This window comes from Leptosomus discolor, chromosome 19 (assembly GCF_034619465.1).
Source record: "Leptosomus discolor isolate bLepDis1 chromosome 19, bLepDis1.hap2, whole genome shotgun sequence".
NCBI lineage: Eukaryota > Metazoa > Chordata > Aves > Leptosomiformes > Leptosomidae > Leptosomus > Leptosomus discolor.
Genome location: NC_141409.1, coordinates 11,149,668 through 11,286,965, shown reverse-complemented (window position 1 = coordinate 11,286,965; position 137,298 = coordinate 11,149,668). Strand labels below are relative to the sequence as shown.

The 137,298-nt window shown below is 50.2% G+C and overlaps 8 protein-coding genes across 13 annotated transcripts in view; 2 read left to right on the top strand and 6 right to left on the bottom strand.

Moving 5' to 3' along the window:
• Window positions 1–38,859, top strand: part of GPSM1 (G protein signaling modulator 1) — a 53,313-nt gene extending 14,454 nt beyond the window's left edge. The window contains exons 9-13 of the mRNA XM_086475629.1: window positions 9,484–9,554; window positions 13,078–13,257; window positions 34,884–35,043; window positions 38,091–38,299; window positions 38,671–38,859. Coding sequence (XP_086331755.1) covers window positions 9,484–9,554; window positions 13,078–13,257; window positions 34,884–35,043; window positions 38,091–38,299; window positions 38,671–38,859 — 809 coding nt within the window. The remainder of the gene's footprint in view (window positions 1–9,483; window positions 9,555–13,077; window positions 13,258–34,883; window positions 35,044–38,090; window positions 38,300–38,670) is intronic.
• Window positions 38,860–45,952: 7,093 nt separating this feature from the next.
• On the bottom strand, window positions 45,953–47,428 carry DNLZ (DNL-type zinc finger). Its single transcript, XM_086475763.1, has 3 exons — window positions 47,261–47,428; window positions 46,871–47,010; window positions 45,953–46,228 (listed from the first exon to the last, which is right to left on the bottom strand). Exons 1-3 carry the CDS (start codon window positions 47,426–47,428, stop codon window positions 46,057–46,059), a joined length of 480 nt encoding a protein of 159 aa, XP_086331889.1. The 3' UTR covers window positions 45,953–46,056.
• Window positions 47,429–47,962: 534 nt separating this feature from the next.
• CARD9 (caspase recruitment domain family member 9) lies at window positions 47,963–56,249 on the bottom strand. Of its 3 annotated transcripts, none has more exons than XM_086475675.1 (12): window positions 56,066–56,249; window positions 54,810–54,947; window positions 54,045–54,370; window positions 53,474–53,653; window positions 53,124–53,273; window positions 52,512–52,637; window positions 52,203–52,394; window positions 51,613–51,654; window positions 50,957–51,002; window positions 49,447–49,517; window positions 48,947–49,029; window positions 47,963–48,083 (listed from the first exon to the last, which is right to left on the bottom strand). In XM_086475675.1, exons 1-12 carry the CDS (start codon window positions 56,247–56,249, stop codon window positions 47,987–47,989), a joined length of 1,635 nt encoding a protein of 544 aa, XP_086331801.1. In that variant the 3' UTR covers window positions 47,963–47,986. The 3 variants fall into 3 exon arrangements, with proteins under 3 accessions (XP_086331801.1, XP_086331802.1, XP_086331803.1); XM_086475676.1 differs by having other exon boundaries at window positions 48,947–49,023; XM_086475677.1 differs by having other exon boundaries at window positions 48,935–49,023; window positions 53,124–53,270.
• A 3,330-nt stretch (window positions 56,250–59,579) lies between these two features.
• Window positions 59,580–78,778, bottom strand: SNAPC4 (small nuclear RNA activating complex polypeptide 4). Its single transcript, XM_086475710.1, has 23 exons — window positions 78,607–78,778; window positions 77,578–77,618; window positions 76,382–76,540; window positions 75,700–75,825; window positions 75,051–75,129; window positions 74,356–74,437; window positions 73,372–73,476; window positions 72,706–72,778; window positions 72,247–72,411; window positions 71,613–71,760; window positions 70,553–70,659; window positions 70,190–70,284; window positions 69,384–69,478; window positions 68,677–68,762; window positions 67,569–67,961; window positions 66,411–66,533; window positions 66,068–66,287; window positions 65,891–65,961; window positions 65,464–65,562; window positions 65,173–65,200; window positions 62,444–64,533; window positions 61,010–61,140; window positions 59,580–60,093 (listed from the first exon to the last, which is right to left on the bottom strand). The coding sequence occupies exons 1-22, from the start codon at window positions 78,776–78,778 to the stop codon at window positions 61,021–61,023; spliced, it is 4,677 nt and encodes a 1,558-aa protein (XP_086331836.1). The 3' UTR covers window positions 59,580–60,093; window positions 61,010–61,020.
• A 432-nt stretch (window positions 78,779–79,210) lies between these two features.
• ENTR1 (endosome associated trafficking regulator 1) lies at window positions 79,211–83,490 on the bottom strand. Its single transcript, XM_086475640.1, has 7 exons — window positions 83,386–83,490; window positions 83,001–83,279; window positions 82,370–82,443; window positions 81,510–81,621; window positions 80,879–80,941; window positions 79,972–80,111; window positions 79,211–79,552 (listed from the first exon to the last, which is right to left on the bottom strand). The coding sequence occupies exons 1-7, from the start codon at window positions 83,488–83,490 to the stop codon at window positions 79,459–79,461; spliced, it is 867 nt and encodes a 288-aa protein (XP_086331766.1). The 3' UTR covers window positions 79,211–79,458.
• A 287-nt stretch (window positions 83,491–83,777) lies between these two features.
• Window positions 83,778–88,609, top strand: PMPCA (peptidase, mitochondrial processing subunit alpha). The gene is made up of 13 exons (XM_086475552.1): window positions 83,778–83,830; window positions 83,991–84,193; window positions 84,360–84,439; window positions 84,740–84,822; window positions 85,132–85,226; window positions 85,392–85,492; window positions 85,912–86,175; window positions 86,409–86,501; window positions 86,769–86,887; window positions 87,361–87,451; window positions 87,561–87,623; window positions 87,860–88,004; window positions 88,413–88,609. The coding sequence occupies exons 1-13, from the start codon at window positions 83,778–83,780 to the stop codon at window positions 88,580–88,582; spliced, it is 1,560 nt and encodes a 519-aa protein (XP_086331678.1). The 3' UTR covers window positions 88,583–88,609.
• Window positions 88,610–90,711: 2,102 nt separating this feature from the next.
• On the bottom strand, window positions 90,712–99,668 carry INPP5E (inositol polyphosphate-5-phosphatase E). The gene is made up of 10 exons (XM_009952202.2): window positions 98,776–99,668; window positions 96,877–97,000; window positions 96,036–96,133; window positions 95,229–95,353; window positions 94,960–95,079; window positions 94,463–94,570; window positions 93,912–94,073; window positions 93,243–93,358; window positions 92,639–92,775; window positions 90,712–91,583 (listed from the first exon to the last, which is right to left on the bottom strand). Exons 1-10 carry the CDS (start codon window positions 99,630–99,632, stop codon window positions 91,451–91,453), a joined length of 1,980 nt encoding a protein of 659 aa, XP_009950504.1. The 5' UTR covers window positions 99,633–99,668; the 3' UTR covers window positions 90,712–91,450.
• Window positions 99,669–102,484: 2,816 nt separating this feature from the next.
• On the bottom strand, window positions 102,485–128,428 carry SEC16A (SEC16 homolog A, endoplasmic reticulum export factor). Of its 4 annotated transcripts, XM_086475877.1 has the most exons (32): window positions 127,079–128,428; window positions 124,646–127,042; window positions 123,931–124,076; window positions 120,896–120,981; window positions 119,809–119,941; window positions 118,845–119,043; window positions 117,555–117,732; window positions 116,819–116,961; window positions 115,893–115,954; window positions 115,519–115,657; window positions 115,015–115,257; window positions 114,588–114,685; window positions 113,803–113,884; window positions 113,489–113,606; window positions 113,132–113,243; window positions 112,738–112,843; window positions 112,115–112,255; window positions 111,885–111,998; window positions 111,008–111,212; window positions 110,561–110,809; window positions 109,766–109,854; window positions 108,707–108,754; window positions 108,371–108,529; window positions 108,051–108,128; window positions 107,762–107,818; window positions 106,971–107,082; window positions 106,524–106,661; window positions 105,462–105,562; window positions 104,979–105,053; window positions 104,300–104,359; window positions 103,321–103,395; window positions 102,485–103,101 (listed from the first exon to the last, which is right to left on the bottom strand). In XM_086475877.1, exons 1-32 carry the CDS (start codon window positions 128,426–128,428, stop codon window positions 103,033–103,035), a joined length of 7,362 nt encoding a protein of 2,453 aa, XP_086332003.1. In that variant the 3' UTR covers window positions 102,485–103,032. The 4 variants fall into 4 exon arrangements, with proteins under 4 accessions (XP_086332003.1, XP_086332000.1, XP_086332001.1 ...); XM_086475874.1 differs by having other exon boundaries at window positions 124,646–128,428; XM_086475875.1 differs by having other exon boundaries at window positions 123,931–124,073; window positions 124,646–128,428.
• Window positions 128,429–137,298: the final 8,870 nt, after the last annotated feature.

The following is a 137,298-nucleotide window of genomic DNA, read 5'->3' as shown; positions in this document are numbered from 1 at the left end:
GGGACAGCCCTGCTCACTGAGGCTGTGATTCCAGTGTCGAAGGAGCATTTGCCTCCCACCCGGGGTCACATCACTAATGGCTTCAGCATGGAACCTGCCCGGTTCTTACTAGTCAGACTGAGTACACATAGTTATTGGAATTGCTTAATATTAAGTATCCTCAACTGTATTTTACTTTTTCCCAAGAGCTGATGAGCTGCAGTTCAGCCTTTTTTCATCCTGAGTATGAAAGCCCGAGGCTGTGCTGGTTAATTGTACGTGCTTACGCAGGGTTTTGATGGATGAGGTTGTTGACTGAAGCGGAGTAGCTTTTGGCCAAGCAGAAGGGAGAATGCAAGGTGGTCTGGTTGCTTTATTGTGCTCCAGCAGATGCTCAGTGGAGCCTTAGCTTCTGAGCTCAGAGGATTGCTAGCACGAATGTTCCCACGTACCTCCCAGGAAAGGCACCTGCAGGAAGGTGTTCAGAAAGACCTGAGTCTGTGGTGGTCCTTGCTGTGGTGCTTAAGGGATCAGGGCAGGAAGAACAGGAGTGCTGTGTGCATGGGGGGGCTTCTTGAGTGAAGGTTTAGGACTTCTAAAGGGTGCCTCTTCATTATCTTTATAATGAGTTTTTTCTAAATCTGAGTAACCTCTGCTGTTACAGCTGTTCAATCATTCCAGCAGCACCGATGGAGGGGATGAACCTTGGAGTCGTTTGGATTTAAACCAAGTGATTCAGCACTCGGTTCAGACTGCCCCAGTGTTGGCTTTATGAAGTTTTAAAATATTCTTCTCAAAGCATCAAGGAGTATTTAAAGTTCTTCTCTTACCTTGCCTTCTACACGAGCCCCCTTCCCAGTGTCAATGTAAAGTGCAACAAGACTTCTCAGCTCACAGCAGAGGAAATGCTCCAGGGCTGGAGGAGAAGCTCTTGTGCTGATGAAACTCAGGTGCTTGTTTTATCTTGATGCCAGGAGAGACTGCAACTGTTGGAAAGGATAATGAGGAAGAGGACAGTTCTTGAAGCCTGTGGCAGAGAAGGAACAACGTGGCTTTTGGCAAAGCCATCCATTGAATCAAGGGCTCTCTTGTTGTGGGGAAATTGTCAGTTCCTTACACAAACTCCTGCTCTGAGCTGCGAAACCTGAAGTTCCCTTTGGCTGCTGTTCCAGGCTCCCGCAGTCATCCCGGCTCTGCTGTGTGCTGTCTGGTTCCTGAATGCACTTTCCACAGACAGTTTCCTTTGGTAGCCGACACGTAGGAAATGCTTATGGTTACGATGATCTTCTGTCTAACAGTGTAGTAGTACTATCAGGAACAAGATGCCTCTGCTTACTGGGTTGTTTTTTTGCAGCAAGAAAGGGACTGAGAAGAAGAGAGTTCTTTCTCACGGAGCTAGAATTACTTTTTAATCTCTTAAAGAGATTTGGATTTGAGTTTTGGATGGGTGACCGTGGTCTGCTTTGGCACTTCGCTGAGCAGGGCAAGGGCAGACCCTCAGTGTGAGTCACTGTTATCTCTTGACTGGCCTCAGGAGCCATACTCCCTCACTCGGCAGCCAGGCTGGCCCCTAGCTCGGACAACAGACCTTTGCTTAGCATAGAGACCTGGCAGCTTGTAGAGACGGAGCTCATGAATTCAAAGCCCAGTGCGGCCAGTCAGCGTGTTTTAGTAGCTGGAAAGTGCCTGGCTGCTGCAAGCTGGCGACTGATTCACAGCAGCATCCAGGAGGAGGGATCAAGTTTGTTGCCCCTCTTTTGAGAGGGTTTTACTGTGAGTGTTTGATCACTGCAAGGCTCTGACGTGTGTGTTGCTCTTTCCCTTGCCCTCCCTGAGTCTCAGTGCTTAGGACACAGCTGCTGCAATGGGGCTTGTCTTGCTGTTGGAGACGTTGCCTGTGTTAATCCCTGTGTGTCACTTTCTAGCTCAAACTGAGTTTCTTTCTGATCTCTGCTTGTCTAACACAAGCTGATAACAGAAGATGGGAGGTCATGAGGCTCTGCTATACACTGGCAGAGAAAATCCTACTCTTAGAAGAAAGCCAGGAGCTCCTGCCAAGCCTTTCACGCTGTTCTTGAATTAGCCTCGGGGTTACATGCCTCCTCCCTGCCTGCTCCACCCAGTTCAGTTTATCTCCCAGAAAATCCTCCTGTCCCCACAACTGTTAATCTATTAAGCAGCCCATTGCCTGGGGGAGGTTTTGGTTGTAGGCCTCCTAGACCATGGCTGCAAGCTTCCCACAAGCTCCAAGGCTCGTCTTTGACTATCTGTTGGGTGTTGCATGATTGGGTGCTCTGCATTTTCTAGATCCTGCAAGCGCACACCACAATACTTCATTCTTTGGCCTGCATTGACAGCACTTTATTAGCAAATAAGCCTTATTCCAGCATTGCTCAGTTAGAGGAAAAGCTAACACCCGTTGCACATGTGGGAGAGAACTGGAACCAGAGTTGTGCCCAGCATCATGGCAATTAGTAATAGTTTGTAGAGCTACAACATGTAAGGTCACCTCGTTACTGAAAGATTGCACCTTTCCTGAGCTGCATTGGTTTTGCCCCCGCTGGGGGAAAGTAATTCCCTTGTGCCACCTCTGTCTCCAAGGAGGACTTCTGCTCCAAGTCTTACCTCTTCCATGTGAATGTGAAGGCTCTTCTGGCATGTGGTCCAGAGTGTCTCCTTATTCCCTCTCTCCATCTGAGAAGCCTCTGTGCTAGCTGCTCGCCCTGAATGCAGTCAGCCAAATGTCAAGGGGCTCCTGGGTGCCATGTAGATGTGCAAGAGCGCTGTTATTTTCAGCCAGTTGTTCAGCTGTCAGACTGAGTTCTGGAGGATGCAAAACCTGGGTGACACATACACAAAGCATCTTCTGCCAAATCAAGCAGACGAGCAACTTGATTCAAAAGTGACTTCTCTTTATTACCACATATTGTATATACTTTTTTTTTTAAAGGAACAGTTTTGACATGGAGAAAAAACCCTGCAGAATTGTTATTCTGGAGAAGGTTTTTGTAGTGCTCGGGATCTGTCTGGAAGGTTGATATTTGCTCAGCTGCGTGCTGTCTGTGTGCCAATGAATACAGCATGTCAGAGCAAACATGCTGCAGCCCGACCTTCCCAGCAGAAGAGGTTTCATTCCTCTCCTCTCAGCTCCCAGTTCTGACAATGGAGAGCTGAGGATGGAGGCCCTGAGGAAGTCCGATGTGACACCATGTTGAAAACAACCTCCCCACAGCTTTCTCTGGCCCCTAGCTATGGGTTGACTTTAGTACTTGTGAAAAGAATATCCTTTCCATTGTAAGCCCTACCTGCTCTTGGCTTTTGTCTAGACTGCGCAGCCAGAAAAGCCCTCAAATAACTGATAGGGAGAAAAACGTTGGTTTGCCCATCTAGCTGCATCCTCAGACACAGAAGGGGCCAGAAGTGTCAGGATTCCCTTGGTCCTTTCCTGTCTAGAGGACTGGGGGGTAGGCAGATGGTCCTTCCCGTGGATCGACACACAACAGCTTGGTGACAGCATTTTATAGTGCAGTCGTCATAAATAACAGATATAATTTGCTTTTTCTATTTAGAGAAAAGTATTGTTCTATCCCAGTAACAACTGGGAAAACAAATGCCAGCATTTATCATGCGAGTGCTGGCAATAATAGAGGTCAAGTGGATTTATAGTGCCAGAACCCATTATGTGTTTGAAGACTAATTAAAGCTTTAAATGAGATGCTTGTCCTACCAGAGGCTGCTTTTTTTTTTTATCCCTATCTTTCTTTTCTTGCTGCTGTGCTTGCTTTTTTACTTTTTCCCTCCCCCCTTTCTTCTTTGAAGAGCTTGCTGTAATAATGGAGCACTAGCTTGACAGAGCGTTCCTGATTAGATGTCAGTAGCGTGTGATTTGAGCTGCTCTGTGAGCATTTGGATTGCTGGACTGTATCTTCACTGTCACTTCTGAGCTTGGTAGGGTTTACAGACCAGCCTTCCACCCCAAACAACTGGCTGGCTGGTCTAATTTAATCATATTGAGCAATATTTAGAGCTGTCTGCTGAAATCAAGGCTCTGAAATGCTGGGGTTTGTACAAACGTGGGGAGGCACTGTCCTGGGCTGGAAGAACTTGCCCAAAAGACAAGTCAATATCTTGGTTAATACAGGTACAGAGAGACATGACCTTTTCATCAAAGTACAGCAAGTGCTTATGCCAAGAGTCGTTGCGTTCTTTGGGGGGCAAAGCTTGTGCTCTGTGGGGTACCTGCTGCCACTGAGCTGTGTGTGCTGCTCAGCCGGGAGTGCTGGAGGCAGAGGGAGGACGGTGTTTGCCATACAACCTTTCCCTGTTGGCCTTCCGTGGAGTCCACTGTCAGGTTTAATTCTGCTTCCCCAGAGAAAAACGGCGTGTTCCCGGCCTGCAAATAGAACTGTCGCTTGATCTGGGGCGGGGCGGGGGGGTTTGCTTTGCCTCGAACAGGGAGGGAGTAGGCAGCTTTCCAAGCTGCTGGAGTTGGGGGAGAGCCTAGGAGTTATCAAAGCACACGTCAACTTGATGGGAGCTCCTGGCAGGGCTCTGAGTGCTGCGTGTGTTCTGCTCGATCTGAAATCTCAGGGGTGCCAGCTGGATACGGACAGTGGCTAGAGAGGAACAAAACTGCCCACCCAGCTTTGCCCTACTGCAGCTTTACATGGGATGATCCCACCACCCTCCTGCAATAAAACACTCCCTTGTGTTTGCTGTGGCTACGTCTCACTTTGTAGAAAGGTACTGCTAGAGAATTTTTGCTGCGTGAGCATCCCTCCTCTAATTGCACCCTGAAAACCAGGGACTTGCCTGGTGGAAAGCCTGCCTGTGGCGCGGGAATAGAGTCCTTCCCTCTGGAGACCACGGTGATCCTGCCCTTCCAGGCAGTACAGAGCTGGTGACAGATACCAAGGGGACAGGAGAAGAATGGGGCGGGGGGGAAGATGCTGTGCTGGCCGCATGCACCGTGTCAGCTCTCTGGTTTAGCCTCTCCGTCAGACAGGCAGAGTCCGGCGTGGCTCTACACTGATCAGCTTAAAAAGCCCAAGGGAAGTAGGGAGCAGGCGCTAACAAGCTTCTGGCTGTGAAGAAGAGGTTCTAGATAAAGGTTCCTCTATCCATGTCATCACAGGTAGCACGAGGGTTTGCAGAGAGGCCATCATCATCTCTGTGGGGGGGGGGTGGGGGGGTGAGACAGAGGAAAAAGGTGGGTCTAGGTGGGTATCTGCTGTGGGTATATTGGGTTAGTGTCCCAGAGACAGAAGCACAGGGAGTATTTGTGAGATGGGGGGATGTGAGGGAGCTGGGGGAAGCAAGGACGTCTCATGCATGCAGTCAAGCACACAAGCATAACCCTCTGCTCTGTTGCAGTCACCCTCCCCAGAGTCCATTGCTCCCTTCCAGGGAGGGAGGTGACTGCTTCATCGAGTTTTAAAATAAAAGAATGTGAAAAGCGTTAAGCTTACCTCAGGAACCAAATTGCAAAAGGAAAAAAGAAAAAAAAAAAATCCCCTTGCTTCATGGTGGTGTTGAGGTCGAGGGGTACGAGTGGGAAGAGATCTTGAAAAAGAATATTTGAAAAAGAAACAACCAGCCTGAGCAGTGAAAAGAACAACATCCGAGGGGCTTCGGGAAAACAGGGCATGAATACAGCCAGTCAGTAGCGTTGCTCAGCTGATGTTCACAAGAAGGTTTCAACTTGCTCTATTAGAGACCTCAGTAAACCTTAAAGACAGAGAGAGCATTTAGAAATGCCCCTGAGGTTTTCCGTTACTCTGCAGTAGGCTTGGTAAACATGCCAATAAATACTGGAGAGGGAGGAAAAAACCTTCCAGAGGAACAGACCAGTGTTCAGCTGGTTGATCTTTTGCATCCACGGCTGCTGCTGCTGCTGTTGATGGGCATTGGGGAGAAAGAAAGGCAGAGCTGAACTTTTTCTGAGTATTAAGCCGTGCTGCAGGTATTTCTGGGAGAAGTAACTTGGAGGAGGCTGAAAGTTACGCCTGGAGCCATCTGAGGGAATGTCCTGGTTGAAGACAGAAAGTTAATGGGACTCCTTCTGTCGTGGGGCGCTTGTGAGTATGGCAATCGCTCTTCTCTCCTGGAAGATGAGTACGTGCAGGCTGCTGAGCCTGTCTGCTGTGGAGCGAAGGGGAGAAGCTTCCGCGAGCGTGGTGGGAATTGCTGCCTGTGTCGATCTAGTTTACGATAGCCCTGACTGAGGGGTGGCCTCTTAATTCTTTCAGCTGCTCATTTTGATAGCGCTGCTTGCTCTGCCTGTGGGACAGCTCGTGGTGAGTGGGGGGACGGCGGAACCGTGGGCTTTTGCGAGGCCGGCGTTTGGCCCTGGCGCTGGTTGTGTTTTCTTCTGGAATAAAATAGCTGAGTGGGATGGCTCTGAAGTTGGGTTTGTAACTCCTAACCTCTTCTCTTAGCTGAACTGAAGGTGCAATCCACATGGTAGCGGAGGAACACCAGCATCAAAACAACCGAAAAAGACAACTTGTTCTGCACGCCCTAATTGCTGGGGTAGTCTCAGCTGACCACGTATATTAAATTAACCAAAGGAGAAGGCAGGTTTTCTCAGGTCAGAGATTAATGGTTTCTGGCCAGTGGTTTAATGCTATTGCAAATGTACAAAAGCACCTGAGGACAGGGGTGTGTAATTAACAACTCTTTAGACTGTTGGAAATAGCGTGTGTTTATCTAATCAGACACACTTTGCTTCTTTCTGGCTTTCCTGGAAGTGGCCGTTAAAAGCTGCTGCTGTGACGCACGCTGACTTCCAGATGCTGGCCTCACCTCTTGGGTATTGCTTTGAAACGCAGACGTACCATCTGATTAAGTGTTTGTAGGTGGCTTTTATCCCAGCCCACCTCACTGCTCCACAAATAAGACTACAGGTTATCCTGAGGGAAGCTGGGAGCAGCTATAGCGATGTCCGGAATATCACCGTGCATAAGCAGGAGCCGCTGAGCACAGCACGCTGCTGCCTTCTCGTTGAGCTCCTGCCTGCCCGACGTGGCAGCAGCCAAAAGCCCTTGGCTCGTTTGGCAGCGTGGGAGGGGACCTGGGGTCACCTCCTGGGCTGATGCTCACAGGTTGCTGGTGGGAGTGTGGTGGAGCGATCGGAGCTGGGTGTGAGGCGTCTTGTGTCTCCCACTGAGCTGAGCTGCTGGAAGACCTCAGCTTTGTTTAAGAGCTCTGCGTCCTCCTAGCTAGAAAACCAGTATCACTGATGCCCGGGGGGGGGTGTAAGCTTGGGCGGTATTTAGTACGTGGAAGAGGAGTCCGGTATGGTGTGAACTGGTGTCTCTGGCAGGGTGGTGGGTTGTGCCTACCCACCGAGAGCAGTTTTTATGGTGGGAGAGGGCTCAGGTTTGACGATTTCAGCTGTCTTCGTGGCTGAGTGCACATCAGATGTGTTCAGCTACCAAATAACCAATAATTTTATTGGTATCCAACAGCACGAGCCTTTCCCATCCTGCTCGCAGGAGGTGCTTGAGATACGTTAGCAAACATAAGATACCTTAGCTCTTAGTAAACATAAGCAAAGCCTGGGATAAAAATGGTAACGTCAAGAGTTCTGTCTGCTTTGTCGAGGGCAGCCAAGTCCTTTTTTCCTGCCCGCTCCTAGCCCCGTGTGTGAACCCTCGCCAGGGTCGGCAGCAGTTGCTGACCTTCGGGGATCAAATCCTGTTGTTACTGAGCTGCTGCCAAGCGAGCAACTGGCTTTGCAGTGTGAAGGGGGCTAGAGTTTGGTAGAAATGGCGACCGCTTATCGTTACAGGTTTTCCTCGCTCTCTGTGCGTTCACATCAATATCTGTTCTGCACCTATTCGCCACCCCTGGTGCCAGTCCCTTCTGAACTCAAAGCCTTGTAATGAAGTCACCTTAAAGTGAAGCTGGTGCTAACGTGCTTTTAGGAGTAGAGAGACAGAAGCGTGCAGAAATACTTTGCTGATTTGAGTCTTTATGGCCGCAAGAAGTAAATCACTTGAGGGCGGTGAGGGGCAGTGAAATTAACTTTGGGTCATTTAGAACTAAGATGTCATCTATGTGCGTGACCCTTAGGGAGGTCCTGGCTGCTCTGAGCTTGTCTGGTGTCTCATGAAGCTGAGCAAGGTTGAACTTCTCCAAGCAGCCGTGTCTCCGGAGTTGGTGCAGTTCAGGTACAACTGTGGTCGCATCCAGAGCCCTGGCTGAGCTGGATGGGTGTTAGTGCAGGAATCCCTGCAAGCTGGTGGCTTTTTTTCACTAAATCATCATGTTCTGCTTACAGCCAGCCTTGAATTGGTTTATGAATTTTGGGTCTTCTCTCTCAGTAAGTTTGTCCACGAGCAGCTCAGCGGCACCCCAGGTTTGAACAGGGTCCGTGGGGGCTGCTGTAACATAAGCAGCGGTGCTGTTGGGTGGTGGTGGGAACCCGGGGAATCTTTAGGTTTGGTGAGTTTGCTGTTGCAGGAACCACACAAAGCTCAGTGGTTTCCGTTCTCAGGGCTCAGCACGGGGATGGGTTTCAATTCACATGCGTTCATTCACCCTCCCCCAGGATTTCTCCTGAAGCTTGGAAGTTGTCATGGGACCTTGAGTCCAAAGCTTTCATTTCTGCCCTGTTTGGTGTTGCTGGTGTGGGATGTCACGTGGTGCTCAGCTCAACTGAACCTTCAGGAAAGATCAGGGAAGGGGAGCAGGAGTTTTCCCAGATGTGGTGAAGGCATCCCAGGGCCATTTGGTCAATCTTGGCTGTGTTAGTGAGCAAGGCGATAGCTGCTGGAAGCAGGTTGGAGGGAGACGTGGAGGTAGAGAGAGTTTGGAAAGCAGGAGTCAGAGCTGGACTGGGTTTCACCCACTCTGTTAGTGCTAGAATGCTACATTAAAATGAATTTTATGAAATCTCAAATGAACATCGTGAATGCTGCCAAATTTTCATTTCTCTGTCAGGTTCAGGGCAAGGTTTCAGTTCCTGGGAGGTTGGAGCTCTGGTAGTTAGAAAATATTTGTGCCTTCGCTTAGTTTTCTAGCCCTTGTGACTGTAGAGAAAAGCTCAAAGCTGCGTCCCAGATACATTCTTTAAGTTAAAAACATGAAGATAAAGCAACGTATCCGCAGATGTATTAAACTATATTTTTGTTATGATTTTTCTCAATGCCAGTCCCCTGAGTTTTGTGGTTTAGAGTGGGGTTTGTAACTCCTGAATTCCAGAGACCTCCGTTGAGATCAGGGTCATAGCGTGACCCAGCCACCGGTTCGACAGCGAAAGCTTTGCGCAGCCCTAGCTGTTGCTGACTGTGCTGCGATAGTGTTTTGAAAAAGACCCAAAACAATAGAGGAAAAAAAAAAACAGTTGTATCTCAAGGACGGTAAAACTGTAACATCCCGTCCTTTTGACTTTGTAGTTAACGGGAGTGGAGGGTCTGCCATGGTTTGAAATTTATCGGTGTGACATTAGTGCTGTCAGTGAGTGACACCCTCCTGATGTGAGAGTGTGTTGTTTTGCAGGAGCCAGGCCAAAGAGACTCCAAAGGAACAGCATGGACAGCTTAGACCTCCTGAAGTTCACTTCTGAAAAGGTAAGCAAAGATGTCTGGTCTCAAAGATTAAGTATCAGTAGGAATCTGTAATGGCTTGTTGACTGGCTTCATTTGCAGGGAAGCATGCAATTAGCAGATATCATTGGAGTCAATGGGATTAACCAAAGAGGGTTTCTAGAGAGCTTGGAGGAGAGGAACAGCTGGTCTGACTAAAAAGGCACTTAACAACTGAAAGCTGAAAAAGCCACTTCTATGCTATTTTGAAAAAACAACCCTTTATTGAGAGGATAATCGTTAGCATTTTAGCCCCTTTAGTGGCTGGTGGCAAATCTTGGTGCCTTATTAGCCCAGCGAGTGCTGCGTTCAGCACAAGTAGGGAAGCAGAGGTCCGAAGCAGGAGATGGTGCGTTGCAGGAGGCAGAGGGTTTTGTTCCAGGGGGCTCTAAGGGTTGCCTCTGCTCGGGTTCACTGCTGGAAATGTCAGCTCCAAGCAGATCAGCATTTTCTCAGTCTCCCCAGGGCAAAGGCTGTTTCTGCAATCAGCTGCGAGGCACTGAGCCATTCCACCTACAGGAGTCATTTAAGTTTCTTAGAAAATCCTGTGCGGTGGTGCTGCCATGGGGCTCGCTCACGCCCGTTCCCAGAGGAGGGGGCCAGGCAGGCTGCTGTGCTCTGCCCTTTTGGAATGTCTTTGGCACAAATAATTTACATTCATCCAGTGCTTTCCAGGCACAGCTCTCCCGAGGGTCCCAGGGAGCGTTTCCCCTTTTACAGAAGCATCACAGAGGAAAAAAAAACATGTCCAAGTTGCAGGTAGGTGCAGATGGTCAACGAGAAACAACCTCAGGCTTGCAAAACCGTCTGGGTGCCTGAACATCCCTATAAGCACTGGGAGGACCAGACAAAAGCCCCCGCCTGGATTAAATCTCTTTGGGAGTGAAATGCCAAGCACAATTAGGTGTTTTTATTAATTCTCCCAACTGCCTACTGGCTGTTTTGGCTCCTACCCGCTTTAACCAGTGTGACTCTATCTCTGGGGTGCCTATAGCCAGGACAGCGGTGCCCCGTGTCAGGGAGACATTCGATTGTGTATCCTCGTCGGAGCAGCATGGCCCAGAGGATGCTGGCAGGCAGAGTTTTGCTGACGTGTGACTTGCTGCTAATGCTGTTACGGCTGTTGGTTTCCTACTCCGCGCTGTAAATGCTGAGCCTCGTTCAATAGTTCAGGCAGAGTTGTGGGATTTCAGGGATTTCACAGGGAGGGTGGAATAAACAGGAGCTGTGGGTAGTCTGTAACCATGGAGTCAGACGTGAGTTGTCCTGTTCCCCCTGCAGTGGTCTCGGGTGGTGAGTTCACCTCTCCTTGCCAGGGCGTTTTGGATGCAATTCCCCTTCCTCTCCCCTGCTGTGGTTCCTAGGGAGAAGTGATTACAGTCACGGGACAGGGTTGTTTGCTTTACGCTTGCTATGGTGAGGGTGATAAGACTGTAGAGAATAAATCAGTGGGGTGAACTGTGATCTCTCCAGCACGCTCTCGTTATTGTCTCACCTTCTCTGCCAGAGATAGCCTTCAGGGTCAGCAGGGACCCCTGTTACCGCACAGGCCAGGAGCTCTTCTCCAACGCCGTTGGGCAGCGTGTATGTGCCAAGATGCCCCCGTGTCAGCTCTGAAGGCCCCAGCAGACAGCGGGAACGCCGCTTCCCTGACATCCCACTCTCTCCAACCTGTCCTTGTTCCTTGTTTAAAGCTTCTCTGGCTTTAATTCCCAGCCATTGGTTCTTGTTTATTCCTCTCTCTACCAGACTAAAAATCTCTTTATCGCATGCTGGTTTTTACCCCGAAGGTGCTTACATGCCATAATTGAGTCATCTATTCTTTTTGTCATGAGCTGAACAGTTTGGGTCCTCTAACTAAGGCAGCAAAGGTATTGGAAGGCAGTTTCTTTCTGGTTCTGAAATCTACTGTTGTGGCAGCTTTTCAAAATGTGGCTGCCAGCCTGGCTGCAGTTGGTCCCATCAATAGCATCTAGGGAAACGGATTTCTCCTCCTTGTTCTCCCTATTCCTGTCTGCATTGTGAGGAATGGAGAAGTCCTTTTGACTACAGCATGCTACTGTGCTGTTGGTGTGCTGTGAATTCGGATCCTGTTCAGCGTCCTTGGCTTTCTGGTGTATGTGCCCTAAAATCTCAACCCCATGAGCACTTGGGTCATCTCCTGAGCTGTGCTTGAGCTTCTTTCACCTTCAGGTGGCTGCTGCAATGAGGCTGCCCTGGGGAGTCCCCTCAGCGCTTTGTGCGTGATAAAAAGGTGGTTTGCAGCCTGGAAACACCAAAGCGTCAAGCAGGTTTAGGCCCTCAGCTCCCACCGGTTACATGTAAAGTGCCTGGTGCCTTTAATAAGTGTCTGTGGAGCGAAATGCTGAATATTCCTGCTGGTGCTTCTGTGGGAGGGCTGCATCTGCCTGACAGCAGTAACGAGGCTGTTGTGATAGTGCAGGCAGGGCCATTAACCTGAGCCTTTTGACAGAGAAGGGGTAGAGTTGTGCTCATCGTATGGGGAGGGGTGAGAATGGAGGAGCCAGGCCCAAGGCAGGGCCTGGAAAAGCAGAGTGAGGAGCTGCAGTGAGAAGAGACAAACCCCAGAACTCAAGATATGTGTAATCTCTGTCACCTCAGTTTCCCCATGTGTTAGACGGGGGTGATGATCCTGTCTTTTGTATGGCCACGGGAGCACTGAGCAGAGGAGGACAGCAGTGAGAGAACAGGGCACTGCTTGTAACCATCTGCTGTGGTTAGTCACGGTACCCTGCGGTCCCCACGTGCTTCTAGTATCATGAGGGCTGGCCAAAGAGCTGAGTGGGACTCCAGCCACTCGTGTTAATCTGCCTTTTAGGAAACCGTTGGGTGAGGGTCCTTCTTGCTGAAGACCGTGGGAGGCACTGAGGCAGGCAATGCTCTGTGTGTGGTGGGAGCCAAATCCTAGAGGTGGGGAATGCTGTGGAGCATCTAGCATGGCTGTGTTCCCTGGGGCACGGTCGGGTTATCCGTGGTTTGGTGTGGGCTGCTGCACAGCTGGGTGCTGGGAAGAAGCGAAGATACAGCAAGTGGAGGGACTTGTGCCAAGAGTTCGGTATCCCGGGCAAGATGAGCTTGCCGCTTCGTTTGGAAGAGGTTTTTATGAGTGCAGTTGCCAGAAGTCACTAGCAGCAGCGACTGCTTCTGGACCTTTCCTCCATCATTGCCTATGCCTGTAAATAAACCAGTCATGCTGGTTTGCATACCTAGATTTTTAAAGAGGGTTCTGCTTCTCCCTGTGGAGGAGTTGACTACTGCATGTCGTTTGGGTGATGCTTCCTCTCCTCTCATTAAAATCACACGCTGCAGAGTTAGACAGAATGTCCTCATTCAACCCTGCACATGACAAGTGGCAACTCACACCATCTAAACTCCACGTTAACTTACTACTTCTGTGCGTCTTCTGTTCTGTAGATACTTGCCAACAGATCTCCACGTAAACCTGAGGCAGGCAATTTGTGCAATGACTGTTTCTTGCTTTCCCAAGGACCAGAATGGGGACAGCCATCATGTGGGAGACCTGAAGATCTCTGGAAAAGAGTTCTTGTCATTACCTGCGAGGTCAAAGAAATACCGGGAGCACCAGTCCAGTTCAGACAGAAAGTCCCAGGGGTCGAGTACATCGCCATTGGATACCAGCGAAGTCAGAGTCCAAGTGTCACAGTCGGTAGGAAGATGATGGTTTTTTTTCCTCCAGTACTGATCTGGGAGTTTCTTATAGCATGCTCGTCTTACCTCATTTTTAACCCAGTATGGGGGTGGCAGTGGAAACCAGAGCCTGCATCTATTGTTGATTGTTTGGGCAATTGTAGGCAAATCATTTTGCCTTTTTGAGCCTCAGCTTCACTGTTCCTTTAACAGAACAATGGTACCAACCTCCATCATGAACCGGTTTATGGGAGCTTGGTATTTAGCAGTGGTATTTGTAACCTTCTCTTGAAGAGCGGGAGTCTAGACCTGAACGTTCCTGAGTTCGGGATTGTCATGAAGTGATGCCTTGAATTCCAGAAGAACACAGCAATTTGAACGCCTCGCTTTGTGAGGCGTGGCTTGATCAGCCTCCTGGGGTTGCATGAGAAGTGGGCTTGTTGCCTTCAAGAAACAGAGCCCTTTTCAGGTTTTTGGTGAGCAGCCAAAGATGCTGGTTGCCTTTGCCAAATCTTAGGTCCTGCTCCCTCTCATCTCCTGATCACGCTGATGGTCTCCAGAGTAGCTATGTGCAGAATGGTCTCTGAATTTAACAGTCATGAGGCAGAGATGATAGAAAACCATTGTCTAGGAGCTTCTCTTTGGAAGCAAGTTAGGTGGAGCATGCTTCCCAAAGAGCAGAAGCTGGCAAGAGGAGCTGGCCCTGATGCCAATGATTTACGGGTTGTGGGCACGCAGCAGGTCCTGTGTTGGGTGTTGGAGAGCTCTGACTCAGCCTGTGCTCGGCTCCCCAGAAGGTGGTGGGGGTCCGTGCCCTGGAAAACTCCCCACATACCTTTCTGGTGTCTTTAGCCTGAACAATGGAGGTGTTTGTTAGGCTGTTATCTTCTGGTTGTGTTGATGTTTATGTTGTGATACACGGCAAATACGATGTACCGGGGGAGGCTTCCTGCGGCTGTGCTGGTTCTGATCTTGGTCCTGGAGACAGGGACACGGCGTGTTTCTGCACCACGGGAGGGGGCTCGGAGGTACTTGAACTCGGCGATCTCAAGCGAGCAGCCCCAAGTCCTCAGCTGCTTGTTGCCAGGAGATGGAGCGTAACAGCAAAGATTTAATGATCACATGGGTGTTCAAAAGTATTTGGGCTCTTGCTTTATAAGGCTGTAACACACCGTCACAGTGCTGTGGTCATGCAGTGATTCCAGGTGGAATAAATCCAAGCCAGGAAAGATAGGCCTATTTTTTCTTGGCATTTAAGAAAAGAGAAATAAAAAATTTTCTGGCTGGGTAAGAAAGGGTCTGAGCTGTAAAGCTTGGGATGAAGCCTGTCTGTAGAGTGGGGATGCTTGAAAGTGTTTCTGTCACTGAGTTGTTTGTTCCTGGTCTGCAGGTCACGGGGAGAACATCTCCTGCTGTACCTGTGTGCACGTGCGCACATACACATCCCTTTTTGACCACAGACATTGCTGATTTTCAGTTCTCTGGCCACGGGAGACAAGATCTTTACACCAACGAGGTTTATTTTAGACTTCTGAGCTCATTCTTCATTCCCAACAGTGCTCGTGGAAATGTTCTAATAGGAAAAGCATTTCCTACTGCTCACCGGTGCAAACATGATCATTGAGAAGGAAAACAAAGCTCATCTGAGCCAGAAAGGAGACAGCAGCACGGGGGCATCCAAGGCAATACAAAGGCAGAAAAAAACCCAGCTTCTGCCAGAAATAGCCTTGTATTTTTAACTCAGACATTCAGCCAGAAACCAAACAAAAGTCATGCTCCATCAAGAGCCAGGCAAAAAGCATTCCTCAGGAGCGTAGTTGTGAGTACATAGACTGTGTCTAAGAAAAGGCCCCGTGGGGCATCACCAACCACCGGCGACCTTGTGACAGTGCCCGTGGGGTGTTGGTGACTGCCCCTGCACGAGTGAGCGTAGACATACACACCCCAGTCACAGGAGGTGCCTTTCAGACACCTGGGCTTGGTGCTGGTCCTGACTCCGATGGGAGTGTGTGAGCAGGCGAGGGACACGCTGCTCCTCCCAGCCTTCAGGGCGTGGGTGACCACTCAGCAGGGACACAAAGCCCAGGGTTTGCTCTTGCAGAGGGGTGGCTCAGGCCCTACCTGACTGCTGCGTCTGATTCTTTCACCGTCTGTTCTCCCAAGGCCTCTTCCCTGTGTGCCCTGACTTTGCAGTGTGTGTGTGTTAGCTCCCCGCTTGCTCTGGATTTGCGAGCTGAGCCCCAAGAGCCCGTTTTTAGTTCAGTTCCCAGGCATGCCTGGTGCACGTGGTAGTGAAACAGCCGAGCGTGAATCCAACAGCAGCAGTACGTGGAAAAAAATGGTATCTTCCTCCTTGCAGACACTAAACATGTCTAGTTTTATCCCAAGAGAGAATAGGTCAACGCGCTCAACAGTGCTCATGGCTGGAGGAGAGTGACTGCCTGTCTTAATGTTTTAAAGAATGCCCGTTATTTGGTGTCTAATGGACCATAGTCCATATCCCATAAAAATGACAGTGGCAAGTGTTTCATTGGGTTTTTCTTCAGGCCAGTAACCATGCAGAGTTACGTAGCGTGATCGGGGTTGGTCTTTGTAGGCAGATGCTCTGAACGGCAGAGGGGTGTTTGGCAAAATGCAGGCAGGACGCCAAAGCCTCCCAGCGCTGCTCTCGGCGGGGCATCCTGCCACCCTTCCTTGCCAAGGAGGCCAGAGCTCCCAACTGGGCTTTGCCTCTGCCTGGGCACCTGCAAAGTGAAGGCAGGTGTATTGATATCCCCTTTCCTAAAGTTTTCTGAAACACCCTCAGAAGCCAGAGCTGGAGAGGCTCAGGAGGCATTTGAAGTGCTGCCCTGATCCCCGCCGTGCCTGGCGGTGCTGCATGTGGGCTGTTTGTCCAGGCGTTGGAGTAAATGGGCCGTCACCCCCGTTGCAGGCAGCAGAGCCTTGCCGGTACATGGCTTACACCAGCTAGCTGTCTTCAGAGCGTGCCCTGCCACACATGAAATACCCTCCAGAAAAGGTCTCTTGCCAGGAGAATGTCTCTGCAGCATGTTCTGGTGGACGTGGCTGGGTCACTTCGCCTGAATTTTGGTTTGTGTTGGTGCTCCCGGCTGACAGTTACGCCAGCCTGACTTTGTAGGCCAGACCTCAGAACGTTTAAAGTCAATGCCGCCTCGCAGGTACTTGCCAAAAGCAAAGCAGCCCATCGCCTTGTGTTCTGCACGCGGCCCTGCCTGTTCAGGGGGCTACCAGGGACGCATCGGTCTGTTGTACGGGTGTGTGGGTGGGCTTTTTTGAGAAGATATAATTCCCATCCACGTGAGACTTTTTAAATCAAACGTAGCAAACTCCACCTAAGATGGGAGAGATTTCCTTGGTCAGGTTGTTCAGACAAGAATCCCACCCCGATTCCTCATTTTGTGAATGCTCAAAGCAAAAATCCTCTTTAATCCGTCAGTAAACAGCAAGTCCTTAATTAGAGGTGAGCTCTAATGGTTGATCTAAGGTGCTTTTATGGGATGCCACGATACTCGCTGTCCCATCCGAAGGCGTGAACTCCTACCTCACACGCAGCCGTGTGTGCCGCTCTCCCACAGTCGTTTTGCAGAGGAGAACCCAGGCTGTGCAGAGGGATGCCCAGGAAAAAACCTCATCCCAGGTCTCCCAGGCCCCAAGCCAAGTGATACAATCTCTGGATAAGTCAACGCAGCCGCTGACCCCCTTCCAAAGGGGCCTCACTGCAGTGGGCAGGTCCCTGGGACGGGAAGGTCCTGCGGGTGCGGTGCCTGAGTCAGAGCTCCCGGGTTCGCTGCCCATCTCTGCCACCGACTGCCTCTTGTTTACCTCCCTCTTCCCCATCGGCGTGATGGGGTAATGCTGCTTCCCTGCCTACCCTGGGGAGGTTACAGAGGCGTGATGATGGTGTGAAGTTGTTTGAGCTTCGGATGGCAGGAGCTGTGGTGGTGTTATTAGCCTTGGTGATGATGATGCTAATTACTGAGCTGCTGGGAAACTCCCCATGGGAGGAGGCGGGAGAGGGGAGGGGAGGCAGGGAAAAGTGAAGGGGGAGGCAAAGTGAGCTTGGGGATGGAGAGGAGCCTGTCCCTGCTAGCAGCTCTGTCGGGCCCTGGGAGAAGGGCTCAGCCTGTTGGCAAAGCCGTGGGGATGCTGGGATGGATAGGAGAAGCCATGGCCCAAGTGCTGCGTAAGGTAGGAGAGCGTGGCAGGTCCCTCCGTGCGGCTGAGACCTTCCTGCCGCTGCTGTGCAAGGCGCCGGTGTCGCCCACGGTGGAGAGCTCGGGCAGGAGGGTCACATCGCTGGCGGGGCAGAGAGACGGGCTTCCTTACCCCTCCTGTGGCCTCCTGAAGTGGGGGAGTTTCTCAGCCATGGCTGGTGGTCGCCAGGAGGAGAGGGACGGGCAAGGGCAGGATCCTCTTCGCCTTTGAGGTCAGGTCTGGAGCTCCCGTGGGAATACTCGGGGCTGTGAGTGCCTGGGTCTCCACAGGCAGAGCAAAGGTGGGTTTGGTCTGGGGGAAGCTGGTGAGGGTGAGACAAGTTTGGTCATATTTTCTCTCCGTTGCAGGTCGTGTTTTCTACTTTTGCTCAATTGGGCGAAAGTAGCTGCTTTAGAGCTCAGTCCCTGTGCCTGCGGTTGCGGGTGGCCAGATCCCAGTCCCCCCCTGGGACTCGTGCACTGCACACCTGAGTTTCCTCTCTTTTAAAAGTAACATCAAAGCAGAAGGTTTTGTACCACATGAAGCCTGCAGACATCAAAGGCTAGCTCATAAATTTAAACCCTCCACTCTGCTGTGGAGAAGGTCGTAATGCTTTAGCTCTTGATCGACTGGGTAATGGCTGTATTTTAGAGGGTTACTAGAAGAATGGGATTTTTCTAACACTTCAGAAATATCAGCGGTTGTGTGTCCCTCACTCCCCTCTCTGAGACAGCAACTGCTGTGGAAAAAGGAGAAGGTCCATGGAAGAAAGGGACTGTGTATTCCTGAAAAGGCTGCCTGGGGAAGGGCTGGGGACCGGCCCCGATTCTGGGCCTTGCGTTTAATTTCAGCACCAAGCTGAAGTCTCTGAGGTCAATGGGACTTGCCAGACTGCAAGGGCTAAAGCACTGTGTTGGTCGAGGTCCAACGACGGGAGCAAAAACCATGGAGAGAGGTAAGGCTCGAACCCAGACCTCTCCCCTCCCTGGGGATCCGTGCTCTAGAAATGGTCCTGTTCATCTGGACTCTGCTCTTCCCAGGGGGGCGCATCAGCTCGAGGGAGCGCTTCCTCGCTCTTCAAACCTGTCCTCCACCCTGTCCTCGGCAAAGACCATTTATAGTCAAGAGAGAGGAGCCGTGTTTGATTGCGCTGACGACTTGCAGACATGAGTTGCTGATGTATTTAGACACTGAACAATTTGCAAGCACGCTGCGTCGCCAAACATTCCCTAGGACAGATGTTTTTATAAGACCTTTTTTATGATTACAGCGAGAAGCGACCGTAAAAGAAGGGAAAGTTTTGTAGGTTGTACCCCGACCCCAAAGGCAGGTTGCCAGAGCTCTTTTGCTGGTTTTCTCTCTCATGATTTACTAGGGGATTGTCGGGTTGCAGGAGCGATGCACAGAGCAGATGCTTGGGGTTGACCCTCTGCCTGGCCTGCAAGTGTGGGAGTTCAGTGTCTGGTGTCACTGGGCAGGGAGCAGAGCTGGAGGGCAGCGTGGCATCCGCGGCAGAGCCGGGCAGGGACGTCCCGCCTGTCCCTGCTGAACCACGTGTTGTTCAGGCAGTGCTAAGGTGCCCCCATCCATTCCCTGTGACTTCCCTGCAGATTTGGCCGGATGGATGCTGGGGGGCAAGGATAAATACAGGCTCCGGGGCTTCCTCCGGGACGCTTGTGCTCTGGCCCCAAACCATCTTTTCCCTGGTTGTCTTGTATTGCTTGAGAGAAGATTAAACTGATGCTTCCTTGCAGTCCCCTGAGGAGCTTGAACGTTGGGGGCTGCACCAGGCAGCCTTTGCTGCTCTGTGGTGGCTGTCTGTGCGTCTTCCCTCCCTTCTAAGCTCAGGTAGCCTCTTTGTCTCATTGATGTGTAAATACCGCAACGCCAGGGCAGTGCAAACGCACGCCCTCCTTTATCCCACGGCTTTTATGTTTCGTTTAACTGCATGGGTATAATTATGCCATTATCGTTGGTCAGGCTTTCTGGTGTGAACGTGCTCCGAAAATCCGAGAGCAAGGGGGATGGAGAGGAAGAGAGAAGCCAGAGTCAGGGAGAGGGGAGGCTGCTGCTGCTAAATTTAAGCCTGTTCCTATGACACCTGGAGGCTGCTGTGCTGGTGTCAGTCCTGCTGGAACGGAGCAGGTAAACACCGAGCCGTGGCTCGTTCTTGTAACGCTTTGTCTTCCTGTTCAGTTTGTGGGGAGCCCTGGGAGAGAGGCTGCGCTCAGATATTTCCTAGCTGGAGGCAGGGTGTGCCAGAAAACTTTCTGGAGGGCTCAAGTCTGGCAAGTATTGGGAGGCTCTTCCAGGGATTTGGGCTGTTTGGAGAAGCAGCCTGTGATCTCGTTGCCTCCCCAGCGTCATCTTAAACTGTCTGACCTTTCTTTCCATATGTCTGTGTCAGTCTTTTTGTTAAGCTCTAGGGCCCTTCTTGCGGCTCCTCTTGCCTGGCTCAGGTGGGCTGGTTGCACAGATGCTGCAAGAGCCAGGAGAGATTTTAAAAAAAAAACCCTCTCGCAAGTCTAGAGGTGCAGCAGAGCCAGAGCCAAGACTCTCGTGAGTTTTGCAATGCAAAGCCCTGACACACGCTGTTCCTCACTGGGATTTTGGTGGGGAGGCAGGGAAATAAACGGGTAGGTAGAAAATCTCAGCAAACTACCTGCACAGAGATGGTGGGGGGAGGCAATAGCATTTTCTGGCTTGCGCTGCCTCTGCTGCATTCGTTGCCTCAGAGGTAAATTACCAGTTTCTTCCTTAAATATTAACAGCTGCCAGGTAATGAATTCCCCCTCTCTGTTTTATAATGGCACTAAAATTGGGATTTGCCTTGGTTTTCTCTGTAATTATCCAATGAGAGTGTGTGAGTGAGAGGGAGGCATGGCAGAGCTGGGCCTTGCAGGCTCTGCTGCAGGCAAGTGTCGTGCTTGGGGGACCGAACCCAGGCACGACCCTTCCCAAAGGGCTGCTCCGTGTGCAGGGCTGGGGTTACGCACTTACATGAGACTTATGGTTTTACAATCATTCGTGACGTTACTTTTTCTCATGCAGAGGGGCAGGTTTGGGAGGTAGACTGGCATATGCAGTTGGAGTAAAAGCTAGAATTAACCTGCCAGGCTCCTCGGCTTCCCATGGAGGAGAAGTTGGTCCTGGTGAGGTGAGGTTGGAGAGAGCGTGGGGAGGGAGCAGCGTGCCTGGCAGGCCATCCTCATCCTCCAGAATGCTGGGATTGAATGCTGTGCTTGCCTCTCTCTGGGCCCCCACCGCCCTCACTGCGGGTGGCACCTGCATTTTGGAGAACTCTGTGCCTTGGCTTTGTGAAAGACCAGCTGTCTTCAAAGAGCAGCGCACGGTTCCCTGCCTCTGCTGCTGAGGAACAGCCCATGTTGTGCCAGCCCGAGGCTTTTCCTTTGCATCCTCTGCCTTGTGTGTGTGGGTGGCCAGAGGAGGCTTGCTTAAAACCAGCCCTGCTGTCCAAAACTGGGAGTCCAGAGGCTCTGCCTTAGATGCCTTGATCTGAGAATCAGGAATTGCCTCTTTTACCCACAGCTTTTGCTTGTGAGAAGGATACAGGCACTGGCTGCTTTAACCACCCGTTGCAGAGAGGTCCCAGGGGCGTCTCTGCTCAGAGCAATGGGCTTTTCAGCATCAAGGAGACTCTCAGTTGACGCTGTTTTCGTTTTGGGAAGGTGACTGCTCTGCTACAGAGCCCCTGAAGGTGCTGTGAATGGTTTTGACATTTCTTAATTTAAGCCAGGAAAAGGCCAGACTGTGATTTCTGGGTCACCCGTGAATATTTGACCCTTTTGGGTGCTGAAGCAGGAGAAATGACCCCTACAAGGCACGCTGCGCAGGAGAAGTGTTAACTATTCTCTCCCCTTCATCCTGCAGATGTTATGCAGGACAAAAGCTAAATAGAAAAGAGAACCTGTCATCACTCAAGAGGCAGATAACTCCCACGCGCTCTGTGGGGCAGATCTGACGTTGGCAGGGCAGATGGTATCGGTCTGGGCCGCAGTATCCCTTATCTAGCGTGGCGCTGGGTTGAGGACTGCTTGCTCAGGGCTGGTCCCAGAGCTGCCCTCGCGGTGTCGTGCCCGCATTTTGCTCTGAACAGAACCAAAGCAGAGGTATCGCTGCCCCTGCGCCTCGGTGACAGCCCCTAGGCCTTGTCCTCAGCGCTGAAGGTCCCAGAGATAAAGCTGAATTCTTCAGGATATGCTGGAAACTGGTACCAGTATGCCTGTCCCACATTTCTCCTCCTCCCAGACTGAGGTCAGGTTGTGAATCAAAGCTGTGCTGTGGAAAGGAGATAGGAGGCAGGATTTAACACAAGCCTGTGCTTGTGCATCGATTGCATGCGGAGAAAAAGGAACGTAATGGCTGCCCCAGGAGCAGGCTGGCTGTCCAAGCCCTCAGCTGTGTGGGAGCTACACCAAGGACCCCCAAGCTCTGGATGCTTCTCAGATCCCTTGGGCTGAGTATCAGGGGAAGGTATGAAAGCACATCTGAGACCCTCGTATTCCATCCGTAACTGGCTAAGTGTGCAGGCCAGTTTTGAAGCTAAAAAACTGTAAGAAAGAGCCCCTTACCAGAGGATCCTGCTCTAGGAAGGAGGTAGGAACTGAACTGGTTGCCCAAGGTCCCCCAGGAGACCTTTGTTGGAGGTTACGACAGAAGGTCTGCAGACTGGCTAGTCCAGTGGTCCAGGCTGGAGCTGACTAACCGAGCTACCAAAATACATTTTTCTTCCCCTGACTCATTGTAACTGATTTTTCAGTTATTGGCCCTTTGAAGCCATAATTGAGGTCTGCTTTCGTCCTTGCACAGCCTTTCTCCCGGCAAATTGTCAGCCATCAAGCGGTATGAGACACTAAAAGAGATGTTACCCTCGCCATTTCCTAGAAACCGTCACTTTAAAGAGGACAATACTAAAAAGAGGGATGAATCGAAGCCAGACCCAGAGCAATAAAACTCCAAATGTTTGACTTCTCTCAAAATCTGGAACTTTTCATTCGTTTCTAGGGTTCCTACCATGCCTGGGGCACTTTGTATGTTCATGGTTCCAGCCTCTCACGTTTAATAAACTGCACATGCCAGAAGAGCTTAAAAAAAAAATCATAGTCCAGGTTCTCTTTGGATGTAAATCAGCATAACTCTGCTTAAATCACTGGAGCTATGATGACACCAGGTGACACCGGGGCCTCTGGCCACTGGGGATTTTTGTTTGGTTTTCTTGCACAACTGTCTCTTGCTCAGGCAAATGCCAGTGCAAGAGGTAGCGTGGCTGTGCCGGTGTTCCACTGGGGTGCCAGCAGTGACCTGTATCGGTGCCAGCGCCGGGGGCTGAGCTCCCAGCCATGGGATCTGGCATGTGAGGGAGCACCTGATGGATCCGGGTGGTCTCTGTGCATGGAGTGAGGCTGGGAAGGGAGCAGAGCATGGCCTGGCTGTGCTTGCTGGAGCCATGCCGTGTGCTTTTCTGTTGCTTAGTGGGTCTGTTTGTTCATCACCAGCGTTCGTTTGCGGTCGGGCAGGAGAGTCCAACAACCCGGCGATGGGCAGTAACCCCCTCTTAGTTGTTCGCTAACCCACTGCTTATGGATAGACATGGTCCCACCCAATGCCAGTCGTCTCTTCGGGATTTAGGATAGTCTTGGGGTGAGTGGAGGTTTTGGGGTCTCTCTGGGCTGTCTTTGTGTCTGTGCTTGGGCTGGGTGCAGGAAACTGAGGCACCCTGGGAGCTGGCTGGGGGTCCTCCACGGTTACAGGAGTAAGGAGAAGTATGTGAATCCGTAAATCAAAGGATCTTGAGATGAGGAAGGTTCAAGTGCTGTTTTGTGGAGCTGTCGTGATAAAATAAACAGCTGTTACGGCAGCAGGAAGGCTCCCTCTGCCCCCATAGGAGTGTGGACGCGGGTGTCGGGGGGACATCAGGGCCAGAGGTGCAGGCAGACAGATCCCGGACGGACAGAAGAAGGTCTCCCTGCTTTTGGCAGTCGCTGCTGGCTGCCCACTGGCCAGGGCCCAACCTCTGTCCGGGGTTGATGGGGCAATCACGAGCCTCTGCTCGCACCTCACCTTCAGCCTGCGTCCACGTTTCCCATTAGCAGTGCTATTTTTGAGCCTCCCAAGGCAATTAACACCAATTAATCTAAAAAAGCCTAAATAATGGTTTTTCAGAGCCCCCAGCTCCTTCCTGTTCCCCATGCAGCCTGGACCTGGCAGAGGACTGAGCCCAGTTAAGTCCATTGCATGCAGGGATGCTGGGGAAGCTTCTTGGGGGGAGACGTGCAATTAGAGAAGGGCCCCAAACGATCCCATGGATCCAGCTTTTCCATGGTGGATCCTGGCGTCTGTGCCACAGAGAGAGTTGCAGTTCTCTGCAGCGCTCAGTACGCTGGAGGAGAGGGGGGAACCAGCTTCTGCAGACCAGGGCAGCCCTGTCTTGAGAACCAGCAAAGCGTGAGACCACGGAATGTGCTGGGGTGCAGGAGGTGCGACTGCTCTGGGATGCGCAGGAAAGTCCCTGGAGGATTTTTTGCCCGTATCTTAAAGCTGTTTGCGTCCTGGTGTTCTCTGGGCACTGTCACGTGGGGCAAATCAGCCTTCCCCAAACAGGGCACGGTGTCATCTCGCCCTTTTAAACAGCGTGTTCCAGAGCAAGAGCTGCTTTTCGCTGATAGGAGAAGCTGTTCTGCGTTTGCATGTGATTTTTGTCTTGAGCTGTTCAAGCTCTTCCGAGAAGGGCTGTGCCTGACCATCTCTGAAATGGTAAACCCACGGGTACCAGCCCCAGGATCCTCCCTGCCCCCAGCAGGGCCAGGATTTCGTGTTTTGTGGGGTGCCTTGCACAACAAGGCCTTGATCTTGAGCGCGGCCTTCAGGCATTACTGGAGTATGAGTAAATAATAATTAAGATTTGGGCGTTTGCTGCAGCGGAGGGTGTTTATACGAAGGTTAGATGTGCGTTAGAGGTGCTGATGGAGATGGGTGTGTGGGGATCAACAGACTATCGTTTGTTACCACCCCTGGTAAAGGTGCTGCATCTGCTCAGCTGCTTTTTAACACAGTGCTGTGCTGAGAGCAAGTAGGTGTCTAAATAAAAGTGTATTTCAAGAAAGTAGCACAATTCTGGCAATCCAGAGACAAGTAGGCTTTTTTGCAAAGCGTTTTCAAAGCAAATTGTCAGTGGGTTCCAATTTCGCCTGCACCGAGCACAGTATCTTGTGGGGAGGAGGGCAGATCTGCTGCTGGGGGAGCGTTGGATCCTTTCCATCGCTGAAGAGGAGCGCGTCCTTCACTGGCAGCGGGCTTACAGGCACCTGTCTCCTCCATCACCTCCTACTCCTCGGTAGGGCTGGAAGTGGGGAGGTGGTGGTGCGGTCTAGTGGATAGAGTAGGTGACTGGGAGTTGAGCACTAGATATTAACCTTGGCTTCTGTGCCAGTTAATCAAGAATATGGGTTATAGCCGTTAAAGCAATGGAGTTATTTCGGTTTAGCAATTACTGCTGCTCAGCCGAGACTGAACAGCTGAGTGTGGTCCTAGTTCCACCCCCCTCTAACTGCAAAGTAAATCATTGTGACTAGTTTCAGCTAAAACACCGTGCTGTGCTGCTTGGGTGGGCCAAGGTGAGCACGGCCAGGTACCACAGCTCTGCGTGAGGGGGAGCATTGGTTACACTCTGAGAACTTACTGCTTGCTGGCATCTGCCTATAACCCGCGTCGTTACAAGCAAGTAGTCCAGGTTCGCTTCCAGTTTTGATATTTAAGGGATGCTCCAGGTTTTGCTGGACCGAATCGGCCTTTGGGAGCTTCCCGTCTTCTTGTGTAGATTGGAGAGACTGACCTGAAATGGGGATGCTTCTAACTTGTCTCCTTGGTTAGTAATTTAAGCTTTAGGTGCTAAATCTAGGCTTGTGTGTTTCTATTAAATGGTGAGAGGGAAATCCAGCCTGGCATGGTAAATGCTGTCAAAACCTATGTGGAAAAGTTGCTACGTTGACTACAGAGTATGGCTGCAGCTCTTAGAGGATTGTTTGAATACGCTGACTAGTATATTGCTGCCCAAAGAGAAATAATTCCCATGCCGTGGATGTTACTGGTCTCAGCAGTGAGGGCTGGCTACCTGACCTGTGCTTTCAGGGTAGATGTCAGTGTAGCTGGGGAAAAACTGTAAATCCAGAATTGATAAGGTTGTTGCACAAAGTGGCCAAATCTGACTGCTCCCTAGCTTTCAGGCGGCCGGGTTGGCACGGCAAGGAGCAGAGGTGTCGGTCACACTTCAGCCAGACACCCACGCAAGCACGCCACGCTCTGTCTCAAAATAAAAGCAAAACCAGTATTGTCACCCGCTATTGATCCGAAGGTGTGGATTGAAGCCACATGTGGCAGCAGGGCACGCTCCCAACAGGTCAGCAGTTACTGTATTAAGGAAGGAGGGAGCGTGGGTGAGTTATTTTGATTTTGTTTGAAACAATAAAACCCAAGTTACTTGAAGTCTTAACAACAGAACCAGCTTTTAGCACCGGCGTTTATAGGGATGAGTGGGCGAGTTGTTTAAAGGAAAAAAAAAAAAAAATCTTTGAAAACAGTCCAAGTAAGGGCGATCGTTTCATCCTACAAGGGAAGCGCGGTGCGCACGTCCCGTGCTTGGGCAGCGTGTGTATGGTCTGCAGCAGGGGCTGGGGCTGTGCCCTGGGCCAAGGATGCTGAAGGGCACACGTGGGCCCAGGGCACGCTCGGGCACACACTCGCGGCTCCCTGGCGTGAGGGCTGGAGTTGGAAGTTGCAGGTGGCCTCTCTGCAGATCGCGGCCGTCTCGCTCCCTCTCCTTGGCTGCATCCTAAACCCAGATGCAAAGAGCCGTTTCCTCTTGCTGTTTCAAGCGCTGACGTCTTGCGTGTGGGCTCTGCTCCTGTGTTATACCTGTCTTGTGCATGTCACCCTCAATACCGGCTTCAGATCCCCCTTTCGTAGCGATCCCGAGTCAACCCAGATAAGGGGCAGAGCCTCAGCTCCGGTTTATTCCCCTCTTACCCCTCTCCACCGAAGTATCCCCTTAACTCAGCCCCCCCAGCAGTGCAGCAGCAGGGGAACGGCGGCCACAGCGCAGACGTTCAGCTCACCTGAGCTGTGGCAGCGCCTGTGCCCCTGCACCGAGCGTGCCAGCAGGCAGGTCGGGTGTGCCTTGCCCTTCCTTGTCCCTTCCTTCCCGCCCCCCCCCCAGTTGCTGCAGCGTTTTTAAAAATGAAATCACAAACTAAATTGCAGTTTAGTGTGTGAGCTCCCCAGGCAGCAGCTTAGTTTGAGGCTGATTCCCGGGTGTCTCTCGCCTTCCGTAGCCTCTGGCGCCAGAACAAAATAGGCGCAGGGTAATTGCTTTTTGCCCGCTCTGTCCTGATACCGGGATTTTGCAAGGTCCCGCGTGATGAAGCGTTGGGTCTTGGCCTCTTCTCCTGGCGCGTGACAGATGGGGCTGCCCCACAGGACAGCTCCTGGCCGGTATCGCGGGTGCTCCTGGGGGGTCCGTCTTGCATCTCTGCAGCACCCCTCGCCGTGGCAGTCCTGCCCGTGTCTGATCAGCACAGGGCGTTCTACCCCTCGCTGCTTCAGAGCTCGTGTTGGCCCCTGAGCCCAGCCTGACCCCCCTCCCCATCAGCCGCATCGGCCTCGTGGGCCCCGGTGGATTCGCAGTCCCCGATCGCGGCTGCCCCAGCCCCGCTGCTCTCCTGGAGGCGCTTCGTGCATCCGTGATGCCCTGCCCTGGGGTCCAGGATCATTGCGAAGCCCAGCGAGGCTTCACAGCCCCTCTTGGGGACAGGAGGGGTCTGGGGGCTGAGACCCGCTGTGCCCTGCGTGCAGCCTGGCAGGGGCCAGGTACCGAGCCAGGAGTCCTGGGGTCAGGCCCCACCTGGTTTCCACGTTTCTAATGACTCTGTGACTCCTGGGAATAAATTTACTGGCATGGAAAAGCACGGGCAGCCCCCAAAAGCTGTGTGTGTTCAGGATAAAGAGATTTCCTACTTTTGCAGTGAAAAAGGAGGCTGGAGTGTAAGAGGATGGTGCGGACAGAGAGCCGAGAGTGCCAGTGGGGCTCTGTCCCCATTTGGCCACTGCCCTGCCAGGTGGCCTTTGGCAAGCTGCTTCTCTTTCCATTGACCCATTTCCTTGTCAGAAATTCACGCTTCACATTCACGTCTCACAAACGGGAGGTAAGAACAGCTCTTTGGCTGTTGCGTGGCGATTCCATCTTCCTGTGTTTAAAACCTTGTGGCAATTAGAAATTTCCCTCTGTTAAACAGCGGTAGGTTTAAATGAAGAGATGCTTACGGCTGAGCATCTTTGGCTCTTGCGATAGGACAAAAAAAAATAATCACATCTCTAATAATATGAGGAGCAGGAGGACTATCAGGAGCTAAAAATGGTCCTTGAATGTTTTGGGGCTTTAAATCTGAGCGATCATATTGTGTCTGTGTGTGCACAGTGCGTTTGCTGTCGTGGTGTGTGTGCCTCTAGAACTGAGTGTGTTTGCAGATGTAGTTTAGGAAAATTGATCCCAATCTATTTTTAAGGAAAAGTGTGTGTGGTGGGTAGGAGGTGAGGAGGTGGAGGGAAAGCTAAATATTCACATAGCTCCACTGTGTGTTTAAGAGCATCATCTAATAGCGCTGGGATCGTAGCAGCGAGGTGAGGGAGAGCCGAGCGCTTCGCCGGAGTCCACCCCCTCGTGCAAGGGCACGGGATGACTCCAGGAGGAGCGTGGCGAGCAGGGCTGTCGCTTTAAGCTGCATCTTGCACCCAGCGGGTCACTGGTGTTGGCGACGTTCTTCACATGGCTGCGCGCTCCGCATAAATCTCTGCTCCGGCAGCCGGAGCGGAGCGGGGGAGAGCTCGCCGGCTGCCAACGGGAGCGAAAGAGCACCAGAGCGGCAGCCCCGCGTCGCCAGCCTCTGCCCTGCGAGGTGAGGTCGTTCTTGCCCGTGGATATGTAAAAGCCGGAGCCTGGGGAAGAGCTGGCTGCTGAGGTCAGTAAGTAAAACTCGGTTTTTGTTTGTGTTTCCCTTCTGTCCTCTGAAATGAGAGGCTCGATCGGGAGTAAGAGGAGGAGGCAGATGCAGGGATACAGAAGAGAGATTTACTCGGGCCAGGGCTTGGATATTGCCCATGGGTGCTTGTTTTTTTTTAAAGTTTCCAGGTAGCTTCAGTTTGAACTTTTTATTATTAGCATTTTTGCAACTTTTCTGGGAAATAGATGCGAGCAACGCAGAGGCTGCTCGGGCGTCTGCCAGCGCCTTACAGCAGAGCGTGGCGAGCGTGGTTGGTGGTTGTCTGTGCCCGGCCGTGGTGACTGGGGGAGGACGGGGGGTGCCTGCTGGCCAGCCCTGCCTTTCGGAGGGAGCGTGGCAGCAGCGCTTGAGGCTTGGCATTGAAAGGGAAGTGCTGTCCTCAGCAAAGCCTGGACAAGTTGAACAGCTTTTCTGACTCTGAAGATGACGATCTGATCAAGGAGTGGAGACTCAAGCCGAGGCGCTGGTGGCCAGGGACTGGGAGAGCCCCACTCCCCAGCCCAGGGATGATGCTCCAGACGTTTCACCTCCCTGTAAAACAGGCTGTGGCTTTTTTCCAGGGGTTGGCTTCCACTCCTGTCCTCCAGCCACCCCCTTGCCTTCCAGGGGGGCTCTCTGCAAACCTCCCCTCCGGTGCCTTTCGCCAGGTGAAGCGATGAGGTGGGGAAGTCAGTTCAGTGCCTGAGGTACCTGCGAGGTGAGGGGGGTTGGGGTTGCGGTGCTGGCCCCCGCGGCAGGTTCCTCTGGGGCGAGGCGTTGGGGTGATGCAGGGGTAAAGCAAAGCCGTGTGCAGGGGACTGGCAGGCAGTGGGGCAGCCCGGGATAAAGCGGTCCCAGCACTGGCAGTCCACCAGCAGCCTCAGCCCTGCTCCTGCCCGGTGATTTTGAGGTCAGCTGCCTCGAAAAGAGAGGAGGTAAGCAGTACTGATGTATCTGGTTTATAGAGGGAGAGACAGATAAGGCATGGCACGGGGGCGTGGATGTATTGGAATTAATATCTGCCAGGCCTTGGGCAGATAAGCGCCTGCTGGAACAAGGGGCACAGTTTTTTTCCAAGAACTGTCTGCAGTCAAGAGCTTGGCCCTAGGGACCGATCGCTGGGCCCTGTCCCAGCTCTGCCACTGCAGGACTTCATCCCCCAGGTTGTCTCCTCCCTGAAATAACGTGAGGAGGAGGAGGAGGAGGAATCGTGGTGGACACATTTAAATGCCAAAGCAGTGCTCTCTGAGAGTAATGGTGGAAACTGCTGCGCTATCCCTGAACCTGCTGCCATCCTCACCTCGTCCCTGACCTGGCCCACATGCCAGAGCCAGCCCGCCTTTGAGCAGAGCCCCTGAGCTGGAACCACTGTGCCAGACCCGCCGGGGTCCATCCGCCGCTGGGCAGCGGGTCCTGCCCACAGGTAGGGCGGCGCCGTCCGCGTTGGAGGGCTGGATGAAGCTGGAGTGAGCAGTCCTTGAGCTTGATATGGCTCCTTGCTGCGTTGGGGCAGGTCTGCAAGAAGCTGAGCCTGGAGGAGAGGAGGGGAACCAAAGGCAGGCCGGTGCCCCGTGGGGACAGCAGCCGTGAGAGGAGAAGCTGATCTGACAGAGGAACAAGGTCTGGCCCTTTGAGTAGCTCATGGGAGCATCTGCAGTTGGGTTTGGCGGGTGAAGGTCCCTTTGAAGGGGACGTTTCACCTATGCACGCTACAGCAGGTGCTTTGGACATGAGGCAGCAGCAGGAATCCCCTACCGTGGTCCTTGGGGACCTCTGGAGCCCTGTCCCAGAGTGACCCGGGAGCGTGTTGTCGTGTGGCCGCGATCGGACAGGCTTTTGGTGGGGCTCAGCCACGAACAAGGGGAGAGCTGCATCCCGCCCTGGCTGCATCCCGCCCTGGCTGCATCCCGCCCTGGCTGCCGCTGCTTGCTGGGGAGCCCCCCGGCTCTGCCCCAGCTGCCGCCAAACGCTGTGGGGGCAGCAGGAAGCTGGGGGAGAAGCTGCCGTCGCCGGAGCCGTTTGGTTGTGGGTTATTTCTAACAGCAGGTGCCGCTGCGCGGTGGGGGTCGCAGCTGGGGCTGGCGGTGGGTTTGGGCTGCTTGGGTGTTGAAGCAAGCTTGGGGACAGGGTGTCGGAGCAAGGTTGGGGACAGGGTGGTACCCGGGAGCAGCAGAAAGCCCAAGCCACGGTGCTGGTGGCATTGCCCCGCTCTGACCAAGGACTCGCTGCTCCTTGGCCCAGGATGTGTGTGTGGGGCCAGGCCCCAGGACCCCCATCGTCTGCCTGCCAGAGAGCACCGTGTGCTGCTCCACAGGGACCTCAGGCGTGGGGACATTCGTGTGAAATGAGCACGGAAATAATTAACGCATCCTCTGCCGATCCCGGGATGGGAACAGGAATGTGTCAGAGAAAGGGTCTTCTCTGCAGAGGCGCCAGTGGGCAGCGGCGCCCGAGGGTGGGAAATGCTGCAGGGCATTTGTGGGCTGTGGCTTTGGGTGTTGGGAGCTGGAAAGTGGTTTTGTTCTTGCAATTAGACCTTCTACATTTGTTTAATGGCTTTCCTAAATCCGAGTGAAAATGGCCACGGGGCTTTAGGCACAGGAGTCTGTCCTGACTTTGTTTTGCTTTACCTGGGATCGCTCCAGCCTTGGCCTCACCTGCGCACCTGGAGCAGCCAAACTGAGGGATTTCCCCCGGAGATGCTCATCCGTGCCCTGCACTCCTGGGCCCGAGGGGCAGAGCTGGGCAGTCCAGGACCTTCTCGGCCAGAGACTGTGAAGGGTTTGATTTAGCATGAGTGAGAGTTTATCAGAAATAGGGTGCGTTTGTGCTCCGCCGGGCAGCGCCGTGCAGCCTGGGGGAGGCAGGGGCTTGGGGCAGCCCCAGCGCTGGGCTCCCCTGACCCCTCCTGAAGCGCCGCCGGTCCCAGCCGAGCAGAGGGGCTCCCTGGGGCGGCATCACTGCAGGGAGTGGGGAGAGCGGAGAGTGGCAGCAGGTCCTCGTCACTCCCCACAGCTGCTCTTCGCTGCCTTTCCAACACCTCAGCTGTGTTTTTACACACCCTGGATCCAACCTGGCAGGTTGAACAGCCTGCTCAGCCGCCAGCAAATGAAAGTAGGCAAAAGCCTGGGTGCCTTCCAGTGAGGGAGGCTCGATTCAGGTGAGTCAGTCCTGCTCCCGGGCTGTCCTTAGCCAGGCTGCTCAGCTCTCCCATGAGCCGGCAGTGCCCAGGCACAAATAACGCTTACAGAAAATGGGAACAAAGCTCTGACCCCCTGGGATGGTGGCTGTCCCTCCCCTGCCCAAGGTCAGGGAGCTGGAGCAGAGGCTCCATGCTTGTCCTTGTTCCTGCGTGGGGAGAGGTGTGTGTGTGTCTCTGTGTGCTGAGGGCGAGTGTTTGCAGCCAAAGCTGCCCAGGGGTGATCTTGGCAGTGCCAACAGCCCCCAGGCTGCGGGTGCCAGCAAAAGCCCTGCGTCCCTCTGCCCGGTGCAAATGCCTCTTTACCCACGATGGAGGCTGGCTGACCAGAGGAAAATACCATCTGGCAGAATTTGGGCAGTTGAGGTGTTAGAAGCAGAGAATGGGGGATGAGGCCAGGCAGGGACACCAGCCGTGGAGTGAGAAGTGGTCTCGGGGCTGGAAACCAAAGCTGCTGCCCAGGAACCATTTAGGGATCCAGGTCTTGGGCCCGTGGTGACCAGTTGTGGTGCGTCTGCGCTGTCGCAGGACCGTTACTCAGCCCCGTTAGGGGATGCCCTGGCTCTCGGGAACACTCCTGGCCATCCTAGGTGTGCCAAACCCTGGGCAAGCACAGCTCGGTAGCAGATGGTGCGCCCCAGGGTGTGATTGCGCATCCATCTGCCCTGACAGATCCTTCCTCGGGGCTAGGAGCAGACTGCGAGCGGAGGGAGCCAAGCACTCCGTGCCTTGTCATATTTGGGCATTTTAATTAGAGAGGTGGGGGCCTGGGGCGCGGTTCGGCTGGGGCAGCGCCGGAGGGAGCCTGGCGTCAGCGGGTGCTGCGACGGGCCCTGCGGCACCCCACGTCCCGGGCTGGTGCAGCACGTGCGAGCCCTAACGCTGGCCCACGGGCACTGGCCGCCGGGTGCCACCGTACCAGGAGGTAGCCAGGCACGCAGCCAGCCCCGTCCCACACTTCGCAGGCACCGGCTGCTCTTCCTACCGATTCAGAGCATCCTTTCCTCTCCCAGGCGTGTTTCGAGCAGAGATCCTGACACGCAAAGTTGCGGGGTCCCTGGCAGGATTTGCTCCAGGGGAGGGGGGGGAAATCTGGTCTGTGTGGGGGGAAGCCCCGAGCTGGGGGCTCTGACCAGCGCCCTGCTCCCTGCAAGGCAAAACTTGGCCCGTGGACCCGCGGCTGCTCTGATTTACTCTGCGCGGTTGCAGGGAAGCTGGAGGGAGGCTTGGTGTGAATGAGCCGGCTTCCTCCTCTAGCCTGAAATTTGGGTCACGCAAACCAGCAGAGCAGAGCTGTGATAGATGTAGTTCACCCTCGGTTCAAGCCCAAGCGAGCTTGATTTCCAAGATGCAACTGTTGATGGTTCAGAGGGTCCGTCTGAGCCGCTGTTTCATTAGCAGATTGGCACGTGGAAAGAGGTGAGAGGGGTTTTTCCCCTCCCCGATCAGCTCCCACATTGCTAATGTTCCTCTCTGGCCCGCTGCTAATTTTGACGCTGCCCTAAATAGAAGCTGAGTGCATCTCATCTGCTTCGCTTAGCATACAGGAAAATTGTTTTCCTTCATTTACTTGAATCCAACTTGTGGATTTAACCCTGTCAGCACAAGTGTCTCCCTGTTGCAGACCTCCCTTGAAGGGCTTTGCGGGCCTCCGCCCTGGTGAAGAGCTCTCTGCTGGGACCGGCACTCCACGTGGGAGGAGAGGGAGGACTCCCGGGCCACCCAGGATGGCCACCAGCAGAGCTGGGAGAGGGGCTCTGCTTCCTGAACAGCCAAGGAGATCCCTTTCTCCGCTGAAAGGTCTGGCGCTCAGAGCCAGCTCTCCCTGTGCCCTCTCCATCTCTCTGGTGGGGTGTGCTGCTCCCCAGGAGGGACCCAGTGCCCCTTCCCAGACTGGCCTTCCCCAACCCCGTGCTGGAAAACAGCTCAGCGCAGGCAGAGCCAGGCGAGGGAATTGTCGGTTGGTTTCTGTTGCAGTATTTTTTCCAGCGTCTGGTGGGCCCAGCTCAGGACCCTTCCCTGAGCCTGGCAGATGCCCCTCTTATCGCTGCCTAATTTCATATCCCGTTCCGAGCGGCTCCTCGGAAAGATCTGCCATTCCTACTGCACCAGCCGCTCCAGAGCAGGGCTCTGGGTTCGCTCCCCCAGCGCGGGGCACTCGGCCCCTCTCTGTGCTGGGGTGGACACAGCCCAGCGCTTCCGCAAGGCTGCCTTGAACACGAACCCTTCTGCAGCACGACTTAAATAGATCGCTGTCTCGTGCAAGGTGCTTATTTGGGGCTCTTGTGCAAGAACTGTTTTCCTGAAAAACTGTAATTTTGTGGCATTGGCAGCTCGGTGACCGTTACCACAAGCGGTGCGCTGAGGACACAGGATCTCCAAAAGGAAGCCTGGAGGCTGCAAGGGGCAGCGGCCTGCGAAGGTTAAATTTAGCTGGTTAGAAAGGACGGCCGAGCGCTGGCCTGCCTGAGCTCAAGCTGAGCCTCAGCCGGGGCATCCACACAGTTCCCCCTCACTCTCCCAACCACGGTCCCTCTCTGAGCCCACCCGTTTGCCAGCCCAGTAGCTCCTCTTCCCCACGGAGCAGCGCCAGGGTGAACGCTGGCCTCTTCCCTCCCCTCTTTCCCTTTCAGCCTCCAGTTTGTTCCGAGCGCTCAAGACGCCGTGCAGCAGCAGGGGCTGCTCTGCGCGAGGCTCGTCCGCTCGCTGGTAGGAGCCCAGCTCTGGTTTTGGCTGCAGAAGTGCCCAGAGCCTCTGGGGTCGGCCACAGCGCGAAGGACCTGTTGGAGGGGTCTCCACAGGCGCCCTGTCTCGCGGAGCGCGAGTGTCAGGGCAGCTCCTCACCCCGCTCCCTCTCAGGGGTCCCTGTGGGAGAGGGGACCTCCGTGATGCTCTGCCTGGGGGCCTCCTCTAAGAGGACGGTGTTAGATTGTCCACACCGACGGGTGGCGAGAGAAAAAGGGAGAGGTTATTTCAGAGCCAGGAGGACAGAGGCACCAAGTAGCCGTGAGCCCCGGCAGGCTCCAGGCTGCAGGGCTTGGCGAGCCGCGGGCAGAGCCAGGATCCGGCCTCTGGACAGGGCACGACGGATTGCCGAGGCCGTGCCAGACAGAGCGATGGGACACGGGGGGAGTCGTTTGGGGCGTTCTGACTCTCTTCTGTATTTTCCTGTCTTTCCAGAAAATCAACCGGACCCCTTCGGATGAGGAATGCTTCTTTGACCTGTTGAGCAAGTTCCAGAGCAACCGGATGGATGATCAGCGCTGCCCGTTGGAAGAATGCCCATCGGAGGCTGCAGAGGCAGCTGCCACACCGGTCCCTGCCCTGGAAGAACGGATATGTAAGCACCGATGCGTTCATAAGTCACTATTGCTGTGGGAGCGATGCTGCTCCCATGGCGTGGCCAGCTGTCGTGGTTTTACTGTGGATCTTGTGATGTTTTCCCCAAGCCTCGGCTCTCCTGAGCTTAGCAGTCCTTTGGCAATCTCCGTCATTATTTAAGGAAGGAGGAAACATTCTTATGTTAATGGTTGCTGAGGGAAAGGCCAGAGCATGTGAACTAAGGCTTGGAGAGTAAACCAGCAAGAGAAATGCAAAACATACTCGGATTTTTTTCGGCGTGGCTCTTTAGAAGGTCTTACTTTCTGAACAGCGAGGTTGGCACGAGGATTTCTGCCTCTGCCAGCATCTCCAGGAGGAAGATGCTGATGGTCATTACTGAGGGAGCCTGGAGAGCTGGGGCACGGAGAGGGCTGGGACAGGCTTTCACAGGCAGCTCCAAGTATTGCCAGTTTTTCTCACAGCGTTGTCATGGAGGGAAAAACTTCTGGATTTTGTACGGTTCTTGGATGCTGTGGTGATAGGTGCTGGGCAAGAGCAGAGAAGCCAGAAGGATGGATAAACAGCAGGCAGACAGCTAGCTCACCCGTAGGAAGAACGGGGATAAATTGAGGAAGCCGTCTGACAAATAGATGGGACAGGAAAGCAGGTCAGGGCTGTGTCTGCACTTCGGTTTCGTGTCTCTCTTTGCGATACGGTGTTGATGGCCTTTGTTTAAACCAAGCTGGAGAGCAGCACGGCAACGTGCATCACACTTGCATGCTCCATCACCACCACAGAGGGCTCTAAACGCTCCATTTGACCTGATGGATTTGTTTCTCGGTTTCCAAACGAACGTGAAGTGCGGACAGGAGAGGAGGGAGACCCCTGACATCCCTCCGGGTGCGGCAAGAGCCGCAGCACCAGGCTGCTCCGAGGAGCAGGGGCTGAAGCGGCAGCGAGAGCAGGGCAGTGGGGAGAAGGACAGGCTGCGGCAGGAAGGCAGGTCGGCTCCGAGGTGAGCAGGGCTTTTTGTCTTCTCAAAATAGGGTGGAAATGAGCATCACTTTTTTCAGGACCGACATTTCTCATACGGAATTGCGTTTGGCTGTAAGAGCCGTGTAATTTAGGAGATGGAGTTTAAAATACAAAGCTTTATAAAGAACGTACAAGCAGGCACACGTTCCGTGCAGCTCTCGTTTGCTCTCTGAGCCTTTCGGACATGTTATTTTCAAGGTTTCTCTGTGAGCTGAAGGGGAAGAAATTCATCTTTGCTTCAGCGCTGAGATTTTTATGTGTTTCTGCAACTCCGTGAGCTCGGGCTCGGAAAAGAGCCTGTTGTGGCGGGAGGCTCAAGTGCTTTGTGCTCCCTGGGACAGTAACCCCAATTGGGACGGGTTTCTTACGGTTTTCTTTTGCTTGCCCCTGTCCCGAGCGCAGCGTGCGGTGTTTGGGAGCCTTTCACTGCCCGGCAGCTGCCAGGAGCCAACAGGCTCTTTCTGGTGAGCGCTGCCGAGAGGCGTTTCCAGGGCTGGGGGCTGATCCGCTCGCTCTGCCGAGGTCCCAGCGTTGCCCCTGTGCTGTGTTTGAAGGTGGAGGATTTGAAAATCCCCCCCCCCCTTTGTCCCCTTGTTGCTCTGCCCTGTGCCAACGGGACGCTGCCATGCTGCTGATGGCTCCTCCAGCGCTGCACCCTGGGAGCAAGAAAGCACCAGGCGTGTTGGGTGTCCGTGCAGGATGCTCCCCACAAGGGTTTATAGATATTATGTGTAGGTTCTGGATCGGGATCCTCCCGGCAGGCAGAGCCCAGGCTCGGCGCGAGGAGAAGGACCAGACCCCACGAGTGCTCTCCTCACGCGTGCCGCGACGCAGGTCCTGCAGCTCCTGCCGGCCAGAGCGTCCGCAGGGCTCGCCTCGGCAGCGCCTCTCCTTGAGCTGGCCCAAGACAGGCCGGGCTTCTGTTCTGGGGGGACTGGGAAGGGTGTGCTGGCAGGTGAGTGGCTCAGCCAGGCCTGGGCTTTGCCGATCACCCTGTAATTACACCCAGCCCTCGGGACCGCGGGGGGTGCCTGTCACCGAGCTGCACAAACACTCAGGAACTCACCTGCAATCGCTGGTATCTGCCCAGCCCCGCGCCGGCAGCGAGGTGTGGGTTGGCTCAAGGTGGGGGAAACGCGAGGGGAAGCGGCGGAAGGTGCCCGTAGTCGTGCTGGAAACGCCAACGATCGCTCGCGGGCAGCCGTTGATGTCGGGACGCTGGATGTTCTGGGCTGAGGTGGCGTCTTTGAGGTCCTCCAGGAGCTGGCCAAGGCGCAGTAAATAGCAGGGAGCCCCTCGTGGGAGGTCCAGCAGCAGATGTGGACGCGAGGGGCTGCTCTTTACCCTGTCAAGGCATCTGCTTTCCCCCTTTGCTGCCCGACGGGTCCGTGTTGCATGGCAGGCTGTGGCGGGGGGCACGCTCTGGACCATGCCGGGCTTTTTTTTTCACGGCCCAGACCCATAAACTGGACGTGTTCGTTTCAGGAATTTGTCGGCCAGGGAGCGTGCTGCAGGCAGCGAGCGCAGCTCCGGCCGGGCACGGACGCTGCGGCTCTGCCAAACCAGAGCTTTTCTGCTTCCCCCAGGGAAGGCAGGACGGAGGGTCTGGCTAAAGGGTCCTCGCAGCCAGCCCTGCTCACCCTTCGTGCAGGGGCAGTTGCAGGGGTGCAGCCCGAGGCCTTTTTGGGGAGGTGGGTACCAAGGGCTGTGCCCCGTAGCACCGGCCTTCAGAAAAGGGAGCAAGTGGTCAGTGGGTTTTGCTCCTCCTAACACGAGTTGCTTTGATGGGAGGTTTGCGATCGCTTGTGCTGCCGGCACTGGGATTGTTCTCCCCCGCGCAGGGTGGGAGGAGATGCCGGTGGTCAGACAAGCAGCAGCGTCCTGCCCGGCGAGCCCCTGTCCCTGGGGGGAGTGCGTAAGGCTCGGCTGCAGCCCAGCTGGTTGAACAGCAGTTTGGCGATGAGGAGGATTTGGGTTTTCATGAGCAGGCAGAGCTGTGACCCTGCTGTGTGCTCCTCTCCCCTCTCACAGCCCAGTCCTCCCTCATGGCATCTCCGCAGACGGAGGAGTTTTTCGATCTCATCGCCAGCTCCCAGAGCAGGCGGCTGGATGACCAGCGTGCCAACGTGGGCAACCTGCCGGGCCTCCGGATAACACACAACAACCTGGGGCACCTGCGCGTGGAGGGGGACGCCCAGGAGCCCGGGGACGAGTTCTTCAACATGCTCATGAAGTGTCAGGTACCGGTGGGGGACGGGCTGGGCTGCTGAGCCGGAGGGTGGACACGAGCTTCTCCCACACAGGCAAATGCCACCCCCTGATGCCACCGGCCCTGCCAGGAGGGGCTGTGGCCAGCAGCTGCCCACCCCTAGCCCTGCCCACTCGGGCAGGGGCTGCTCTTTGCCTTCAGGTCCTTCTTTTTACCCTGGACCGAGGGCTGTGCTTTCTCACCGCTCTACAGGCGAGAGGGTGGCTGGGTCACTGCTCTTCCCTTATGCCGCAGCCCGGCGTGCTCTGGCCACCTCCTGGCCACTGGTCCCAGCCCTCTGCTTCCAAGACAGGACTGTCTTGTCAGTACTTAGTCCTGACACCCGCTCTCCTCCCCACGCAGTCCTCCAGGATAGATGACCAGCGCTGTGCACCGCCGGACTCCATCCCCCGCGGCCCCACCATGCCGGACGAAGACTTTTTCAGCCTCATCCAGCGCGTCCAGGCCAAACGCATGGACGAGCAGCGGGTAGATTTGGCCTCGACCCAGGAGGAGGCAGCAGACGAGCAGCAGAGGCCTGGTTCTAGCTAAGAACTGGGGTTTGCCTTGCAGGGGCGCGGGGGGGGTTTGTTTTGTTTTGATTTTGTTTGGTTTTTTTTTTTTAAAAGAAAAAGGAAAAAAAAAAAAAGCTTAGGTCGTTTCAAAGCCTGAGCGCTCCCGCGCGACCACAGGCTTCTCCCAGGAGCTGCCGCTCCGCTGTGTCGCACCTGGCTGCTCTGCTGCCAGATGGGGGACGGCTTTTAAACAAGGGGGTTTTTTTAGGACACATGGCCACTGTAACACTGGGCACTGCACGAGGGGAAAAAGCCTTTGGCAGCCTCTTTGCTTACCACCTAAAAATCCAGGGACTTGTGCTGTCGGCCAAAGGAGGAGCCCCAAGTGGGGAGTTAACTCCAGCCTTGATGTCTTTTATTTCCACAACACTTAACGGGGGAAGGGAAGAGCACTTTTTCCATTTTGAAGTCCTCCTGTCTTGCCTGCATCACGAGGTGACACAAATTGCTCTGGATCCTTCCCTGGAACATCTTGCTCAGCTTTGTTCTTTCTGCAGGAGGAAATAAGCCCAAGTCAGAGGCCACACCAGTCCTTTTAAACCTCACCCCAGCTGCAGTCATGGTCCCACACACCCTGAAGTTTATTTTAGGTTTGCCGAGGACTCTGCAGTGAGCCCTGTGGCACCTCCTCCGCTTCCCCAGCCACACTCCTGTCCCGGGATCTCCTGAGCAGCAGCAGAGCCTTGCTCGCCCTGAGCTCTGCTGGGATTTGGTGACCTCTAGAGAACAGCCGGGCAGCAAAGCCCAGCTTCAGCCTGGGACAAAGCCCGAAAGGCCACTGCCGGCTGTGCAGCCCCAACGGCAGGCCCGAGAGAGGGGCCTGTGCCCAGGAAGGGAGGAAGGAGGGCCCTGCTCATCTCTTCAGCACAAGGCCAACGTGGGCAACTCCCCGCTTTTGGTGCCGCTGAGCCACAAGTCTGGGGCAGGGTTGTCCCGCGCGCAGGTGAGTGTGCCTGAGGCAGGAGCCTGCGTTCAGCAAGGACCTGCTTCGACAGTTTTCTGGCCACGGCTTGTCTGGAGAGCAAGGAGACGCATCCCCTCCTCCCTTTCGTGTCCAGCAGCAGTCAGGGATACCAGCCCTTCCCTCCCCTTGTTTCTCCCCAAACCAGCGCTGAGCTTCCCCCAGTCCCCGCAGGCCCCGGCAGAGCTGCTCTCAGCAAGGGACTCCGGTTTTGCCCGATCTGTCTCCAATAAATGGAGCCTCACGAGAGCTCCCAGACGGGGGTGTTGGCTGGGAAGTCAGTTCCACCCCTCACACAAGAGACTATGTTTAATTTCATTCCTTCCCCTTTTGGAACAGCGGGAAAAGCGAGCCCAGAGAGGAGAGGGGAGGAGGGATCTTACCTTCAGGAGGTGGAGTATTTTTTTTCTTTGCTTACCAGATAGGCTATCTTGGACTTCAGCAACTCCTGCAATGAGTTCTGCCAAAGCAGATACGTTCCTAGAGAGAACAAAACAGCACTTTCTATTTGAAATGCATTTGACGGAAACATTTCCAACCAGCAGTAAGATTTTTAGACCAGTGATGCTGCTCATCGGGCATTTAACCTGCCTGCACTGACCATGTGGAGGGGTAGCTGCGTTTTACCCGCTACCAGGGAGCGCTCACCTGCCACGCTGCTGCACGGATTGCCTGGCCGAGGCTCGGGGCCTCTTCCTGGGGCTGGTCAGAGCTCTGGGGAAGGGATCGGAGGACCTGCCCAGCCAGCTGGCGTTTGGAAAGAGGAGGAAAACATTGAAGATGAAGAGGACTTGACCAGCTGCAGGCTCGGGCCTGTGCAGCTCTCAGCCAGGTGGTGAACTGGAACCTGACCGTTAAGCTTTCAGAGGTGTTAATTATTTGCCATATACTTGAATGTATGAGCTTATTTATTTTTTACATGTGCATTTGCTAATGTCATTTTAATGGGGTATTTCCAACCCACAGGTACTTTTTTTTCTAAAAAATAATCTGCCAAATGAATTAATATATTAGAAAAAAATACTGCTCAAGGGGAAAGGGGGGGGGGGGGGAGACTGTGCTTAATAAATATTTGTGTCTAAGCTTCAGTGACAACACCTCATTTCCATTCTTCCTTGGCCAGCCTGCCTGCTTTGCAGAGCTGACGCTCATGGGATGGGGTTGGGGGTGGGTGGTGGTCTCTTGTGGCAGACAGCACCACATGCAAGTGTTAAGAGAGGGGTGTGTGCACCCACCCCCGTACCCCTTTACGCTAAGAGCACACAGGTCTCTCAGGCAGCAGCCACCAGCCCCAGCTCTGCCTGCCTTAAACGCAGAGCAGCGATCTGTGGAGGGAGACACAAAGCCCAGAGCATTCCCTGCCCAGAGCAACGGCCCGAGCCCAGAAGTTACCAGGACGACAGGGCAGAAAACCAGCCTTGCCGTGGCTGAGAAAAGACCAGCTTTTCTCAGCTCTGAGCCCTCCTCTAGGAACACGGCCGAGCCTTTCCTTTCAGGCCCTGCCTGAGGGCTCCGGCTCAGCCCTGTCTCGGGGCCTTCACGGTGCCTGGCCCAAAACCTGGGTCTTGTTTCCTCAGCAGCAGCTGCCAGAGGAAAAGGGCAGCGAGCGCTGCGTGAAGCCCTGGCATCAGCCCGGCCTGAAGAAGATACTCACCAAGCAGCAGGCAGCAGCGCTGGCTCATTCCACCGCAGCAGGCGTGAGCAGGCCATTAGACTTCGCTAGAAAGTGGGCGTGAGAGCAGCAGATTTTGGATCCTGAGCCCTGTGAGGATCAAGCCAAGTCACAGCTGGTCTTCCCACGCCTGGCTAACTTGTGCTGGCCACTGCCAGTCCTGGTCAAAGATTAAGGAAGAGCCGCCGGCTCATTCTCATCAGGCATTCTCACGCCTCTCGGTGCCTGGGCACAAGGAGGTCTGTGCTAGAAGGTTCTGCGCGTGACTTGGGGACAGAACCATGCCCCCACGTATGCAAAGGACAGAGGCTAAGACTCCCAGGAACAGGTGAAATCCCTGTGAGTGAGAAATGGGGCTTTCTCTATCCTTAGCAGCTGGGGAGTGAATGTTTTCTCTTTCGGAGCCCCGGTGAGCAGGAGGCAATGGCTACAGCTGCTTCTCCAGCCTGCAATGGTTGCTGCCCTGCTGTACCCTGCAGCAGCAGAGACAGCGTCCAACGCCAGTGTCCAACGCCAGCCCTCACCTCTCCCAGCCGCCAAGGCCCCCGGGGACCGCAGAGCCTGGTCCCACGCAGGGCAGAGCTGGCCGGTGCTGACATCCCCCCGGGCAAACGTGGCAGCACCAGGGCGACTCTTCGGCTCTGGCTTGTGAAGCGCTGCTGCGGCTGCACAGTGCATGTTACTCCAGAGCAGGGTGCCGTTTTCCCCTGCCCCGTGCAGGTCTGGAGGTGAAGAGGAGCTGTAAGGAAACCAGCAGAAACACCAGATATCGATCTCTCCCGCTCAGCTGTACACATGCCCTGAGAGGTGCTCGTGAGCCAGGGCTGACGTCAGGCCTGTGGGGATTCTTTTTGTTGCTCATCTGCCAAGTCACGCCAGGGCCGAGTCTCCACACTTCGCTCAGCCCTCCCTGAGCCTCGTGCTGTTACTGCTCCAGCCGCTCCTGATCCTCAGCTGGCTGGAAAGGCTCTGGGCCTGCAGGAAGGGATACGCTGGCCCAGAGCTCCCAGGCACTGTGACCCTCAGGCTGGAGGGGGACAGCTTTTGGCAGCTCTCTGCAGCAATCCCCGGGGTCCCGGCTGGCCAGGACGCAGCGGTGGGCTCAGCTAACTCCTGCTCAGCTTTGCAGGAAGGCAGGGCCAGCCCAGCACCGAATAGCCCAGCCCAGGGCTGCGGCAGAGACTCGTGCACGCAGGGTTTTGAGCAGCGGGCTCGCTGACCCTCGCTGTGCCTCTCTGTCTCCACTGCAGCAGGACCTGGCGGCGCAGAACCCACCTACCTTAGACCCCAGGCCAGCAGCACGAACAAGCAGCAATTCACTTCACATCCCCCCCCCCCCCTAGGCCCCTCCTCGCTGCCTGCATTGATGCTACAGGAAAAGAAACGTACCTGCTCAGTTGTCACTCCAGTGAGGCAGGCAAATCCCCTGGAGAGGGCCCAAAGCTGCTCCTGGGTACAGCTGAGCCCTCCCCAGCACACCCAAGCGTGGCGAGGTTTGGAACTGCCATCTCTGCGTACGGCAGCAGGAGGCACAGTCCTGCACAGGACACACAGACACACACACGCCCCCCCCCCCCCCCGCCGTGTTCATGCATGCTGGTAGCAAAAAAGCACCAGGGGGTTACGTCTGGTCACCCCAGCAAATGAGCTGCTGCATCCCCCCCAGCCTCCCTTCAGCAAGTCCCAGCGCCACTGGGCCCCCATCCCACCCACCTTCACTAAACACCCCTGCCCTCCTGCTGAGCGTGGGCCAGAACACCAGTAACCCCTGCAGCTAACAAACAGCCACACCGGCCACATTAACCCTGGCGTTTGTCTGCACTACAAAAGGAGGATTTGCTCAAAGAGGCAGAAAATAAGCGGCAAAGCATTTGCCATGTTGCAGAAAAGCTCTCACGGGACAGGATTCAGGAGCAGGATCCATCCCTGGATGGCCACAGTGAAATGCAACAGGGAACGTGCAAAGAGCTTTGAGTAAGTTTGCTGCCCCACCCCATGAATGCCACTTTGCCCCCCTGCCCCGGCCCTTGAAATCACCACCTCCCCTCTGTGCCGCAAAGACTCACCCTGGTCGGCTGCACCAGCAGTCTCTCTCCTCTGCTCCGCTCCACCAGGCCTTCACCTCGTTTTTTTTTTTTTCCCTCTCTTGACACACCTCCAGGTCCGGAGAAAGGCTGTTTTTCTGCTCCTCTGCCTCCTGCTCCCTCTAAAGTGAGGGCTGCTGGGCTCCTCCTAGCCAAAGCCTGCTCCCCTCTGTCTTCTTTCAAGAACAGACACAACATTTTTCAGAAAAACCTGCTTCAAAAAAAAAAGGAGCACAAAATTCCTTTGTTTTACCTGCAGGAAAACCCTCTGTATTATATGTGACTTCACCAGGGCCTCACCCTGAAGATTTGCCCACTCCCTGTCACCTGCGGCCTCCTTTTCTGTCCGTCATGTTGGCCTGAAACTTCAGAGCAGCAGCAAAAAATACGCCACCCTCCAGCCTCAGATCTGGGTGCCAGAGGACGCTGGAGTGAGGAAACACCAAAATCTAGTAACAGCCAACATGGGACAGACTTTACTGCAGTTTTTACCGTAACGCAGCGAAAACTAGCACCACCTTTCTGTAGCCAGGGCACACTAACAGGGCACGCAGGCAAGGAAGACAGTTTAAAAAAGCCAGGTGTAAATGAACTGTTTCCGAGGCAACAGCTGCTGTTCCACCCCACTGCAGGTGTCAGCACAAAGGAAACAGAACGCTGATTTTTTTTTTGTTTTTTTCAGGTAAAAAAGGAATAAAATAAGTGCTCTTCCAGCACCGTGCCTGTATGGGCCCGCAACCCCCCCCCAGGGTGAGCAGGCAGCAGCGTTCCAAGGTGCGATCACTCCAGCAGCCAGCTGTCTGGGCGCACTGGGTCTCGCTGGAGCCTGAACACGCCCAAGTCGGCTGCGGGATGAAGCTCCTGCCCCTCACCGCTGCTTCACCGCCCCGAACGGACGTGCCAACAGGGAAACAGGACCCTTCCCTGTCGCTCCGATCCATGCTTGTACCGCAACACGCGTAAAATCACTACAAACACTGCCAATGAGTGAAGTAAACTCATTAATACTCATTAGCACATGCAATGCTCACTGAACACTTGGCTGATTAAGGACCAAGAGCACATGGACACGCTCGGCTGAAAGAACTGCTCAGCCCCGAGACCCAAAGGCCAAGAGGGGGTTTACTGCTCTCTGTAGCTCGCTGACGAGCTGGTGCAGAGAGCAGCCAGGCTCTCCTCAGAGGGGCAGGCTGGACAGAAGGTAGAAGGGGTGCAAGCTGCAGCGCAGGCAATGTCACCTCTGCGCTGGGTTTTTGTCACTGTGGGATCGGTCGAAGAGCAGGACAGGGGCCCAAAGAGGCTGTGGGATCTCCATCCTCAGCGATACTAAAGACAAGGCCCTGAGTGTCCTTATCTGACCAGATCTTTGAACAACAGGGTTGGACTAGAAACCTCCAGAGGTCTCTTCCAACCTGAATTATTCTTTGATTGCAAGTTTAAAACCATATGAAAGCAAATACTTCACTGTACTTCAGGCTAATGGACCTCGAGGGAAGTTGAGCTTTGATGCAGGCAGAGGAAGTAAGCCCTAACACAGTGCAATATGATCACCTCGCTGCCTGACTCATCACTACCCGAGCGTTAGATGCTGGTAAACACCTACATTTTTCATTTATTAAATTATTATTTTTTCTTCTAACTGATCTTAACATGCAGCAGCGATTTGAATTAATAAGCACCTCAATATCTGTCAAGTAACTCTAAGACAACTTTCTAGGTGCTCCACTTATCTCCAACATGCTTCACACACATCAATTTTGCCTTCACGCCCATCCTCCCCCTCACCGACGAGGAAGCTGCGTAACCCCAACGCCAGGAGCCGACTCATCGCCCCGAGCGGGGGCTGACGCTCCCGCAGGGCAGCTCACGCCGTGACCCACAAACACAGACTTTCAGCCCTGGCTGAGGGGCACAGAAGCAAAACTCCTGAAGATGGCAAGGGCCAGAGAAGAGCAGCATGTGACCGCAGCAAGAGCTGGTGATCTGACCCTCCCGCAGGGTCCTTCTGGCTCTGCAGACTCACACAGGGCGGGGGGGTCCATCTCCTCAGGGGGTATCAATCGCCTCTTGTGCTCTGACACCAGCTGCTGCCGTGCAACACCTGGGCCAGGCCAGGAGACACCGCTAAATCTCCAGCTACAGCAGCACCAACCCGGGCCAAAGCACACGGACAGAGAATTACTGGCTCCCTCCTCAGCAGAGAACAAAGCGGGGCTCCTGACACCACTGAAGTGCTGAAACACCCCTAAAATTCTGCAGAACAAGTACCAGGACAAATACTCACACACTCCACCTTCTAAAAACATTAGCCTGATCAAAGGCAAAACTATGCAAGACAGAGACACGCAGCAGAGAAAGACCAATGCCTGAGTTTATTTTAAACACAGACTGCCAAAATGGGGGAAGAAAGGTTCAGAGTCTCTCTTGCTGTCAGCAGAATGACCCAAATCCCATCCGTCAGGTCTGTCCCTTGCCGCCAGTCTCTGGGGGGGCTTCCCCGCCTTCTCCCTCTGCGGGCTGACCTTGAGACCCCGTATCTGCCGAGCTTTCCAGAAGCAGCTCCAAGGCTTCCTCGCCAGCCACACGTCTCACCTTCTCCCCTTTGGCTGCCAGGATTTCCTCGATATTCCTTAATAAGCGATTTGAAAAACCAACAGTGACACCACAGCAAAGGCCAGACCCAGGGGTCAGGCACAGGCTTGCGCTCTCACGCTTTGCTCTCAGGATTAACACCACGCAGCGACTCACACTTGAGCATCACACGGTATTTCTCCACAAAGTTTGGGAGAGGGATCAAACCACCCAAAACTGGGATTGTTTTCATCCATTAAGATCAATAAATCAGCAATTACGGGCAGACAGAAATTTTTAAGTATCTGGGGGAGTGAGAAATTATTGAAATTCAGCAGCACACGGGTCTACACGCTCAGGTGCAGAAACCCAGCAGTGACGTGACGAAGCCTGAGGGGGGAACAGAAGAACCTCTCACACAGTAACTCACCGGCTGGCACCGACAAAGATGAGTTCTGCAGCTTCTGCAGCAGCTTTACACCGTGTATTTGGATCCCAGAGAGCGACGGCCAAATTACAGGAGATTTGTAACTCAGTTTGAGTGCTTAACGTGGAACAGGATTATACCCCGCGAAAACTCTGTTTTTCTCTGAACCACGTTTTAAAAGCATCAAAGAAATAACGGATCGGCTCAGGAGGACCCAGTCAGGGCTCGGCAGTCCCCTCCCTTCCTACACAAGGGCGCTGCTGGCACACCTACCGCTTTCCTTCCAGATCCGAAAACCACCCCAGGTTATCGGCTATGACGTGGTGATTCCCGCAGCCGGGACACTTCACTATCACCACCCCGCCATGGTAGGCCAGCTTGGAAATGGTTTTTGCTGACCGGGTCTGGCAGACCTACAGGGCAAACAAAACGGGGGTTATGACCACGGGCGAATAAAGACAAAACCGCTTTATTTACCCGGCTAGAAGGTTTCTTTCCCCCTCCTTCACCTCTAACCACCGTCAAGGCGGCTTCACCGCGTCAACGATGCCGTGTGGCTCCGCACCGACAGCTCCACGGCCCGGCGGAGGCCCACCCGCCCCGGGCCCTCTTCCCCGGGAAGCGCGGTTCGCCCCGGCCCTCCGGCGCCGCCCCCCCGCCCACCTTGCAGGTGTACACCAGGCGATAGTGCGTGGGCCGCGGCTGCCCCGGGGCGGCGGCGCTGCAGGCCGGGCGGCGGAGCGGCGGGAAGGGCGGGGGGCGGCGGCGGGGCCGCCATGGCGGCGCGGCGCGGAGAAAGGCCCCGAGCAGCGCCCGCGCCGCGCGCTGCATGGCGCTGGCGCAGGCGCGCGGAGGGGCCTGGCGTTGAGGCGGCGGCGGCCATGTTTGGGGCGGGCAGGCGGCCATGTCGGGGGCGGGCAGGCGGGACACCGGGGCGCACCGGCGGTCGGTGGGAGCGGCGGCCGCCTCCGTGCCCAGGCCGGGGCTTTCCCTGTTCCCCGGCGGAGCAGGGCCTCGCCGGGCCGCAAGGGCAGTGCAGCAGGGACCTGCCTTCCCCTAAAGGGCAGCTCCCGGGGCAGGGCCGCACACTCCGCCTCAGGGATTTGGGCCGGCGAAGATTTAATCGGTTCGGTTTATTGGCGCAGCGCAAAACCTCTCACATCCCTGCATCGCATTGCTGAGAGAGAGGGGGATGAGGGGGCGGCAGAGCTAAAAAATACCATCCCCAACTGTTGAAAGCAGTAAAAAAGGCTGTTACCAATATTAACTTTCCATAACATGTTCATTTAGATGGTTTTAAAATCTAAGTAGTCCGTTGAGAGAGAACTACAAAAGGCACAGCAGCCCCCAGCCCAGGCTGGTGTTGCCCTCGCAGGTCGGCTCCTGCCCTCAGGAGCCTTCGGTGTCGGAGTTGTCGCTGCCGGTGGTGTTCTCCCAGTCGGCCTCGTGGTGTCGGTCCTTCGGTAGCCTTCGCATCGCTCTTTTTCTGAAAACAAGACTAGACATTTCATTTTTAGAAGAGGTTTTTTGTGAACAGGTGGCATTGGAACGTTCTGGGGAGGTTTAGTGTGTATCGACCCCCTTAGTGCTTCGTTGAACGTGACGGTTTGTTCACGCACCCAACATAAAGCTGTGAGGGGGAGCAAGCATAGGGGAAAAAGAACTGGTCTAAATTAATGAAGACTTTCTTACATTTCATGAAGCAGGGTGTAGTGTTGATGTTCAGTTGAAGAAGCCAAGAAATCCTACCCAAAGTCTTTTCTCTAATAAAAATAGTCAACAGTCAGAAGAGTAGTTTATGGTGCCATTAGGAGCACTTCTATCTAATGCTAGAAGTAAGGTCCCTGTTTTACAAGGTTTTCATCGGTCTCACGCAGCAATCAGTGACGACACCAGGCATTTGGAGAACGGGCCTTCAAACAAGAGCAGTTGTAGAGGGCAGAGGGTGGAAATTGCTACCACTCACAGCGGTGAGAGCTTGGTCTTGAATGTCAGCAGTATGTCAGACGGACAGTGAATGTCTGACAGGGGAGAAATCTATCCAATTTATTAACCTAGCAATTCTTTGGAGCGCCCTCCGCTCCCTGCTGTGGAAGCACCTGCATTGTCCAGAGCAAATGCGATCATTCAGTCACTGCTATCTCGGATACCTCTAGTCCTAAAACAGGAGTCTCAACCAGTTCAGCTAGAAGCATGAGCCTTGAAGACAAGATCTGTCATGAACTTATGCTCTCCATGAATCAAGCGTGGGGACAGGGGATGGACAGAAAAGAGGAAATACATACAGCAAGCTAATCAGTTCAGTCACATGGGTGTGTCTAAATTAGCCCTGCTTACAAAAGTCCAGACCTTCGGTAACGCTCAAAGCAGTCCTTCATCCTCCTCCTCTCCTTTTCTGCCAGTTCCTCGTTGGCTAAACCACACTCCTTGAACTGGAAAAAAAAATCCAAACAAATATGAACTGGATTCCTCTGAAGATCAGATCAATGTTAGCACCAGGTAGCGCCAACCTGCTCGGCAAAGGTGGCCGGTTTTGAGGCTGATGTACTGCATCTGGCCTCTGCAGGGTGAAAGGCTGCAGACAATGCAACTGGGAAGCATCCGTACCCAGAGATGAAGGCCAGAAAGTAGAAGTTTCTAGGCACAGATGGAGAAATAATCCCCGTAAGCGTTCTGCTGTTCAGAGCTCACCCTTTTTGGAGGGTGAATTTTGCACAAAGTGCTCAGATTTTGGAAAAGCAGTAGCTGCTTTCACGCTTCTCAAACCTGGTAAGCTCATCGTTGCCAAGAACATTAAAGATCACAAACCCCGGTCATAATAAAGAAGATAAAAAGAAAGATTCTCTTACACTGGGTGACTTTGGAGGCAGACTGCGCTCTCGAGCGCCGAATTGCTGGTTTTGTCCTTCAGGGCAATCTTCTAAGAGAAGGAAAAAAAAAATCACAGCTTTAGTCATAGTTGCCATTGCGAAGTAACTTCTCCCTCCACCAGTCTGTCAAACAGCTACAGCTGTAACGTAACGGCTGCCCAGCACTACGGAGTCGGCAGCAGAACTGAAACCAAGCCTCAAAACGCTCAGGATTCAGTCCTGTGATCCGTGCACGAGTCGCTTCTCATTTTACTTGAACCCTGAATCTTGCTTGGGGTGGTGGAGTTCCCCATCAGGCTCCGAAAGAGACAGCACCTTCCTAGTTTCTGCTTATGCAGGAGCAAAACGAACCTTTGCAAAGCAGCACCTCTGCTTAGCATCGTTAAAAAAACCCAATCGTGTTAGAGGACACCACCAGAAATCAAGTTAATCATCATTTTCACCATAATTTGTCCCTGTTCCGCAACTACTACGTTGTGCGTATCAAGGCACTTCACATCAGACCATATTTTTGTGAAACTCCTTATGCTGTGATCGGATATCGTGTTTTTGAACCGATTGAGGTAGAATAATAAAGGGCTTTTTGGATCAGCGTTGTTTAGCTTTTGTGAAAAAATCTCCCATCTCAATGAAGGAAAAGATCATTTAGATCTTCCAGGAGATCAAAACAGAAGATTTTTTTTTCTACTGTGCTAATTCCCTTCCTTTCTCAACATGTTTTGAAAGAGAATTTCAAGTTCTTAGAAGAGCCTGTTAATTCCTTTCCACACTGCTGAATCATTTCCACTGGGGATGCGACAGAAACAGAACCAGTGACAGCGTTAAGTACACGGTTCTGCTTTTGTGAAGATCCTGCCACACAGAAGGGCAGAGGGGAGGGAAAAAATCCCTGGAGAAAGCCACATGGTCCGGCTGAAGCGGAAGGATGTTTGTTCTGCTCTCAGCTCTGCCACCAACGCAAGAGGAGTGGGGGGGGGGAAAGGCACCCAGGAGCTCCTTCTCAAAGGCACCAGTTACCAAGTGATTTCTCCTGGACAAATCCAGTAGACAGATTACCTCAAAAAACAGACTCGAGGTCCTAGGATGGTCTAATGACCACTTTTCCCAGGTCCTTCAGCTACATGAAAGACCCTGTCAGAGACCACGTAGTAAAAAAGACAGCCTGGGGAGCTTTTTCTCTCAAAAAAGCTTTACAAGCATTCACTGTTCCCAGTATCTGGGGACGTGTTCTCCTCGTTATAGGCAAGAAAGACGGTGGTATGGCAGAATGCCTTGATCTGGGGGTCCCTCTTCTGAGTCATCTCAAGGTGGTCTTACTCGGCGTGCCAAGCACACCCCACGGAGAAGCATCTCTCACAAACTGAGGTGCCAGTCAGACCACCTGTTCTTCACCAAAAATAAAACCCAGGAATGCCTTTTCCTGTCCCTTTGAAACACTGGACCATCCTGCAACAATTCCTACTCTACGTTTTCCCAAGAAAAGCCTTACTTTTCGTTGGTTGTGTGTCTTCATCTAGATGACCGTGAAGAGTAAGCTATGGGACAGAAACAAAGCAAGGTCATGAGAACTGCCCCTTATTCTGTCCCACACAGTAGCTAGAAACAAAAATGGAGGAATATAAGAAACAGGACACGTGTAGAACAGCCCTTCAGTGCATCTTGCTGTCAGAAAAACAGCAGACTGAGCCAGAAGTTACAGATCTCATGGATTTATCCTCCACTAGATCCAGTTCCTTTGGCCTCATTTATACTTTTGGCCTCCAGACAATGTGACAGTCACTTCCACACTGAAGTGATGAACTAAGTGAAAACTCTTTACTACAAATGTCCCTGGGGTAAGACTTTTTTTTGCCTGTTCTCCCACCAGAGAGACAATTAGAAGCAACTAAAAATAATTCAATTCCCCAAGGCTTAGACTCAACAAATCTTGCTGACTAACGCCGTAACTGCGTCCTACACTTCGAAACCTCAGGACACAGGGAGATTCTGTCACTGTTTGTTTTGCTGCCTGTGTATTTTTTGGTATCCCTGAAGTGAGCCTGATCTAGGGATTGAAAACTGCTGTTACTTGGGGAACTGAGCACCACGGAGGGATCTGAAACCATCCCAGAAGAAAGTAAAAGGGAAACAAGGCACCCTACTCACTTCCTGGGAATCTCTGGAGGAGGTATCGTCCAGGTCAGATGTCTGAAATAAAACCAGTGTAAATTAATCATTCCTCATAAGTAAGGAAGTGGCAATAAGGGAATAGACAGGAGACTGAAAGCTCCAGAAAAAGAGAAGTGTGAACTTCCTCCCTCCTACACTCCTGCCTGACCACTTGGAGAAAGTATGCAAGATGTCACGCTAATTAAAAGCCCCTAATTAAGTTCCAGAAACTTTAGCACCCTTACAGCCTGCTCCCAACTTCATCTAAATGGCTCATACCCAGTCTCTAACTAGAGTTCACTCTTTGATGGTTGAGGATCCCCTCATCATCTTGGGACATGCTCCAAACACAAGCACAGGAGGCCTCAGCTTGCATCAGTACGGCTTATCCATGCCTGGAACCGGGCTGAGGTAACAGGAACCATCACGTCGTCCATTTTTCTAACCCCAGCATTTGCGTGGAACTGGTTACCCACGCAGCTGGCCGCTGCCTGCTGAATTCAAACTGGGTGCAGAGGCCTCGAACACTCTGGCCCCCCACTCAAGCTTCCCAACCCGTCACCCAGATGACAACCCCGCAGACGTACCGGTGTGGGTAGCTCCAGTTGCAACCTTTTCAGCTTGGCTTCCACGGCCAGTAGCTGACTCTCCTTTTGGAAAAGCTGCAGTTGCATTTCGTCACATCGCTCCCCCAGTTCCCGGATCTGCTTGCGGTAAGCGTCCCTCTCAACCAGGTTCTTGGAGTACTGCGTGTAGAACTGTTCCCGGGTCAGGAGGGCCTGGCGTAAGGGACAACATGTCGTGGCGTGTCACCCAACAGCACCTTCAGGGTTATCTGCCCGCTTCAAGCAGCGAAGCGGGGATTAGCAGCAGCTCCAGGAGGAATGTTTTATCACCTGGTCTCTTTCTGAAGCCACTTCCTCCATTTGCTGCAGGACGGCTTCAATCCGTTTTTTATACATCTGGGAGTCGTTCCTCAGGGACGTGCACTGTAGTTCAAGCATCTCTTTTTCCTCTGCGTACTGTTGAGACAAGGTCAGAAGCACCCTGCTTGCGGGCAGAGCCTGAGCTAGACTCTCGCCACTTCTGCTCTCTGCCGCAGATGACTACGGCCAGAGCTCCGTACAACGTCAAAGTTCAGCCAGACCGTCCAGCTGGAGCAAGACCAACCAGAAGGTTGGTCAATATGACGAGGAGGACTGCTAGCATCATGGAGTTCCATGTACCTGAGCTGACAATCATGACAAAGGCTCCCACTACCTTCCAGGACGAGGCAGGGGCAATTCATTACTACAGGCATTAACAGGTAACAGTCAGTGCCACCGACCCAGAACGCTAACATATGAGCGTGCCTTTTTGCAACAAGCTCTAACACAGACACTATGGAGTAGGAGCAGTGAGGACTGCTGCTGAGCAGCTCCTCTGCTCCACAGGCAAGACATTGCGGGTGCTTCATCTGCTTATCTTACCCGCTGACCCTCAGCAGGAATTTGCCACGCATCACCTACTTTGTCTTGGAGCACCTCGGCTCGCCGCAGCTCCTTGCGAAGGCTGCAAATGGTGTTCATCAGCTCCTGGCGTTCTAGTACCTGGCTACAGTCATTCTCCAGAGTCTCACTGGAGAGGCTCTTCTCCAAATTCTGTTCCCTGGCAACCTGCTGGACAGAAAAAAAAAAAGTGAGATACAGCAACCATCTAACTCCACTTTAACTCTCTTCCCACAGTCCTGTGTGCTCCATTTGACTTGGGAGAACAAGGCCACAGCTGACCCACACAATCTTCAGCGCAGCCCCATCGCTGCCCCGGCTGCTACAAATCAGCACTTCTCAGGAGTCCATATCCAGCCACCCTCACCAACCTGGAGAGTGTTCTCCAGCTCCTGATTCTTGGCCAAGAGCAACTCCTTCTCCTGCTGGATCTCCCACATCACCTCATGGCTTGGACGCTGCTCTATGGCGTGCTTCAGTTTCATCGTGTGCTTACGCTCCAGTTTGCAGTCATCCTCAGCCTTCATGAGGCTGTGCTTCAAGTGGTCGATCTACGAGAAGATTCAGAGCTCAAAGAAAACTCTGGCCCGCAAAAGCCGTCCTCACTCTATGGCCCAGACAAACACGGGGCAAGTTTCTCCCCAGCTTTGTTTTCCTCTCGATGCTCTGGGGAGGAGAGTCCTGCCTGCGTGCTAAAGGGGTACAACATGTTGCTCTTGTGAGACGGCTCAGTCTTGAATGAGGGGAAGATGATTAATTCTTCACAACAGAACTTGTACTACATGGGCCTACTGGGCTGAGCTAGGGACCACCAAGACATGCCACCTGCTAGAGAAGATGCACAGAACCTCAGACCATCCCAGGCAAAGACAAGGCTGGTGCGCAGCACAGCCTTCCCAGGACCAGGAGAGAAGGGGGAAGCTTTAGACCAGGATGACTGACCTCTAGGATCAGGTCCCGGTTCTTCATGAGGGCGGCGCTCTTCTCCTCGCTCTGTTTGGCAAAGCTCATTGCCAGGTTGTAGTTCTCGTCCTTGCACTTCCGCAGCTCCTTGCTCAGGCTGTCCCTCTCCTCCTTCATCTTCTGCGCCCGCTCTTGGTGCTTGCGGAGCAGGCTGTCCCTCACCCACAGCTCCCTGATCGTGTTCTCTTTGCTCTGCAGCCACACGGTGAGCTCCTGGGCCTTCCGCCGCTCCTCCTGCACGGTGCTTTGCAGCTTCATGATTTCATTCATCAGGACCTGGCTCAGGCCGGATTCTCCAGCGGTGTCTGGTTGGTTGGGCAGGTGTCAGCCACCCCTGTCCCGTCTGCCCCCCTGACATCGTACAGCGCAGGTTCCCACCCACTTATCGCCGCAGCTCGGGACCATCCCATGCCCCGCACAAGCAGACAAACCCCGAAGACGCGTGTGATCAAATTATCCTGTTCCCTCCCCCCCTGCTCTGTGCCTTTCTACACCACAGTGTCACTGACAGAACAGGCAGAAGGAAGAATTGATCCTTCTGCTTCCTCCTCCACCCTCCCAGGTCCAGCCCATGACGCCAGACAGCAGGGCCGTTCTTGTTCTGAAGCACACAGGGAGCGAGCCAGGGAATGCTCCTGACTCTGCTCACCGAAGCTGGGGGGGAGGCAAAAGCGGAGGTGAATCCCTCCTTAATTTGCACAGCAACTTCAAACAAAGAGGGTTTTTTCAGAACACAAACATTACCTATAATCATAGAGAAAACCCTGCTGGGCTCCTTGCCAGTTATCTTCTTATACAGTTGGGGATAATAAAGCTCAAGACTCTCCATAAATGCTTCAAAGCCCTTCCGTCCCGTTCGCTGAAGAATGTCCAGAAGAACACCTGAAATAATAGCAACAGGATATTCTATTCATTTATTTATCTCTTTACCTATTTCTAACGTAACAAAAAATTGTTCCACTTTCTCCACACGTAGATTAAAGTCCCTGGGATCAAATCCCCCAGGCAATCCTAAACCGACAGCCCAGCCACTGTACAAGAGTATTTTAACTGTAAAGAAATAGTTAAAACTTATCCCCTGTACCTAACTCCTACCACAGTGGGTGCAAAAAGCCGATCTCAGAAGAGCACTTTCTGTTATCCTGCTGATAATTATAGAAAAGGTAAGTTAAAACAAAGCACCATGACAGTTTCTGCAGCTTGAGGCTCCACTTCCAAACACTAGAGGCAAACACAGGAACCAAGGGCTGTCAGTGTTAAGAGCACTGCACATAAAGAGAGAGGTATCAGGGACAAGATAGCCTGGACTAAAAAGACTCTGAGCTCAGCTCCCTACTTTGTTTGGAAATACTCTGTACCAAATCAAGCCCAGGGGGCTTCTTTTCTATGTTCTGCAGTCTCCCAATCTGGAAAACAGGGAAAATAAAAATTTTTTAATGGCCCTCAGTAATTTATCAGTAAGAGTTAATCCAATCCAAAAGATGTACTAACAGCCTAATGAATTCTGTCATCCTCTCTAGTCAGAACAAGACTGTATAGAACAGTCATGAAGAATTTACTTAATGTGCTGCCAGCGTTCCCTCAATCACCAGAAGACAGGAACGAGGGACAATACGTACTGAATTAATCTGGGAAATGTCCCCCTGCAAAACTGTCACACAAGAATAGCTTCGTGGGTCAAACCCAAGCGACTCCCTCCCTTAGGCTAATCCGGAGATCCAGAACACCAAAAAGCCTCACACACCCTCTGTACTCCCACCACCTTCACCCAGCTGGGGAACGCATCGCCAGAGCCATCTCCACTCCTTCCTCTCCCCTCAGCGACGTGCTGGGGAAAGGGGCTGCCCAGCGGCGCCTGCAGCGTTAGCGCCTCAGCGCAGGCAGACGGTAACCTAGAGGCACCGCGCTCCTTCGGGCCCAGTCCCTCAGCACCCTCTTCCAGTCTGCTCCCAAGAGCCACCAGGGAACATCTACGGAGCCGGAGGTGGCACTTCACCCACCTGCCTTCCGTTTGCGCATGACCAGGCTGGGGTCGTTGAGAACTTGCTCCTCGTCATCGTGGTTGATCACTTTGCACTGGCGGAGGTAGGCCGTTATACGGGAAGGGTCTATCACCGAGATCAGCTTCACGCGGAAGTTCTCCAGGTTACTCCAACACGTCTCGTCGTTATCTTCTTCCAGCATGTTGGCGAGTGAGAAGTATTAGTGAGCAGTGTTGTCCTGCCTTGAAAAAACAGAACCAGAAAACAAACAAGCAGACTCTAAGCCTCCTCGAGCAGCGAGGGGGTGGTGGAACCAGGTACGTTAACAGACTGAGAATGGAAAAGTGTCTTTTAGATGCAGGAACAAGTCTCCCATGTGGTCTTCAACTCAGCGCTTGCAAATCACCTGCAGAACACGGTGGCACGCTGCAGTCATACCTGAAAGAGCAGCGTGGTGCCAGACTGGAGATTCAGCAGCTGGGAGGCTAGCACCAATGCTGCTGACACGTCTGGGCAGGAGAGCTGGCACGAAATTCTGAGAAAACAGGAGTCGCCAAAGCTTGATGATCTCCCTCCAACCAGCCAAACATCTCCCAGATCTCACTGCAAGAGGAAAGTGAAACGATTTAGCAACAGGTCTGCTGGTGACAGGCAAGGCAGCGAGAGCCCCGCTGTTTTCCTGCACGCTGTGCTTTATCCCTGTGCAAAGAAGGGGAACATGCAGCTGTTGACAGCTTTCCCTGCCCACACAGAGGTGCAAACCATGCACCAGGTTAAATCATGACATCGGCTGCCTCTCACATCCACCTCGCAGATTCCACCTGTGCAGCTTCAGCAATTTATGTTCAACAAGAGCCTGGTATTAACCACAGGGTCGGAAAAACTTCTGCTTCCCAGCCTGGAAGTGAGCAGGTAAACAGATGTAGAAAACCCAACACCCCTATACCCAGGCTTTGCCTTTTGAGTAAGAAACTGGCATTATTTTTATTTCTTTGCCCCTCTGTGGCCAGACTGTCCCATAATGAAATCCCAGTCATTAATTACTACGCTTGTATCACACGCGTGAGTTGACTGCAGTAGCCTCTGTCATTCCCAGTGGCTCGGGAAGGCTGTCAGAAACCTCAGTATTCACATTTTTTGTCTTCTTGTTTCAGGGCAGGCGTGGTGGGAACAGAGTTCTGACCACCAGGAGCTTATACAGGAGTTGGGATTTCACACACATCTCACTGCACCTCCCTCCAAGGTCATCTCAAACCTTTGTTGGTTTTCTGCTCCAGCACAGGTAAAGACTCCAAACATCTTCAGCACGTACTTGTTACACATGACATTGTCAGTTAACTTAAAGAGCTGGACTGACATAGAACTAGTCGTTACTTATCATAGAGAAAATACTCTGCTCTGCCTGACATCAAACCAGCCCCAGCAGATTACAAGAACTGCATTCCCCTGTTGGCAAACACCCCATCCTTACCTCAGAGCTGTAAAATAAAGACATTTTCCCTGTTAAAACAAACCATTCTGCATTACACGGACCAACCTGAGCCTGTGCAGTCAAAAGCCTCCTTGTTTCCTCTCCTGGTCAAGCAACACCCGTCTGTGTCCTGTCTCTGAGAAAGCCTGTCTTGGATGCAGCCTCCTTTTGTATTCTGGAGAGAGCAAAGACCATTCCAGCAGCCAAACTGGTTTGTGGAAAGAGAAAAGGGGAAACGACCCAGCTATAGTGCGAGACAGGAAAGGGAAGAAAAAAAAAAAAAAAAAAGAGAGAGGGAGAGGTTAAAAAAAAAAGGGGTGGAAGCCAGAATGGGTGATGGGGGAGGAAAAGAATGCTGGTCACATTGCAAGTCGGCACTGTCACATACGCAGTGATTTTAGACTCATTCTGGATTTATTTTCCAGTCTGTACCACTGAAGTACCTGTCGGGGTCCAGAAAGTTTCTCTGTGTAGTGGTGAGAAATACTAAAAGGAGTAAAGGTCACAGGCATAGGCCTGAGTAGCTGATTTCAGGGGACAAAAGCCACAGAGTTAGAAGAAAGAGGCTCTTCAAACAGCCTTTCAGCTGTTAACATAATGTCTTTATACAGGAAAGCAAGTGGCAGCAAGAACTCGTGTCTTTGCTTAGAGTTCAGCCAAAAAGGATGATTTCTGTAACGATGCCTCTAATTTTGGATGTCCTTAAGCTTCAAGCATAATTATGGCAACTCAGTATTTTGAGGGAAAGGGAGTCAAACCTTGGCAAAGCAAGGAACATAACCCACGATTCCCAAATTACAGGCTGTGGCTCTAACAGTAATTAGAGGAGCAGCACAGCAAGCAGCATTGTGATGGTGTTAAGCATCAACATCGTACCTTTGACTGCCTCCCCACCTTCCCACAGTCCTAGAACTGTAGCTGCAACAAGATCTCACTAACAGTCTGTTTTAAAAAAGTCTCGAGAACATACACGCTCCGATACCATGGCAGCATGACACATTTTCCCATTAGCTTCCCACTCTACTCTTTGTTCTGCTTTCTAAGTTTCTGGAGACTTTCTCCATGTTATCATTGGGAGTGGGGCAGAGATACTCAAGAGATTCTTGAAGCCTGTGCTTCTTGTTAGGCGTTAAATTAGCTTTCCACTCAAAAAAAAGATACAGCACCTCCGTTAGCGATGTCCTTGCTGAAGGTAATCAGAATGTCTGCTAATTGACCAATCTAGCCTCGGGAGGCTTTGTTCTACAGGAACAGATCAGTATAATCTTGAAAAAAGAACAAAGGCAGCTGCTTCTTACAGTTATACAAAGTTTTTCCACAAGCAGTGAGATTACAAGGGCATCCCTCAAGCAGCACTGGCAAAGGACAACAATCATTTAGAGCACAGGTCACACTTACTACCAGCGCCTCACGGCAACAGCCCCGTGGTGAACAGCGCGCAGAACTGTACGGCAGAGCTTCTGCCACATCTGAATTTCTTGGAAACAACGTTCTCTGAGATGGCTTATGGAAAAAAAAGAGAGTACCTTGCAAGAGGAAAAGCCATTTCAAAGTCATGCCTTTTGCTCCATAATGTCTTGACACCCAATTACAGCAACACCGGTACCCGCTGTCCCCCTGACCCCTGCTCTGCCTCAAGGGCCCTCACAGCAGAGCCGCACACCTCACAGAGCTCTCAACTCACCACTACACTCTCGGGAAGCTCAGCCAGTGCACTGGAATGAAGCTTTCTGCAGCACTTTCCCATTAGATTTTATCAGCTTTGACTCAGCTAGCCTTGCACCTCGCTGTAAGACAGAAATTGCTGGTTTATGAATGAAGAAACGAGTATTTGTTAAGTGACTTGCTAATGTCTGTACGGGGCAGGCTGCGGAAGAATCAAGAAAGAATCCAAACCTAATTCAATCCTGCTGTTTTAGCCACATGCATATTCATTTTCCACATCCTCCCTGCTCTTCATGCAGCTTGCAAACTTCGTTTTTCTCATTAGCAATCACTCTCATACACACGTTATTAAAAGCACTATTTACCAGAAAAAGACCACACAGAATACATCAGTAATTAAGTGAGAAAAATAAAACATCTGTATTTCAACAAATACTCAAGACTCATTTTGATACAAAATTAATCTGCTGCTCATTCAGCAGTCCTCAGTCAGTTAGCTAGCAAGCAAAACCACTGTCACAGCACTAAAAAACACACCCAGTGAACAACATTTCCTGAACATGGAGGAACATTCACATAAATAGGGGCTAACACAAAAAGGAAATAAATAACCATCATTGCTGCTTCCCCCAGATCTCCAGCAGCCTTCCCCCACGGCACCTACGGCAGGTGCTAGTTTGACAGAGAACAGAATCGGTCTACGCCCGAGAGACTTCCCTCCAGCCGTTTTGTTTCGTTATTTGCAACTTGTCTAAGGATGCAGACTTGGTCAGGCGGTGGGAACACCAGTCCAGCATTTTCCTCTCTTCCCCGGGTCCGTCTAGTCAGTTTATTGGAAATGTTAAAAGTGAATAGTGCAAAGAGTTTCTCCTCCTGCCACGTAGGAAGGCAGCCCTCGTTCGAGCGACTCCTGTAACAAAGCACAAACAACTCCTATTAGTCACAGCATTTTTATAGGGAAGCTGCTCTTTTGGAGTTTCTCAAACAGATTTTAAAGAAGAAACCCAGCCTGATCTGACAACCGTGCGGATCGTACACCATTCAACAGCCTCAACAGACGTTAGGACATCACACACTCACACCCTATAGAAGCTGTCCTGTTATACAGGTAGAGAAATGAAGCCATACAGGGGGAAAAAACCCACAAACCACAAAGTTGTTCAAAGATGAAGCGTTGAAGACAAACTCCAAGGAAGTACCCACTGGTCTTAAGCTTCCCACCAGCTTTTAATACTATTCTTCACTTCAAGACTCACGAGCCAGGCTATAGAGGGCAAACTACAGGGAGCTGCTGCCACCTGCCCAGGATCCAGAGGATTGCCTGTCGACCCAGAGCAAGGGCATCTCACCACCAGCCTGCTGGAACCTGCAGCAAGGATTTTCTTCAGCTTCTGCTGCAAGTGTTTAGCGCTCGCACACACAGACCCTCTCTTCAGCAGCAGCTGCCCAGGCTTTCCTGTCCCACCAGTTATGACCCTCTACTAGTGCTGTTTTAGCAGCCAAGCCGGTAGAGGTCTACCAACCAGGTGTAATCCTAGCAGGCAGCAGCACGACCTAAAAGGCTGACAAATGTTTGAAGTTCCTGACTTTTGTGTGTAATTTTATCACGCAGACATCAACTTTCCCTTCCCCTGAAAGTCAAAGTATTATCCTTAGTCTACGATTAATGGGTGATTGTAGAACTCCGTCCCCTGAGGGAACAAAAGTCGAGATAATTTTGGTCCTTTCCTAGGGTCACGATTCACAGTCTAAGCTGTACCCCAGACAAACGCGTTTCAGGATCTCTTCTTGCCAAGAAATACAGGATTGACTGAGTGACTACTAACACATTTCCTTCTCACAGCCTCCTCCTTTTCCTGAAGCGGGCACTTCTCCTGATTTGAGGAGCACTGCCATCAGCCACATCAGTGCAGGAGTCCAAGACGGACTGGGCAGCATTCTCTTCAGCTCCCATGCCCTGCAACGTAAGCAGAAGAGACTATCAACCCCATGAGAGCTAGCAGAATGGCCAGAGAACCCCTTCCTCCATCTTTTGATTGTAGGGAGCTCAGCAAGATTTCCAAAACAATCTTCCATTTACCTTCAAAATTAAGCACGGGGCAACAACACCAGTGTCACAGCAAGCACAAAACATCCCAAAGTTTCCAGAGTGAAACTTTCAGCCAAGACTGGCATTTCTTCCTGCTTCTGCTACCAACCCAGAGCAATTCCTGCTGTGGTTTCTGTCTGGGCACAACTGTTGTTAGAGAGGCTGTACACCTGCCACGAGCGATGCTTTCCCTGCTGGAGCCAGACGGTGACCCAGACAACACAGGTCAACACAAACTTGATTTCTCATGAAACATATCCCTACCACAAACTTTTCACTAAAAAGCAGCGGGGGAAAACCAACCTCCCTATAACGTTAATAAAAGGAGTGGGAGGAAGCCTGGTGGAAGATGACACAGGACAGAGGTTGGCACTGAGGCTATCAGGCAGTGAAGAACTGCTGGTGACTTTTGGACCAACTGCTCACAGTTCAAACTACACTGAACTTGGCCCAGACCCAAAAGGCAGAGACAGAATAGAAAGGTAACTGCTGGCTTTTACTATGGGAAAGCTCCGATTTTTAGGCAGCTTTGCCATCTTTCTGTAGAAACAGCCGTTTACCCTGTTTATTCATCTTCATTAGTGTTTTGTTTGTTTAGTTTGGAGCCACAAAGAATTGGAACGCAAGTCTGAGCTACACAACTTCCTGGCATGTGCAGTGCTGGACAGTAATGGATTTAGCTTAAAAATCAGAGACCGATTTTAGGTTAACATTATGGTTACATCGATCCATATACTCTAATAATCTCTAGTCACATAAAACAAGCTGGGCCAAAGACCTCAAATGGCAGCAGGAGCAAACATAGGCAATTCCCCCAATATTATCAGCATTTAAAAGACAGGTACAATGAAAATCAAGGGCCTGAATTCAAAAATACGGGTCTGCAGCAGATTATAAACTGTAAGAGGCAGGGAGCTTTGATACCCACTTCTGGGAACTATCGTGTCAAGTTTAACATGCTACATAACACATGGACTTCTACCCTTGTGAGGGCTAAGGGCTCCCAGCTGAGCTGGAGAACTTTTCCTTTTATCAGCTGCAAAACTATGCTTATTCGTAAAAAACAAATTTCTGCTACGCTTAAGAACAGTGGGGGGTTCACCCTGGATTCCAGTGCAGTATTTAGCTGGCAATAACTTTCTGCTTTTAGTCCCTGGCACCTCTGTTCTACCTGATTTAGTAAATCAGCTTCTTTGTCTCCAGGCTCATCACCAACCGTCCCATCCAACCGTACACCAGTTAATTCATTCCCACAACTCTCTTCCTCAGACATTTCCTTCTCACTCTGCCACTCCTCTTCGTCACTCTCTTCATATTGCTTCCTGCTGGCTGACAGAGTCGTTGTCACTTTTGGAGGAGGCAGAGTCGCTAGTACGGCTGGGAGAGTAAAGGCTGCGAGGAATCTGGCTTTCAGTAGGAGGTAAGCAGGGTTATCGCCGAGTTTCTGCTGCACCAGCTCTCCGATAGCGTGAAAGTCAACCCCAGCGCCTTCACCCCGACTGGCATCAGGAGGCAGGAGACACGCCGCTTGCTCTTCTAGAGCCGCCTTCTGCAGAAGTAGCTTCGAGAGGGTTTTCAAGTTGCACAGAAAAGGTGGCAAATAAGGCAACCTGGTTTGCAGCGACGGTACCTGGACACCTCGTTTCCCATTCAGCCACTCCTTCACTAGCCCCTCATCTTCAAGGGAAATCAGGCTAAAGTCGAGTTGATTCTTTTCTGCACTGGAAGTGGTCGGCTGGGGTGGACTGTCAGCCGGCTGCGTGGTCGGGGGTTTGGAGGCAATGGGTCTATTCCTCAACGCTTGTGCAGCAAAGCAAGGAGAGTTCCTTGGGACACTGTTATGGGGAACTGGCTCTCCCGGCTGGAGCACAACCCCTTTCACGGCGATACCTGGATTGGAAGATGATCCGTTGGTTTTAACGGAGTCATGGCTCTTTCCCAAGCTAGCGAGGCTCGGCACGCATTGGGAATCAGACCCTTGAGTGCTTGCAGGTAGCTGGGTTTGGGGTAGCAGCACAGCCTGCAGGGTGGGCACATCCGCTGGAAGAGTGCTCCGAGCTGCAGAGGAGTCAGAAGCCTTGGGGGAGCCATCCGAACACGGAGGTGTTGCAGCAGGAACGCTGGATGTGGTGCATCCCGGACTCGCCGAGGGCACAGGTAAGAGACCTGTGGACTGGTTAGCTGTCTTTCCCAAAGGCACTCCTCCTGCTAACTGGGCACTGCTGGGGTGAGGCGTATTTCCTCCAGCTGATACAGGAGGCACTCCTAAGCTAGAGGCATTGCCGTTGGAAGTCACAGTTGTCTGACATTGGCTTCTCACAGCAGCAGCTGGCAGTCCTTGGGGAACACCCACCACCGTTTGTATGGCGGTGGGGAGCAAAGCCTGTGGCGTTACGACCCACGTGAAAGGCAGGATGCTGTTGGGAAGCAAAGGCGACCCAGTTTGCGGAGTTACAAGAGCAGGCAACAGATTGACTGGCTGCTGTTGTGGCCCATTACTATTCAGCTCACAGGCAACTGGTGTGGGAAGAGACAATTTGTTGGTACCAGACTCAAGGCCAACAGGCACCACTGTAATCTGACGTGGCACAAAAGCTTGGTTTTGCAACACTACTGAAGCTGAGCTACCAGCTAGGACCCGACCATTGCACCCTCCCTGATTTGGAGCCTCCTCCGCTGTAGTGGGATTCACGCCCGGAAAAACCCTTCCTTCGGGGTTACTTTCCAAAGCTTGCTCTTGTAGTTCCTTACTGGATTGTGGTTCTGTCCCTTGTGAGGAACCAGGGCTTTCCCCAGCTTCTGGCACTGATGAGGAATGGTTTTCTAGCACGATAGTGGCAGAAGTTGAACCTGCAACAGAAGCAAATGCCGGCAATGGAGCTGGTGCAGACCGAACTTGGCTATTTGTACAACCAACTGCTGCGGGTTTGCTCCCTGCTTGTGCAGAAGGAATGATTTGCTGTGGTGGGTGCTGGATTATCAGAGGTGCCGAAACCAGCATCTGTGGGGCAACAAATACTGTCCTCTGCAGAGCTTTCTTCGCCCGGGATTCTCGTAGCCGCTTCTCTCTCAGTAATTCCGAGACAGTTTTAGGCTTCTGCCTTTGGGCTTGGGCTGGAAGAGCTCCCTGCGTGGCAGGAGCACCGCTCTCCAAGACAGCGGTGGAAGTCTCCCTTGCTTTTAAGGCAACAGGTCTCCCGACAGCGTTCCTCGGTATGCCCCTTCGGGAGTTCCTCTGAGTGCCAGATGGTGATGAACTGCCTATAGAGGATGGGAAATAAAATTTAAAAAAAATTGAAATATTGAACAGGATTTTTAAGAGCCATTCCTTAGCTACTAAGCATCGAGCAGCCTGCACAGGAAGTAGCAAAATTCGTGTTTGTGAGAGTTCCTACACCCTTTAGTCTTGATTTAATCAAGCCCCGCCCTGACATCCTTCAGACAGCTCCGGCGCAGGAAGCTTTCCACGGGTACAGTAAGGATGGGATTTTTCCCCAGAAATCACAGATGGGCTGGGAAAGCCCCTTAACACCGCACAGGAGGAACCGTACACGGGCACTTGGCACCAGCCAGGATGACAACAACAAACTGGGGTTTTGGCCAGTGTCGGTGTGTTCACTTACAGCCAGCACCTTGCTGGAGAGAAGCGTAACAGTGATGGTCTACAGAACTGGTGGCCCAGTGCCACTGGTCCCCCAGCCCTTCAGTATTTTTTCCAGTCCTTACCAAAAGATAACATATTTAGCCCATAACTGAAAGATCCAAGAGCTAGCAAAAACGAGCATGACAATGTAGTTTTGTTCCAAAAGTTCTCCTTCAGTTAAATTGGTCGTTAATGTAACGGTGATGAATTAAGTGAAAGTTCTTGCACATCATAAAAATAAATGTTCTGGTAGGTACCTGAAGAAGTCTCCATATTTTGGGAAGCCTGCCAAAAAAATTATATTAAATTATACTTCTGAGAGATCTAAAGATCATTAAACCAGCATAGATGGGAATCAAACTCACATCTGCCAACACCCTATACAAGTGCCCACACAGCCAGCATTTTATTGTGCTTCTGAACCAAAACAAACTGGGAACACACACACACACACAAACAGCACCACTGGCGACACAAAAAAAAAAAAAACCCACTACTTTAGTCAAGACTTCAGGGGGAAAAGCTCAGAAACAGACTGTGCACAATACCTGCTGTGGCCTTCTTGCATTAGCCCTAAGCAGCTCTGCCTGCCTCAGCCTTCTCTCCCGAATAATCTTCATGCAGCCATTGGTATCAATCTGAAAGAGCTGTCAGATGAGAATTTCATTAAAATCTGATTGAGAACAAAAATGTTCTGGTAGGGCCAGTGACAATACAAGATGGATGGGAGGGGCTTCACAAGCAAGATTCTGGGGACTTTTTTTTTTTTTTTACACTTACAGAAAAAGTCCTGACAGTATTAGATTTGGGATGCAGCATTTACTTAAGAGACATATGCAAGCCATGAGGTCAGATTAATCCAGTAACTAGATGATTTGTTTAAGAAACAAAAAGATAAACCACTTATTTAAGCATCAAATACAGAAATAAAGATTGTTTGAAAGCAGATAATGCTATCAAGGCAGTAAAACCTACCTGAATGAAAAGCGTGAAGAGGGGAGTGCTCATGAGACTGACCGACTTAACCTTCTCTTGAATATAATCAGCTAGAAAAAAGTCCAACGTCAAAAATCAGCTGGGCATTCACTTACAAGATGTCAGAAAGCAGGGACAAAAGGTAGGAGAGTACGATCCCTGGCGGGTCACCACTACCTTTTGTCTGATGAAAAGCCATCTTCCCAGTTTGCAAGGTGCAAGGCAGCAGCACGTTGCCCACCCAAGGCGTCACTGCCATGAGAAGCTTTCTGTCAAGGTTCAGTCTTCTCAAACGCTCTCTCTCCTGACGGTAAGTTTTTTCCGTGATGTTCTGCAGCCCCTGCAACAGATACATTAACTCCAGATATTCTTGTGCCACAATTAGTCCCAGGAAAAACTACTCATGGGGCAGTTATAAAAAAATAAATTGAGTTTTTCCTCTTGGGACTGCAGTGCAAGAGGATAATGTGATTCTATCAAAAACCATTTCCCACTAAACACAGCCTGGCAGGGCGCACACCACAAGAGCAGACAAGACAGAAGAGCCACTTACAAGTTTCCTCTGAAAGCATGTGTTGCTTCTTAACACTCTTCTCACATCCTCCAGGGTAACCCGTAGCACTTGCTTTCCACACCTGGAAGCCTTAATATGAAAGCATACAAGAAAAGATGAAAAGGAAAGTATCTCACAGAAAATTACTTGCACTGACTATCCACAGAAAGTACTGAAGTTTTCAAAATTTATTAAATTAAATCAGCCCTGAAGCACAGACATTTACCTTACCTTTCAGTCCTTGTGCAGTACCCCAATACCAAATGTCTATTTTATAAAAGCCTTTCTGTGAAGTATCTACAAAAACCCACACTGAGGGCCAGAATTTATTGGATGATTCCCTTTGCATTTTTTCGCTTAACAGCACAAAAGGAAGACCCAGGAAGAGGTTTGGAAAAGCCAGACTCTTCCCTAAACTTCTGCTAGTAAAGTAACACTGTATCTGTAATCAAAATTAAAGACGGATCACACCTGATAAGCACTTAGAACCCTTGCATACCGTAACCCCCAGAACACAGCACTTCTGTAACCAACAAACCTGTCGTCGGTCACATTGGCCCCGCACTCTAGGGCGGACGTGCAATTCTTAACACAAAAGTCAGAACAATTTTGCTCATGTGAACTTAAACAGCAATTTAGACATTCGACATTCTGCTAAGGAGTACCTTTCTGCAAGTACATGCTAGGAGGGTTTGCACTGTTTCAGTACCTGATCTGGGGAGAGAACCCAGCTCAGAATCAGGCACGGATGTATAAGGGACTTAATTCTTCCAAACTCGAAGGCAATACGCCGTGGTCACCAGGGTAGAGAGAAACCACAATTCACTGGGGCAATTCTGCTTTATGAAAGGCTAAAAAAAAAGTTTTGGTTTTGTGACACTATGTGTAGGAAAGTATATAACTACTATTTCCTCGGTCATGCCTGGGGAGGCAGTGCTAGAAATTCCTGTTCAATCCCACGGCTGTTTCCAACAGCGCCCCCCGATGGCGCAGTGAGAAAGCCGCCAACAGAGGCGCGGAAAAGATTTTGCCGTCTACTCATCTCATACTCTCCTTACACTTCCCGGTCGCTTCTGATCTAAGCTCCAGTCCCCCCAAGAACAGACTGAGAATCCCAGGATTCACCTTGTTCATTACTTCTGCCGGATTCTTCACAATGACGTCCGTCGAATGCGGGTGTGCAATGCCCCTCACGAGGGTGTTCAACTCGGACGGTTTATCGGCAGCTCTGGCCTTGTCTCCATCATGGGACGCACTGACAGCTTCACTGCTGCTGGTCTTTGCATCAGCACTCGCAGGAGAGAAAAGGGATGGAGTCTGGTATCTTCCTTTGTCCGACTCCTGTGTACTTGTCTGTGTTGGTATCCACAAATCGATGCTGGGAAACGCACACTCCTCCTTGCTTGTTGTCTCCTCCTCTGAACTGTCTGCTAAGTCCAGTTCTATGTCTTCACTGCTGCTCTCTGAAGAGCTGGAACTCTCTTCCACGTATCGGCGTTTTGTTGGCCTGGATCTTTTCTTCTCAGTCAAAAAAAAGCACAGACAAGTTTTAGCCAATGTTCACACTTGACTTGAAAATCTCTCAAATCACTAAGTAATAAAGTTTCACGAGGCAGTATCCTGTCGGTAATGTGTGGCTTCCAAATGCCTAGTTCTGCTTTACTTCTGCTGAGATTAACTAAATCCAGTACAACTGCCAATTAATTGCCTTTGGAGCCAGATTTTTATTGGTTTAGATTATTGTATGCAAAGAAAAAGCTACAGGTAGAGACAAGCTTGCGTTCAGAACTGGTGCACATGGAAGCACCTTCTCGACACACGGAGGCTTCCATGAACCCTTCCCTAAGGCAGGTGCTTCGCCCTAGGAACGGAAACAAGACTGCACCTTTAATAAGGTCTTCAGCAGCCAGAATTTCTGGTGTGCCTGGTACCAAAACTGGCAATTCATGAGGCACATACATGAAAACCTAGGTATAGCCCACCCTTATAGACACCTCAAGGTAACAGAGAAAATTCTGGATAATATGCAAATATATAGCAAACGACCTCCAGACCTTCAGAACAAAGGCTGCTTTAACACATCAAAAATCAAGACCACGAACATCCCTGACAAAATCTTGACTGTGTGAAATCAATGTCAATGTTTGTATTGATTTCACGGGATTTCGCTTTTAGTTTAGAGAATCTTAATTAAAGAGATACGACTGTGACGTAGCAGGATTTTGTACAATACCTTAGACCCAATCATGAGTTTCCACTTGCTTAGACATTGGGAGCCAGTCCGATGTGGCAGCTCAGAAGCTATTTGACTCCAGTGACCTAAGGAGGGTGCAGAGCAGAGCACGGCTGTCAGGGCAACAAACCGAGCGACGGGCCTCTGCAGTGCGGAACGTGATACAGGTTCTACATGTCCTTGGGTAACAGACGGAGTTACTACATGAAGGGATCTCAAAACCTTAATATTCATTTGTGTTCTTCAACCAGACTTTGCACTACTATACACTCAGCTAAAGTTAGAAACTACTAGAAAATGAACCGTAATGAAAACCCTCGCAGAACTACACGCTCCCTTCCAGCTTAGCTTAGAAGAAAGCTTAAGCCAAATGTCGTAAAGCTTCTATTTGTTAAGGGAAGTTTTCTGAGAGAACATAAAAGCACTCTTTTGCAGGCTGTTCAGAGGGGAACTCGCCCCTCTAAACCCTGGTAGCCCTGACACCTTGCTGACAAGCTACAGGACTCTCTACCACGCAGTCCCTCAGTAACTGAATTTCCAGGAACAGACTACACAACATGAAGAAGGTCGCAATCATCAGTACGAAGCAGAGCCTGCTAGTATCAGCTGCAAAGCTTCAAATAAAAGAGGGGAAAACTTAAATGATAAATGCCTTAATAATACTTACTTCTCTAAGCTTCTAAAGATTAAGCCACAGAAACACTTACCCAGGCCATGCTTTTGAACCAGTTCAATGAGCTGCTCCTCTTCTTCTAAACTCCACTTGCCTTTCTTTACATCACAGTGCAGTGCTTTTAAGTACCTTCAAAATGAAAACATTAAAGTAAGGAACGTTCAGTTTGGCTCGTAAAGTTCCAACCATCACTGCACGCTCTGAGGCTGAACAAAACCAGCATTCCTTATCAGACCTTCCCTTTTTGTAAAGGGTCCCATTCCTACTCCCTTGACACAGCACAGTTACAACTTCTTTGTTCTCAAAAATATCAGGCCACGTGATTAAGAATTACAACAAGGAGCTGTAAAACGGGTCACTGAAATCAGGACACACTGTGCTCCGAGCCTCCTGAAGCCGAGTCCGAGGCTGAAATTGCTCAGCACCTCATTATTGGCGTTCTGCTGCAGGAAGCCTCCGACTAGATCATCTTCACAGACAATACGTGGATGGCAACGTTCCCTCCCTACACGCACTCATTCTCGTTTAATGCCCCCTTTGCTTTATTTCGTACAACATCCTTCCAAACCTCTGCTAACCCACAGGCAACTACAGTGAGGGAGCAGCACCCCACGGGCAACAACGTGCTGTCTTCTCTGTCAAACTCCCTTTCAACTTTCTGACTTCTGTAACTGCAAATGCAGGGTTAGGTGGAGACAATGGTAGTGGCTCTATTTAGACCATAACCACTGTCACAGAACCCTCCTCAAGGTGACACTACTTCAAACAAATCCCATGTGTTTGCATCTCGGCTCTGTGCAGCACACTTGAAAGCAGAGCTGCTACGTTTAGCGTCCTTACCGATCCCTGCATTGAGCATCGCTCCGCCCCGGCACTTCTGTCCGAATCTTATACCAGTCGCGCTCTCCGTACTTCTTAACCGCAGCCAACAGCATCTACGTTCATCAGAGAAAGCAAGAGTTGAAATTCTCATTGGTACTAATCCTAACAGGCCTGAGACAGAAACGGTTCTATTTGTTTCCACTGTGCTGTAAATCTCTGAACAGAAGGAGCTGCCAAGCCCTCTTGACTTGTAAGCTGCCCATCTCAGCCCATTTTACGTTGCTTTGTGCCGCTGTTAAAGCTCAGAGGTGTAAAGCCACGCAACACCTCAACAGTCCAACCTTCCCCCTGCAATGCCGGCCGCCAGAGAACAGAGCTTACAGCATCTTCCTCCGGTGTCCAGGGCCCTTTCTTCAAGCTGGGATCCACACTCTTCGTCCATCGGTAAATCAGCTGAGCAGAATCTCTTCCTTCCATGTAGTAAGCAACTAGAAACGCAAAGGTGTATTGTAAACTCCGTGGCAAACAGCGTTCCTTCCTTTACTGACACCGTAACTGCGAGACTTTCAAACAGTGGATAACCACAAGCAGCTTAAATACTGAAAACAACGGTTCACGACAAGAATTGGAAGAGCACGGTTACACAAAACGTCACTATGTCTAACGGCATTACCCACACCAGACACACGACGACCCAACAATTCACCTTGCAACCACAGAGAACTAGGAAAGGGTTCAGCTCCAATACGTATCTGACAGCTTCAAGGCACCGGGTGTGAATACTCGTCGGCTTGGATTTAGGACCCCAGACACTCGGTTACTGTTTCGATGCTGCCCTCCACGCTCCCGAGGAACAGGCAGCAGCGCCGACGCTGGTCACAGCGCTGAAAGCTGCCAGAACAGCTGGCCATGAATGACTACTGGCTTGCCAGGGAAGAACCCTGATGGTTTTGCTACAAGGAACAAAGCTCACACAACCATCAGCACTTGTTAATAACTCTCGGCCAGTTTCAACCAAGTTTCAAAGGTGGGTAAGGGTCCCGAGAGATACTAAGTTCTTGCTGATATAACGAAACTCCCAGGTAGGTACAGGGAAGGCACGTATTACTGCTCCCACCAAGGAAAAAGAGGAAAGACTCAACCATTCTCTTCCACTCAGCTCACCAACAAGCGTTTTTTGGAAACAGGTACATCCATTGTTTCAGATGAGCCACAGCCCTGTCTAGATCACAGGCTAGAAAGGTAAGATGAAAACCTAGAACTGAGACTATCCTGGCAATGAAAACATTTATAGGAAACAAACTGCATTAATTCCTTGAATGGGAGCAGGCTGGGTGCTCCAGTACGCAGAAACACCGCCAGGCACAAGCCTGGGGGAATGAAAAAAACCCAACAACCTTTACAGGCGAAGGGAAGACGTTTTCACTTGTGGGCCACTTACTTTTCTTGTACGGGATATGACTTCCCACTCTCATCTCTTGAACAAGCTCTAAAAGCATCTGATCTTCACCTTTCGTCCATTCTTTCCTTTTCAAATCTTTGTTATAGACTTGATACTTCTGCAGGCACTGGAAAGGTGTCCTGTTCGTCTTAATCCCACGAAAACAGATACACACAGATAACGGGATATTAATGAGGACAAAAAGCAAGAGGGCAAGGCTAAAGTACCAAACTTCTGTGGCACTGGTCTTGGAACACTTCTCAGAAAAGCATTAATTAACAACAAATTAACATTAATGTAATTTTAGCAGGGCCTGTTGCGATAGGACACAGAGTACATGATTTTAAACTGAAAAGAGGGTAGATTTAGATTAGATATAAGGACTCCATTTTTTACAGTGAGGGTGGTGAAACGCTGGAACAGGTTGCCCAGAGAGGTGGTACAAGCCTCATCCCCGGAAACATCCCTGAAGAAACCTGATCCAGCTAAAGATGTCCCTGCTCACTGCAGGGTGGCCTTTAAAGATCCCTTCCAACCCAAACTATTCCACGATTTTCTGAAAACTGGCACGAGGCACAGTTAAGTCAGAATTACCAGACTTCTCACACTTGTATCTGAGCTCAGAAGTCCTTACCCCCAGCTCCTGGGCTATAGTCTGCCAGTCCAGATAACCGTGTTTAGCAGCTATCTTCTTTAGCCTCTCTATTTCCTCCTCAGACCATTCCTTTTTGTTGATGCTTGGATGCTCCCAGTTTTCCCAAAACTTCCTCAGTTCTTCTGAGCTACGTTGTCCATCAAACTAAAAGAAACATCAAAAATCTGTTTTGTCTTGTAGCTGGGACTGGACACCTGGACAGACGGGAACGCCGACACAAGGAATGTGTTTTGCATTCCAGGTACATCCTATTGCTAAGTTTTCCAGAATGAAATCATCAAATTTAACCAATAACATCAAATTTTCAGTACTTCTGTGCTTGCCAAGTTGAGTTCACATAACTCAACTTCAAGAAGCACAAGCTAGACCAGGCCAGTGATTCTCAAGAGAAGGGACACAGACACCAGAAGTAACAGAACAGCTCATCTCCCAACTTACGTGGACGTTTGAAATTTTCTCCCAGTCGTGCTCGTCGAATCTGTTCCCTAACAAGTCACTTTCTGGAAGTTGGCTGAAGCGGAAGGTACAAAGAGAAAGAAAGAAGCCCATTAAATGGTTAAGGAAACAGTCCTGTTGTCTTCCTGATCTTGCTTCATCTTACTCCTCCCACCTGTTACTGATTTCCACAAGAGCTAAACACTTCCTGGCTCAAAGCATCAGGCTCTTTAACACAGTACCTTTGCCCAAAACAATGTTTCTTCTTGAAAAACAGCCCCCTACAAGGTGATGTTGTTGTAGCAAGAGAAACAATTAATACAGTATCGAAATATGTGGCTCCAGCGGTGCTCATGAGCGAAAGCTCAGAACTACTGAGCTCTCTGCCTCCTTGTTGCTAAATCAAGAACTACTTAAAGCACCACCTCTACATGGGGGACAGATACCACACTTGTGTATCAAGCCCCAAAACACAATTCTTAGTAAAGAACTGTGGAGATGACAGCTCTACAGAGTTTGAACAGCACTTAATGTTTTGCAAGCCACCACAAATAAAGCTTTCTCCAAATGTCACATCTAGCAGCACTCCAGGAAGGAGGGAATTTTAAGCGGTAAGCTCCAAGAACAGACTTCCGTTTTCACCAAACACATAAAAAGAAGATTTCTCACTTAATTGCCTCTATTTCTTGCTCCAGCTCTTTGATTTGCTTTTCCAAGATCTGTTTCTCCATTTCAGTTTTGACTTTTTCCAGTTTCTGATTCCAGTAACTCAACCTGTTCAAAGACATTTTTATCGTTACTTAACAGGACTCGATGGGAACAAGATCAATGGCATCAGAACACCTACGGCTATACCTATGATGGTTTCCCCATCAGTATCATTCTTTCCTCCAAGTTTATCTCCACGCTACACAAAACTGCTGCTGTTTGAGGTTTTCCCACGTGGCACACTCATTGTTCTATTTTTGCCCCTTCAGTTGCAAATCATTGACCCACAACAGGTCTCAGATTAATCATTCTGGTATTGACAGAGAGAATCAATGGCTGCTGCAACAGCAACGAAGAGAGACCACGCTCGCTCCAGGCACAGAAACCTCTCACTGGACACACCATCATGACTCGCTGCCTATCACCATTTCAGCTTCAAGCCCCGTGGACTATTTTAAGTTATACCACTGTGTCAATGGGAGGAAATGGATGGCTGTGAAACGCCACGATACCTCTGAAACAAAACCTCTCCACCCGCCAGACACCCGCAAAACAATCACCAAGTCTTCACAACCCAACCCAAATGCTGTAAGCTCTTGCTTAGGTCGGAGCATGGCAGTCCGAGACCCTTCGGTACCACGGGCACACACAGCTAACACAGATGTTGACAAACAACGAAAGACGCTGCTGCCTACAACAGCGTCATCGCCTGCACTGGTGCCCACGGGACAGGGGACTTTGGGGACCACTGCTGCAATTCACCCAGCGGCTCTCCCAGGCCCAACAGCGACAGTCAAAGTATCTCTGCTGTGGTTTGTAGCCTCGCAGACCCACAAACGGGCAGCACGAGACCCCACTGAAGGAAGGGGGGATTTCCACATAGATCCTCTCCCGTCTTCATTAATCATGTTGTCATCAGGAGAAAGATTTTTGCACAGTACTTACTTCAGTAGCTTTGGCTGAAGCAGGCGCTGCAAGCGGTCGCTTATGACTGATTTCTGCAGCAAGGTCTTCTCTCTGCTTTTCCCTAGACAAAACGAGGCAACCGAGCATTCAGGTGTTAGCACAAAACCCCTGCCAAGAAAGATCCACTGCTTCCAATACCACTGTTAAAGTATCCCCCAGGTCTTCAATAACAGCTCATCTTCACTAGCTACACAGTTTTGTTGGGCAAAGCAGCTACCAGAGGCTGGGTGAATTGATTCTGTTCTCCACCAAATCACTAATGTCAGATCTGACTCGGGCAAGTCACAGCCTCTTGCTCAGTTTTAGATCCAAAGAGACCTCAACAGAGATCATCACCCAGGGGTCTGTAACCCTCTAGAGTTCTAAGTGTCCCTTGAACGTCTCTCATCTGAGCACGACCCTTGCACAAGCTCATTTGGTTTGGGAGTGCTCACAGGAGTTGTTAACGATGCATCAAAGCCAACGCAAACGAAAGCAGCGAGTCATTGCTCGCTCAGTGAGACAATGCACAGAGCAGCCCGGCTGCTTTTAACTGCTGGGGTTTTTGTGGCCTCAGGTATGAAATATCCGAAGTGTTGATGTTTAACTGCAAATGGTGGGGTGGGAACTGATGATACGAACATACACATCGGTTATAGCTCCTATAGAACACTGAACAGCCCGGAGTGACTTACATTTTGTTGAAAGCAGTTGTTCAAAGGATTTTATGCCCTGAGCTGCCTTCTCCTTGGTGTCTTCGTTGGAAGGAGGGCCCTAACAAAGATTAGAAGGGTTAGATACAGTGGAAGAGTTGGATACACAAATTGCCCTTTCTTCTTACCACTCTAGCATGAACACCTACCTAAAAAGACCGGTACCTCAAACTTGTGCAAACCACCACACTACCTTTATTAACACTAGCTTACAGAGACCTCAGAAGACAAAACAAATACAAACAGACGCTTCAAGCAAGTAAGTTTGTCCGTGGTTACTCAGCACATTCTCAGCTCAGAGCCATGAGCCGACAGTCGGCTGAAGCAGCATGAAGAACGTGGGGACACGCATTACACATGTTTGTACCTACTCGAGATGCACCACCACCTTGGGTAGGAATTAACAGACAAACTATCAGTCACTGCTTGAATTTTATATTAACATATGTATGGTGACAGTTGGTTGAACAAACATTTCCAAAAGAGGGTAAGCAAACAACAAGCGAGGAGAGAAAGAAAGAGGTTTCACACTCAGGAGCGACACTCGCAGTTACAGCAGAAACTTAACGTGGTTTTAACACAGTTATGATTTAAAGACGTAGCACTATGTCACCCAGTTATGTCTACTTACAATTCCTGTTGTTTTATCCTTAAAGTATGGCTTCATAAAATGACCCAAAAATACATTTGCTGGTAGACTTCTACCATCTCCTGCCTTTGCTGGTTTTGGACCACCAAGCTCACACATGATTTCCTTCTGCAATACAAGAATCAATTACACAGTATTAATGTCTCCTTCAAATACGTCACTTCAGAGAGCAGTGGCTGAGCCATCACAAACATCCCAGGCAGGGCTCGAATTTGCAGCACCAGGCTGTACATCAGTGTATGTGTTAAATACAGGATTTGGAACTTCCTAAGTTTGTATCGTACACTGCAGACGATTAAAAAAACCTAAAAATTACTGACTTGCTACAACAAGCTAAAACGTAAGATGTAAAGTACCCCAGTGGTAGCATTTTTGGTGATAAGAGAGCATGGCAACATCAGTCAAATAAGCCACCTGAAAGGTCAGTCAAGTGACACTGGTTTGAACCGCCATAAAGAAAATGAAGCTGGTTCTTGGCCCAGCAAGCTGAGCACTGCACCAGCGTGTGAATAAGGGACTACGACTGCTGCAGCTGATTCCACTGGTGGCTGCGATGGATTAGGAATGTCCTGGGAAGTTTTATGGGGCTTGATGGGCAGGGGAAGATGGCAAATGGCAACACAGAAAAGCACAGGAATGGACATTTCACTCCTGCTTTGCTCACCTGCTGCTCTCTGTTCTGAGCAATGAGAAGCTCGACTTCCTCAATCTTTTCCTGGATAACTTCCTGGTACACATGGTTCATCTGCAGACATGTTTCTGGATCCTGTGGCAGACTACTTTCAATATCATCATCACTACTGTCATCTTCTCCTTCCATTTCCTGGAAGCAAATAAGGCATTTTAGAGGGAGGGGGAATAAAAGAAAAGAGAGAGAAAAATGCTTGCTTTAAAAGCAAGTACATAACTATGGTTGTAACTCAATACTTCTATTATCTTACAGAACTGATTTTCCAAAGATTTGGAGGTACATAACTGCTTGGCTCTCCCTGGCAGTCGTTCTGAACGCTCCCAGAGGCAGTTACCAGCCGCCTCTTCACGAGCTCAGCCTGCTGCTCTCTGAACCAAAGTCTGACTCCAAACCTTGCCAACGCCTGGTCTCGTGCCATCAACTGCAAAACTCCAAGGAAACTGTTGAAATAGTACTGCTTTACACTGGAGCTCTCTCACCTGCTAAATCTGCACTTCAGAACCACCCCTTCACATTCCCACCCCATCTGTGCTCCTACTGAAGCAATCCTTCCCCTACGTGACTTACTACCACGTGCTTTGGACACAGAGCAGGGCTCTGACTGTTCCACCAAAGTGCTCTGCACCTGGGGCCACTGCACCAGCAGCTCTGTCCTCACAAGCTAGCTCCTCCGTTCCTCTGCTGGACAGGTGTAAGATATTTCCCTGCTAAATGTTTTCACGTGAAGTCTGAGAAAATAGGTTTAAAACAACACCAAAAGTAAACAGATGTGTAAAAAGTCTTAAAAGTAATTTCCCTCTTGTGCACAAACCCAGGATTCTTCAGGTGCAAAGAAGTACAAGATTTCTTGATCACAAGCTGGTCATTTTTTTTTCTCATGTGCAATTCTCTGCGACCCCTCCAGACACTGGTGTGTTTCCAGTGACAGATCAGCAAGTGCCAGAGCAGCAAGGCCTCTGACCCTTGACATTTGTTTTCCCATGAAGAAGTCTCTCTATTACACGTGAATAACAAAGTCCTGGGCAGGAATAACTAAACCTCCAGGTCTATTATTAATCCTTCCTGAGCTACAGAGTCAAGCCAGCTGCCTAGATTTCCCCAGAAGAGAATGGAATTTCTCTTCCTCCTGCTCCCTTCAACAGACAGGTATGCTTAAAGAGAAACATTACCATTTCAGCATGAGAATCTGAGTCATCATCTTCACCATCATCTGTTAAACAACAAAAATACAAAAAAAGCTGACGGCAGTGGGATACAAAAAGGAAAGCTTCAAAGACAAAGACTCTTCAATTAAAACACACAGAACAAAGCACCACATAATACCTCAGACGTGACCATCAGAGTCTTTGGATACTGCCAATATCATCAAGTAAAAATGATATTTAGTTATGCTCCACATATGCACTTTTTTGTTCTAGAGTAGTAAAAAAGAGCAGCTCCTGATAACTACAGTAGCAATCAAGCTGCATCTTGGTCCTACACATCAGGGAAAAGGCTCCAGAGCGTGCAGCCAAGCGAACCTTCCAACCCAACAGAATCCAGAAACTTTCTAAGCACCCAACAGCCTTTTCACTCTTCAGCAATGCTCGTTTTTGCATTCAGGGTTGCTCCAGACTTCGACATACGTTACTCAGACTCACATGATTGAAACGCAGGGGGATACAGCGACTGTGACAGCCACCATAGGCACAGACACCCCATCTATTACCACCGCCTCTCTGCTTTGAAACATTAATTTTAGGAGGCACAGGCAGGCTGCGAAACGGAGCGGCTCACACAGTAGAGTTCGTGTTGTCCATTCAGGCGGCGTGGAAACGGCCGCGATTTAACGACTGACAATATTCGGCGGGCTGATACGTTTCGTGAGTCAGCTCGTTACCACCTGCCCTGACTAGAAACCTCCATCGGGAGGCGGGACGGCGCTCTCAGCCTTCCCCGCTAGCTTGCCACGGGCTTCAAGGAAAAAATAAGCAAAACACCGCTGCAAGAGGCCCCTCCTGCCAGGACGGCTGCTGAGGGAAGCCGTGAGGAGCCGCCTCGCCTCGAGTCCTCCAAAACCCGCTCCCCGCACCGTCCGTGCGCGGAGCCCGGCACAACCCGGGGCGCTAACACAAAACCGACGCCGGACGCGCATCTGAAGAGCCAGAGCAGAAGCACCGGGGGGGGGGGGGGGGTGTCGCGGCCGCGCCCCGCCGTACCCGCGCCGGAGCTGAGGCTGGTGTCAGACACGGCCACCTCGATGCCGGCTCCGCCGGGCTCCAGGCTCCGCTCCAGCTCCTCGATCTCCCGCCGTATCTTCTCCCGTTCCGCGTTCAGGTCGAGGGCGCCGGGGGGGCGCCGGGCCCCGGCCGGGCCCGGCCAACGGGACATGGCGGCGCCGCGGGCTCCCGGGCCTGGGCCGCACGGCCTGGACGCAGGCCCCGCCCCTTTCCCCCTCCGCCCAATCCCCACTGGGCACCTCGGTCAGCTGAGCCCCTCCGCACGTGACACCGCCCAGCCAATCGAGCACGACGCCCGTGCCGCGGCGGGGCGGGGCTGGAGCACGCGGCCGGCGAGAGGGCGCTCCCGGGTCCCCGCTCCCGCCCCGCGACATCACACCGGCGGTGCCGCCACCTCCGCGGCCTTTAATAGCTCCGCGCGAAGCCGTTACACGATGCGATGAGGGTTACAAACCGCCTCCGGAGGCCGAGCCCCGCCGCACCCTCGGGGACTCGTCCTGCTGCATGAACCCCCGCGGTGAAGAACACCCCAACAGGGAGAGAAAGGCGAGGGGAGTCCCGGGCCAAACCCGGGGTGCTGGCGGGGTCCTGGGCCAAACCCGGGGTGCTCACGGGCACACGGGGCCGTGGTCCCAGCCTCCAGCAGGAAAAGGGACGGACTCTTGGGGTTTCTTGTCCGTTGGGGTTTCAGCTGCACGGTGCGTCGAGATGGAGGAGCCAGTCCCGCAGCAGCGCTAACAGCGTCGCCCGTCGTTAACGAAGCTGAATATCAGAAATTAACTTTTCAGTCATGGTTTCTGCCTGAAAGCAAAGTTCTCCGTTTTGTCCAAGTCACTGTCCATCCTCTGACATTTCAGAAATTCTGTCTATCGATTTCAGGAGATCGGCGACGAGCTGCAGCGACTCTGCTCCAGAGACCAGCTGCCTGGAACGTGGGAGAGAGACAGCGTTAGACCGAGGAGGAGAGGATGGAGGAGCCGAGCCCGGCAACGCTGTGGTGGTGTTCACCCACCCAATGTGATTTTTCAAGAAGCAATTTATCTGAAGACTTCACTTCTTGAAGTGCAAGAGTCTTGGAGAAGTGAAGCGTAAGAGACTTAAGAGTCTAAGTATAAAGGTGAGAGTTAAAAACAAGACTTACATTCCAGTTGTTTTTATTACCTAAACTTGGAGGAAAATATATTGCGGGGAAGTAAGAACACGGACTAGCTGGGCTGGCACATAGAACACAAGAACCTGAGTTTCAATCCTCAAAAACCACTGGGAACACTTAGCATTTAATTTGGTATCTTTGCCAGTATTTATCTGGGACAGCGTCAGGAGAGTCGTCGTAAAACAACTCACTTGATCGAAGAGCGGGAGTTTGTGATCACCGTGAGGAGGTTCTGCAGGGCGAGGTCTGCGTTCTGTTTCACCACGGCCAGGCTCGCCGACTGGCCCGACCTCAAGGCTTCGTTCTCCATCTTGTAGTTCTTCAGCTGAACCTGGGGAGGAAACAAACAAAAACCTGAGGGGAAATCTGACCTCCTCTAGGTGGCCCTGCTCTGGCAGGGGGGTCGGCCTAGATGATCTTCACTAGATGGTCTCCCGAGGTCCCTTCCAGCTCCTCCTTCTGTGACAACAGCTCCCGCAGACACTCTACAACTAAGGAATACATTCCTACAGCCATTCACTAGCCACAGCTACGAACGAGTGGATCCCTCCAGAGAACGTCTCCCCAGCCCCGAAGAGCCGTCTCTGACAGAAACCCACCCCTGAGAAGCCTTTGTGCCACCAGCGTTTCCCCGCCAGCCCGCAGCCCTCATGGCCGCTGGTCTCGCCGAGCCGACCTCGTGGCGCAGCGGCGTGTTCCAGCGCCGGCGGCGGGGGCAGAAGCTGTGACCTGAGCCGACCCCACCACCTCACACCCCAGCTGTCTGCAGGACCCCTCCAGCTTCTCTCCCACCGCTGTCAGGCGCCTTCCTACAGCTCAACACCCCCTTGCTTTACGGCAGTCACAGCTCCCCAACATCAACCAGCGTTTGAACATCCCATGAAACTTCAGCCCCGTGGCAAGGGAAGCACCGCACACCCCAGAGACCCAGTGAAGGCTCTGCGCAGCGCTGGGATGTCCCGGTCCAGAACACCTCCTGGAGCATTCCCCACAAGCGAGGCGTAGGCAGATTTTTCAAGATCCTTTTTCCAGACTCCGTTTCAAGACGTGTGCGCTCAGCCCCAGCCCGCTCAGCGAGGCCCCGACGCCGCTTCCTACCTGAAGCAGCGCGTTTTCCTGCTTCAGCTTCGCCGCGCTGTTCTCTGCCTTAACAGCCCGTTTCTGAAACGGAATGAAGATCATTTACAGCCCAGCAGCGCTCAGGACGCAGCAGGCACGTCAGCTACGTAGGACACACGGTTCCAGCACGTAAGTTACAGGGTTTGTGTCACGCCGCCTCGTGTTCCGAATGCTTGACAGGATGGGGGTAGTGCCCCCAGCCCTGTCTGATCAACTCCCTCCTCCCCTCCTCATTTTTCCTTTCTGGCCGTCCATCACCTCCAGCCATTAAATTTTGGTCGTGGACAAGAGGAAAAGGTACTTGGTATAAATATGTAAGCAGGAAAAATGGCTCTTCGTTCACGTAGGAGGTGTTTTCAGAAGGGTGCAAATTTGTTGACGAATCCAGAAGTGGTGTTAATGCAAAGACCTCCCTCATTCTGGGGAAGGAAAGAAGTTCTGGACTCGGGTGCAGCCTTGTTGTAAGGGAAAAGTCTAACCCCACATCAGAGCTGCTCACTGCTCACACGGGTGAAGCAAACGCTTCACCTCCCCTCACTCTCCTGGCAGAGGAAGGAACTACCCAATTTCCCAACTGTGAACAAGCTTCTGCTACAACACCAACACTTACAGTCATCAGCTGGAGATTCTGTTCCACGTGCTGCACCATTGCTTCCAAATCCTGTGCTTCTTTTTCTTCTTTGATTTTGTTTTCCTCAAGCTTTTTTTCAAGCTTCCTCATCCTTGAAAAACAAAAGAGAACACACAGTGAGCACTTTTAACACTAAACACTTCAGGAAGAAAATTCTAAAGCAGGATCAAACTCATTCTTTCATGTTAGAAGAAAAACGAAGCATTCCCACAGAACCACGCTTCTAGGCTGTTGCTCAGGGGATTTCTTTGTTCGACGTCCATCAGCATTAACGGGGACGATACAGCTGAAGGCAGAAAGGCCGCACAGCAAACACGGCTGTTCCCGGTCAGTCCAGACAAGGGTAATTCTGAAGCAAACGGTTCCCCCATTGCCACGGAAGCCCCAGCTGCCTCACTGCGAGGAGCAGCAGAGGATACAGAGGAGAACTTAAGAAATTGCCACCCTAGATGGGTCACCGGGTTGTTTAAGTCTCCCAACAGCCAGCTGGCCACCAGCAAAAATGAAAACGCTTTTCTTGCTTCAAAGGAGAGAGATTAAGATTCATTATTTTGTTAATCTGAAGCTTTATGAAATGCACCCTACCCTCATTTGCACTAATCACCTAAACTGCACAAAGCGTAAGCCACACAAACACACTCATCAGATGTCAGCTTGCTACTTACTTTCCACGACTTTTTCAATAAGAAAACCAGGTTTGTTAAAGCTTTTAAATAAATAGCACAGATTTCAACTATATTTTTTCTTCTTTAAAGACGTTGACTGTCTCCAGTGAGCACCTCTTCTAAGACAACTCCTTGCTTATGTGGTTACTTTCCCCCATACTGTGGCTTACGCACTTGTCTGCTTGAGTTTCAGAGAAAATCTGAAGCTTATTGATCTTGCTTCTCAAACTGGCATTCTCTTCTTTTAGCTAAAAAAATAAAAATTCTCATTAGGAATGCAGGTGTGGTTTCAAAACACTACTAGCACTCTAAGACCAGTACCAGAAGAAATATTCAGCTTTACTCCAGCGCTGGAGAGCCTTGCTCTTTCTGTTACAGTCAAACTTACTGTCACACCTAGTTTTCCCCTCTTGAAACCACTTAAGGTCACTAACCCTGCGGGGCACAGAAACGTGGCACCGAACAACCAGCGCAGATATGACTAATCACACGTTGTTAATTCTAAAGGAATATGACCTCAAGGGGCAAGCAGCATGAGGAAGGCACCTGGGTCACGCCAAAAGCAGTAGGACAGCAAGGTACTGGATCTGACTCGTGCTGCAGAGCAGATTTTCAGACCTACTTCTCTTCCTCAAGCTGCTCTAACAAGCTGCCAGGTATCGCACAGCCCCTGCTGGCAGCCCGCTTTGCCACCACGTTTCTGTAAGGACCCGGCACACGAGCTCAGAGCTCGCTTGACAGGAGACGCGGAGCCCGTTGGCGTCCGCCCTGGGAAAGGCGCCGGGAGGCGGGCCGAGGTGCTTACCTCCTCGTAGCTGGGCTGCCGCAGGGAGTGAAAGCCCGGCCCCGGGGGGGCTCCGAGGGAGGAGGCCACGCTCGGGTCCTCGCTGCCCGCCTGCCCCGCGCCCTCGCAGAAGAAGGAGCCGGGCGAAGCGGGGCCCGCCCCGGCGAGGTGGGCCCGCTCCACGGCCAAGGGCTGGTAGCTCCCGCTCCATTCCTCCTCCTCCTCCTCGTCCTCCGCCTCTCCGAGAGGCGCCGGATCCGGGAATAAGAGGGGGCCGAGGCTCGGGCCGGGCCGCGCCGCCTGCGGAGGGGAGAGCAGAGCGGAGGGTGGGCGCGGGACGGGCGCCTCAGCGCGGCGGGGCCCAGCCGCGCCTCCGCCCGGGGCCTCCCCGGTGGGAGCCGCCCACCTCCTCGCCGCTCCGGGCCTTGCTGCGGACGAACTCGCGGAAAGAGAAGGGGTTGGGCTCGGCCGGGCCCGCCGCCGCCGGCAGCCCCCCGCCGGCCGCCGCCATGGCCGCCCCGCCTCGTCCCTCTCCGCCGCCCGGTCGGCCGCCGTCCGCGGGGCGGGGCCTCGCCTCAGAGCACGCCACGCCCCTCCTCAGAACTGACCAATTAGCGAGCGGCCACCCCAACCTCACCCAATAGCGGCCTCACCCGAGTCCCGCCTCTCCGAGGAGCTTCAACCCCGCCCTCCCCCCCCTCCCCTCCCACCGCGGTCACCGCGGCTGCGCAGTACCGCCTGCCCCGCCCACGCGTGACCCCGCGCCGGGCGGCAGCGAGGCTCCGGGGCGACGGCAAGATGGCGGCCGCCATGGCGTGGCTGCGGCGGGGCGCCTGGGGCCCGGCCCGGCGGTGAGCGCTCCCTCCGTCACCCGCGGGGGCGGGAGAGGGGTTTGGGGGGGGGGGGGTGGTGATGGCGGGGAAATGCAGCGCCCGGTACCGGCCGCGGGGGGGGGGGGAGGTGCTGCCGGGGCGCCTGGCCTCGCTGACGGCGGCTCCCACTGTCCCGTAGGTGCGGGCTGGCGGGCGGCCGGAGCTACAGCGGCGGCGGCGCCTACCCCAGCGTGTCGCTGACCTGCCCGCTGCCCGGGGTGCCCAAGGCGGTCTTCGCGGCGGCCGAGGGCCGGGAGCGGTTCGAGACGCGGGTGACGGTGCTGGAGAACGGGCTGCGCGTCGCCTCCCAGAAGAAATTCGGGCAGTTCTGCACCGTGGGCCGTGAGTACCGGCGAGGCGGGGGGACACCGGGCCGTGCCACCGCCCCGGCCTGACCAGCGACGCGGCGGTGACTGCCCCCGCCGGGAGCCGGGTGCTTGGCCTGCGTGTGAGGACTGAAGGGGGGGTGTCCAAAGTCACGCTGGTTTCTTCTCCTTTTTTACGCTAGTTCTTGTAAATTCGGGATCAAGACATGAAGCGAAATACCTCAGCGGCATCTCTCACTTCTTGGAAAAGCTGGCCTTCTCCGTGAGTACCCTGCTTGTCCTAACAGGGCCCCAGGGTCTGTGTGAAACGCGGCAGCTGAGGGCAGGGCCTGCTCCTCGCAGCAGCACTGTGGGTTCGATCTGTTTAAACATGTGGTGGAAGTATTCCCGATTAATTATTGCGACTGTAATTATACTCTGAAAGCGCTGTCAGCTCCAAAGTTAGTGAGCAAACCCTTTGACTTAAAGAGTGTAGAAAATGATGCTTGTCCTGGGCTACACTGAAGGATTATAAACAGTTATGGCTCTACTGATTGATAACACTGATTATTTTCTTTCTTAGTCCACAGCTCAGTTTGGCAGCAAAGATGAAATTCTCGTCACCTTAGAAAAGCACGGGGGCATTTGTGACTGCCAGGCATCAAGGTATGGTGCTCTTCCTCTGTGTCCTGTTACCTGAGGGACTGTAACACTGACTGGAGTTTGAGTTGCTTTTTCTGGTGTTTGGCAGCTAAAAGCTACTTCTTGTTTCTAAGCAGCAGAAATCCATTTGTGGCGACGGCTCAGAAGCTACAAAAGTGAACCTGAAAGGGTTATAAAAGTCAGTTCTATTTCCTTTCGACAGCTTTTACTGAGTAACAGTCAAGGAGCTTTCCCTGTGATTTCCTGATGCTCATTTACTGAACGATCGTAGAAGTGACTTCTCAAGGCACAACGTGTCTGCTTGTGTTGCAGGGACACCATCATGTATGCTGTTTCTGCGGATGCCAAAGGCCTGGACACGGTGGTCAACTTGCTGGCTGATGTCACGCTACAGCCCAGGTTATCAGGTCTGGGAACAGCAGTTTGTGGCTCAAAAATTGACTGGCAGTGCAGGACTTGCGATGAGATGTCACAGTTCTTCGTTGGGTTGTGCTCCTCAGGGAGTTACCGTGTCGCAGGGGGCTGTTCTGCGTGGTGGTGGGGGTGATCTCTTGCGTTCTTTCTTGATACAGATGAAGAGATCGAGATGACACGAGCAGCTATACGATTTGAGCTTGAGGACTTGAATATGAGACCTGATCCGGAGCCTCTGCTCACAGAAATGATCCATGCGGTAAAACCACATGAAAATCCTATCTTGGGTGCAGTCCCCTGTATGAGACATGCTGCATCGTCCTCCTGTTTTTCCTCAACTTCAGGGTTTATTTTAGACTATTCTGAAAACGCTTCCCTGTGGTTCAGTTAGATTTCAGTGGCGAGAGGGAGAATTTCGCTGTCCTCCCACTTTGAAATCCTGCATTCTACACACGTGCAAGATTTTAACCTAAACTAAAACTTTCTAAAGTCTATAACTTCCCTGTGTTGACATGGGTGACAACGTGTCGAGTGACACTGACATTAGTGAAATAATGCTCAGCCTGTCCTCTGACCTGCCTCAAATATGTAGGTATAATTCTAAAACAGAAGGAGAAGGTTTCGATGGAGGGGGGCGAAGTGATAGGTGGTACTTTTAACGTATCTGTTTCCTTCTAGGCAGCCTACAGAGACAACACAGTGGGACTGAACAGGTTCTGCCCAGTGGAGAACACTGACAAAATCGACCGAGAGGTGCTGCATTCGTACCTGCGCAACTACTACACGCCAGACAGGATGGTGCTGGCCGGGGTGGGGATCGAGCACGAGCAGCTGGTGGAGTGTGCGAAGAAACATCTGCTTGGACTGGAGCCGGTGTGGGGCAGTGGGCAGAGCAAGGACGTGGACAGATCTGTGGCTCAGTACACAGGAGGCATTGTCAAGGTAAAAGGCAGGCGGGGGATCGTGCCTCTTCTCTGTTGGAGGTGCAGAGTTGGACTTGAGCCGACTTCTCTGCAGACTTTGCTTTTCTAAAATGACATCGTCTACCTGAATATGAGCTAAAACTGGCCGTGACAGCCATTGTCTGGGTGCCAGGTTAGTTATTAGGCATCTATCAAGCTGGATAACAACGGAGGTCAAAATCGGTCCTAACAATTGGTCTGCCCTTCCCACAGGTTGAAAAAGACATGTCAGATGTGAGCCTGGGCCCTACCCCCATCCCGGAGCTTACCCACATCATGATTGGGTTAGAAAGCTGCTCATTTTTAGTAAGTATTAACCTAAAATCCTTCGGTTTGGGTGCCCTGTACTTGAAGAATCCCAGAATAGCGTGTCTCATTACGTAAGCGTGGGCACTCCCGCTGCCGATGCTGCAGGCACAGACAGGCAGCTTCTTCCCTGACCGTTTGAGGACGGCACTGACCTTCACACTCTCCTTGTGCCAGGTTTACTTCTGGCTCATTTCTCCCTCTTCACTCATCCCAGACCCTTGAGAGCTCCGCTGTTAGCTGACTGGATGTCTTGTTGCAATTCAGGAAGAAGATTTCATTCCCTTTGCGGTGTTAAACATGATGATGGGAGGTGGTGGCTCCTTTTCAGCTGGAGGGCCTGGCAAGGGCATGTTCACCCGCCTCTATCTCAATGTGCTCAACAGGTTGGTTTGCCTTTCTGTTTAAGGGAGAGCAGAGTCTTCTCTAGCAGGTTCACATGGAAGGCTTCATCTCCTGAAAGCCAACACCCTCAGGTTTTACATCAGCTTATTCTGCTTGAAACATGTGGGACTGATTTGTCAGTGGGTGTGCTGAGAGGGTGAAAGTAAAGGGCAGAAGACAGTGGGGATCCTGTCTTCCTCCGCTAGCCCAGTCTCTCCTTTAAAGGGGATTAGTTGGCAGTAGTTACCAGTAATACTGGTCTGTATCGGCCTGGGTTTGGTCTCCAGGGTGCAAGCAGAGAGAAGGAAGGAGATGGCAGATGCAGGAATTGTCAGAGGCACGACTGACAGTTCTCACTGGCACTGCTGAGAATCCTGGAAATGCTCTAGGCAGGGGCTCCCTGTCCATGTCTATTTAATTTTTACATTTAAATTCTGTTTTTTTAAATCTTTAAATACCGTTTGTGTACTCACAGGCACCACTGGATGTATAATGCGACCTCTTACCACCACAGTTACGAGGATACAGGTCTCCTGTGTATACATGCCAGTGCAGATCCCAAACAGGTATGTAGTCCTGGAGTCAAAGACAGGTGTCCTTAAAAAGTAACTGCCATCGCTTACTACCAGGCGGTGATGTTAACAAAATAAGCATTGTTCTAATCTTTCTTCCTAGGTTCGAGAGATGGTGGAAATCATCACAAGAGAATTCATTCTGATGGCAGGAGCAGTAGGAGAGGTCAGCGGCCTCACTGCGGGCGGGCTTTGAGCTGAAATACTGCATTGCACTGGCCTTGCTAGAATGAATTTTTGTAGAGAGAAGTATGTTAAGGATTTCTGTAAAAGAATATAGTAATTTTGGCAACACATCCTCAGAGAGGAAGGTGCTTCCAGAACGCTTAGGTGGTATCTCGTATTGGAGAGCAGCACCCAGACTGGTTTGAACATTCGTTTGTATTTGCTGCTCCTTTACAGGTGGAACTGGAGCGAGCGAAGACGCAGCTGAAGTCCATGCTCATGATGAACCTCGAGTCTCGGCCAGTCATCTTTGAAGATGTGGGAAGGCAAGTGTTGGCCACAAACACAAGGAAGCTGCCTCATGAGCTCTGTGCCCTGATCGGTGAGCGGACAGTGCTTTTCCTTGCCTTGACTGAATTGCCTGGGGGCATAAGTAACTACAGATGTGTATCTCAGACTGGTCTTCTCCATCCTATCTATCTCAGACTGGTCTTCTCCATCCTATCTATCTCAGACTGGTCTTCTCCATCCTATCTATCTCAGACTGGTCTTCTCCATCCTATCTATCTCAGACTGGTCTTCTCCATCCTATCTATCTCAGACTGGTCTTCTCCACTGCTTGCAAGCCAGCACAGTGCTTGTTCTTGTCAGAAGGAAGGGAAAACCAGAAGCGTGGTAGAGAAGGTCTGGAGTTAGCGATTGGTTTTCTGAGCATCGTAACAAAGCTGCCTCGTGCTATTCAGGAGGTAGCTGCTGCAGCTCCGGTTTTTTCTTCTTTTTTTCTCTGCAGGTCAGGTGAAATCTGCTGATATCAAGAGAGTGGTCACCAAGATGCTTCATAAAAAACCGGCTGTGGCTGCACTGGGTGACTTATCAGATTTGCCGGCGTACGAACACATCCAGGCAGCGCTTTCCAGCAAGGACGGGCGACTCCCTCGGATGTACCGGCTCTTTCGATAAAGCACTGCGTCTTGCATGTGTCTGACAGACTTGCTTCTTTTTTTAATAGGGTTTTGAGATTCCAGTATTGCTGCAGGCCCTTCCCCCCCCATCTTTCAGGCATCCTGTGCAAACATGGAGCTACGCTCCAGCTCAACAAAGCTGCTGCAGAACGCTGGACTGGGAAGAGCTCGTTGTGTTGGGCTTAAAGGCCCACCCTGGCTCTGGCTGAGTACTTTGACCCTCTGAGTAGGTCACAAGAGAAGATGGGTGTATACAGCCTTCTCTTGGCCCTGGGGAGAACAGAGCAAGCCAAACCATTCATGCCTGCAGCTGAAAGGATGTGTCTGTCAGTCCCTGCTGTGTGTTGCCACTTCAGGGTGTCGGTGGGAGGTGGGGCTGTCACCCTGGTGTGCGCCCTTCCCAAGGAGTGCGTGGCATGCCCAAGGGCTTGGCTTACCTGTCTGAATTCAAAGAATATTTATAGCTGTTACCAAGGTGGAGTAAGACTTGATCAAACCGAATTAGCAAAACACTAGTTACTCTCCATGTGAAGTCAGGCAACAAGTTTCCTGCAGTCCAGGTTTTGTTGCGAGCACCATGGATCCATTCCATCAGTGTAATCTACCATCTGTAGCACTATTGGAAGTCATTTCTCTGGAAATAACTTCATAATTTTCCTACAGCTCAGAGGAAAGTAGATCTAAGGCATAACCCAGTTTCTGTGGAGTTCATCTACAGAGCTACTCTGCATAATGCTACATGGACGCTTCAGAATGAAAGGAAAGCAATCCTCTTCGGGTTTTTCACTTGCAAGGCAACTATGCTAAAGAATTAAAATTCTTTTACTCCACAGCTGGTGTATAAAGTTAGTAAAGGAGTTGCTGCTACTTAAACTCGTACCTACTTCCTTCATTGTCACTCAGCTGAACTTAAGGCCTTGCAAAAAGAAAACGTAATTGTCAGTCTCCCAGCAGAGCTGTCAAGACCATCTAAACGTTGTCTAAATGACAACATACCGAAAACTTACGGTCTTGAAAGTGACTGACACCACGTTACAGAAAGACATGAAGCCAAGTGCCACACATTTGACAGACTGGAGACCCAAAAGAGAGGAATAAAACATTTGATTTACCTAATCCCCTACCATAGGGGCCTGAAAATGTGGAGCGCTGCACTGCAGCCCTTCACTGGCTCAGTGTGCACTGGAAGGAGCAATCCAAGCGGGAGCAGAACACCGGGAGGCAGCCAGCACGTGCTTTATCCCCACGCCTTTCCTCATCCCCAGCCAACCTCAGAAGAAATCAGGTTGCCTTGCGTCTCGAGGGAACCCACGGTCTGGAAGTCCTATTCAGTTGTTGTGTACGTTTGTAAGAAAATAAAGAGACCTGTAAATGACTGGAACGAGTAGTGATGCATCAGCTGATGGCTGGGTTTCTTGAACTGGCAGGTGAGGGGATGTGCTTTGTTGGCTCAGTGCAGAGGATCCCAAAGCAATCTGCGCCACTTCTCCAGCTGCAGACAAGTGGCTGAGGTCACACACGGTTAGCATGCATCGTGCAGTCCAAGGACTAGTTCTGACAACACCTATAACAGCTGGTTCGCGTTTAAGGTATTGCATTGATTTATTTTTATTCCTTTAAAAAGAAAGGAAATCCCAAATACCTGATGGCTACAGACAGGTCAGTGCCATAAATGTACCGCAGAACAGAAGCTCTGGCTTGGACAGGTTGCATAGTTAGCAGCACTTCCTCCAAGTTCTCTGCACGGTGTTTTAGGTACTAAGATGATGAATGAGCCAGCCCATCTGTGCCCATGGAGAGTTTTTTTAAGTATTAGCTGTACTTAACGTTTTACCAGTGCCACACTGGTCCATGTAGAATGTTTAGCCTTAAGACAACACTACTTCAAAAACAGCAAGTTATTCACAGTTCACTGAATTGGAAAAATAAAACCAAAAGGAATGATCTGTCCTCGGAGGGAAGGGAACTGCACTGATGGGACTGGCTGCAGCGTCTCTGCACACCCGACCTCGTAATTAATCCCTTTGGGGCAGCGCTGCGCAGTAGCTGTGCCCAGACCGGTATTCTCAACTCCCGGGTCCTGCTGCTGAAGGCAGGCGGTGCTTTATCACCCCTGGGGGGGGGGGGGGGGGGGGGCAAGTGAGTTAAGGAAGGGATTGTTTCAAGCAGTCTCAACAGCCAAATACACGGCGTGAGAGGTTGGTATTTGCCCCCTCCGTAAGAGGAGGCCTGTAGAGTAATGGCTGAAAGGCAACGTCTCTACGCTTCACATGTACAGCAGCACATCCACACGGATCTTGCTGTAGAGGACCTAAAAAGCCCAACACAGGAGCACCATCCTTACCCCAAACTGCCCAAGTCCCTTAACTGGTCCCTGTTAACGCGTTTTTACAAACACTGTACACTTGGCTGCGGATGAGGAGAAAAAAAAAACCCGACCCCACAATGTCTGTGAGCTAACCAGATCAAATCAAGCAGACAAACAAAAACGTTCACCTTGCTGCAGGCTTTTCTGAGGTCCCCTGCCCCCGGCCATGCCAATTCCAGAAGCTGTGCCCGCTGCGTGGAGTCGTCTTAGAACCCAGAGGCTGCACCCGGTTGCTTCCAAAGATAGTACGGTTAAAAATAAATCGATTACATCTGGTGGGATGGATGTCCTAAATAACTGACTCCATTTTCTTCAGCAAAAGCACTTGAGCTACATGGATTAGCTCATGCAAATGAATCCAGGATGAGGTTTAAGACATTCTTCACAAGCCACAGCAACTGCCAGAAGTGCTTAAGCAGACAATTCCCTGCAGAGTTTGCCGTGGCCTGAAAGCCTCTTTCCGGGCACCTCTAACGCAAGCGCTGTGGAGCTCTCAGCTCAGGAAACACTACATATGCTGCTGGACTTCTGGTCCTTCTGCTCTTGCCGTTTCTGAAGCTCCCTCGTAATCCGCCTCTTTATTCCGATTAAGTAGAGTTCTCTGTCAAACTGCCCTGCAGCAAGCGGAATGCTGCAAGAGGAACAGAAGCAATTAGATCAGGGCACAAACCCCTTCTCCTTGGTTGCCCACCTCCCAGCTAGTTCATACAACAAGGGCCAGAAACTTCATTTTTGCTTTCTTAAGGCATTCAGCTACTGCTGCGGGAGAAAATGGGTAAACCAAAGTTCTTCCACAGCAACAAGTTAAGGGTTTTTCACAACACGTTTAAATGAAGAAAATACCGCTTGCAAAAGGCAAATGTACTTTCAATTTAAGCATGAACCTGCCTGCGTTCACAACAGACATACGTGGACGACATTATGATCCTAAAGCAAAAAGCACCCATTTGAAAAGCTGAACTAGCTTACTGTTAGCTCGCTGTACTCGCTGCGCAACAGTTCTTGCCTTGGTCTGCTCTAGAGAGGCCAGAAGGAAACTCCAGCAGCTCGGCAATACTCCTATTTAATGGGTATTTAATACCCATAAACAAACAAATCCCAATTCTAATTGCACTGCTGATCAACTGCTTTGAGAAATCACCATTTTCTAGATACCTGGCTCCTGAAATCCCCCAGCACGCTACTCACAGGAAAGAGACTGACTAAATTTCAGTCACTTCACATTTTCTAAGGAGTTCTACTAGCATGGCCAGCCCACCCTCTGCTGACATACAGCCATGCTGAAATGCAGCCACCACTGGGGGAGGGAAAACAGCGTTGATCCCAAAGAGGGAAAGAGGAACAGAAGAGGAAAGCTGTTCATGCCGACAGGAAAAACAGAAAGCTGCATCTCACATGAAACACGGATTTGCAGTCAATTGCAACGGGCTTCGTTTATCTCCCTCGGGAGGATGACGGGACCTGGCAGCAGGGATTTCAGATGCCAGGGCGAGGTTTAAGCGCCGTTACTGCTCTGACCATTGCGAGCACATACTGGGGAAAACCCAACCAGGCTGCAGAGAGCTACATGGGATAACGTCTGTTTCAGGAACTCCCCTGAGAGGACACACTCCAATACCCTGAGCATATCCTCAGGATCACTGGAGCCACGTGCAACCCTACAGAGTGGCATAAGGAGGTACTAACTTGTCTCTGCCAGGCCTCACTTTCACACGAAACAAGGCAAATACAGGCCGATGGTCGGAAGTTTTGATCACGGGACAAGATGAGTACTTGACAGCATGGATGTCATCTCTGTACCGACTGCGGTATACAACTCGATCCTGGGAGGCAGAGAGAGAGGGGAGACTGACGGTAACTCCCTTGGCACACCCACCCGGGAAAGAAGCACTGGTTCACAAGAGACAAATCCATTCACTCATCACACTCCACGGGGTGAAAACAAGCGTCTGGAGACAGGGGTACCTTCGGGAAGGACGCGTGTCTGACCCCAACAGAGGTTCTGTGCCCAGCTCGGAGCACGGGGGAGAGCGCACTGGAACAGGCCGTAAGGCAGGGAAAGGAAGACGAGCGGCCTGTGCCAAACTCTCCCTGAGCTCCCAGATTCAACGCTCCTTTCCTCCAAACCATCAGTTCCACGGGCCCCGTTGCCCTTGGGCAACAAATCTCGGCATCTCACGCAGACCAAGTGTGGCCAGGGAGCTTTCTCTGGCAGGTGAGAATGCCCTTTGGAGGCAGGCAGGAGGCTGAGCAGCCCTTCCGAGCACGCTGCTCTGGAACCATCCCTTACCGTGTAGGAAGGAGTCCTTTGTTTGGAAGTGGTGTCGTAGCTGTCCTTTCCTATGTCAAACTTGTAAGAAGGGCGAAAATGAATGTCAGCCTCTTGGAATCCTTTGAAAATAGACCCTGTAAGGGAAGGGGAGAACAGCATGAACGACAAATTCCTCCTCCCTAAGAACCTGCCACACTTTCTGCCTTTATTCAACACTGTCTCACGCTGACTAGAAACAACAGCCACGTGCACACGTGACTAGCAAAACCTGGGCTTGGGCTCCAGAAAGGGAGCAAGCTCAAGTTCTTCCATAGTGAGGATAAAAACCAGCCAGTGGCTATTTAAACAAAGAACACTTGGTGCACGCTCTTCCCCTTCCAAAAGCTTTGCAAATGCTAGCTATTCAAATCTCCGTGTCCTAGCCACTGCAAGAGGATTATGTCCAGTTTCCAGAGGAGTCAGATGAAACAAAGCAGTAAACAGCTTGGGAGATGACACTGCCTATAGGAAAAAGTCCCTTGTACGGACTGCCACCGTACTTGACGACTGCTGCCTTCCCTTTTTAGGGAACTTCACCCCAGAAAGCAGGAAAGGTCTCTAGGAAATAGGGATTTGGCTGTCTTTATTTCTATGCGGATTTCTACCCCTGTTCCTGGGGGGCTAGGGAGAAAACCAGCTGTCCCTCACCCCTGCTCATTTCACTGGTAAGCTGATCATACGCCAGGAGCTTGGACACGTCTGTTTCCGGGTTCTGGTTCAAGATGGAATCCACAGTCTCGCGATCCTTATTTAGTCGGAAGTTGAAGTCACCAAACCAGAATACTTCATCAAACCGAGTTGTGACATCACCTGCAAATTCCAGCCAGAAATGTCAGTATAAAGGTAAACATCCGGAAGCGTTCTGAAAGTAAAAAAAAAAAATCCTAAACTTCTGTTCCCTGAATCTCCTTTTGACTTTTAAGGAAAATTAAAGTATATGATGTAGCTACACGCTCATCACAGCGAAACTCACTCAATTCTTTCAAAGTGGGAGCTGTATGATGCCTAGCTGACCGAGACTGCTGCTAGGTACGTTCAAGGAACAGGCATAAATTCTTTTTACCACCAGGAGATGTAACACTTGAGTGTGTTTTCTGCCCGTGACCATCACAGAATGTGGTAATGAAAAAAAAAAGAAAGCAGTAGAAAATGGAACTCTGTTCATTTGGCCGCCCACACAAGCATGGTTTCACACTTACTAGAACTGGATCGATACGGGTTTGTGTCTGGAACGTTCTTGGGAAGCGTAAGGGCTTGAATGGTTTTATTGTAGTCCAGTTTCCTCTCGTTCACCTTACTGTCCCCAGCTGAAAGACAGGAATCCCATTACTGCCAATGATGCATCATTTTCTTTCAATTACCATTTTTGGTTATAACAGGAGCTTCCAAAGGACACCGGACATTTTCCACATGTGAAATGTAACACTGACCCCGGAAGCATACATAGCAAAAAATAGTGACAGAAAGTGTGAAAAAGGGATATAATTGTGCAGAGTTCATTTCTGTTTTTCTAAACACAGTCCTTTTCTAAGTTTGCTACCAAGAATTCCTCCCCCCTTTCTGTTTTCAGCTCAGCAATCCTGAGCTTTGATAGCCTGCCCTGCTCCTCTGTCCCCCGGCAGCCTTTTTACCTTTGTAAAGCAACCCCCCTCCTCCCTCCATCAGGACCCTTCTAACAAGACCGTAAATGTCTCACATGTGAAGTGTGAGGTGATGAAGAGAAAGGAGGTCCCAAAAAACGTGAAGCAGATTCCCAGAGCTCCCTTGGTTTTGATCTGAGATACGATTCGAGTGGTCACTGTGGCGTACTCCACCTCTGGAAGGAGAAAAAGAAGCTGCTTTTACTGAAAAGCTTCTAGTGAGCAGGAAGGTTAGGCGAGGGACAGCCCTGAGGACAAGGACAAGACACCCAGTGGCAGCAGTCCTTTCACCTCCCCGCTCTCCGGCTCTCACTGGACCACACACCTGAGCAGAACCAGATCAGGTCCCTCCGAATGAAGACCGACATGTACAGCACCCCATGGGCAGCAGCGTAGAGCATGACGTAGTGGGGGCCCAGCGTCTCTTGCAGGCGGATCTCCCACTCTCTTCTGCAGGAAAGAACAACAGCTGGATCACAAGGACAGCACAGGAGACAACAACCAGGGGAGGAAATCGGTGCTGTGGAAACAGGAATCCCTTGACAAAGAACACCAAGCAAAACCCCCGCTGCCACAGCGCCGCCGCAGCGAACGCTGGGCCCTTTGACCTGCAGCCCCACACGTGCCACGCAGCCGGCTCTGCCGGTGGTGATGGAGCATCGCTGCCCCTGCGCCGAGCAGCTCGCCCAGAAAAGAGAAGGGAAGGCACCCCTAAAACCACAGAGCCTGACACGAGGCTTCAACCTGCTTTTCTGGGGTTGGTCAGCCTCCGACAGACGAGAACCCTGCAGCGCTGTACTGCCGGCGAGCACACGGCTGCTAAGGCTAACGGCCAGCCCGGGGGCTAGCTCACGGCCAGCTCGGATCTCGGCTAAGATGCCCACAGAAACCAGACAGGAGTTTTGCTCTTGGCTGCCCTGACAACAGGAGCAAGTTCTGTACGTGCAGATTTCTGTGACGTTTTCCTCCAAAACCCGTTTCCCGCGGCGCTCATGCAATGGAATCCAGTCTTATTAAACGGGGTGTTTATTGAAAATATTAAGAACACGATGGAGACTATTTCGAGACTAATTAAAACCAAAGTAATTAGTTAACAATAAAAGAGGATGGTTCATTACATTGTTTTTGCTACCTGTCTGGACAGCCTTCTTGAACCCCAATGACATACATGTCCTGGGCATAGTCAGGATCTGTTGGCAATAAGAAGTCATCCAGATTCACTGGAAGTTCCTATTATTAAAAGAAAAAAAAAGAAAAAAAAGAAAAAAAAGATAAAATAGCAATATTGGTGACGCAAAGATTTACTAGAAAAGAACAAGAAAAGTCCAGGCTAAGCTTAACTAGTTCCACAGCATCTGCAAACAACTCAGGCTTCAAAACATAGGTTAAGGGATAACGCTACGAATTCTCCCTCCCAAAGGCAGACTTCAACTGCCGTCGCTCCAGCAGTGACCAAGATCCCACCGTTCAGCCATGTGGGCCAGTGATGAGATGCTTCTAGTTTCCTGCGATGCTTTCTACCAAGCTCACAGGCCGTTCCCTGAACACCCCGGGGGCTGCTTGTGTTCTTCCAAGCACAGCTTCTCGTCACCCGAAAATCGACCCTGAGTTCCTAGGCCGTGTAAAGATGTAGGCAGGAGGTTGTTCCTGATCAGAGATGTTCTCCTCGTAAGCACTAAACCGTCAGTCATCTTCATACGACCCTAACGGCAACAGAGGGCAAAGGAGCTGCCACAAAAAGCCACAGCAGCACTAGTGAGGTCACTGTTTCCACACCTAATACCTGAGGAACCCCCTTCCAACAACTCTCTCATGATGAACACGCATGAAAGGGCCTTGTAAATTGATGGAGACGATGAACTCGGGTTGACGAGGAGCCAACAGAAAAAAAACCCCATCGCACCAGTCCTTGCAGTAAAGACGGGGTCGCTTTACCCCTGCCAAAAGGCCTGTGGAGCCTCACGGGCACGTACCTTCTGGCCCTGCATGTTCCAGGTGGCCACGAAAATGCCAATATTCCGATCAGGGAAATATCTGCTAAGTTCTTCTGCTCCCAGTAAGGCACCGCTCGCCAGAAGGCTGCCTTCCAAATAGCTTCTGTGAAGAGAAGACCCGTAAAAGAGCATTTAAGGAAACGATACAATGGTGGAATAATGACTGTAACTTGAATCTTGAGTTAATCAAGATTCCCTTTAGCTCAAGAAAATGGCATTTAGTAATTATATATTGTTCTGCTTGCCTCAAGTTCCTTATAAAGCTCCAACCCTTATAGGAAGTTCATGGATCATATGCAAGAAAACAAAACTATTGTCATAAACCAGCCTTTCCAAAGCCAGGACGCAAGCATGACGGTGAGACTGGTGCTGCACAGGTTCTGTGATGAGAAGACTGAAGCCATCCAAAGTCTTCAGTCCCCCTAGTACTTACTGCAGGCAAATATCAAACCAACCTCTTCATTTTGTGAGTATCTTGAAGCAGCTCAGTTTACTTAAAACATGCAATTAGCTCCGCCATTCCCAGCGTTGCTCCTAACCAAGGATTCAAACTCACATGCTTCCTTCAATTCAGCTCACCAAATTAGCTTTCAAGTAAATTATTTATCGAGTCTGAGGTCTAGAAGAGTATCACAAGGATAGATCTGCCCCACGCCGCCTGCCTCTCCAAAGAACACGCTGCTTACAAAAGCAAGGGGCACGGGCGAAAGGACTGCAAGGTGAATAACCGTTTTTAATCTTGCTTAAGCTCTGCAAATAATGATGACAGCACGATGTCAGGGGGTGCTGTGCAGCCCACGGGTCTAGCCAGCTGCCTACCTGACTCCAACAGCTTCGCAGAGGGAAGTGAAAGAAAAAAAACCCTCCTGGCGAACGAGCAACGATCCATCTCGGGGGCCTCTTCACCAGGTAGTAGCGCTTTATCTCAGAACGGTTTTCCCCTGTACCAGCGACTGCCGTTCTTTGGATCAACGACCGGATTTACCCCTCCCGGTGTCGCAGACGGTGTGTGTCTGTGACCCAACCTTCAGCCGAGCGCTGGGTGCCCGTCACCTTTTCACGCTTCCCGACCTGCAGCACCACCGGGGACGCTCCTTGCAGGGCTCCTGCTCTGTGCGGGCACGTCCTCACAAACAGAGGCGCTGCAGCCACCACAAGAGGAGGATTTCACACGCCCCAGATTAATAACACACCCATCCGTTCCCTCCGATCAACAGCCTAAACTGAACTAAGAACGAAGACAAGGGAGCAACCAGAGCAAGAGGTCAGGGCTGCGCTAGGAGAAAGTGCTGAGATCCGAGTGGAATCCCACTCTTCCTCAAGAGATTCCTGGAAAAGCTGGGGCAGGGCAGCTCCTGAGGGACACTGAAGCAGTTCACAGTACGTGATCTGATGCTGCCAGAAGCCAAACAAGCTCAACACCCGCAGAGGACCCTCAGCACCTTACAGCATTGTGATAGTACTGCGTGATAGTTTCAAGCTAAAATATTTGTGGTTTTTTTTTTTCCTGCCATTTAACATTTCAGTTCAAGCCCAATGTACTTTTAGATTTTAAAATGTTCCCCAACTGTTAGCACACACAGCTGCTGCTTCTTAATTTTCAAAACGGATTACTTAAATATTACAAGCTGACAACAAATCAAACTTTTATTTATGAAAAAAAACCAAACCCACCCAGCTGAAATAAGCAAATATCAAGTACTTGTACTAATCTCTTCATCTTCCAACTGTTTCCAGCCTCCACAGGAGGTTAAACAACGCAGAACAACTTTTGTGCTTTGCCAGAAGTTCCCTGCCTCTGTCCAGCAGGATTCTGCAGGGCGGCTGCCTCGCTGCTAACACACCCCAAACTTTGCCCCGAGAAGCTGGGGGACGTACCTGCTTCGAACATCCTTGGAGCGGATGGGAGTGAGCAGGCTGAACGTCGATTTCATGGAGTCTGTGGAGCAATTGTCGTAGACCATCCCGTTGCGATGTAGCCTGGTGTCGCTCAAGCTGATGCTCACCCTCCCAAACTTGTGCTGAGAATAATGTCGGTAATCCAGACAATCTGAGTCAATCCTATTAGCTGTCCTCAGCGTGTGAGAGGCCACATTGTGCTCCATGGGTGGCAGAGGTCGAGCCGGCATTATTTGGGACAGCCGGGGTTTGCCGCCCGCAAACGCCTTCCCCCGCAGCAGCCCACCAAAGGCACTGGAGAACTCGGAGGCTCGTTTGCCCAGGTCAGAGGGGCCTCCTCTGCTCTTCCCCACGGGACCGGCTTCCGAGGCGTCTGGCAAACTGTGCGAGGAGTTCTGCTGGCAGCACTGATGGCAGGGGCTTGCCCTTCCCCTGACAGGAGGGCTGAGGGATGCTTCCTGCAGAGAACCATTCGAGGAACTTGTCTCGTTGGGATCCGTCAGGCTTTCCTGACTCGTTCTAAACCGCCTCCACCTCCTCCAGCTTTTCTCATCCAGAGATGCAGCACGCTCCAGCCGGGGTTTCCGAGGAGGCCTTGGAGTGACCGATTTAATTTTCATATTAGCTTTGAGTTCATCCGGCAGGAGCTTCAAGGTTTCATTCAAAGAGGTGCCTACGCTGGGAGAACCTTCAAAGAGAAGCACCTCATTGCCACCAGCCTCCTTCTTCGCTGCTTTGCCAGCTTTTTTAGCGTGCAGGTCCTGTACTGCTCCGCCCTCCATGCTCTGAGTAACACATGCCCCTGGGTGCTGTGGAAATCCATTTGGAGTACTCATCCTCCCCCAGGTACCAGCTATGGACACCGCTCCAGAGGAAAAGTTCCTCACACCATCGTTTCCTTCCTTTGCTTACCCTGGACGTTCACAGGGCTTTAACCAAGCCAGAAAGGCATGGAAACGAAAGACAGCTCAGTCTTTTGTTGAGAACGAAGGGCAGGCATACGCGTGGGCAGATGCATTGTCTGCAAAATTTCGAGAGGTGGGATACCTGGATTTCCCCAAGAGAAACACGCAAGAATGAAAAGTTACTGAGCTGCGAACCCTGCCCCTTGATCAGAAGGCAAGCTCCTCGCAGGACCTCCCCGCAGAACGATTCAAACCTTAACGTGACCTTGTTAGAAAACCAACGTTAATTTTCTTTTCGAAAGCAGAGCGGGGAACTGACTTCCTCGCCGCTCTAGGCATCACGGCCGCGTACAGGGGTTTTCGAGAAACGGTCGGGCGTGCTGTTAGCATGAAAGGAAATCAGAACGGCACATAAATCACAGCTCCTTCTCCTTGGTGTCGCCAGCACAACCAGCCTCGGGGCTGCCCGGAGCACTCGGTGCCAGAGGCCGGGAAATTTCCAGTGATCTCTCAGCGGCGAGATCGCCACCGCCTTTTCTTGCTCTGCACCAACGCCCGGCCGCTGCCGCCGGAACGGGGAGGGGGGTACCCGAGGAGTGGTTTTGGGGATACGGAACGGCGGTAAAGGAACACTCGTGCTTGGGGGCGGGGGGCACCCCGTTGTTCCGCAGTTACCGCAAACCGACCCCGCCTGGCACACCCTGGCTCTCCACGGGCAACGCAAAACCCCCGTTAAAGCGCACTTGGACCCGGGGCGGGAAGGGGGGTGTGGGGGGGGTGTGTGTCTCTCCCGCTTTCTCCGCTGCCCACACCGCGGGGAGGGGTCCGCCAGCGCCTCGCCCCTCACCCCCTCACCGACCCGCCGCCGCCACCGCAGCCCCGACCGCGGGGACCCCCCCCCCCCCCACAGCCGCGGCCACCCACGGGCCCACCCCCGCGGCACGGACCCGCTCCCCCGCTGCGAGACCACCGACCTCCCGGGCCGCGGGGCCCGCTGCTGCCGCCTCCGCTGCGCGGGCCTCGACGGTGCTTCGACCCGCCGCTGCGGACGGGACGCGGGCCGGGGCGCCGCCGGCTCCACCCGGGCGTGGCCGCAGCCGCCCTTCCCCGCGGGGCCTCCTCGGAGGTCGGGCTGGCGGCTGCCCCGGCCCGGCCCGGCGGTGGAGGCGGCCCCGGCCCCGCTGCGCGCCCGCGGCCCGGCCGTAGCAACGGCGGCGACGCTGGGGCCAACCCCCCCGCGGGTGGGGGCAGCGCCCCCTGGCGGCCGGAGGAGCGCCCCGCCGGGCGGGAGGCGCCGACAAACAAACAAATAACCGACTAAACCCATGAACTCGGCCCCCCCAAACCCCGCTGACCTCTCGGCCCCCCCAAACCCCGCTGACCTCTCGGCCCCCCCAAACCCCGCTGACCTCACACCTAAAGAAAACCCTAAAAAATTCCTAAATATATATGACTCGATAAAAACCCACATCTGCCACAATCCCTTCTACATTAAGGCAGCATTTACATCAGTTTAAAGCAAAGCATTTTACACTTGAAAAACAATTTAAAAGTCGCTGATATTCAGTCTACAGCTTCAATTCCCAACATTTCAGTGACGACACGGATGTGCAGCTCCTTTTCTTTAAGGAGATTCTTTCCAACCGCACGGGAGAGGTTCCTTCACCCCCCTTGCTAAAGCAATAACCACAAGAAGAAGTAAAAATGTGAAAGTGCTCCAGAGCGCAAAATATTTTATTTAAGAATTTACAGTGTCAAATCTTACACTTAGGAAAGAGAGCCGCTCCCAGCTCAAAGGGAGCCTTCTTGAATGAAGGTGTTTGGCAGTCTCTACTGAAAGGAGAAAATAATCAGCAGCCTGGCTGAACTAGAGGAAAGCCAAGTGTCTGACTAGGTTTCAATTATAGAAAAGTAAACCCCACGGGCTGCTGCTGACCACATCTGGAACTGAGTACGGACCATTACGCAAAGGTTTCTCATCCCCCCAAACAGCGTTTTGCTTCGGCTACGCACAAACCTTTCAGGACGTACGTAAGGCTATTGAGATCTCAGCAAGGTGGCGATATTCAGGAAAAGGAAAAAACCAAACAAACCACCCACAAAACAACCGGGGACCAACACTGGCAGTTTCACATTCCCATTATTTCTACTCATGGGCAGAAATTCAAGTAAAATCATATAGTTCGGTGGCAAGTTCTAAATAAAATATGGCCTAACGATTTAATAAATATTTAAAGTTTATTTCTCTCTTTGCAGATAATTCAGATTCTTCAGTGAATATGAAAGTTGCATATCATGGTTTTCAAGATTTCCTATATTAAACCTAAATAGTTTGAAGTCCAGCAGTAGAGGTCTAGTCCGTCTACTTTTAGTATTTCTGAAATTCAGCTGTTAGCTATTTAAGACCTTGGTTATTTCAGTAATGGAAATTCAAGAACAGACTATTATGCTGATTCTGGCACTCAACAGGAAAAAAAAAAAAAAAAAAAAATCAGACAACTTTCAAGCTGTTACCACCCTGGTTGTACAGTGCCAGCAGGTTGAGAGAAAGCAAGTAACCATATTGCACTTAAAAGAACACTCACTCGTCAAAGAGTACAGCATCGGCTATTATACAGAGAGCTTCTGTCAGACTACACAATTTGCTTTACAAGTAGTCTAAACCACGAACTACAGACAGACTAGGCAAGATCCAAATCGAATTAGTATTAGATTACAGTCACAGTTTTCATTCAATTTATTTGGATGAGCTGTGGCCCCCTTCCCCCCCCCCCCCGCCCCGCTTCAAAAACCAAACCAGCACGAGGCATTTCTCCGATGGACATCTCCAGTTCCACACCCCGACAAACCAAGTCCTGGGTGATAAGCGTCACAATTGTGCATGGTCCTCTTAAGGCCACAGAGTGTTACAATGTGGACATGTTTTTTCCCCTCGCTGGGAGGGGAGCATCCTTCAGAAATTAAGGAATCCCTGAAACTATGTCTTTGCAGGTCACACTAGTAGGTTTAAAATAAGGAATAAATTGCCTAAGCAATTTACACCGAGTTCTTGTAACAGGCAGCAACTATTTCCTCCCTCGTGTCTATCCTTTACCACAGCAAAGCTATTTCTAGCCAGGTTTTGTAAAAGGAAAAGTTACATATATTTCATGTTTGGTAATGATTTGCGTAGATGAGGTGCAAGTAGGGAGACCCATGAAAGAAAATCACCCATCATTCAACTTCTGTCACGTCAGCTGCAGCTAGTACTGATACCACGTGCCGTGAGATCGAACAGCTCCTTGTCTACTCCGACCACGAGTGAGAATTCCAAATACAAAAGCCATCATATTCACTTCAGCGTTGGATACTTCCTCTGGCCAATTCTTCCCAGTCTTGAACTTCCAGTGACTGCAGGAGACTGAAAAAGGAGAACAGGAATAAAAAACCCCACCCTGTTCTGTCAAAGCATCATACTGGAGGTGAAATACAACAAGGTTTTGAGCACGAACTCGTTCACTTGAACGGGTGCTCAGGGCTCTACGGGCACATTTAACGCCCCACGTGCCACGGTCCGGATTAAGGCGGTAAAACCCAACGCCGCGGTTCCGTTCAAAGGAAAGCCGAGGCCTTTACTCACTTGTGCAAACTGAGAGGGGTTGTAGAAGGGTACTGCTCCTGCTGCAGGGCCCCCCGCAGGCGGGACAGCGGCCGGCTGGAAAGCAGATAACCCGAGGTTACAGCGCGGCGGAGCTTCGCGGCTCTCACACGTGGTTTGCCGAGTCACACGGAGCAGAGAGTCGCGGCCGTAACGGCAACAACACGGACAGCGCAGCGATCGCAACGGCCGCGGGAAGGGCTGGCGCAGCTCGCGCCCGCACCTTTACTGTTACTGGCTTAACGCAGGAATCGGCAAAACGATGTCACATGCAGCAACTGTCAACAGCTCTGAAGAGCCAACGCATGCAGAACCAACACAAGACACCAGTGCGACGTGACTGCATTAGTACCTTCTGCTGTGGTTAGTAGACCTGAGGACTTGCCCCCAAACAAAACACTCTATGTCAGGTTTTGCTTTACTAAGAAACATCGGAAAGAGCTTGTGTCACCCCTCTACGGTGACCCCACACAACTGGAACTCAGAGCAGAGATGAAGCATTCCTTTCATTCCTACAGGGGCTTTTGCAGATGAAACAGGCAACGGGGTTATTGCCGATGGGAGGCTGGCAGCAGCGGAATGACAAGGTCTCGCTTGTGTGAGGCTTTTCAGGAGGTTTTTTTTGGTTTTGGTTTTGTTTGTTTAAAGTCAACTGACTTCTTTGGTAACCCAGGAAAGAACTGATCCAAGTTATTCAGTGAATCTCTTGGGGACATGAGCATAAACAAAAAGCATGCCTGGATTACATGCAATCTCATAAATACAAAGAACTCTGAAGACCCTGTTTGAGTGTTAAAAGGAACACTACATCATTAGTCACTTTTAATGCTATTTCTGTGAAATGAGCAGCGGGGAAAATGACTAGAAGTAGCATTAGTAAGTACTGGAGCAAATGCAAAACAAAGAGGGGGGGAAAAGTAAAAAGAAGTTAACATAAATGAGAACGGCCAGCCACATGTACCTGATTAAAATGCTGGCTTACTTCACGTGATAATGAACTCATTGAACTAGAGCGCGAAAGCTACAAAACAGCAAGAACACACAAATACAAAAAAACACAAATAAAAAAGTCGTCATGCATGTCACTGCCCCAAGCTTTCAGTTGTTTTATTTCATTTTAAAAGTCTCACTGCCAAAAGGTTAAACCAACTTCAAGTTAAAAAAAAATAAAATGTACAGCCAGAAGTTAGTTTAAATCAAAAGGACTTCGTAAAGCACAAAATTATGTGGGTATAGAAAACATTTAGTAGGAACAAAGGTAATGTTACTCTGCCTGGCACATAGCAACCTGTTCTCCTTGTGTCTGGCACTTCATATTAGTGAAATTATAAGCATGCACGGAGGCGAGAAGAGATCCTCAAACTGCTATTGACATTTTACTCTGGAAAAGGCTTGTAAAAGTCTACGTGTACAGAAAAAGGAGATCCCATCACAAAACGTAGGACATGGAGGCTCAACTTCTCGTAGGGGCTTAGGGGTCTTTTCTGTACAATTTGAGGCAGTCATACAATTCCATCTGGGCCCTCAGTAGCAACTGAGTCAGCTACTTGTTTTAGATGGCCCACGTTAAGTCCGCTACGAATTAACAATTAAAATACGCTGCAAAAGTCATTAGCTAACTACTTTGAATCAAGCCTTACCTCGCCTGACTGGGAGCCATCAGGGTTAGAAGCAGGAAGCCCAGACCCAGGAGGAAGGATTGCAGGGTTTAAGTACTACGGAAAAACAACGCACTTTTGTTTAGCTTCATCTCTACGATGCCATTTCACATTTCTCCTGCACTGATCCCACTGAAGCCTCACAACGACACAATACATCAAGCCAGGTGAAACACACAGCCTGTGGCTCTTCCTATGTGCTTGGTCCCTCTCCTGACACATACTGCGCCCACAGACCCTGCAGCCCTGACAAAAATAGGAAATGCAACTTTTCACGAGCTTTCCCCTTCCATTTTCACTTGCAATTCCCTTCTCCAGGTCTTTAACTGAAGTTTCATACACAAACACAACCCCTACCACACCACGCTTGGTACGTACCGTGGCTACAGAACTACTGTTCAGAATCACGAGGGGTTTTAAATCAGAAATCTGAATTATACACACAAGACATTCTTTCTAACCCACCTCTGGTTCAACGGCGGCAGCAGGATCTGTGTTGGTCTGATCTGCAGCTGGCGTGTGCTCTGCTGCACCGCTCCCCTCCATGGGCTGGGGTTCCCCCGGCACTACAAAGGAAGCGGGATTTAACCGATCGCACCACACCAGGGTGTTTGGTTTCACAGGATGAGAAGCAGGGACATCAGCAGAACCGAATTCCTGCAATGCAGGTGCACACAGTTCATACAGGTAACTTTGGTGCAACACAGCACGTCGTGAAAGCAGAAAATAGTAAAAAAAAAATATGGCAGGCAAGCACGCAGGTAGGACCTCTCCCTTTCTTTCACCAAACAGCAATCCTGGAAGTACAATGGGTGTCAGGAGTGAGCACGAGCTACCCAGCAACACGGGAATGCTACCCAGCTCCAGTCTTGCTATTCGGATGGTCTAGCCACTCTGCAATGGGGGGCAGGGGAGAAAAGAGAAAGGGAAAGAAAAAAAGAGAAAGGGAAAGAAAAAAAGAGAAAGGGAAAGAAAAAAAGAGAAAGGGAAAGAAAAAAAGAGAAAGGGAAAGAAAAAAAGAGAAAGGGAAAGAAAAAAAGAGAAAGGGAAAGAAAAAAAGAGAAAGGGAAAGAAAAAAAGAGAAAGGGAAAGAAAAAAAGAGAAAGGGAAAGAAAAAAAGAGAAAGGGAAAGAAAAAAAGAGAAAGGGAAAGAAAAAAAGAGAAAGGGAAAGAAAAAAAGAGAAAGGGAAAGAAAAAAAGAGAAAGGGAAAGAAAAAAAGAGAAAGGGAAAGAAAAAAAGAGAAAGGGAAAGAAAAAAAGAGAAAGGGAAAGAAAAAAAGAGAAAGGGAAAGAAAAAAAGAGAAAGGGAAAGAAAAAAAGAGAAAGGGAAAGAAAAAAAGAGAAAGGGAAAGAAGACAGTTCTGCAGTTCCCAGACTCATTCTACTTCTAAACCGCATCGGAGTTTATGAGATTGAAGATTCTTAAACGTTCATTAAAGGTCACGCACTGTCAAAAGTGACCCAGAGAATCACATCACCCTAAATAACCATACAACCTCCTCCCAATTTTACCTACTTATGACCCACCTGAGTTTGGAACAAACACATTTGCAGGAATCGGCATTGGTGCCAAGGGGGCAAACAGGTCTGAGGGTGCAGGGAGAGCACCGCTTGCCTTGGCTCCACCCGGATTCAGGACATCAACGTAACGGGCTCTGCTTCCGGCTAAAACAGAAGTGACAGAGGTAAGGTTAGTCATCCCGCGTCGACTTCGAACAGTTTGCTGGTTAAGCCCCCTTTCCGAACCAGAAAATAAAGCTCCAGGGGTACCAACAATAATACACAAGTCACAGTGCAGTTGTGACAGCAACCACGGTGCAGACGCCAGGCACAAGCAAAGCCAGCGATCGCCACGGCTCCACGGCATCACCGAGTTGCCAGCTGTTCCCAAAAACAAAGACTTCTGCCTTTGCCTTCTATACGAGAGAAAAATCTCAAGTCTTCCATACTTCAAGCATCGACGTTGCCTGTTACCTGCTCTTCTGGAGAACATGTTGACAGGGGCACTAGGTGGGCCTCCGGGGCCCGGTGGAACAGCCTGAGGAACTTTAGGAAATCCTGTTGGAGGTGGTGGCGGAGGCTTACTCTGCAGGGAGAACAAAAAAAATCCAACCACATCGTCGACCGAGAGTTTTAAACCAAGTGTCCGTCTGACTTGCCCTTTTCCTCACCTACTGCAGAGCACATAAAGATGGGTATACAGACACACACCTCGTAGCGCAGACCGACACCCCCCATCTGACAACTTCACTAACGTCAAGGCATTTCTACAACCCACCTACGTTCACCCTAAAGGAAACATTTACCACAGTGGTTCTTACTATACGTTCGTGTTTTGAGATGGATCCTTGAACGACAAGGGTGGACAGGATGCGTGATTTTCTTCGCTACACGATTTTCAGAACTACAGACTCTTTCTGCCCTTTTTCCCTATATTCTGTTTGCAGCAAATCAAATCACAAGCAACTCCCTAGGTGATGCCAACCCCTATGAAGACACACACTGGACTAAGCTTAGAGCAAATTCCTTTGTAAATTCAACCACAATTCCTGGATCCACACCAGCAACTGAAGATACAAATGGTTCCATAAGGACATGGACTATAAGAACATGGAACCTGCTTATTAGTTTCAAGATGTTACACATTTTAATCCAAGTTCAGTCAAAGGCAGCTCTTAAGAGCCAATAACAGATTAAAGAAAGTTGTGTGTCAGTACAGATTTCAGTTTTCCACTTGGAGAAATAATGAGTACTCAGATTTCTACCTCTTCTTCGGGTTCATCTAGATTAACCCAGCGTTGTTTCTGTTCATCCCAAACGATCTACAAGAAAATCACAAAGATTGGGAGTTCAAACAAAGCTGCTAAACAGAAAAAAAAAAAAAAATCAAAACACTGTAACTTTTTTTTTTAAAAAGCCAGTCCTGGAATAACCATAATCTTGAAAGTTTCACACAGGTTTGTTCGCTTGTTGAAACAACGTTCGTCTGTCATCCAGGACAACGTTTTGAACAAATTAAAATGTATAAACTTTTTTGCGATTCAGGGGCCTTACTGATTTGTTCTTGTCGTCTGGAAGGTGAGCTTCATTCTTCCCTTTTCCCATCAGCCAGCGTAACCAGTTTGCACCAGTCTAAAAACAAATTCATCTACTCAGTTAATTCTCCCGACATTGTCTTTGCAGGCAGGTTAACAGAAGCATTCATGCAACGGTTCACTTTCTGTTCGGGACGTCAGCTCTGAGCCCAGAGCTGCCCCTAATAACAGAAAGAAAGGGTTTAGTTGTGACCTCTTGAATCAGTGCCCCGGACCCGGAGTTCCCACACACGCTAACAAACCCCCTCCAGCTATGGCTGCCTTTCTCAGAAAGTTTACCTTTCTAGTGGCTGGCTCCTTTTTCATTTCTTTTTTAGTCTCTTTCCCTACAGGAACAGAGGGAGGAGGAGAGGGCTGTTTTGCTGCAGAGTTGGATCTCTCTCGTCCCACAGAATGAGCAGAGGACTCTGACGTTGTTCGGGATCTTCGCCCATAGCCCTGTGTTACAAATATACAGGCAAGTACAAAGTTGTCACTGCTGGAGTGATGGATTACACGTCCTCTCGCTAAACAAATTCCTTCTTTGAGAAGGTAGCAATAGGAAAAGATATAAAAGCACATAAAAATAAATAAGAATGAAGATTTAGTGAAAGAAACAGCCTGCTTGTGGCATACCATATGTGCTAAAGACTGAGATGCAGATCTGGATCTTCGTCCTGGTGCCTGGTTAGACATAAAGCCAGGACATGCACAATAAGCAAGCGGCTAAGGATCTGACACGACGTTCACTTTTTAATCAAAAAGCCCCACACAATTAAAAGACATTCCAGCTGGTTATTTGGGTACTTCCACCTCCTCTGACACATGGATGTGCAGAAAACCAGCTGAAGTCTGGCCAAGGAATTGCACTACCACGTAACTGGTCCATTAAAGGGAGTTAAATCAGGGCACTGCTGTGCAGCCCACAAGAGGAAAAATAGAAAAATGCTGCACCAGGGAGCGGCTGCTGCATTTTTCCTCCCCTCAACATGAGGTTGTTCTTCTAATGTTCCTATAGGAACTCAAGCACAAAAAAAAAGTTTCACTGTTTCTTCTACAGATATGGTTAATTTCTGGTCAAAAAGCCTCCTCATCCCTCATCAGTTGCCAAATGTGTCCCTACTAAAAATGCTCATGTAAATTCTTTCGAACAGTTATCACTCCAGCAGACTAACTCCCAAGGAGATATCAACTTCAGCGATGCTCAAACAGTGAAAAGACTATGTTGTAAACAGGGATTTGGGATTTTGATGAACACCTTCCACATCTCCAGTCATGACCAAGTGGTAGCCAGCACCGTGCTGTTACAACTCAGTCCCAGGACTGTTCTTTAGGGCCTGCTAGCCTCAATTGCTGACGTATGCTACAAGTTCTTCTGGCTATGAAGAATCATTCTGGGAGGTGGGAGAGGAAGACAGGGCAGAGAAAGATAAACTAAACTCTTCAGACAACAGCCTGATATCCCTCCCTCCTCCCTTTTTAAAAAAAGAATTCTTTTTAGAGAAGAAAGTTACAGCTAAAGTTTTTCTACTCGTCCTACATTATTTATTCTACTGAACGGGAAGGACAGTGGGAAAGAAAAACTAAGCCTCAAGTCTTGCTGAAGAGCAAGAGAGAAGTCCAACACACTCTCGTGTTTGCAAAGATCTGCAATGCAGCTGACACTTGCTGGAAAGATGTATGAAATAAAGTTACCATGCTAGCCATTCTGCCATAGAAATCCTCCTCTTTCTGTTCAGGGAAAGAGTTCTGTGAAGGAGACTCCGGGGCAATTCTCTGAATTCCTTAAAAACCAAATTACACTATGTTAGCGGGGGACACACACAACGACAGAAAAAAGCCCAAAGCCCCCAACCCCCCCCAACAACACTTTTAAGGCAAAAGTTTTCACTAGTTACGAGTTTTGTGCTAGAAAGAACCTGGTCTTTTAAAGAATGTGAACTGCAGTTGCTGTGATTTTTTTGGTTTTGTTCTGTTTCCCTTCTGCATGGGTATTATGTTTGTTCTAACACACAGGTCAGAGCAGGCTGAGGGATGCAACCACCAGTACGGGGCAGTTTAAGGTTCTTCCCATCTCTAACACAGCCCTGCCACACTTGTGTACGCCTGCCTCCACACGCGACAGGTTCTGCTGTCACAGAATTTAAACTCCTCAGGGTCCTAGAAGCTGATGTTCAGAGGCAGAAATCCCCGAGGCTCCAATCACAGACGCTGCAAACAGAAGTGCCAATCCCAGTGCACCCAGTGATTACCTGATAGAGTCTAAATCACAGCCTGCCGAGTCTGACCTCTCTTTTAAACTACGCCAAATAAGCCGGATGATTATCCTCACTTTCCACAGGTGTTTCTGTACCATTACATGGTGTTTTCAAAATTTTAATACCCAAGACTTGACTTACTATTTCCTAAATATTGTGATACTTTGCATTATGCCCCCAAATCCTTCGTTCCCCTTATAAGGAAGGAAAGCTGTTTACTTAGATCCCAGACCTGTTTCCAGATTCATCTGCTCTTCTGACCGCGGTTCAATGTCCTGTGGTGGCCCTCCTGGTGGCAGCGCTGACCCTAAATACAGTGGTGATGGTTCGGTTCCATACGGATTTGAAAATCCTGGCGGTGCAAAGCCAGGTCCCGGACCGATAGACTGAGAAGCCACTGAATAGAAAGGGACACTTCGGACAGCTTCCTGGTCACCAGGAGGAATCATGGCAGCTGACCCATCAAGGACAGCCTGAGGTACTGCAGCACAAAGAGAAAAAGTTACGGGTTATAACTAAGCAGAAATTCCTGCGTGTGAACCTTTTACCCTATGAACAAAACGATACAATGCAGTAGTGAAATCTCACTGTTTCTACCACCCTCTTAAGTGGTTTCTTATACCAGAAACCTGAAACGTTTATTTTCTCTCTGTCATGAAGAAGGATATGAAACACTAACCTGAAGGCATCAGCTGCACACTTTGCATCTGTTGAGCCATACTGGGCAATAAGGATGCTAACAATGCATTTTCAGCACCTGGACCCATGTCACGGCCAACTCCTGCTCCATCACATTGACTAGCATGGTCTAATTCAGAGCTTGGTGTACTACATGCATATGGTGGTGGGGTGGATCTGTCTGTGTTATAAGCTATTGCACCCTCCTGCACAAAAAAGCAAGATCTTATTAACTGTACCAGACATTAAGTTCATAACCAAGGGAACATATAGCAAAGGAAATCTTAAAAGTGAAAACAGCACACAGGTTTTGGGTTTTTTTTAGTGTTTAGTCAAAAAAACAGTTGTCAGCCATTTGCAGGCCAAGTTCAACCAAGACATTTAAAACTTTTGTTTGTTTGGGGCTTTGTTTGTTGTTTCTTTTTTTTTTTTTTTTTAACGGAAGCTTAGTTAATTAGCTCAAGGTTCAAGTTTCTAACAGATCTCTTTAAATAAATGGTAATTATTTCCACTCTGTTACAATCTAGCTACACTAATTCACACACAACTTTTTTTCTGGCAAGCAGATCCTCTGCTTAGAGCAGGAGTTATTGCAACCTAACGAGCCTTGCAATCCCCCTTGCATTGCAGTACTGCGGAAAGCCTGTCCCGTACAATGTACACGCCCTTTGACTACTCTGTACTGAATCTTCGGGCACTGAAGTGTGGTAAGTTCACTTGGTCTCGGTCATACCACTTGCACTTTACAACATGAATATATCATAAGGTCATTTCATGTGTTTCTGTAACCAGCAGTATAAACAAAACCACTTTAAAAAAATCGGATTTACGCTAATCCTTAAAAGAGAATACTTCATGTTGAAAAGTACATTCTGTACCTTGATCTGTCCATCCACATGTCGAAGCCTTACTAACCATGAAGGTTCAATAAAAGATTCCTGTTCTGGTTTTTCTTTTATTTGGGGGTCAAACAGGCGTAGTTGTGATGACATCTAGAGAAAGGAATCGTGGTAAAGTTTAAGTTAACCAGCCAACAAAAAGGCAACTTTAGCCACAGCTTACCGCCTAAAATATGAAGCCACCAATACTTAATTCTTCCTCACATTACCTGGATTAGCTGGCCAATAAGTACAGGCGAGTAGTAATGTGGATCTTTAAGGACAGTTCTGGAAATCACTTCACAATAATGGAAAGCCTGAGCAGCAAGTCCCATTTCAGCCAGCCGGCAAGCATAGATGAATTTGAAAACCTACGGAATGCCAGGAGGTGAGACAAACCAAGTGATCAGAACATCCTTAGAAGTATCAAATGAAAGGCAGTCTGTCACTGCAGCTGAGAGCTCAGATATCCCATTAGCACATCTACACTAGGTAGGGAAAAAAAAAAAAAGAAGGGAAAAGCATTCAATTCTCCTCTTCCACCCAGCGGAAGTTATCTCTCTGTCTACAGCCACTGCCAATACATTCTGCTGGGTTTTCCCTTTGGAATATAGGGAAACAACTACTACAAAACTAACAGCAACATTCAAAATTCAGAAGTTCGGAATGCACAGATGAAAAATGCAAAAAGGAGATTTAAGTGACAAGAGGAAAAGCGCTATCCTGCACTACGTTATCCACAAATATTTCATGTTACAATGGATAAAATATTTGCTGTGCCGAGTACAGCGCATGAAAGATTAAAACCTTGTGCAAAATCTGCCAAAATAATGAAAATGAAACAGCTTTTCACCTGGAAATTGGGCAAGCAGCCAGGCTGAGTTCCTAGTGATTGTGCATATTCATAGGCTTCTGTTCTCTGAATGGCTTCATTGGTGGCAAACTTCAAAAATGGCAAGCTATTCAGGAACGGGAGAGAAACGGTATTATTTAGCACTGAGATTATATGTGCTGACAATTAATAAAGACAAATCAGAAATAAAGTCAGAAACATAGCTCTATCAGACACACAACACCAGTAACTTCTCCTCAAACAGGTCAGGGCATCAAATAGTTCTCTCAAAACCAGCTGTGGCTAGTGACGATAAGGGGAGCAGTGGAACTCAGTCTCTCAAGCCATTCAGCTCTCGTTTTTGCATCTAGAAGTTTTTTTAAAAAAAAAATAAAATAAAAAAGGAAAGCCAAACCTATGATTTGATCCAATTAGAACAAGCTTTGTTGTCTTCCTTGTGTAAACTCCAAAACCAACTTGGGCCATAAGGTAACAAAAATGAGCAGCGTCCAGCAGGCCTTTAGAAGCTGTAGAGAAAGAAGCAACAGGAGTCGGGATATTTCCTCTTAGTGGCACGTTGTAACTCAGTGTCCCTGTTGCTTTGGCTTTGCATTCAAATACCTTCACAACATGAGACACACCCATATAAAAAACTGTTCCACTTCACATTTTACGCAGCAATTGCTTGTTTTCAGAAGAAAAAGTTAAGTAATTCAAGCTTTCAGAAAGCTTTTTCCTTCAGTCATCACCCTGTTCATTCCCCAAGAGTTACCAAGAGTGTCTCCCATGGTAGCAATGGTCCTGGATTCCAAGTCCACGTTATTCGTCAAGTTGGATAACACCATTGCTAGATGAGGCCTCCAGTCTCCCCATTTCTCATCTCCACAGCACTAAAATTAGAAGAATTACTTAAGTCAGAACAGTGACTGGCACTCTGCATGGGAAAGCATTTCAACCTAAAAAGCACTAAAACAACTTATCTGACAGTTCTAGGAAAAGCACATGGGAGGACGGCTGTGGTGGACCACACCACTCACTGCAGTACCTCTTTAGTCGCTGAGAGTTCAGTCCACACGTGAATCTTACCGTGGACGCAGCCGGCATCCTTCCAGACATGAGCTGGTAAACAGTCTGCAGAGGGTCATTAATTGGGAGACTGTTGGCAAATCTGCAGAGACGTTATACAGAAAAACAGAACACAAACACGGGGTAAGCAGCTCAAATGTGCTTGAACACTCAGCGGCAGTTCCTCTAGCTTAGGTTAGGAGAAGGAAGTGCTGTCGGAAGACACTACACTGAATAAGCACTTGCCCCGTGGTTAACGTTCAAAGGCGAAACATTGCTAGTTAACTGGATCTGACGTAGGTCGGTCCAAGCCAGGAAAAACCTCAGGATTCTCCCATGCCAGCTGACCAGACTCAGCACATGATTTCACAAGCTCAGGAAGCTGCAAGTTTTTCTGTCTACAGACAAAGCGTGCACGAACACAGCCGCTTCTTTCAGGCAAGCAGAACGACGGGTGTGACAGTCACCTGGCTCTAACAGAGCTGTCAGCTGGGTCTTTGCAGAGTTTTTTCAAAGCCTGACCTGCAGCGTCTGTCAAGCAAGCCCACAGGTGACGCTGTTCAAACACCTCTTCAACGGAACGAGTGGCATAGAACAACTTCTCGGGTTTCAGTTTATGGCCAGACGGCCCCAGAATAAAGAGTTACAGGTGACAACGGAATATACAGGTAAAATTAAAGCATTATTCTTGCGTGAGTTTCTAAGGATAACTCATGATTTTGACATGAAGGTCTCCGAGCAGCAAGTCTCTACCTCGCTAGCAGAGCAGGCAGTCATACTGTGCTAACCAACAAGCAAAACAGTACCTGGTCATAACTCTCGCATGTGTTCTGCTGTCCATTTTGCTGGCAAGGAGCAGAGCATGACCCCATAAACCATGCTTCATGGCAGACTCCAAAGCATCCTAATGAATACAGAAATTAGTTTCCTGGGAATAGCTTAACATACTACTCAGATAAACCATGATTGTTTTACAGTAGTACTTTGTGACTGAATGAAAAAAACGTTTGTTTAGGTCAAATACCAACACACAAATATAATTTTGTTTTATATTATAAACTGTTAAGGCGTAACATTTTCCCGTACCAGCGCAGTGCAGTGCCATGTAGTATTATACGCACCGCAAGTTGCCAAAATGATTTTAACTGATGCCTGGAGCTTTAAAGGTTTGTGAAAAACAAGTAAACAAAGTAAGACACGTGCAGCATTTGGAACACCAGCATGAGCATTCACCTTCTTGCGGCCATAAAGCAGCAACTCTCTGAATCGCTCTGTCTCTTTCTCAAGACTGTCAATCGTGGTTATGAGACTATCGGTGAGAAACGAGAGCTGGGCTTCACCAGATTCTTCTTCCACTTGTTCCAAAGCCTCATTAGTGAAATCAATCAGGTTTGCCTCATTAGGGGACTTCCCAGGAAGCCACACTGTTTTATGATCTCGGAGCAGAAGTTCAGCCAGGTCTGTTCCCACAACAGTCTATACATATCAAGAAAAAAAAAAAAAATAAAAAAAATCCGTTATTTCAATATTGCCTGCTGTTTACTTGTCACTTCAACAGCAACGTGTGAATACCAGCACCACTGAGCACCCAAGGACAAGCGACCAGTTTACCCATTCCATCAGTCTGTGAACTACACCCAGGTAAGCCAGTACACACATATTACTGTCTTTTACATAAATACCATTTTGTGCACAAAGTAGGTTAGAATAGATAAAAATCCAAGCAGTGAGCCATACCCCGTTCTGCCTGCACAACAGTACAATAAAGTCCCAAAGCAGACTTGCAGATTCTTTGTCAATTAAATTTTTGTTCTTCAAGCACTGCGTAGCTTTATTTTGTGCAAAATTAATAACATCCACTTTGTGGGTGTCATCCCTGAGGGGGAAAAAAGGTAAAAAGAAAAGTTTTCAATGAGACAAATGTAAACATTCAGATTATTGTGATTAATATGAGGAATAAATTTAAAGCTCATGTATTATTTAAGCAGGTGAAAAGCCACAAATATTTTAAGTCAGTTTAAACCCTGTAATTTGCAGACAATTAAAAGTTTGATGAAGAAATGAATTCTGAACGCATGAAAGATAGATTTCAGAAATCTCTAAGAACATACTTAGCAAGAGGACCAGGAAATGCTCTCATCTCTTCTTGCTCTGGAGAATGCTGTAACATAGTCTAAAACACAAACGTAAATAGTAAGAAATTCTTATAACTATGAATTTTGCTTTTTAACAATAAAGCCTCCAGACGTGAATATAACCCATAGTGTAATCAAGCCTATTGGTCTTAAACAGAACACATATGGTGACCTGCAACCTGCACAAGGACCATAAGTGATGAACGCTACTTTATGTGGAAGTCATTCTGTAGCAAAATATAAAGATCTTCCTCACATCTCCTTATCACAGACCAGAATCATAGAACCATTTAGGTTGGAAAAGACCTTTAAGATCACCGAGTCCAACCATAAACCAACCACTGCCAAGCCCAATAATCTTCCTGATGCTGTTCTAGTATTTGTGTACAATTCTACTCCCTTCTAGGGACATTTTAGCAAGGAATTCTACTCTCATTCGGTAAGCCCATCCTTCCCTATATTTTACATGGCTTGAATATTGCATTTCTCTGTAAGAGCACAAGAAGAATTAAAATATACCCATGATATTTAATCCCAAGTCCATCTAGATGACAAGGAGTCCTTAGCCCTGCAGAGAACGTACAAGGACAACGTTGTCTCTATGAAAGCAACACATTAGAAACAAACCGGCACGACTCCAGCCCTTCTAGGATGTAAGGATTTCACCTGAACGAAATTATAAGGAGCTGGATGATCTGATTGTGACTACATCCTCTCTCAGAGGAAAATAATTTTTAAAATTACTGTTTTACTTACGATTACAGCCCAAACAGACACATGTAAAGATACATGTGCTGACACATAAAAAAATCAGCCAGGAAGCTACAGAGCCAAGTTTCCTACTCCCCTTCCAAAAGAAAGGCCTGTATTCCACCACCTCCCTTTTTTCTCGTAAACTTTACCTCCATACTGTGTATTTCAACCAGAGCTGGTTGTCCTTCTGAAGGCAGGTTTGGCAGCACTTTTATTAAGAAGCCCCCAGGACCAAACCTAGCACAGATATGAGGCACTGAAAATTTCTCAGGCGTTGAGGGCCTTAAAGGTGCTGAAATGGGAAGATAAGATAAAATAAGAACAAGTAACCTGTCTTGCAACTAAGTAAACTTGCTGATGTATTTATCCAATTCAGTAATCCTGCAGTACTAGTGGAAAAAAACCCTGCCATTCAGTTTGGCTAAACTTCATAAGCGACAATTCATCAGCTCCATTAGAGTCCCAAAGATCTTCTGGAGATTTGCAACAAAGGGTAAGCAAAAAAACTAGTATTTTTCCATAATTTAAGTTAAACTTTCAGCATTCCCCATGAAGCACAAGCAGCGTAGTTAAAAACCTAATCTAAAAAGACATTTACAAATGGAAGTACACAGTATTTAACAGCAAACACTGTCCAGCTACTACTGCTCTGTGCTACACCCAGGTTTCAGCAAGCAAGTTATCCCTACGCTGAAAAAGAAACAAAACTTTCTTTGTGTGTGCATACACTGTAAACCAGCATTTTTGTTCCAGCTGACAGGCTCAGCGCATGAAAGGCACACGATACAATCTCACCCACTACAAACACCACCAGCAGCGCAACTCCTGGCAGACACCCTCACAAGCACCGTGCCTTCCCTCCTCCTTCCCCGGTGGCGCCAATACCTTGTTCTACCGCTGACCATCCCGTGGCAGTCGGGTAGGCGTAATCCGCGAACGGCTGTTGTCCATCAAAGGTAGCAGCGTACCCGCCGTAGGGGTAATCCGTGTGGAGCGGCGCTGCCTGCGCAGCGGTTTCGTACGTATTCGCCGTTAGATCATGACTGCTCCTGTAGAGCTGGCTCTGAACAGAGCAGATCAGTGAGGGTCAGCAGAGCGCACGACGGCACACCGAGGAGCAACGCTGCGAGCGGGGCTCGGGACAGGAAGCATCGCCCCCAGCTTCAGCTGCTCACAAACCAGGCTGCGTTCGAGAAAGCTGCCCCGCCAGACACCTGCGGCACGGGCCACAGAAGGTAATTCGTGTATCTCAGGGCCCTCCCTCAGGGTTTTCACTGCCCCTCGATCTGCTCACACCCAAGTGTGTTCCGCTCTCTCACGACACAACGTCTGTTCGCTTGTGTGAAGAGTAACACTACAGAGTGAGCTACAGGTTCAAGTGTTGCTCTATCAGCAACTATGGATCAGAATCAATGTTCACCTCTGCTGTAAGACAGAAAAGCTAACTGATTAAACCTGATGAATGCCTAAATGACTGCAGGTGCCTAAAGATTAATGCCTAAACTCTCTCCAACGCTACTTCCAATATTACTACATGAATTGGAGCTCAGACGGGAAATCCACCTGAACTTCCAAGAAACACGATGAACCAGCACACGAGACTACAGCTAAAACGACCCATTCCACTAGCAAAGACTGTACCTCAGAAGTTACCCCAGTATTCTCTGCGGTTTTCAAGGATTTCTACTTATGGCATAAGTAAATGAGTAATCAGTTAGATTTGGTTTTTGCTTTCAAGTCAAAACAGCATCATACAAATATGGAGTTAGACTTCTAACAGATCCCAGGTTCAGTAACAGTATTCGTGCTTGTGATGAGAAAAACGACACAACACAGAAAGCCAGCCACATCGTCAGCTACAGCCAAGACAGCGAGGGCAAAGTTCTCACAAACAGCAAATGGATTCAGCAGAGGAAATTTTCCATTTCTGTGTGCGGCAACTCGCACAGCTGCATGCTGATTTTGGTTAAAGTTCTCTTGACAACGGCGATAAATATTAAGTTCAAAACTCTATTACAAAACAGCCTTAACTTACAGAATAAAAGTTTTCAAAATACATATTCCCCAAGCTAACCCCAGAAATATTTCCATATTTCTAATGTTTCACCCACCCCTGACATAGAGAAAGACCCAACTCAGCTGAAAGAACACTTGATGTGACCAGCTGAAACTCACCTGTTGCGAGCGAGAGCTGAAACTGCTCTGGTGACTGTGAACACTGCGGGAGCTGCGGAGACTGTGCCCAGAATGCTCACTGTGGACACTGCGCCTATCGAATTCATCCCCGTAAGGATCTCTATGGGGTTCAGATTCATCATCAAAACTTCCTGTAAAACGAGGATCATATCTCCAGTTCTCTTCATATCGGTCGTGTCTGAAGAACAAAGAAACGTACAAAGCAAAAATGAACGTAGCCGCCCATCTCCCTGAGGGAAGATACCCGTCAAGAAGAAAACTGTACCTCACTTCAGAAGGGCTTTTAGATTGTTTCCTAGACTGAGGTTTTTATTAAACAAACGGCCATTTCTTCAAGAAGTTCACCCAGAATACTCACATCAAGACCAATATCATACTCGGAGTCTGTTCTAGGAAAACCCACAGAATGTTCACCTGACCTGAAAACAGGTCCTATTGCCTTAAATCTTCTTAAGAGTGACAGCTCCTCTGTTTTTCCTCAATGACCTATGTTAAAGCTATAGACAGACCTAGCAACGTCTATCTGAAATAAGCGTAGTACTGCATTTTAATAGTCTATTACAGGACGTATCTGCATCCCTGGATAATACCGAGAGGATTTTACTTACAAAGCTGCACGATACCCTGATATTCTGATGCCTGATACAACTATCACAACAGTTCATAAATTTTGAAGGCTTTGGGGCAGATCTTCCACAAATAAAGCAGTATTTGTTAGGGCACAAGCAAAGCCTCAGCCTTTGCCTTAACACTTACTGCCGTAACTCGACTTTCTGATGACGCATTTGACTATGGGAGACCCAGCCCTGAAGAAACCAACACCAGATTCTCCGCCTTTCACTCAGACACACGCACCAGCTCCCCGATGGCCATCGGCACTCGGGCCCTGGGCTGCCCTAGGTCTGGAAAGAGGATTGAGAGACCACGGATCACACGGACAAACCTGTTGCCATACGGATATGCTTCTCTCTTCTGGTAAGGGTTGTGCTCAGCATCGTACCAATACCTCTGATCATAACTCCTAGGATCTCTGTATCTGGGGTCATAGGCTGAGTAACGCTCCCAGCGACTTGGATCTTCGGAAAATTAAAAAGAAGTGGTTCAGGGACTGGAAGCCGTTGCCTATAACCTTTTTCTACTCCTTTCTCTTTAATTACTTGCTGATCTGGTCCTGAAGCATATAGCAAAACCAAAATAATGTACTTAAAGCTACATAAATACGTCCGCTCTTTTTGTAGTTAAAAAGCCAGCCAAACAAACAAAAAAGTTTAAAAAAAAAAATCAATTTCACACTTTTCTGAGAAACATGATTATTACAGTTAGGTAGATACTCCTGAAGGGACAGCATTTACCATCAGACAGATGTGCCTTTTCTAACAACTTTAAAACTCAATCATAACATGACAATGACTCAACAAATATTATCAGAATCTTTGTGACGAGTCTTCAGAGCGTCATGCTCGTTGTCTCAGGATGGGGACAGATGTTGCTTAAAATCCTCCCAGGCACTATACAAGCAATTATCTTCAGATTACCAACAGCAGTATGTCTCTGGGAGCGTTCAGATCATTATGGACAAAACCAAATTCTAGCCACGAGTCAATTTCTGTTTACACCCGCCTCAAATTTACTTTAGAAGTCTGCCTGCAGGTTACACACCCCAGCGAATGCCAGGCTCACAACACATTGAAGAAAACTGTTCTGTAGACTTACAACGGTGTGCTTTCACAACGGGAAGGCAAACTGAAAGTTGGTAGCGAGGAAAACACCTTAATTTATTTTCTATTTACTACTTCTGCTGAATAAAAAACATACAAGAAGAATGGCATGGTAGTAAGAACTGAAGTAGGCCCAAAGATCAATTTTCAGCAAGTACAACTCTATCCTTTCCACAACCAGCAAGAATATCAGTTTTATTAATACAGAAAAACATAGTAATTTTGTGATCTTAAAGCTCCTCTTCCCCTTAAGTTTTTGTTTAAACCTGCAACTTTCTATAGAAAACTTCAGAGTCCATTTTGACACCTTACCTCCATAGTCATATGAGTTCGGGTAATAGCCTGGGTAATAATCACTCCATCCACTTTTTGTATAATAATCCTCAGCATACCCTTGCCTGAAAGAAAGCACACCAGTATAGAGTTATTTTTCCTCCTTCAGTCTCTTCTACAGTCAGCAGGAGATATGAAAAACTATATGCCACAACTGATAGGTACAGTTCCATATTTAAAATAACGCATTTACAGGAAAACAAGGAATGATAAAATTAAGACTTTGCAAACCAATACATCACTAAATTGTGCTCTGCCAGAAAAACCTGACAGTCTTTGCTATGCAGTAATTTAGTGACTTTTGCCAACTGCTTCGGTGATAAGCTTAACTATTTACAGACAATTAATCACAAAAACTACTGCTATAATTAGCGTCCTTTGAACGGTCTCAGAGAAGTCAGTAACTTAACAAGTAACGAAACAATTGCTCCCTCAACTTTAACAACGTTTTGTTAAACATCTTATGGTGATGAAGAGGACCACGGCCTGGAGAAGGTCATGAAAATGGGTCAGGACCTGAACTAGCCCTCTCAGAGAGAATTCTGAACAGAGGGCTTCAGCCTCCAGGGCTGCCACTGTGGCATCTGTCACCAGCACTAAATACAGTCAGAAAAGAAACAGCAAACCAAACTACACCTTTCTCCGGGTACCTGGCCAAAGAACTCGGTATCGTGTCACCTGCTTCACCCTGAAGCCAATGCCACCCGTGCCTGGCAAGCACAGGGAACACCCACACCGCAGCGCTGCCCTGCTCCCACACTCTATTTCCATTCTGCACTCAGTCTGTTTCTCAATCTCAGCTTTTCAGTAGAGGCAGCAACGTTCTGAGTGTCTGCACATCCTTACATTTAACACTTCAGTGAACAAAGGAGATGGCATTGAGTTGCAACTGTAATGCAGCGCATCACCACACAACTCATTTCAGGCATCTTCAAGGTTATGGCCCTTCCCAAGAGGCTTGGCTGGACAGCAGTGTGCAGGAAAGGCTTGTTTTTCGTTTGAGCAAACAGAGAGGACTGAACAGAAGAAAACACTCATCTACAGAGCCCACGTTAGAACATGGATTGTCCAAATGAACAGAACAAGCACAAGAACCTGATTAAACCCCTCAAAATAAGAGTCAGCGCATACACAAAAGATAATACTGATGGAAAAAGAAAGGTGTGGCCACTACTTGAAAAATAATGAGCTTTTATTACACACCACTTTCAGGACACCATCCCACAGCTTCCAAAAAAAGCTGGAAGATGAATGTTAGATGAAAAATGGACTGTGCCTACATATGTATGTACGTACACAGGTACGTACCTGTGTGTATATACATGTATGTTTGTATCTACACACATGTATACATGCACACAGATATGCATACATACATGCACAGGAGGTAAAGATATTTAATGCCACTGTGGAATGATGGGAACTTTCATGCTGCTCTACAACCGACAGTGCAAACTCCAAAGTGGCCAAGCGAGTCCAGTGATGCTCCTCCCTGGAACGTGTGGGAAGTTTGCTAACACAGCACCTACCTCTGCAGAGGAGGAGATTTGATCTTATCAGGTCAGGTTTATCCACCCAACCAATCTTCTCAGGCTCCTTCAGAAAGATGTTATTCCCCTCTCCACAGTTTACAAAGCTGCATCTTCAATACTGGTACGTTAAGGGCAAGTTTCAGACACGCTGTCACACGGACGTTGCCACTCTTAGGCTCTGCTGCCCTGCAGGACCGTACCACGGTCCACATCTCACTGCACTGTCACATCACACATCAACACCGACAGAGCTACCTAACAGGCTTTGATCTGCCCAGTGCCACCTATAGGAATTCCTACCTCTTACAAAAATAGTGCATAAGAAGAGTACACACCAGGAAGTGCTACCAGAGGCTATTATCTCATTACAAGATCTGACAGTGCACTCAGATTCACTTAAGATGATGGTAAGTTATCCCACGCAGCTATAGACATCGTTTCGTACTCTTCAAAGCCAATATACACCTCCTATAATCTTTCAGAGTTGGTAAGCAAAATGTTATGTTTTTAATTTGAAGACTGCTCCATGAGTCAACCACCACCACCAAATACCACACAGGTTTTCATCATTTCCAGACAGATAACTGGGGTTCTGCCTTGGAAACCTGCAAACCCACCCACAGGTAATGCAACGCTAGCATTTTGTCACTAGTCTGAAGTTCATACAAATCAGTTATGCAACAACCATCAGAGAGCAGTAATCCCTGGAAGGTAATTTCCTGTTTCTTGCTTGAGAAATACTAGAGATGTCATTTCTGCTTTTTACTTCATATTTGCACGTAGCATCTAAATGCATTGTCTCCCTCTCTCAAATTTTTTATTTCAAATAATTAGACCAAGGCTTCAGTTTTCCTAATTCATGTGCTATCTCCACCAAAACCTGCAGTGAAGCCACTGGGTGAAACACGCCCACATATCACTTTTGCTACATGGACCACAGTTTGGGGGTTCTGTGAGAAAGCTCATCCACACAGCTGACGTCATCATCAGGCACATTAACCTGACCCAGCACCAGGATGTTTCCACCAGATTTACCACCTCTCTCTTCTGAACATTTGAAACACGGTGTCTCAGTCGGCCACACGTACTGCTGTGCTTGTGAGGCAAACCGCAGAACTCGGGGCCACTGCTTAAGTTCTAGCCAGAAACTAAACCAGTGTGGATGAACCAACCCGTGGCCTGCGCTGCTCCTTCACAGCACACGTGAAGAAGAGCTGGAGCCACCGAGTCCATCGCAGCGAGCTCCTGCCTGGTAGAAGCACCAACAACCACCCAGAGAACTGAACGAAAGGAGCGACAAGGCTTTAGCAACAGAAAAGGCCGCGGGATCCGTTTCAGACGTGGCATTCGATACCGCCCGCTCCTACGGCAGCTCACCAAGAGTTTCTGAACCTCCTCGCCGCGGCGTATGCTGTAAAACCGCAGCAGGCACCGTGCCACGCCGGGCACCCCAGAGCTTTACTCCATTTAGGAGCTGCGTACCTAGAAGGTGGCCTGTCAGAGCAGTGACTGGCTCTGGAACTGGGACGTTCAGGCTCAGAATACCGATAGCTCCCAGGCTCCATGTAGGCAGTGCTGGTGCTATCGTAGGGTCTGTACCGTGGGTCATACTGTCCATAGCTATCCTCCTAGAAAAGAGATGGAGAGGTAAGGCAAGAGGCTTTCCACCTCCAAGAATAATCCTTTCAACACAAACAAATCACCATACACACCACAACCGTGAGATGCAGATCAAGAGGCTACAGCATAGCTTTCGATACCTGTTGTGGCAAATTATATTCCAGTCTAATTAATATCCTAAGCTTAAGAAAAAAACATTACATCTGGACTAAAGGCTGTTCAACCACTATGCTGGCCACTCTGCTAATCTGTCCATAATTCAGGCAGCAGAGGAACCCAATGTGAACACCTGGGCAGCCAGGACAGTTGTAACTGCCAACTTTTTCCAAAGAGCCAAATAAACTGCTATCAGCTGACATCTGTGCCAACTGGAATCCGTATTAGCAACTACTTTAAGTTTTTACAGTCTTTGTGACATAAGCTTTGTTACTGCTGTCTGGATTTTCCCTACAATTAAATACTTCACATGAATGCTCTACTGAATGTTGATCATGACATAACTGTTTAAACTCATCATTCAAAGATGAAAATTACTCATACATACTGAGGGGGAAGGAAGGGAAAAATAAAAACTTACCATGTAATAAAGATGAGCGGCTGTTCTGGGGTCTGCAGGAGGATAAGGTGGTGGGTACGGGTGCTGGTAAGCATCGTAAGGATGTCTATAGTAGTAATAAGGGTTCTGGGGTGGACCAAAGGCATCCTGAGGAGTCTGAGCCAGGGGTGGACGCTGCAGGTCTTGTTGCACATTTGGCATGACTGACTGACCGGTGGCGGCAGAAGGGGCTGTGGAAGTCGGAGAACCCGACGGCCGTCCAGACGCTGGCTGCTTCTCAGGGCTCTGATCGTACCTTGTCAGCTGTGCTGCACCCGCCTCTTGGGGACCCACAGGCTGAGGGTGGTTACTCAGCACCTGGTTCTCACGCTGCTGGGACGGCTGCATGGCTTTAGGCCCTGCAGCAATCTGGTAGTTGGAAGGAACGGAGGATGTCTGCTGCTGCATTTGAGCGGCTTGCATTTGTGACTGAGACGGCAGTGCTCCCTGCACGCCTCTGTCCGATACAGCCTGATGCTGTACATCTTTTGTCACCTGTTGATAGAAATGTTGTTTGTCACGCATCTCAGGACCCACCTGACCAGCGCTACCAGTTGACTGCTGAGGATACACCAGACCACCAGAAAGTGACTGGTTATGCACCTGTACAGAATTACTTGCACTGTTTTTCTCCAACGTCCGTGATACAGTGAAGTCAAGCACTCCAGGAGCTTCTTCTTTGCTATTTGAATGACTTGCAGAATTATTAGCCTGGACTACAGAATGAACAGGGGGTACTAGTGCACTTGCACTTCCACTGGGCAGATTTGTCCCAGGAGAAACGGATGAGTTAGGCCCTGGCTTGCTAGCAAATTCAGGAACAAAACCTTCCATATTAACATTCTTTTGCCCTTCTGGAGCCAAATTGAGTGGAGTTTTCATAAGCAAGTTTGCAGGCTGATTAGAAGCAGTATCAGAGGAATTAACAGGGCTTTGCAATAAATTATGTTTTAACAGATTAGTATTTGGAAGTGCATTAACTAATAGAGATCCAACTTGCATCACAGGTAATGGCATGTTTTCCCCAGAAATGATCCCACCAGCATGTGACGTTTGGGGAGCCATTGCAGGCTTGTCCCCAACCCCAGAGTCCTTCATTGGCTGATTGTTTTCACTGCTGCTTAGCTGATTAGATAGAGAAACAGAAAAATTAATTGGCTGAGCCAAGTTATAGCTTTGATTAGGCTGAGCAATCAGGATAGGCTGATTTTGCAAAGACTCTGTAGGTGGAGAAGACAACAAACTTGCATAACCAGAACTTGCCTGAGACTGAAGTGCCTCCTCTTCTCCCATTTTGGGAGGATTCTCAAGGTTTTCAGAAGATATATTTCCATCCTGGGAAAGGTGCACAGCAATAGTGCCTGGTTTACTCGGCTGCTGATTAGACAGGCCTTCTTCTGGTGGCTGAATGACTTCTACAGTTTGTTTGGCAGGTACGCACACTGCAGGAGCAGCAGGAGCTAGAAGAACGTTTCCCCCAAAATTAGGCAACTCATTATGAGCCCACAAAGTCGTTACTGGGCTATCACATTTCTTAACTGCTCCCTGAGCTCTTGTTAAGGACCTTCTCTCAGGTACTGACTGTATGTTTTCCATAACAGGTCCAGAGTGCAACGTATTTCCAGCTTCACCAGTGACTGCAAGAGGCAGCAGGTGTACCTGAGGCATGAAAATAGTTTCCAGATTATCTGGTGGCTGTTCAAGATTGCCTGGAGATGCAGCTGGCACAGCTGTATTCTTCTTGATATTCTTTTGGTTTGAGTGGTTCTCTCTGAATTCAACCACCATCTTTGCTTGGTCAATCTCTGCAGGTTTTATACCAACTCCATGTGACCTCACAGGTTCGAAAGAGCTATTTGCACTGGTCTGAAACACTCCTGTAGGCTTAGGAGGACTTGGAGTGGGAGGCTGGGATAGATTACCATGGTAGTTTTTGCCCAGGTTCAGCTCACTTGCATCACCTCCCAGAGGAGAGGAGTCAATCTGTTTGAAGAAGCTAGCAGAAGATTCTTCATCAGGCTTCCCACTTTCTTGCTGAATAAATGTACCGACTTGCTCTTGAGGCCTGGCTGAGCCAGAAGCACTCCTATGGCTAATGGTGCTATAGTTTGAAGATACACTATCTGGTCGGACAGGATGAGGTAACGAATCAGGTGCCTCCAAATTTGGTCCTCCTTCAGCATGGCTCACAACAGCATTCTTTGGAAGCATCTGACCTGGAAAGGATCCGTATCTGTACAGATCAAGACCAGCCGCAGGGGAGGAAGCACTGATGTTCTGGGGTTCGCTTGGCAGCACTTCTTGATTCTGAATGCACTCCAGGTTCTCGACGTTTTCATACTGTGACCCGCCGTTCCCAGACGCGTCACCTATACGTGCCTTGTCATCACTAACAAACATAGAGTGCTTAGCGGCCTGGGTCTCCTGCTGACTCAGAATTTTAGGGAAGTACTGGACATCCATTCCTTTCTGTACCATCTCGTTGGCTGAACCTGCACCGACCTGCGCCTGAGAGCACCCTGCAACCCGCTGAGGGTGCACCGGCTGGTGATACAAGGATGCCGAATTCGGCTGGCAAGCATCAAACTCCGTTTTCTCAACTATGTAATTTTTTTCAGATGAAAGTATTTCTTCATTTTCTGCCTCATCCCCTTTGAAAAACATGGAGAGAGTTCCCGAATCTCCATCTGCGGGAATCGGTCTATTGGATGTTTCAGACATATCCAGAGACTGGTTTTTGGAGTTATTTTCCTGAGCTGTGGGAATGACAAAACTGGAGTCTTGCAACGGTGGCTGTGGGTAAAACTGTTCCTGGTACGGCTGACTTAACCAAGCGTTAGCCATTTCTGTGTTCTGCCTAAACACATTTCCAGGCGGGATGCTGTTCAGGTGATGACTGCTACTTCCAGAGCCATTTTTCCCATTCCTTTCACAACCAACAGATAAAGGCGCTTGCACGGTGTTTTGTGGAACACCTTGGTGTACAGGACCCTGCTGTAAATTCGCCTGCAGAGGAGGATGAGAAGTGCTAACAGAAGCCTGCGAAATGTTATGAACGTCCATTTGAGAAGACGGCTCAGGATAGGGCACAAAATTCCGAACTGGAGACTGCAGGTGACCTTGAACAGGCCTCCACTGAGACACAGCCTGCTGAGGAGGCGGAGGGAAGAGGGCGGTTGCGCTGGGTCCTGAAGGAATGTCATTGGGATCTCTACTAACATCTTGTCTACCTCCAGGTTTGTTGGAGGCGGACACCATTCCAGGATGCACACCAAAAGAATTCTCAACTGCTGCTCCTGTATTATAATGCAACGGTGCTGGAGGCCCACGGAGTCCAGGATCCGCATTCGGATGCGCTTCCGTAGCACTATTGACAACATATCCTGGGGACGGCGAAGGCATCGGGACGTTGGCAAACGTACTGGTATTTATTCCTGGCTGAGGTACAGGAGCTGATAAAGATGTGTGGGGTCCATGAGCACTGTCCCCTGTACGTGGCGGTGAAGTATGTGTAACTGGCTGCGGAAACACTGCTGAGGAAGAACTTTGCATCAGCAATGCATTGCCCTTGGATGGATTATCTAGAGGGGAACCCTGCGGAGTTTGTCTGCCGAATGCAAAAGGGTCTGTCACAGGCTGCACCGGGGCAGCTGTGGCATTTGCTCGTTTCCCGAGCGAGCTGTTTCTCCAGTACATGTTCTGAGCGATGCCTGCAGGAGGTGGAGCTGCCACTCCTGCTGGAACAGTCTGTGGAGGCTGCTGCATGGTGGCCTTCTAGCAGGGGCAGATGCTAGATGACAAACTAGTAGTGGATGCTGCAGACAGACTCCTTCTTCCGCCCTGTTAAGGCAAAACAGACGACAAGTCAGTCTCCCTTCTCACAATGCATGCAGCACTTAAGCAATTTTTATTTTAGAAACAAAATTACTCAAAGAACTTGAAGTGGAAAATACCTCTCTCTTCTCCAGAACACATAACAAATTTACACCTAACACTGTATTTCTAAGTCCAAGTCCAGTATCAATCAAGTTTAATGCTGCGTGGTAGCAACGCACAGTATTTAACAACCCTATCAGCAAATAGCTCCAAGTAAGAGCAATTAAACGCAGTTCAGTCCTGTACAAATGTGAAAATCTCAGACTGTTAAAGCACCAGTGGTATTATACTGTCACACTTCCCCAAATTTGTTTTAAGCAGAAGTACACATCGTAGATAAGACACAGCAGCAGTCGGCCTCCAACAGAACCTGCAAGCACCATGCCAAGCTCAATTCAATTACAAAGAGTTGAGAAATTATTATCTAACTAATTCTGTTAGAGATGATCTTCAGCGCTGTTGCTCAATGCAAACAGACCTTTTCACAGGTAACATGAGAAGCAAGCACCTCAAGGAAGAATTCATCAGAGGTTATTCCCCTCAGCAGAGCACAGTCCATTTTTGTTTTAATAAAGAAAACATTGTGTGGGACAGCGGTGTTAGTTATTTTGAGAAAGGCAACTGGGTTTTCATCACAAATAATCTCTCCCAGATGAACGCTGCATAATAGTAAAAGTGCATTTAAGAATATAAAAGACAATCAAGTTGTGTCCTCCCATTAATTAATCCACGTTCTCCCTTTAACACTAGTGGGACTTTGGCACAGGGTTATAGCTGTATCTCAGGGTGGAAAGGACAGCCACAGAAGCATTCCACCTCTGCCAGCAAGAACTACAAACAATACCAGTCAGGAATTTGGTACTCAGGAAGTTCAGTAAATTAATGAGGAACACACATTTTTCAATTTATCACCCCTTAACAATCTGGGGAGGAGGGAAGCTGACAAAACTAGAGTTCTTCAGTACTTGTCCAGTTCACCTCAGTGAAGCTTTACCAACACACGACAGTTTTCTAACAGCACACAACAAATATGATTTCTGTCTTGTAGAGTGAAGTACCTCAGCTGGACAGGGTGCTGGGCTACCTTATCTAGACTGTGCTTTTCCCAAGAAAGCTTGGACCAGATGATCCTTCAGGTCCCTTCCAACCTGGTATTCTATTCTATGAAAACCCATGGCAATTGTTTCATACCAGATGCTCTGCTATTTATAAAAGACAGATAAAAGCTGTGCAACTCTTAGGTTTGTTTTCTCAGGGTTTTTTTAAGACTCAGCACCTTGTCAGTAAAAGTAATAAAATGGGAAGCCAGGAAAGTCAGATGTTTGTAACAAAGCCAAAATTTTAACAGCTATAGAGAAGTTCAAATGCAAAATGCTTCTGGTTAACAAAAATACATATGGAGTGAACACTGCGTGACTACGTGTCTTTCAAAGATTTACAACTAAAAAATCCAATAAAAATCATACTGATCAGTACCACAGCATGACCCATACAGACTTTATCAGCACAACTTAGCCTAGGGAAAAATCTCTTCTACTCATCACCGCAGAACCCAACACTCCTATGTATAAACCCAGACTCTCAGGGGGCCTGAAGTACCAGGCAACAGAGGCAGAGTCTCGCAATTACTCCCTCATATTCATGTATTTCATAGCCGTACCTTAAGACTTTGCAGATTCGTTAAAACTTGTGTTTTGTTAAAATGGGAAGGAAGAGCAGAAGGTGACTCCAACAGAAAAGCCTTCAACAGAAGCGTCATTAGCTTCAGACATTACTTGCGCTTGTCTTCAACGTTCTTCTCAAAACCCAGCTGCCTGCCGAATTCCTATCAAACACCACTCACAAAAGGGCTTTAGTGCCTTCTGATCCTCTCTCCTCCTAGACACCAAGGTGAAGGTTTTCCAGCTGGCCGTGCTTACTGCCAGCCACGGCACCAGGAAACCCTGCCTAAACACCCACCTCAGTCTCCACACGCTTAAGAAAGCCCAGGCTGTTCTGGACACCCCCGTTTATTTTTCACCACATCCTTTACTGCATCAACCTACCTGCAAAAACTCCTCCCTCCCCTCCAAACAGTGTTTTCACGCGACATACTGCGAAACGGGGAGCAAAAAAAAAAAAAAAAAGCTAATTAAAATATCTGCCAAGACAGTTCCCTCCTGGAAAGCACTAACTTCACTGAACAAAATGTTGGTACCTCCCAAACAGGTCTGTTCTCAAGAGAACAGTGGTTTCTGAAACACAGTTGAGCACAAAAGCCAGCGTTTTTACAACTGAAATACCCATTTTCAAATTTCTAACATGGACTTCACTCCCTACAGTGTTTTATCAGATGTACACATCGAAAAACATCCTAATACTTCACCACGTTTTTGTCATAACCAGTACCAGTAATTAGCTAATTAAAATAAGTGTAGAGCTCTGCTTCAAAGCGCTGACTTGCTATTCCTGTAACAGGATCTCTAACATCGCGTTACAGCAGTTTAACGCGACGGTATCAGGCAAGTTAATATTAACAGACTGCACACAGTAGTAAAGGCACGCAAGATTTGAAGAATTAAGTCCAAATAAAACGAACGTGCCCGTGTCAGGGAATTTAAACAGAAGATATCAACTCGGTGATACTGACCCTTCCTGCCCCCAGTCCAGTATTAACAGTATTGATTTTAGGAAATTTATTAATTAGAAATAACCACGTAAATTAAGAGCGATCCATCTCTGCTTAATCTAGTTTGGAAATTCTTAGCTTTCAACAGTTTCACTCACAGATACTGCAGAGCAGCCTGCTAAATATTAGTCACATGGAATAACGACTGCAGAAGGTGTTTCCAGACACGTCAAGAAAACGTTACCAAAGAGAGGAAAAAAAAGTAAGATTAAAGCTACGCTCTAGACAAGGCCATCGATAAATGTCACCTGATGAGCTGTACAGCCACAATTAGCTTTAAAGTCCTCTCTGAAAATTTATCTGCATGAAGGAATAATTTATTTGGGCGGAACTAATGAAATCCTATCTCCAAGGGACATTAAGATAAATAAATTACTTTTATACAAGAACAAGTATGCCCACAAAGTAGGTTTCAGAGTGCTAACATTAATTCTCATGTGTTTGCACACACGTGTGCACGTACCAAACAGTAACTAACATGGTCACGTACACGGATTCCGAACAATGAGAACAAAGTGAATAAAAATCCCTGTTGCAATCTCAAAGACAAGAATAGCTGGAAAATGTGATTTGCAGCTTCAAAATCGGTATCTGGGACACAGGTTTTTCAGATTTTTTTTTCTATACAGGCAGCCACACACCTGCACACACGTGGGTGATGCACACTGAACACATGCTACACCTTTAGTACCCCTGACAGCTTCCTATGGGCTTTCTCATAAATGGCAGCCACAGTTAAAAATGTTATTTGGCAAAAAGAGCTCTTTGGGAATCAACAGCGCAGAACTTGATACGATCCGCAGCCAGCAGCAGCATAAAATATTCCCATTTGTTTTGTATGGGAGACCGACCACCAGCCCGGCACCCCAGCGGGTCCCAAGACTTTCAGGCAACTGTACTGAGTCAGCACCAGTTGCTACCCCAGTAAGGCACAGACCTACGACCCTTGGCAAGCTGAAAAAACAACCCTGAGTTGCGAGAAGTGTCTTGTCAGAGGAAGCGCGGGATACCGCACGCCAGGCGATACTTCTGACCGCAGGATGGCTTCTTCCCCGCCCCTACCCCACGAAATACCCCTCGCAACCCCCGCAGTGCCTGCGCCGGTCCCACCGCGCCACGCCAGGCGACGCACAACCACCCAAACCCCGCAGGGAACCCGCCTCGGCAGCGCAGCCCCGCCGCAGCGTTTCACCGCTTCGCTCCTCCTTGCGGCACCGCAACCTGCCCCGAGCGGCACCGGGGGCCGAGCGGGACCCGACTCCCGCCAGCGACCCCCCCTATCCCCGCTGCGACCGGCGGCCCGAGCTGCTGCCGCCGCCACCCTGAAGCCCACCGGCGCTGAGGCCCGGCCCCACAGCCGCACAGACGGGGCAGCGGCCACCGCCGGCCCCGGGGCCCACATCTCAGGCCCTGCGCTCCCTCACGCAGCCCGCCCGGTCCCCCCCCCCAAACCCTCCGGTCGCCCCTCGGCCCCTTCCCTCCGCCGCCCCCGGCGCTGCGGCAGCGCCCGGCCTCGCCGTACCTGGCGGCCCCCCTCCCGCCGACGGAGGCCCCTCAGCAACGGGCGCCGCCCCCCCTCACGGCCGCAGCACCGGCCCCCTCCGCCGCCATCTTGAAACATCCGGCTCTGGAATTGCGCCGCCGCCGACGTGTCACGTCGCGTCGCGCTATGACGCGAACCGGTACGTCCAGGGCCCGGCGGTCTGCGCGCTGGTTTGTTGTTTCTCGCCCTTCCGCGGGCCTTTAAAGGGAAAAGGGGGAAGGCAGAAGTGTCGGAGGACAAAAAAAAATAAAAATAAAAATTAAAAAAATTATATATCTAAGGGCGGAAGTGGCCTCGACACTACCCCAGCCTGGCGCAGGCGCAGTGCGGCTGTGGTCTCAGAAGTCGCGGGTTCGAGCCCCGCCTGGGGCGGCTGCGGGCGCGGCCGGTCTTTGCCCTTCCCCGGGCCGGCGCGGCGCTCCCGGCTGCCCGCTGGGTTTGGCCTGGGCTGCGGGCGTGCTGAGGGGGACCCTTCTCCCCAGCGGGGAGCCGCGCTGCCGAGCCCCTGTGCTCCTCAGGCCTCGCTCCCAGCGTTCGGGGTTTGGCGGCCCCGCGGGGGGGGGGGGGGCGGGGGGGGCGCCCGGTCTCCTCAGGCAGCCGCCGGGCACGGCGGGGTGAGGCCCGGCCGAGCGCCCACCGGGACTTCCGAGCCTTCGGGTTTCCCGGGGCGGGTGCAGTGGCGAAGGCGGCCGCCAGGGCGGGACAGAGGACCGCGGGCTCGGCCCTGGCCCGGTCGGGCTGCAGCCTGAGCCCGGTGCTGTCCGGGCGGGAGCTGAAGGCGGGGGACGGACGACGAGGGGGAGCAGGGAGGCTGCCCCGCGTCACTGAAGCTGAGAACGGGGAAAAAAATGGGCTGTGGTGGTTTGTTTTTGGTGGTTTTTTTTTTTTTTTTTTTTTTTTTTGAGGAAGAGGCCACTGTAACCAACTGCTACTTGCTGCAAAGCGAGGTCCCTGTCCCGCGCATCGGTGCGTGGGTTTGTGATGGGACCGTGACCCTGCGGAGCGCCCGAAAGCTGCAGATGCCTCGGTGCGGCCCTGCTGCGCACAGCTGTCCCTGGGGAGCATCAACCTAGAGGTTTCTAAAACCACTTCTCCAGAGAAGCACGTGTTTGCGTGGGTTGGTTTTTTTCCAGACGAGATTGTAGCATGATATCGGTTACGTCGAAGTCTAAAGTTTTTGCTCTGCTCTGTGTCCTGGCTCTGTGTTGAGGGTTTATTTCATGCAAACACAAAGGTTTTTTTTTTGGGCGGGGGGGTGTCCCTGCTCAGACATAAGAAGGTTGTGTCTCTCAGGCAGTGGCCCCTGTGCCGATATTGTCACGCTCTGCACCCAACAATAAGTCTTGGAGGGGAAAATACAAATGACCTCAACAAACATCTTAATCAAGGGTCACTATCAGCGCAAGAGCTGTTTCTGCACACTCGATCGTTAGAGCAGGGTAATATCCTCAAAGCCTGGTCCAAGCAGGGGAAGCAGCGCTTTGATGCTGGTGTGGGAACCAGAGGCAGCGCTGTGATTTTTAAAGTGCCTTTCATCTCCCTCTTTTGTAGGAACATTCTTATAAACCAGCTCGTCAAATACAATTTCCCTACACAGGCATGAACTGCAGATAAAGCCCTGGTCCTCCCTTGTTATTTCCCCCAACAGGTGTAGTCTGAGGAAACATGATTTTAATGAGCCTGACTGGCTTTTCAAAAATACATATGTATTCTGTAAATACCATCAACAGCTTACATCTGTGGCTATAGCTATATATTTACATTCCAAACCTAACCTTTTTCTTGTACACCTATATGCATACACAATGCAAACACTAATGAAGGGATCTCACCTTTGCTGTTCCCCCAATAAATATGTGATTATAAAGAGTTGGCACATTAAGACACTCAATCCCTTTTTTACCCTGAAGCTTTCTAACTGTTTTGCTGTACTCAGGCAAATGCAGCCAGGTCTGGACTTGAGCGTGACCCATGGGCAATAAAAAGGCTTGCTGGGGGAAGAGGACAGCGTGTGTCCTTCTTTCCTGCTTCATCAGCTTACTTGGGCTACAACGCAAATGATAATGACCTTTTCCCACTGAATTCTGGTAATTTATTCAGCCTTCAGGTTGCAGGCAACCATAAACACAGTCCTGCCCCAGGAGCTCGCTATTAGAAACGGGGAAAATGGCTAAAGGAGAATTTCCTTTATGAGTACCGGTATTTTGTATCAGGTTCGCCAACACGGACAAGCTGAGCTTTATTTATTTACTCATTTAGTTGCTGTGATTATTCAAACTACCCCAGCCACATTAACCCGTGTGTAATTCGAGAGAGGCTACACCTTAGGTGAATTTGGCTCCTTTTGTACATTCTTAAGGGGGTGATTGGAGCTGCAGTAACAATTCGGCAATCAGGGTTCAAGCAGCTGTTGGCAACTTTCTGAGCAAACACCAATAGCCTGGAGGTAAAAGCAATACAGAGTAGCAATGTCTAAATGTCCCATCTAATTGAGCAGGAATAATGAAAACAAAGAATAAAAAAACCCCAAGCCCTCCAGCATGTAAACAAATAGTTCAGATGCACCGACTCTTGTAGCATCCACATACCTGCCATCGGAATACCTCGGTGCTAATCTTGTTTTACACTTCTGAACCCTTCCCTTGGCATGGGATAGGCTTTTAGTGCTTCTCAGCCTTTTTCACCCAGAACGCTAAAACAACTGTGCTTGCCATGACCCATTCATTCCTCGGCATCTTCTGTTGACACGAGAGCTTGAAATTCAGCTCTCAGCATCTTTACTGACACGAGGTAAAGATGTGGTTGGACCACATGGGTTGGTTGAGGAAGGCAAATCCTTCTGGGTAGAGAGTTGGTGGGAAAGCCCTAAGGGTGAACAGGGGGGTTGAAACTGGGGCTATTCGTCTCATTTCTCATTTAGCTTTGCCTTGATCCCAGCTGGGGATCTGTGACCCCACGATCACCTCACGTACCCGCTCAGGAGAGCAGGAATGAGGGACTGGCAGAAGCTTGTGGGTCAGCAGCTGCCTTCAGAAATGTAAGAGTCATTGAGGGCTAAACACTTAACAACTAAACTGTATATCCTTTTTCCTCCTGTGAAAGCCTTTTCTGACTTCTAGTTTGAATTACCTTGTGGCAAATTTATTAATATCTACTCATGTGCTGATGTAGACCTTTTTGTTTTGCCTCTTTCCCTGGAATTTAGCCCCCTCTTTCCTCATTCTGTCCCTCTGACCCATCCTCGTGGACAATTACATGCTTTGCAGCCCCTCGCTTCTTAAATGAGCCACATGTGTTTAGTTGCCTCTTGCAATGTCACGTTGTTTTGCACATCCTCATAAGCCCTTTTTTTTTTTTTTTTTAAACCATTCCAGGCCAAATTCCCGCCTTGACAAGGAGTGCTTGGAGCGTTGCACACTAGACCAGATAGGAGAGAGTCTTAGTGGTGCCTCACGTTGGCACGAGCATCTCCCAGTCTCACTGGCAGCACGGAGGCAGCCCGTGCTTGCAGCCAGCCATGGGCAGGAGCGCTGGGATGTCTACGTGTGGGAGAAGCCTGGAAGGATGGGCTGTGTGGGAACATGGCTGGATGTTCATCCCAGATGATATCCCAGACATGATTCATGGACAGCGCGTGTGTGACTCGCGGCGGAGGCAGCCACACTTCATCTCGCATGTCCCAGATGGGATGGGTGCAGCGAGACCCAACTGAGGGGGGGAGAGCGCGTCTCAGGGAGCGCATCTCCAGGGTGTCCCTTGGGGTAACGAGATCCTCCCTGATGAACCCCATTTTGCAGAGGGAAGAGGGATTTGCCCTCCGTTAAAATACCCCTTTGCACGGAATTGGCAAGGAGCGCACGCTGGCACGTCGCCTCCCTCCCCTCTGAAGGTGTTTCGCTGGTGCTGGGTGGCACGTCAAGCGCCACCGCTGCAGCACCAGCTTCTGACCGGTCGTGCAGCAGCTGTCTGGTGGCCCTGAATCCGTCTGGAGCTAGATACCGGGTACATGCACACACATGCCCGCTCCCTCCCTGGCCGCAGAGTGGAAAATACCAGCATTCCAGGAGTTAGCAGGCTTATCTCATTTGGGAGGAGGTCCACGGCTCAGCTATTTATATCCAGTTATCTGGGGACTTTGCAGCTGCATTTGGATTGCAGAGTCCCTGTAGAGAAGAAGTAAATTAAATTACCTTGAAAATCTTGAGTGCAGCAAGGACAGCGAGTGTTTCTGCGTGGCGTTTGTGCCCGGGCTGGCATTAGTGAAGCTTTCCCTTGGGTGCTGCTGCCCCTTGGCAGTGTCATCGGACGCCTTCCCAGTTCCTCTCTGGGCAAGCCACCGCATCCGAGAGCCCAGCCATATGCTCAGCGCTCTGTGAGAGAAGTAGGAAGCACTACACATAACTCTTAACACCACCCGTAGAGGGGTCTGTTTCCATAGGCACTATGGAATTAAAAGCACGTGGCCACTTTTCACCCTCGGCCGTCTCACCAGCCAGAGAATGCTCCTAAAAAACTGATCAGGAAGCAACATTTTAAAGTGACAGAATG

Bases quoted from the DNA above. Each gene is read 5' to 3' on its own strand.
- DNLZ (XM_086475763.1), bottom strand. From the start codon at position 47,428: ATGCAGCGCGCGGCGCGGGCGCTGCTCGGGGCCTTTCTCCGCGCCGCG. The intron at 47,011-47,260 runs GTGGGCGGGGGG...TTTGCCCTGTAG, and splicing joins GCCTGGTGTACACCTGCAAG to GTCTGCCAGACCCGGTCAGC. The intron at 46,229-46,870 runs GTAGGTGTGCCA...TCGCTTATTAAG, and splicing joins TCGGATCTGGAAGGAAAGCG to GAATATCGAGGAAATCCTGG.
- CARD9 (XM_086475677.1), bottom strand. From the start codon at position 56,249: ATGCTGGAAGAAGATAACGACGAGACGTGTTGGAGTAACCTGGAGAAC. The intron at 53,271-53,473 runs GTTGGTGAGGGT...TCTGTCCAGCAG, and splicing joins AGCTGGAGAACACTCTCCAG to GTTGCCAGGGAACAGAATTT. The intron at 48,084-48,934 runs GTAAGCAGGGCT...TCTTGTTTTCAG, and splicing joins TACCGAAGGTCTGGACTTTT to AAAAAGAGCGATGCGAAGGC.
- SNAPC4 (XM_086475710.1), bottom strand. From the start codon at position 78,778: ATGTCCCGTTGGCCGGGCCCGGCCGGGGCCCGGCGCCCCCCCGGCGCC. The intron at 72,412-72,705 runs GTAAGTTGGGAG...TGTTTCTTTTAG, and splicing joins AGAAAATTTCAAACGTCCAC to TTTGATGGACAACGTAGCTC. The intron at 66,534-67,568 runs GTGAATCCTGGG...TTTCATATTAAG, and splicing joins CGGCAGAAGTAATGAACAAG to GCTTCCAGGTGTGGAAAGCA.
- ENTR1 (XM_086475640.1), bottom strand. From the start codon at position 83,490: ATGGCGGCGGCCGGCGGGGGGCTGCCGGCGGCGGCGGGCCCGGCCGAG. The intron at 81,622-82,369 runs GTGCGTAAGCCA...TTGTTTTTCAAG, and splicing joins TCTGAAACTCAAGCAGACAA to GATGAGGAAGCTTGAAAAAA. The intron at 79,553-79,971 runs GTGAGTTGTTTT...CCCACGTTCCAG, and splicing joins AACTCCCGCTCTTCGATCAA to GCAGCTGGTCTCTGGAGCAG.
- PMPCA (XM_086475552.1), top strand. From the start codon at position 83,778: ATGGCGGCCGCCATGGCGTGGCTGCGGCGGGGCGCCTGGGGCCCGGCC. The intron at 86,888-87,360 runs GTTGGTTTGCCT...GTGTACTCACAG, and splicing joins TATCTCAATGTGCTCAACAG to GCACCACTGGATGTATAATG. The intron at 87,624-87,859 runs GTCAGCGGCCTC...GCTCCTTTACAG, and splicing joins TGGCAGGAGCAGTAGGAGAG to GTGGAACTGGAGCGAGCGAA.
- INPP5E (XM_009952202.2), bottom strand. From the start codon at position 99,632: ATGAGTACTCCAAATGGATTTCCACAGCACCCAGGGGCATGTGTTACT. The intron at 95,080-95,228 runs GTGTGTGGTCCA...TTCTCCTTCCAG, and splicing joins CCTGATCTGGTTCTGCTCAG to AGGTGGAGTACGCCACAGTG. The intron at 91,584-92,638 runs GTTAGTACCTCC...TTCCTCTTGCAG, and splicing joins GTGAGGCCTGGCAGAGACAA to CATTCCGCTTGCTGCAGGGC.
- SEC16A (XM_086475874.1), bottom strand. From the start codon at position 128,428: ATGCAGCAGCCTCCACAGACTGTTCCAGCAGGAGTGGCAGCTCCACCT. The intron at 112,844-113,131 runs GTTTGGCTTTCC...GTTCCTGAATAG, and splicing joins CTAATTGGATCAAATCATAG to CTTGCCATTTTTGAAGTTTG. The intron at 105,563-106,523 runs GTGGGTCATAAG...CTTCCTTTGTAG, and splicing joins TGTGTTTGTTCCAAACTCAG to TGCCGGGGGAACCCCAGCCC.